The sequence below is a fragment of the Xenopus laevis genome, chromosome 6S (genome assembly GCF_017654675.1).
Source record: "Xenopus laevis strain J_2021 chromosome 6S, Xenopus_laevis_v10.1, whole genome shotgun sequence".
In the NCBI taxonomy this organism is placed as follows: Eukaryota; Metazoa; Chordata; class Amphibia; order Anura; family Pipidae; genus Xenopus; species Xenopus laevis.
In genome coordinates this window covers 107,164,506-107,308,684 of record NC_054382.1, presented here as the reverse complement: position 1 = coordinate 107,308,684, position 144,179 = coordinate 107,164,506, and the positions used below count along the sequence as shown (strand labels likewise).

General features: G+C 39.3%; 1 protein-coding gene and 1 pseudogene across 2 annotated transcripts; one reads left to right on the top strand and one right to left on the bottom strand.

The window, feature by feature from the left end:
- Window positions 1–47,511: 47,511 nt before the first annotated feature.
- Window positions 47,512–57,820, bottom strand: LOC108695352 (annotated as a pseudogene).
- A 26,042-nt stretch (window positions 57,821–83,862) lies between these two features.
- Window positions 83,863–143,530, top strand: LOC108695351 (junctophilin-1). Of its 2 annotated transcripts, XM_018223809.2 has the most exons (5): window positions 83,881–84,539; window positions 95,208–95,961; window positions 131,163–131,281; window positions 139,933–140,561; window positions 143,447–143,530. In XM_018223809.2, the coding sequence occupies exons 1-5, from the start codon at window positions 84,161–84,163 to the stop codon at window positions 143,525–143,527; spliced, it is 1,962 nt and encodes a 653-aa protein (XP_018079298.1). In that variant the 5' UTR covers window positions 83,881–84,160; the 3' UTR covers window positions 143,528–143,530. The 2 variants fall into 2 exon arrangements, with proteins under 2 accessions (XP_041423857.1, XP_018079298.1); XM_041567923.1 differs by lacking the exons at window positions 95,208–95,961; window positions 143,447–143,530 and having other exon boundaries at window positions 83,863–84,539; window positions 139,933–140,117.
- Window positions 143,531–144,179: the final 649 nt, after the last annotated feature.

The following is a 144,179-nucleotide window of genomic DNA, read 5'->3' as shown; positions in this document are numbered from 1 at the left end:
ACCGTATAGAAGAGATTAAACAGAAAATAAGAGCTTGTCAAATAACTACGGCGGAACACGCCATCCGTAAGACTAACCATAAATTTTACTTATACGCCAACAAGCCTGATAAAATGCTGGCCAACCTATTAAAGGCCCATAATAAACGTAACTCCATTCATAAGATCCGTCAGCCTGATGGCCGTATCACTTCCGACCCGAATGCTATAGTTTCGGCCTTCCAAACTTATTATCAAACCCTTTATGATTCCCCACCCCAGATGAATGACGCGACCTTGCACCGATTCATTCAGCAACATGCCCCAGCTCCAATGACAGAGGAGATGAAATTGATGTTAGAGGAAGAGATTACGTATCAGGAGATCGAAATTGCTATAAAAAATCTGAAGTCAAACAAGGCCCCTGGTCCTGATGGCTTTTCTTCCCTATATTATAAAAAATTTCAGACTCAGCTGATTCCCCACCTACAGGCACTATTTCGACATATTGTTGCAGGTCACCCTTTACCACCAGAGATGAATGAGGCTAGAGTAACCGTAATTCCTAAACCTAATAAAGACCCCCTATCTATTAAAAACTATAGACCGATTTCCTTATTGAATTTGGACATCAAATTGCTTGCTTCCATTCTGGCTCATCGACTGAATAAAGCCCTTACTACACTAGTCCATAAGGACCAAATCGGATTTATACCCTCTCGCCAAGCGCCTGATAATATCAGAAAGGTTGTTAACCTGATAGCTCACGCAAATAAGACTAACACTCCCCTCTGTCTTCTTGCGCTTGATATTGAGAAAGCGTTTGACACCCTAAACTGGAGGTATCTTTTCGGTTTACTCGAAGCGATAGGAGTAGGCTCCAATTTTTTGAATACGCTAACAACTTATTATCATGATCCAAGAGCCAAACTTAATCTTCCATCTACAGATCCGCAGGCATTTATCCATATTAAGAGGGGCACTAGACAAGGATGCCCAGTCTCTCCGGCTTTATTCGCCCTGGCTATGGAGCCTCTGGCGAGAGAACACCCAGATATTAAAGGCTTGCGAATCAAGGGTAGAGAATACAAGCTCTCGATGTTTGCGGATGATCTGTTGCTACATGTAACAAACCCACTTACTTCTCTCCCTAACTTACAAAACTCCTTACTCGACTTCGCCAAGGTATCTGGTCTCAAGATTAACCCCGATAAGTCTGAAATGCTGCCCTGTAATGTGCCAACACATGTCGTTAAACTGATAGAACTTAATTTTGGTTTCCATGTTAGAACTGACTCTCTACAGTATTTAGGTATTAAGATAACTAGCCGGATCCCCTCTCTATATAAAGCTAACTTTAGACCAATGCTACATACTTTGACTCAAGATCTGTTGAAATGGGACAAGCATAAAATCTCATGGATCGGTCGGATCCACTGTGTTAAAATGGTGTTGCTCCCTAAACTCCTCTATTTGTTTAGAACGCTCCCAATTAGAGTATCTCTACCGGATTTGCACGCACTACAATCCAGAATTCATGCCTTTATTTGGCAACACAAGCACCCTCGGATTTCAAGGCAAACGATGCACCTCCACAAAGCTAATGGTGGATTGGCGGTGCCGCATCTGGTGAAATACTATTGGGCGGCCCGGCTGGCACAGCTTCCTACATTACATGCTGGTCCTATGGCCCCACTTTGGGTACAGTTAGAAGATGACCTCTTGTACCCGTATTTATCTCACCACCTACTCTGGCTACCGCGGATACCTTTCTCTAGCCTCTCGGACCCCTCACCAATTACTCTAGACATGTTGCGATTGTGGAATATGCTGCGGAAGAGATTTCACCTTATGTCTACTCCATCACCTTTAACGCCTTTACTGAATAACCCGGACTACCCGCCAGGCCTGTCCAGACATCAATTTGCATGGTGGTCTTCAAATGGAGTCACCACCCTTCAGTCATTGACGAGACTAGGGAAGCCCCTCTCACAGCAACAACTCCTGGACGCTTATACTCCTCCTTTGAGTGAAGGTTTCCAAGCCACACAATTACTCCACTTTGCCAGACAACAACTGCGGAAGACTGCCTCAGGCTCCTTTACGTCTACGGCACTGGAAACCATTAGTGCTCAGAGCCCTCTACAACCGGGTGTCCTCAGTACCTTATATCAACTTTTGAACCACCCTCCTCAACAGCCCCAAAAATTGGGGTTTATGCTGAAATGGGAAGCAGATCTAGCTATAACACTTACGCCTGCACAATGGTCACATTGCAGCTTGACCGCCCATAAAGGGAGCACTTGTGTGACTGTTAGAGAGACCTCTATTAAGTTGCTCCATAGGACTTACCTGGTCCCTACACGGCTACACAAATTTTATCCTGCATATAACCCACAATGTTATCGTGGATGCCCCGATCCGGGGTCGTTACTTCATATATGGTGGACATGTCCCGTGGTGTCTCGCCTCTGGGACGCTGTGGCAAATCTTCTCTCTGGAGTTTTTCATGTTCCATTCCCTAAGGACCCGCTAGTGATGTTACTTGGTAAAAAACCACCTACGTTTGATAACTCGGCCCATAGACTGAGTCAGCATGTCTTAATGGCCGCTAGATTGATTGTTGCAGGACGCTGGAAGAAACCGGACTTACCCCTAGATTCTCTGAAAGCAAAGATCATCTCTATTGCTACTAATGAGAAACTCACATATACTTTGAAAAATGATTTGGACGCATTTAATAAAATATGGCTTCCCTGGGTGGCATACGAGCTTGATCCCGCTTTATTTGCGGCTCTACAGGCCTGATGAGGGGTCCGATCTGGTTAGTCATTGTCTATACATTTGGCTTGTACATGTTCTATTTGATTGCACGCTGCACAGTACCCCACCGCCATGTATGTTTATTTATTTAGTTTTCTCTTAGCTATTCCTACTGCTCTACCAGGTGACATGTTCTTTTAATTTACTTTTCCTTTCCCCCCGTCCCTCTCTTTTTGCTTTTGTCCCTTCTCTTCCTATTCTATTCTTCTATCACATCCACTGTTTTTGTATTATTCTGCCAATATTGGGAGTGGGATACCACATGTTGTGGATGCCCTCTCGCTTGTGATGGTGCTGCTTTGCTATTCAATAAAACTTGTCAGTTTAAAAAAAAATATATATATTAATAATCAATAGTGCACAATATCTCTCTCTCTCTCCACAATGGGGTCTTTCTTTACTTGGGCTCTCACCTTAAGTCTAAATATTAAATAAACTAAGTAAGATTGTTTTGCCTCCAATAAGAATGAATTATATCTTTGTTTGGATCAAGTACATGGTATCGTTATATTAGTGCAGAGAAAAAAAGGAAATCATTTTTAAAAATTTGAATTATTTGATTAAAATGGAGCCTGTGGGAGATGGTCTTTCCTTAATTCAGAGCTTTCTGGATAATGGGTTTCTGGATAACGGATCCTATATCTGTATTTTATTCGGTCTTCAATATCTCAAGTCCTACCTGTATTTAACAGCTCTTGGATGCCTAATTCTGTATTTGGATTAAATCTACATTAAACATCAAGATGAATCATTTATTAAAGGAAGTGATAAGCATTAAAATAAACATATTTATTACTGAAAAGTAGAACTGTAAGAATCTGAATTGCACTGCCAAGATGAACCATGATGGCCAGGACTATTTGTCTATATGCTTTGCAGTGGGCTGGAGGCTTATGTTATTGAACATACAAAGTCTAAGTTGCATGTCAAGTATTAGCCATTTTAGAATATCAAAACAACACCAAACATTGAGCCGTTACAGATAAATAAAACCTGTGTCAGCAACTTTGTTTCGCATTGTTTATCTCACAAAAGACATAAAACTGGCTTTTCCCAGTTACATGACATTTCTGTTAGTTTTCATCCAGAGATCCAGTCATCCACAGACTGCTGCAGAAAAAGAAGTGCCAGGAAGGCGGTTAAAAAGCACTATTCTTATTTCTCTTCAGTAACTGGAAAATGTCTTGTGCAGTCCCATGCTGACATTCAACAGAACATGCTAATGCCAGATGCACTCGCACAAGGTGGTGTTGCCACTGCAGACTGTGGCAGTAAATGCTGAAAAGAAGAACATTATCAGGCTGAAATTCCCTTTTAAAAAAACATTCCAACACCACAGGGGATGTGAATGAAATTCAAATAAAGGACATTTTTGCTTTCAAGTTTAGCACTGAAGACACATTTGTCTATACCTTTGGTTACAGACTGTGGAACGGAGATTGGAGATTCAGTTCTTTCCTGTGTATTAAAGGTGTTTCTGGACCCAGTGAATTAATACGGAAGAAACAGACTCAAAGGGCATGTAAAGGCAAACATTTTTTTTAATTTTTTTTTTACATTTTTACTTTCTTTAATGAAAAACAAAACCTATCTCCAATATACTTTAATTAAAAAATGTGTACCATTTTATAAGAAACCTGATTGTATGCAATGAAATTCTCCCTTCATTTACTGCTGTGGATAGGAATTGTCAGATGGTCCCTAACTGCTGAGCAGGGAAACAATCATACTTATGAACACCAGGGGGAGCCCCCACCTTACTTCCCAGCCTTGCAGAACTCAAGCAGCTTTGTTTATGACGATCCCTAAGCAGCCCAGACCACACTGAGCATGTGCACAGTCTTAGTCTTGCAAAGATGTTTAACAAAGTTACAAGATGGTGACCCCCTGTAGCCAACTTTGAAAGCATAAATTATTTGTTTGATTAGGCTTGTGGTGCAGTAAGTTCATGTTTATATTTAGTACCGTATATACTCGAGTATAAGCCGACCCGAGTATAAGCCGAGGTACCTAATTTTACCTACGAAAGCTGGGAAAACTTATTGACTCTAGTATAAGCCTAGACACAACTACAGCCCTGTCTCCCAGCAGCGCACATTCTGCCAAAGCGACCCCCCCAGCGATCAACCGGACTTCTTTGCAAAGCTGATGGTGACAGAGAATTGCCAAACGGATTACTGTGTGCATTGTCCCACTACCATGTGCAGAGGGTGCTGTGTGATATTGCCATCACTGTTAATCTGTCGTATAACCAACAGAGGGCGCTGTGTGATATTGCAGTCACTGTTAATCTTTCATATAACAACAGAGGGCGCTGTGTGATATTGCAGTCACTGTTATTCTTCAATATAACCAACAGAGGGCGCTGTGTGATATTGCAGTCACTGTTATTCTTCCATATAACCAACAGAGGGCGCACTGTTATTCTTTCATATAACCAACAGAGGGCATTGTGGGATATTGCAGTCTCTCCCCAAGTGAACTGTTGGTATAGGAATGATTAAAAGTGACTGCAATCTTAGCTACTCGGGTCGGGTACCGCTGACCCGAGTATAAGCCGAGGTAGACTTTTTCAGCACATTTTGGATGCTGAAAAACTCGGCTTATACTCGGGTATATACGGTATACAAAATACAGCATTTCTTGCCTTATTCTATTTTAGACTTTACATGCCCTTTAACTGGAGCATCATACACACACACACAGCTACACAGGGCCGCCATTAGAAATCACAGGGCCCCGTACAACAACATTTTCCCCTGGGCCCCGCCCACACTAGCGCCCCATCCCAGATCCTGCCCACTCCACCCAAGTCCCACTCCATCCCGCCCAAAGACCACACAGACAGTGCTAAAAGTAACCTGCCACACACACAAGTTATAAAAAGCTATTGATGGTCAGGGCCCCCCTTATAAGTTAAAAAAAACATTGGTGCCAGGGTCTCCCTTAAAGATAAAAAAAAAATTGGGGCCCTAAAAAATTGTTTTTGAAAAAAACATTGGTTCCACAGCCCCCCTTACAAGTTAAAAATAATTGGGGCCCCAAAAATGGTGGCAGGGTCCCCCTTACAAGTTAAAAAAAATGTGGCCCCATAAACATTTTTTTAAAAAAAACATTGGTGGCAGGGGCCTATAGAATATTAAAATAATACATTGGTGGCCAGGGGATTAAAAAAAAACCCACATTGGTGTTCAGTAGAATTGAACTCGTGGCTTCAGCACTTCAACTTCGCCTGTTTTCGTGACTTTGGGTCTTTTTGCAGCTTCAGGACTTCGGCTTCGGCTGTTTTCGTGGCTTCGGGTCCTTCGGCTGTTCTCGGCTGATGGCGGCCCTGCAGCTACAACCTATTGCCCAGCACACTTAATGAGGATCATAAAAATAAAAATTGACTACAAGATTCATCTCTCTAAATTAATACACTTTCTAAATATAATCCATTAGAAATTCTGTCCTGTTTCTGAAATAACCAAGTTACTCTTCACTTTCCCCCTCAGTATCTGTGACCCTCTTCATTTTCTCTTCGTGTAAGAGTCAGAGTCAGATTTTGATTGACAGTTAGGTCTAATACATCCTTTAGCAGGCTTCATTTTCCTAGATGACGTTTTAGAGTTCACTCTTTCAAAATAACCTAATTCTGTCTCTCTACCTGCAGGATTTGTGCCAAAGTCAGTTATTTTTTAGATTTTGTTTGTGGCTGAATCAATTATTGGAGTGAGTTCTAATACATCTGGTGCAAAAATTGCATTTTATTGTAATTTATTGGATGATATGTTTCCGGACCCTAAACCTGTACAAATCATTAACCCATTAATAACGAAATATTTTCACAAATAGCTATAATAGAGCAGATTGGTCAATTACAGACCAGACCAACAGGTGAAAATGGGGCTCAGAAGAGAAATAAAAAAAGAATGTAAACTGAGAGGAAAATGGGGTCTCACCTCCCTCATTGGTAGAGCCATGAACAAAGGCAGTAAATTGAACACTAATGATGAATGTTTTCATGTCAGGTGGGGCGATAAGGTGATTTGCAGTGATTCGTTTCACTAAAAATTCATGACGAAAACTAGAGCAGAAAAGTGCTTGTAAATGTTCTCAATTCATTTCAATAGCAGCAAATGAGCACAATTGCAAGCTGCTAAACAGCAGCAGGTATATTTTAAGGTGCTGTAACAGAAAGGTATTATATTCAAATGTATGAACTTGGTAATTAACATAAATTTAGAAATTCCCTTAAGTGAAACGTAGAACTGAAATGTCATCATTTTCCACCTCCTTTTAATATACAACTCTTTTTCCCCCTTGAATGTAGAGGAAATGCTGGACTGACTGTTTCTTATATTCTGTTTCCCATTTGTGTATTCTACCATGCATAAAAGTTAAACTTTAGTTGAAGTGAAGTCTATTTAAATGAGTGGGCAAAAATTCTCAAGGTGCATTGAAGTCACTGAGGGTTTTTTCGCGCAAGCATTGGACATTGGAGTCTACGGGCATTTGTTTTGTTCATCACTAGTGATTTCATCTTCATCAGGGAGTCCTAAGTCTAGTTCAGTTTCTATTACTATGTCTTGCACCCTGACTATGCTCCTCATCCACATTTGTTTAATGATTATAGGCATAAATCATGCATATGCCTATAAATGCCTTTAAATCTTGTAGGCATAAAGTCCTGGTATTTAGGTTCGATGCTGCCCTAGGCATCAGACCTAAACACGACCTTACATCATGCTCGTGACATCACACAGCGGAAGTGACGTCACATCCATGCAATTCCTCGGGCCCCCCCTACCCCCCAGCTCAGTCACCAGATTTCCTATGGAAATCCATGGAGACGGGTGATTTTAAAAAAAATAAAAAAACCTAAAAAATAGGCACCCCAAGGGACACCCCCAAAATCACAGGCCCTCGGGGCCTTAATAAAAATAAGCCCCTGTCCAGCAGTAGTTCCTGATAATACATGAACTTGAAAAAAAGATGTGGACACCTTACAGAATGAACATCTCCCATAGACTCCATTATAATCAAATAATCCACAGTTTTAAAAATGATTCCCTTTTTCTCTTTAATAATAAAAAAGTAGCTTGTACTTGATCAAAACTAAGATATAATGCGTCCTTATTGGAACCCGAACCAGTTTTGGGTTTATTTAATATTTACACGATTTTCTAGAAGACTTAAGGTATGAAGCTTCAAATTATGGAAAGATATGGTTTTCGGAAAACCCCAGGTCCTGAGCATTCTGGATAACAGGTCCCATACCCTTTATTATTATTAACAAACAGTATTACTCTCTCTACTGAATTAATACTTACTAAAGTTTATAGAGAGCTGTCAGGGATTCAACAGCATCATTAATTCCATTCAGCGTGTCCCTGAAACGTCTGGCCATTTGTTATTCCCCATAGTTTAATTCAATAGTATTTTAGCTCCCTTACTGTTTCAGAGGAAATTGTGGCAACATATTGCCCATAACTGACACTCAGCAATGTCACACACGGGGTATACATCTTATATCTTAAACAAAGCACAGTCAGAAACAGTAAAGTTTTACTTTTAGTATAAAATCCTCCAGTAACACCAGTGAAGAGAAAAACAAAGAAAATAGTCTAGACACCAGCCCATCCACTCTATTTACACTATTTCTTTAAGTAGGAATTGAAGTGATGTTTTGGCCCATGTAGTGCTTGTTAGCTGCTTGATGAAATGTTACTTCTATGGGCTGAAACATTTTACTTTTACGATTTGCGCAGTTAAATGGAACCCAGTGCACCTGCATTTCGGTTATTGCAGCCCTTTATCCACATGATCGCCTTTTGGAACAACAAACAGCTGGCCTGGAAAGTTCAGGCAAATTCCTTTAAGGAACGGTTTGATTTTATAGATTCTCGCTTCATTATAAATGGGAAACAATTAAAGCCTGATCAGGATCTAGTAAAATAAGTATATAGCAAATGGATTTTATTAGAAACTGTATATCATGACCTGGATGGATAAGACATAAAGGCTGATCATAATCAACAAGGTATTTAACTAGATTAAAACAATGGGAATAGTTTTGTATATACAGATTATTTTTGATTGTTGGATTGTCAGTAGGTAGACCATGCATCAAAGAACTAACAACAGAGAAAACAATCTGATCCTTGGAAAATGTGTGAGGTGGGTGAAGATGATGTCATGTGAAAAGTGCAGTGTATGACAGCGTAAATGTGAAAATGCCTGTTATGTGTGTATATGGTTTTGAATGTTGAAAATTGTAATGTTTTAAAGGGGTGTTTACAGGGTTTGGCCACAAGAGGCCCGTAGGATCCTATTAATTATGTAATGATGTCATTTTTATCCCAGCCACTAGAGGGGAATAGGAAGAAAAACTATAAATAGGGGCAAGAAACCAGGGGTGTGGCAGTTCGTAGGTGGGTGTGGTCCTGTGAAGAACATCTGCTGGAGGGAAGAAGAGCCCAACCCTGAAGTAGAAGGTTTAGCCAGAGTTAAAAGATTAATGGTATAGTGTGCACTAGGCAGAGCCGGGCAGGCGCCCTAGGCAGCCTGCCCGGCTGCTGCGCCGGCTAGTTGCGCGCTTCTAGCCGGCGCAGAGACGCTTCTGCCCATCAATGCGTTTGCGTATGCGCACAGATGGGCGGTCGGCAGAGAAGGGACCGGACTAGGGGTAGGAGTAAGTACGTGCCTGGCGCCCCTCCACCTTTGCGCCCTAGGCATGTGCCTACTCTGCCTACCCCTAGTTCTGGCCCTGGCACTAGGTGTATAAGGCAGTTAGGAATAAGTGGAACTAGCCTTCTGGTACATCCTCTACCAGTCAGGGATATAATGATAGGAAACAGTAAAGTAAAAGAGAGGGTTATGGGACTGTGGCCATCGTGAAAAGTCCTGTCTGGAATCGCAAGGGGCGCCAGTGAGGAGCGTTGGGTTGCTGAGGGCAGGTGGGGATAGTGAGATCCAATTGAAGGTGGTGGAACAGGAGCAGCCCATTGGTATTAAGAGGTAATACCTGAAGAATTCCTGTAAGTAAAAAGGAGGCTAGGTTCCTGAAAAGAGTGGCCCTCTATTGAATGTCTGAAGATTTGCCTGTCGATGTTGACGTTGAAGGAATAAATAGAACTTCATTTATAGGAACAACGATTTGAGTCAATTACAGGGTGGCCACACTTGCGGCTGAAACATGAATGAGCCGTAAAGATGTACACTGTATAAAAGCTTGAAAACTAACAGGTATAGATAGGATCTGGAAACCTATTATCCAGAAAACTTTGAATTGTGGGAAGCCAATCTCCCACTACATTTTCATAAAATAATTCAAATTTCCTTTTTCTATGTAATAATAATAGTACCTTGTACTTGATCCCAACTCAGATATAATTAACCCTTATTGGAGACAAAACAAGCTTGTTGGGTTTAATTAATGTTTAAATGATTTTTAGCAAATCCAAATTATTGAAAGAGCCCTTATCAGGAAAAGCGCAGGCATTGAGCATTCTGGATAACACGTCCCAACCAGTAAAACGAAGGCAGTAAAACTTTCATAAAAGCTTGATTAGAAGAAAGCTTAGCAATAAGACTAACGATGTACTGTTTATGAAAGAGGAAGTACAGGTATGGGACCTGTTATCCAGAATGCTCGGGACTTGGTGTTTTTCCGGATTATGATATTTCTATCATTTGGCTCTCCATAAATGTCTACTGAAAAATCATTTCAACATTACATTAACTCAATACAGTTGTTTTGCATCCAATATTTATTAATTATATATTGGTTGGTTATGGAGAAAAGGCAAATATACTTTAATATTTTTAATTATTTCATTATAACGGAGTCTTTGAGAGATGGCCTATCTGTAATTTGGAGCCTTCTGTGTTCCACAGATCCCATACCTGTACACGTCTGCATCCGACAGTCGTGTCGCGTTGGATCAACGTTTTGACACCATGCGACAATTTTATCTCTCACCTTATTCTTGTTGCATACGTTTTTTCGCAGCGCATTGGATCGCAACAAAATCGATCATGGAGTCCTACCCTAACATTAGGATTATTCCCAGCAGTGACAGAGGCCGGTACAAGCCTGATTGTGTCAATCTCTTCCAATCACAGAGCAGCTGTTTTTCCTCATGATGCTGATGATGATTATGATGATGCACTTGTTTCTGGCAAAATGCCTGCCTTTGACTAACTGGCTCTGGAAGTACTTCAGCTGGTATCTCAGTCACTTCATTCAGCCCCTAATTAAACAATCCACCTAATTGCTTAAGGGGATAGTGGGAATGAAGAAACATTTATACAATTAAGTCAGCAATTTATTAAGACTTGCAAATTCACCTTTCTTCATGAGCCAATTGTCAGTTCTGTTGTGAACTTGTTCATTAACAGCTGTGTCTAGCCAACAATTAATATAAGCATATTGGCAAGTTTGCTACATGCTAAAAAAAAATAGGAGACTCTGCAAAATAAAAAACAATTTTACAATAAAGATTTTTTTTGCTTGATAGAGAGGAATACCTCTACTGACACAGGATCTGCTATCTGGAAACCCATTATCCAGAAAGCTCTGAACTAAGGATAGACCATCCCCGATAGACTCCATTTTAATCAAATAGTTCAAATGTTTTTTTAATTATCTTTTTCCCTGTAATAATAAAACAATACCTTGAACTTGATCCCAGCTAAGATATAATTAATCTGTACTCCTTTTGAGTAAGGGCCCTTACTCACAGGCATTTGAAGCTGCGCTCCCCTGCGTTCCGGTTTTATGCGTTCAGCTGCAGGGGACAGTAGGAGTAGATGCGATGAATTCTTTTCAATGCAGCTGCAATCACACAGATGCATGTAAGCGCCGAACGTAGGTTGGGACGCAGCATGTTGCATCCGCTTACATGCATCTGTGTGAGTACAGCCGCATTGAAAAGAATTCATCGCATCTACTCCTGCGGCTGAACACATAATACTGGAACGCAGGTAAGCGCAGCTTCAAACGCCCATGAGTTAGGGCCCTTAATTTAATGTTTAATTGTTTTTTTTAGTAGACAAAGTATGGAGAAAGCTTTGTCACATATTCAATGCGTGTATGGCAGAAGACGAGCCAACCAATATCAGCAGAAGACTTGTAATGGGAGCTACAACATGGAGCTGGTCACTGCTCCTGTATAAACTATAACAAACAAGAAAAAGTTGTGCTCACCACTAATTTTTAAAACCATTCAGCGGGGGTGCAATGAGGCTGTGACCAGCTCCATGTTGTAGCTCCCACCCTTCCCAGCTATAGTCAGGTGATCCCACTGGTGTCTAATAAAAGGGCAGCCAAGTTTGGAAATTTTACTTTGAAAGCAGCAAGTAAGTTGCAGGTAAAACTTAGTCCCTTTGTAAAATGTATAATGAAGTAATAGAATTCTTAATGAATCAGATGAAAATTGAGCATAGGACTGGCCAGATATGGGATGACTTTGACGTAGTTGGCCAGCTTAAATATATTGCAATATATGGACAAACAATCCCTGTTTTGTTTAAAGGGTAAGGCATTCTTCAGTAGCAGTATGCACAAAATGTCGCTGTCTTAAATATATTGATAATGGGTTGAGTGCAGAGGACTCTTGTATTTGTCTATATGTATTTTGTGGTCACAACCTCATTGCACCCCCGCCTAATGGTTTTAAAAATTAGTGCTGAGCACAACATTCCCTTGTTTGTTATTATATATATATATATATATATATATATATATATATATATATATATATATATATATATATATATACACACATCACCGTGCGTCCAACGTTTCGGCCCGCATTGGGGCCTTTATCAAGGATCCTTGATAAAGGCCCCAATGCGGGCCGAAAAGTTGGACGCACGGTGATGTGTAAATAAAAGCACGATTATTTATCTGAACTGGAGTGCTGGTCCATCCTTTGATGATTATACAACATTATTTTGACCAAGCACCCTTGAAAGTATCTAAGTGGTTGGAGTGCAGGTACCTTGGACATAATAAATATATATATATATATATATATATATATATATATATATATATATATATATATATATATATTGAAGTGTTTTCAAATGTAATAAAAGTAGAAAAATTAACGTTTCCACAAGTTCAATTTATGAGAAGTATATCGCTTTTACAAGAGCTACTGCAATGTTCAGCACAATACTAAAACACAGACGTCTGGTGTTCGGATAACACTTGTAAAGTAAATGAGAATACACTTACTCCCCTGTGGCATGAAATAGTCGGGTATTGAGCAGCACACATGTGCTCTTTAACCTTTCCTTTCAATACTATTTATAAGGACAAATAGTTCCCAGAATGCAGATAAGAGGTGAAAACACAGGGATGAACCAGAGATGTAGAACGATGTTTCAGCTAAATCTAGTTTAGTTTCGAGTATCCACGGTGTAAATGTAGATTCTAAGAAGCTGTTGGGTAATGTAATAAAATGTGCAAAAAGTAAGCTAATGATCTAGTAACCAGTAGCAACCAGTCAGCATTGATCAGCAAACTTATATTGATTGGTTGGTATGGGTTACCTGTCCTGGGCAAACAATTTTTACATTATACTGCAGTTTTTAGATAAGAAAGATACACCACCCTAATACCCTTAAGTTTTAATTAACTTTTAATATGTTATAGAATGGCTAATTCTAAGCAACTTTTGTCTTCGTTATCTCTTTTTTTCAATAGTTTTTAATAATTTGCCTTTTTCTTCTGACTCTTCAGCTTTCAAATGGGGGTCACTGACCCCAATACCCTGTAAGGCTACAAAAGTATTGTTATTGATACTTTTTATTAATTATCTTTCTATTCAGACCCTCTCCTATTCATATTCCAGTCTCTTGTTCAATCATCCTATGGTTGCTAGGATAATTTGGACCCTAGCAACCATATTGCTGATATTACAAACTGGAGAGCTGCTGAATTAAAAGCTAAATAACTAAAAAAAACACAAATAATAAAACATGAAACCAGTTACAAATTGAGTCACAATATCGCTCTCTACACCATATTAAAAGTTAATTTAACTTAAAATTGAACCACCCATTTAAATATCCACATAATAAAATGGGTCATGTTCAGTGGTCAAATAGAGCCCTATATAGGCTACTGGTTTGGGTCCCCCAGTTCTTTCTGATTGCTACCTTAAAGGGGAACTATCAAGAAAAGTGTTGTTCACCTTTGAGAAAAGTTTTATTAGCATGTAGGGGGACAATTTGCAATTGGCTTTCATTTTTTATTATTTGTAGTTTTTGAGTTATTTAGCTTTTTATTCAGCAGCTCACCAGATTGCAGTGTCAGCAATCCAGTTGCTAGGGTCCAAATTACCCTAGCAACCATGCATTGATTTGAATTAGAATATGAAATATTAATAGGGGGGTCGGAACAGAAAGATGAGTAATAAAAAGTAGCAATAACAATAAATGTGTAGCTTTACAGAGCATTCTGTTGAAAGGTGTTGTTCACCTAAATTAACTTTTAGTATGATGTAGAGAGTGATATTCTGAGACAATTTGCAATTGGTTTTTTATTTTTTATTTACTTTTTTTTCAGCAGCTCTCCAGTTTGCAATTTCAGCAATCTGGTTGTTAGGGTCCAAATCACCCTAGCAACCATGCACTGATTTGAATTAGAGACTGGAATATGAATAGGAGAGGCCTAACTAAAAAGATGAGTAATAAAAAAGAAGCAATAACAATAAATCTTTAGCCTTACACAGCAATTGTTTTTTAGATGGGGTTGGTGACCCCCATTTCATAGCTGGAAAGTGTCAGAAGAAGAAGAAGGCAGATTATCAAAAAACTATAAAAAAAAAAAAATGAAGGGCAATTGAAACATTGCTTATAATTAGCGATTCTTTAACATAAAAAATAGCTTTACATGGGCTTGGAAAGAGGGTCAGTGTAAATATCAAGCACTCCTTACCAACTTTAAAATGAATCCATATAACCCATTGTTGAGTGATGTCAGTGGGTTGTTCTGAGAGGAGAGCAGGCAGGTATAGCAGGGTACTGGGTAGGAATATGTTTGTAAGTGCAGTACCATACCTCCCAACTGTCCTGTTTTTCGCTGGACAGTCCCGATTTTGACAGCTCAACCTGCAGTCCCAGATTGTTACTGACATTTCCCAACTTTCTCTTTGATCATCTGCACAGAACAGCCAGAAATAGATGCAAAGTTTCTAAAATGTAATTAAACAAGAAGCTTTTGGCAGAGAGCCCAGAATACGTGGCAGGTGCACTTGGATACATTTGTTACAATTTAAGATAAGCAAAGAAATAATTGTAAGATAAGCAGGTCTCTTGGGAAAACTGTGACTTGCAGCTTAAAGGGCAATTCATTTTCATTAGCAAAACTGTAAAAACACATAAAACCTCACCCTAAAACCCCCAGAAAAGTGTTCAGGCTTTCCATAACCTGCTAAATTTTGTAAAATGGATGTGGTATTGAGGGGGTGTGGCCATAAAATAGGCAAGGTCAAGACAAATTCGCCACGCGGCAAATCTTTTTGTCACTCTTTCTATTTTCCAAATTTTGGGAGGTATGCAATAGCTCATAGCAACCAATTGAGATACAGGTTGAAGAGGATTGTTGATTGGCTCTTACGCTTTCCCAGGCTGCACTGGGAACATTTCCCCAAGTTTACTAAATAAACCCCATTCCTTTATAAAGAACCAAACTAAAGTTAGCAATTACATGGAAAGTCCTAGCAGAATAATAAAACGGGATACTTATAAGCCGTAGAAGGCAGTAATACTAGAATTTGTGCCAATAAAAGACACTAAAGGCCATATTTATTATGTGGTGTAAAAAATGGTAGACTAGTTAGCCAAATATCGCTAGACATCACACTGTAAAAAACAGTGTAAAATGGCGTAAATCTTTTTATGTGGTTTTTCGTTGCGCAACTTCTACAAGAACTTACTTACAGAAGTCTAAACCAGTATAAAATAATGGTGGGAAATCTGGTGTTCGCACGGCGTAAAATAAAACACAACTTGATAAAATTGCCATTTATTTTACACAGCTTTTTTCTGCAAATTTCCTTTTACACAGCATAATAAATAGGCCCCTAGGTTTGCCCAAGAGCTGTAACCCATAGCAACCAAACAGCAGGTGGCATTTACTAATCACCGATTTAAAAGCAAACTTTCTTGGTCGCTATGGGTTACTGCACCTGAGCAAACTTAGGGCCTTTTATTACATTACATTATTATACAGTAGGGATGTACCGAATCCACTATTCAGTTTAGAATTCGGCCTTTTTCAGCAGGATTCGGCCAAATCCTTCTGCCTGAATCCGAATCCTATTTGCATATACAAATTAGGGGCAGAGAGGGAAATCGTGTGACTTTTTGTCACAACACAAGGAAGTAAAAAATGTTTTTCCTTTCCCAACCCTAATTTGCATATGCAAATTAGGATTTAGATTCGATTCGGTATTCGGCTGAATCTTTCGCAAAGGATTTGGGGGTTTGGCCGAATCCAAAATAGTGGATTCAGTGCATCCCTATTATACAGGGGCATATTTTCTATTGGAATCTCTAAATGTATAACATCTTAAAGAGGAAAACAAATAAGAAATATATAAGTTAAGGAATTGCTTACCCTACAGACTTGAATTTTATTATCAGCTGCCCATCTTGTGGCTGCTCCAATTAAATTGATAAACTACTTATATTCCAATCGCATTACAATATTTAAAAAAACGTTTTCCATATTACATATTATGCTTGATATAAGCACATGTTAAAAACAAGTACAGGTTAAAAACAAGACACTTAGGGGCCGATTCACTAACTTCGAGTGAAGGATTCGAAGTAAAAAAACTTCGAATTTCGAAGTGTTTTTTGGGCTACTTCGACCATCGAATGGGCTACTACGACCTTCGACTACGACTACGAATCGAACTAAAAATCGTTCGACCATTCGACCATTTGATAGTCGAAGTACTGTCTCTTTAAGAAAAAACTTCAACCCCCTAGTTCGCCATCTAAAAGCTACCGAACTCAATGTTAGCCTATGGGGAAGGTCCCCATAGGCTTGGCTAACTTTTTTTGATCGAAGGATATTCCTTCGATCGTTGGATTATAATCCTTCGATCGTTCGATCGCACTATTTGCGCTAAAATCCTTCGAATTCGATATCCGAAGTCGAAGGATTTTAATTCCCAGTCGAATATCGAGGGTTAATTAACCCTCGATATTCGACCCTTTGTAAATCGGCCCCTTAGTAGCAGTGTTATATTTATAACAAGATAGATAATAGAAACAAACTACTTTGCTGAAATAGCAAGTACACGTTGTATCCAATTACACTCAAAAAAGGAAACACTTGGTTCCTACTGTTACTATAATGAAAAACATTAGCATGGATTATTTTCAAAAGAGAGAATTACAGAGTGACGCTGGAAACATAAAATTCCTCAAATAAAGAAGCAGCAGTGAAGGCATGTGTCTGTTACCTTTGGAGGTTATTATCATTTATACCAGACTTGACCCTGAGGGTAGAAAGAGGGTTAGTGGCATAAGAGAAGTGATCTGCATTAGGGCTCTTACTGACAATCGTTTTTACCTGCGCTCACCTGCTTTCCGTTTTTCTGCGTTCAGCCGCAGGGGAGCGCAGGAATAGACGCATTACATTTTTTCCAATGGGGCTGTACTCACACAGGCGCGTGTAAGCGCCGAACGCAGGTTGAGACGCAACATGCTGCATTTTTCCTGCGTTCGGTGCGTACATGCTCCTCCTGTGTGAGTACAGCCCCATTGGAAAAAATGTAATGCGTCTATTCCTGCGCTCGCCTGCGGCTGAACGCAGAAAAACGGAACGCAGGGGAGCGCAGGTAAAAACGCTCGTCAGTAAGAGCCTTTAGAGAATAAAAGGATGGAGTGGCAGAGACAGAAGGTAGATCAGGTTAAACAAATATTTTGCCTTAGAACAAACTGTATGGCTTATGATGGCTGCACAAGCACAGGTATTTAAGGGGAAAAAAATAAAGCTGGTAACTCTAATAGTCAGCATAAAGCCACAATATTGAAGTAAACATGTACAAAGCCTGTGTGCGTTGTCAGACACATTTGGAGGCTAATTAAAACCAAAAAGGTCATAAAAATCAGACTCTGATCCGTCCTGGAATAATTCCTTTGTCAGTGCTGGAAAAATCACTCTCACAAAAACTACATTGTACATTTTACAAAAGACCCCGTCTGGAAATTTCCTGAAAGGCCTTAGCAAACAGCTACATCATGCTGCAATTTGGTTTAATCATAAAGCAGTGCCTCTTATAAAATACCCATGTGCTTTTCATTTCTCTATTCCTGTACAAACTAAATGATATCATTATAATCAGCAAGTAATGGCAGATAGATACAATTACGGCACAGAGATGGGAATACAGTTCAGTAATGATGTGCCCAACTAGCCGAGGGTGTTGCTAGAAGCCATATACTGCTGTGCTTTGCATATATCTTTATCTTATGTTTGTCTCTTTCACTGACATTTTAATTCATGAAGCTCTATTTATTTGTAGAAGGGTTATGGTTTGGCCAACTTTTAATTTCCACAGGAGGGTTTTGGCTGGCTAGATTTGGGTCTATATAACAGTTGGGCGTATGTCCCTTGGCATTTTAGTACTTAGCCATGGGGTGTCAGAATTCCCCCTAGTTTATTAAAAGGGAAGCCAATGTGTGCTCTGTGGCTTTCTACTTCCTTGAAGATGTGTATGCTGGGAGCCCCAGTAATGGGGATCAGTGGTGGAACCGTTAAAGACATCCGTATTAGCCCAGCAAGGTTATTTGAGTGTTTTGATACACTTTGAATCAGTAGTAACAGTACTATAACTTGAGCCTTCTTTCCAACGCATATACTCATAGTAATTTATACTATAATGCTTTGCTCCCTAATTTTAATATTTTTCTTTTTTCTGGGCAAACAATTTTAATGTAGATATTAAAAGTTATGTTTTAAACTACCTTGATAGGACTTTTTGGGCAATATGATGGGTTGGTGCAACTTTTATAGGCCATTCTTTTCTTTCTCGTTTTGATTCATGCACAATACTGTACATTTGGCCCTGCTCACCATTAGATTTTTCTCCCTTTGATGGACGATGCTCCCATCTTTCTGTTTGTGTGAATAGTAAGGGTTAGCACCCTGCAGTGGCAAAGCCAGTGTCGGACTGGCCCACTGGGATACCAGGAAAACTCCGGGTGGGCCAAGGTGTCAGTGGGCCCTCATGCTGCTAAACTTTTGGCCTATTTCATGGCCATTCCCTATTTCTATGAAAACAAAGATGCCAAATAGATGGAATACTTGATTATAGTATGTAGAGAAAACAGACTAGGAGAATAGAGGTTGATTGAGGAGATGAAGAATAATAGTAGGAGAGTGGCCCCTGGTCTAAGGTTTTATGGTGGGCCCCTGGTCTAAGGTTTTTGGGAGGGCCCCTGGTGTCCCAGTCCGACACTGGGCAAAGCTGCCAGTATAGGTTAGCGTCAGGGATAGAGAGATCCTTGGAGCATGAGACCACTGTATGCTTCACCTAGTGCCGGGATTGTTTCACCAAGGCAGTGACAACTACCTCTAAATCTAAAATTGTGTGTTAACAATTGATATGTGAGAGTACTTGAAGCATTTACTGATTTATTATATTGCACCATCAAAGTCAGCACCAGCAAGAGAGATTGTACAACATTCGCCCAATAAAGAGGTTCATTTGTTTTAACGAACCACTGGTTTCCAAGTTATGGAAGAGATCAAGTTCTGTGTGAGATACATTGTGGTTAACTCTTTCTTCAATATTAAGTGGAGGCCCACCTCAGAGGAAAGAGTCCATGGAACAAGCACTCTAACAGTTCTACAGGATCTACCCATCCTCTAAAAGCCAGTACATATATGTAAATGTAGGAAATGTAGACAGGACAAGTTACAGTCTAGCTTAGTGTCTGTGCCAACTTCATAATGATTATTCTCTAATCTCTCTCATGTCCTGATTAACCTTCTCTGTCATATCTCAAGTATTCAACTGCCTCTCTACTATATCCTTTTGGATATCCTCTTGTTGTCTAAGGGGCCTATTTATTATGTTGTTAAAATCGAAATTCACCAAAAATGGCATAGAAAGTGTATAAATTATGCTTCAGCATACTTGCCTAGAAGATGTATTAGAGCTCACTCTATTAATATCACCAGAAATCCTGTCTCTCTACATGCAGAATTTGTGCAAAAGCTATTTTGTTAGATTTTGTTTGTACTGTATTTGAGTGAGCTCTGATACATCTGCTGGGAAGGAAAGCCACCACCCCCCCTATAAGATATATTGGATCATTCATCTGACACCCAATTCCAGAATGAAGACAGAATGAAGAGAAACAGATAGAGAGAGAGGAATAGTGAATATAAACCTGATTATTTCAGAAACAATGCAGAATTATTAATTGATTGTATTTAGAAAGTTTCTTACTTCAGTATGAGAAAGCTTATAATAAATTTTCATTTGCACGATGGTTCCACTTTAAATTCTGGATCCCAACTTACAAAGCTCTCAGCAACAATGCCCACCTCACATTTCAAGTCTCATCTCCAGACACCTTTCAAATTGACCACTATACTTCTCTAATGACCTTAGTCCTCCTTCTTCTAGTACCCACGTCACATACACTACTGCAGGACTTCAGCAGAGAAGCTCCCTACCTGTGCAATATAATATTATCATTATTATTATAATTAACATGTACAGTATTTTTAGAGCACCAACCTATTGCATAGCGCTGTACATTACTACACAGAATCAAACACTCCCCTACCCTGCAGGGTCCCTGGTATGGTACTTTGTGCCTCACTTATCCCCACCCCTGTAGATTGAAAGCTCTTGTGGGCAGAGCCCTGTTTACCTAATGTAACCTTTAATTAATCTTTTTTATTATCTTACCCTGCTCTGTGCATTTTAGCACATCCACCTCCACAGACTATTCTCTGACTTTCCATTTTATTTGCCATTCTTTCGTTGTTTACTTGCTTATGATTAAGGGCGTCAAGCTACGCTCTGTAACATGCCTGTTTTACTTATGGACGAATAAAATCTTGGGGTTTTAAATATACCGGAGTGCGGAACCATTTTCTTCTTGCTTTCATAGTTTACTGGCTGATTATCTAATCTGCCTGAAATTTCAGTTATTCACTTTTGGTGCCAGTATATATTAAGAATGGTTGATCCGTTTTTTATGTATTTTTTGCTGCATATTAGCCTTTAGTTTTCTGAATGCTTTTCATTTTTCTAAGTACAGTACATGTTACAGTCATTTTTGGCAAACAGATGCTTAATGATTAGTCTAGATGCTCCTGGCTCAGCATGAAGCTGGGCTGCTGAAATAAAGCTGGGTCTAGCATATAAAGACCCTATTCTGATATTTAGCGATGTGTCTGTACACTTGATGGATGTATCTGCAAATATTTACACCCGTTTCTGAGTCCTTCCTTCTAAAAATTTGATACGCTCTCCACATCCAGACGCACACCAAGCCTTGCTGCCTTCATCTTATAGTTTAAATACTAATTCATGATTTTATTAACATCTATGTAAATTATTCTGTTGCCTTCCCTGTGCAAACTGACCTCACTCCAACCTCTATCATGAGCACTGCCTCCAGCCTTATACACCCACCTCTAACTTCAGAAACACTGTATCCTTATCCCAGTCCCTTTAATGATCAAAGCTTTACATTTTCACATACATCACAACCTACAGTATATCAAAGCTCTCTTCATTCACTATAAATATATATATATATATATAAAACAAGGATTAAACGCTTGCACTCCGAACCAGCCTTCCATTAATGAGAGTGCAGGGTCAAAGCATTATGTATAGTTCAAAAGGACCCACACTTCAAGGTTGGTGAACCATCAGTATTTTATATCTCAAACTAGTGCATCCAACGTTTCGGCCCATATTAGGACCTTAAATGATAAAGGCCCTAATGTGGGCCGAAACGTTTCAGTTCAGAATTCTGCTGTTACAGCATTATTAACTGATGTGCTTTTGGGGGGTAAACATTTTCCAGTGACAGAATCCCTTTGTACTCACATTGTAATCACCCTATTTCTCTTTAAGGTTCTGCATATGCCATGAATAGCTGTTCTTAAACAGGTAGACATTACTTTGGATAAATATGCCACATGTACACATTTATTTTTCCTCCCAATATACCATTTCTCATTACATTTCATGAAACATAAGTAGCCCCGCTCATGTATTGGATGACAATTTGTCCTTTATTTAACAGACTGGAAGCTCATTGGTCTGCGTTTAGAGTAAAAAAAAAAGTACTTTCCCAGCTGATATCTGATTGGATTCATTAGGATATCAACGGGGGTAGGTGGGCAAGGACTGCATTGGTCATATATCACTAGTTTGATGAGATCATTGGGTCACTGTTCAGAGCAGCCTAATTTGCAAAAATAAGCAGAGGGTTATTTGTTTAAACTTACAGTTGAACATGGATGTAATTGGACTACTGGGTAGATAAATAGCACTTTTATGAAATTGAAAATGTTTTTTGTCTTTTCTTTAATTTGATCATTTAAAAATTCACTTTTTTGTTATCACCCCATCCCTTGAAAGCAAGGCAGTTAGTTAAAACAGTGATAGTGGTCTTTCTATTTAATGACAAGAGAACCCCCCCATACTAACTTTGCCCAATTGTCTGTAACATTCCACCCTTGCAAACTGTTGTGTTGTTTCCATCAATGTCATCATCACCAAGTTATTTCTGCAACTGTCCATCATTATATTATTTAGTGCAAAAGGACTTACAAACATAAACAGAATTTAGAGCATCAGTTCTATGAGAGGATCTTATCATGTATGGCCACCTTTATCCATTTTTGGGGATCCTTGTCCTTTAACAATAGCCTGCCTTCCACTAGCTGCTGCATGTTTTTGTGTGTTAACAATCTTTTCCTCCCACAATGTGTGCTAGAGTGCTAAGAGGCACAATGAGAACCACTTTGTTCATTCTTGGGTGCACCCGCATGCTCGTAACTTCAGCCAAACATGTGCTTCATGCAGATTTAACAGTAGGCAGAAAGTCCATAAAACACTGGAAGTTACAGCACAAAGACGGTGTTACTAGCTGACGCGTTTTACATGAACATGATGAGTAAAGTCAGAGAACAACTGTAAATGCCAAGACCTCACTAGCACTGCCAATGGTGAACTCCTATTACGGCTCATTCTGTCCAGAGTGTCTGTCACAGAGCTGAAGTACTGTAGTTTCCAATATGTTGGAAATCAAGCTTGGAAACACTATTTATATCATGGCAGGCACAATGGGTTACATTTATGGTCAACATGAGATAGCTGACGTTTTCTTTCTACTTCCGCTAACTTAAAGGGCTGCTTTGGGGCTACACGTTCAGGACATTCTCTTTTTCCTCTTGAAATATCAACAATGGCACGCGTAATCATTCAGCAACACCTCATCAAATGCCCACTTTAAATGCTAGCGCACAATGATTGGGATTCCAGGCTGAAACATCACACAATGGACATATTCATATCCAACCAAAGGTTTCCTATGAATATATATAAGGGGCAGCTATTTCTATTTTTTTTATCCACATTATTTATTTAGAATATGTTGTTTACTACACAGTTTATGGCTCGGACTCATTTTGAGATCATTTCCCAACATGAATATATAAATGTATGACTTTTTGGGCGTTGAATCTACTCTCACAGAACCAAACAGATGATTTCACACTGCTCTGCAACAACTCCTCTCTGCTCAGATATGGAAGGGAACAGCTATCAGAACACACTGACCTAGCGACTCTGTGCCAGCGCTATTATTTAATCGTTTAGTTGACTCACATTCAGCTTTCTATATCTTCAAATGCCAGAAAAACGTTTAATATGCTATAAAACACTGGATGATTTTCAATTATTAACAAATTACAAATGCTGTTTACAGCACTCGGCTTAGATGTCTGATCCGCATGTCTAATGGTTAGTAATTAATGCATAAAAAGAGAATCTTTATATTCTGCAGGTACAAAAAAAAGGAAAGAGAAAATATGCCCTATAATATTTGTATGACTGAGGGAAGCAGGAAAACATGCAACGCAGTGGGCCAGGCACTCTAGGACATAGCCCATTGTTACACGATGATCTATATAAAAAATGTATATTTATAGTTTGCTTTGAGAAAATGCAATCAAAAGTTATATTTTTCTTTGGTTTTACCTAAATACAGTAACGGTTCAAGACCCCAAATTTTATTGTATAGCCTTGTAATTACAGAGTCTGTACTCAGAGCCTCATTGCACAGTGTCAGGAGCGATCCATCCCATTAAAGATGGCGGCGCCCATGGCAGCCTCAATACAGTGGCGTGGCACACCACATAGCAATGCTCCAGAGTGTGACATCATTGCTCTTGGGGCAAAATTCCAAGTTAAAACAACACCAGTAACTTGGGTTCAATTCCTGAATATAAACTATAGGTGTGCTCCTAAATTACTTGCCTGCTGGGTTCGTCAGTTCCTGACCTCCACCGTTGTTCCTCACTACCCTTTTTGCTGCCTGCCCTGACCTTTTTGCATTGATACAACTACAAACTCTTTTTACTCCTTCGGATACTGAAAATTGGACTCTTCTGTATACAGCTTCCACCTTGGTCTCAACTCCAATCTGTTAGTGCTGCTAGGCCCTGACACATAGAAGGCAATTGTATATGTTATTATTATGCTTAATTAAATGCTCAATATAAGTTCACCATTCTAAACGTGGCCATAGACGTCGAGATGTAGCCAAACGAGCGAATCTCTCCCTGATATTCCCAAATTGAAGTGGGTGATATCGGGCTGATCCGATCGTGGGCCCTAGGACCCAACAATCGAATCACAATGGATCCAATACTGACGGTCGGATCGCGGGACCACATAATTATGCAGATTTTAACCTGCACGATCAAAGTCTGCCTGAATTTCGGGGAAGCCCGTCGAATGGCCCCACACACAGGCCAATAAGCTGCAGTCTCGAGTAGAAACCCTCAATCTCCTATTTAATACCCGAATATGGTAAGTAAAATATAATCTACTAATGACATTAGTGGTTGGAAAGGCTACCAACAGGTGGCCTTCATGGGAGACACTATAACTGTATACATATATATGTATTTATATATGGTAGTTGGGTTCTATTGGAGGAGGCTATGCCTCCATGAAACTTTATTATTCTCTGCCTAAGCCTGTGTGTGTGTGTGGGGGGGGGTTTGATGCCCTGTGTGAAGGAGGTATATCCATTGGCCCGGGTGTATTAAAGGAGAACCAAACCATTTTTATTAAAATCCCCTACACCCCTACCCAAAATAGACCTCCCTCCCTGCTCCCCCTCAGCCTAGGTGTTACCTTGAGTAAATGCCCCTATCTCTTTACTTACTTAAACAAGGTACTGTAAGGAGAAACAGTAAGCTAGTGCAGGTTATTTTCATCATTTATTTCATTTCACCTCCTGAGCTTCCCTCAGTCCCTCATCATTTGTGAATTTCAAGGATTCCATACTTACCCTTTGTAACTGCTGCTACAAGTCAGGGCAGCTAAAAATAAAAAGCATAAATGTGCACATTTTAAGGTAACAGAAAATCACCTACTGTATCTACTGGCCTGAGGTCTTTGAGAATAGGCAGAAAACTGTGTGTTATATTCCACCTGGTGGACAAAGATTAGTTTTGCACAATATTTTTTCAAAAATAAAAAATAATTGTTATTAAAAAAAATGATATATATATATATATATATATATATATATATATATATATATATATATATATGAATATAAACTTCGAATAGAGTTCACACTCTCAGGGCTTAAAAGTAAAACTTTTTTATTACTACAAGCTACTGACTCAGTACTCTCAGTAAGCCCTGAGAATGTATACTCTATTCGAAGTTTGTGTTACATTTACCTTATTCTGCACCCAGTGTTATCCTTCATGGGAAGAAGAGTCTACAATGTTCAACCACATGATCACATGACAAGTTGGTCTATTATAAGATGACTGATTGGTGCTGACTTACTAATACATGTGAAAATCTACTTGAGTTCAGTTACCTACAATAACCAATAAGATCCCTACTTTCAATTTTGTTTTTAAGGAATGCATAAATAATGACACTTTTTTCTAAATTTACTTCAGCACCTTTATTAGTAAATCATTCATAGGATTTGAACTTAAGGAAACACTACCTATTGGGAATGTGTTCCATCCTTCCATCTCTCACTAGAGGCATTATATGTATATTTCATTAAGGGTATAATTTACATCTTATATATGGCTCTTGTGTATTATATAAGATATTCTCACAGTAGATATTATATCTACCTCATGTTTACAAGTTATTAGCCACAATCAAAAACACTAAAGGGTATACCTTATGATTCTCTGCCTCTTAATGGCTGGGTTTTTGTATATATATATATATATATATATAATACACAAAAGCCATGAATATCCTGTAAATTATATCCTTATAAACAGTGAGTTCTGATGTCATTTCTGTCACATGACTCACTGAAATTTGTGTATTATAATAAATAAAGTACCACCAGTTGTAAAATATGAGGATATTAGAAGTTACCTCGGAGTTCCATGACCTGTATAAAAACACTCATACGGTCTGAAACTCCTTGGTAACTCATAATATCCTTATATTTTGCAAGAGGGGGTACTTTATTCATTATATATATATATATATCTGTAACATACTCGTCAATCAGGAACCTTGAAGGCAGCGGGTACACTCAGATGCACAAGGGAAACCTCTGTGGATTCCGGTGTTCATCAACGACCTTTTGGGGCCCCAGGCTTTCTGCTGCGGAACAAACAAGGCATTGATGCGCCTGGTAGTAACAAGTTCGTAAAGAGGTACCACCAAGGATTAGGCAAAAACGTAGTTACAAACAGGCAAAAGGGTCAAGGCAGACGGCAGGAATAGAAGTCAAAAAACAGGCAGGAACTGAAATTTCCAATAGAATGTAACGCCAGTGTCACTTGCGCCCAGCTGGTTTGCGCCCAGCCGGTACGTGTGGTAGTCAAACAGTACCATTTGGTGCACACGGAAAAAACATCCATAATCCATCGTATATTTCTAACACACGCACACTGTGTTTGTGTGTATACACAGTATATATATAGACAGACAGATAGATAGATAGATGATAGACAGGAGGATGGATAGATAGATAGATAGATAGATAGATAGATAGATAGATAGATAGATAGATAGATAGATAGATAGATAGATGATAGACAGGAGGATGGATAGATAGATAGATAGATAGATAGATAGATAGATAGATAGATAGATAGAGGAATCTGTGGAAATACACAGAAGGAATTGCAGTTCTGGGAGTCTCACTTTACTACATCTATGTCATTCTATATACTCAGAGTTGAGCAAAATGTTCTGAATTATTATAGATGCAGCCTGACAAATTGCACGCTTCAGAAAATAACCCTACGTGCTTTTCACAAAGGTTCATATAGCTGTTCTCTTGTAAGTTCTCCTTCTCATTTCTACATTATCACAAAAAAAGTAAAATGTTTAAGATTTCATTTTAACTGGCACATTTTAAACAAGGAGTATTATTTTTTTCATTCTTTCAACCACAGCAGTTACCTCAAAATGCTTTTCTATTGAAAGGAGGCCATGAAGATGTGGTTTAAACTGAGAGGGCAGAACAGATCAGGCAGCATCAGGTCATTTGAGAACACAATGTAATGAAGAAGAACATTTTATTTTATCATCCTTCACATGACAAGTGCTAAGTGGCTCTAGCAGACCAGGAAGCTGCCATGATACTCCTGTCTACCCAGCATGGCCTTGACATATTACAATTGATTAGTTCAGTATATGGGATTATGTTCATGAACACATTGTGCTGTAGATTCTGACTCAGCATAGAGCATTTAAGGACGTTTGTTCTTACACACAGTGCTACAGTATCAAAATACTATTTTTAAATAAATAATCTCCACCACCTTCTTTGTCCTTAGTTCTACTTATTTCTATTGTTAGGGCAAAGAAACCACTCACTGGTAAAATCTTTGGGTTGTGGTATGGAAAAGCCAGATACAATCCTCAGGTTAAGTGCCATGTTACATTTTGTTACAGTTGAGTTATTTGATCTAGCTGCTCTATATTACTGAGTTGGAGCTGATTGAAAGATCAGTTATTATTAACATGTATTTATATAGCGCCAACATATTGCGTAGCACTGTTAGGGTGAGCTTTGGGGTAAATATGTATTTGTTGTTCTAGATATTGAAACTATGACTGAATGGCTGATGCACTGATATTGTGCTATAACTGTACTCGTTTGTAAAGCTATGGAGGGCCCTGGCCAAAGATTGGACCTTTAAGAGGGCCGTGACCAAAAATTGTATGTTTAAGAGGGCCCTGGCCAAAGATTGCACCTTTAAAAGGGCCCTGGCCAAAGATTGCACCTTTAAAAGGGCCCTGGCCAATGATTGGACCTTTAAGAGGGCCCTAGACAAAGACTGGGCCTTTAAAAGGCACTGACCAAAGATTGGACCTTTAAGAGGGCCCTGGTCAAAAATTGGACCTTTTATGGGCCCTGGCCAAAGATTGGACTTTTAAGAGGGCCCTGGCTAAACATTGGACCTTTAAGAGGGCCCTGGACAATGATTGGAACTTTAAGAGGACCCTGGTCAAAGATTGGACTTTTAAGAGGGCCCTGGTCAAAAAGTGGACCTTTAAGAAGGCACTGGCCGAAGATTGGACCTTTAAGAGAACCCTGACCAAAGACTGAACCTTTAAGAAAACCCCGGCCAAAGACTGGACCTTTAAGAGGACCCTGGCCAAAGGCTGAGATTTAAGGCTTACAATAAAAAAAGGTTTGACAACCACAGTTCTACAGTCTATAAAAAATATCAGTCTTTTCCATTGTGTAAAGAACTGTGTGGTGCTAAAGAATGTATGCCTTGATTGCAAAGTAAGTGTGCTCATTTCTTTAAACAGTTCAAGATGGCCATTGATTGACAGACTTTAGCTGCCAATTTGACCCCTTCAGTCTGGGTCTGCAGTTTATCTGTCCATGTATGAAACGTTATCTTGCTAAAAATCAGGCCGATATTGATTGGGCTGTTTCACAAACATCACTAGCTAACTTTCTTGGGTCAGAGTAGCAACTGGTTTGAGATATACCCCAGGTCATAGGAACCAAGAATTACTTTGTTCTGTAGGAACCCATAGGGTTAATGCTCCCCTATGGCTTTAAATGCCTACACTTCCTTGTACTCTGTTTGCTGCGCAAAAGCCCATGTATCTACATTTGCTTATTATCATAATGTGTACAGTGTATCATTGGCCCACAGGCTGATGACCACTTCCTGAAAAACTTCAGTATAGTGCTGGGCAGAGGGTGGGGCTTCCTCTTTCCTCTGCTGCCATTCCAGGAGGGAGTGGTTGGTAAGGGGAGCCTGGAGCTTAGGCCTTGGTGAAGTCAGGGATACAGGGACACCATGAATGAGGTGTAGTCAGGACAGGGTAGTTCTCTATTATAGCACTTTCTAGGAAAGTGAGGCAGATACAGCTAGAGAGCAAGTGCAGCCTGTGCTCCAACTAGGAGGGATAGCAAAGGGGTAGCTCTCCCCTCAGACAAGACTGTAGTGTAGTGGTCTGTAGTGTAGGGATCACTCAGCTGAATAGCTGAATAGGAATTTAGGTTGAGTTATTTCCCTGATCCAACATGTGGGAATCCAAGTCATGGTACAGAGATTTTGAGGGTGCATCTATCTATGTGGTAAGCTATTTCCACGGGGATATCACAAGGTGCTGGCTCTGAAATGCTGTGATGTTGCCTGACATGTATGTGATAAATCTCGGAGGATTGTTAGTATCCAAACCCTGATGTGTGCTTTAAGAGAATAAAGCATGTTGCTGTTTGTTTTGTTCAAGAACCTTCTGGCGTCCAATTCTTTTGTTTAGTCACACAGCAAAGTGAGGTGTAGTTTCACAACAGCATTCCTTCAACCTTTAAAGTAGCAAAGGCCCATCCTGTGGAGAAAGTAACCAATGCTCTGCCTGTTTCCTAGCCAGATAAGGTCTAGCCTGGCCTAGATGGGGTTACAGTTCCTATGACCCAAACTTACCCGGCAGGCTAGAGGTCTGAGCAGAGTAGCCAGTTCTCTCTTCTCTGTACAAGTCCACATTGCAAGTCATGATGAAACAATGCAAGGCACTGGAGAAGCTCAAAATAGGACTGATCAATGCACATTCCCTGGCCCTATGTTTTACTAGTAATTTATTCTTTGCAAGTGCATACATTAAGAAAGACATTGGTTTTAAATTTTAAATTTATAAAATTGCTAAGCCACCATACACACATAAAGGTAAATCCCACGTGTTCTTAATTGTTCACTCTTGGTCATATTTTTCTTACTGGGGGCAGCTGGGAAACTGACAATATGTCTAGCCCCATGTCAGATTTCAAAATTGAATATAAAAAAATATGTTTGCACTTTTGAAAAATGGATTTCAGTGCAGAATTCTGCTGGAGCAGCACTATTAACTGAAACGTGTTTTGTGAAAGTATCCCTTTAATTTCATTTCTGCCGCCCGTTCCCAATTACAATTGTACCATTGCTTGGGAAACCGATGTTCTAGTAAGGAATAGTTAGGACATGCTGGCGTGTTTACAATATCTTGTTTTATCATACTTGGCTCGTTCCTGCGAGTGCACTCTGGCATGCTTCTCTACAGCTTTGTCTGGTTCTGATCACAGAAAACTGGCAAGTAATAAAAAGGACTCAGCAATCTTAAGCCTTTCAGAATAGATACTGCTGCATTAGCAAACTGAGAATATTCTGAAACGCAAGGGATTGGATTGTGAAGGCTTTTACCTACTAGTTTTTATATGAATGCATTTGGATAGGCTTACAATATATAGTACTCCTGCAATATGCATTTATTTTGTTTTAATTTTTTCTCTTTTCAAAGATTAGTTCCAAGAAACAATGGCACATTTCCTACAATGAGGCTCATTCATTTATATCAATTTACCACCTGTGGCGCTCCTGGAACTGAGGTTACTGGGAATCACTGTTTGTTTCAATAATGTTAGTTTCCCCGCTCTGCAGCTTTTAGTGTTGGAGTACTCCAGCTCCAAGTATATAGAAATCTGTAGTAAAAGAAATAAAAGCGCAAAGAGACAAAGGATCTTTTCTAAGTGCAGTATTTAGTTGTAGTTCAATATATACCTGCATAAAAAGTTACACTCACAGGATAAAAAATGTCAATATCACATATAAAATTCGTATCTGTCCGTATGTGTCCTTCTCAGTCCCACTCTGTGTGTAGGAGCCCTAGGATCCCAATCCTGTAACACGTACCTAAAATCCATAAGAATATATGGAATCCCCCAGGGAGACCGATAATATCGGGAATTGACTCCTTAACTAGTCCCCTCTCTAAATGTGTGGATATTTTTCTTCAACCGCTTGTGAAAGAGCTTCCATCCCATTTGAAAGACACAATGCACATTTTACAGATTATAGAAGGGACACAATGGCAGGATGGTTGGTGGTGGGTAACATGTGATGTGACAGCATTATATAGTAATATAGGACAAATGAAGGGAGTAAAAGCAACTAAGTACTTTTTGGAAAAAGAAGGTTTATTACCAGAAGGGCAGATAGATTTCATCACGGAGGCTATAGAATTTATATTAAGTCACAATTATTTTAAAGTGGGGGCACAATTTTATACCCAAAGGGTCGGGACTGCGATGGGTTCACCATTTGCTCCATCCTTCGCAAATTTATTTATGGGCCAATGGGAGGAACAGGTATTATACAAATCTAATTGGTTTATACAGAACATCAAAATGTATAAAAGGTATATCGATGATTTGATATTCATCTGGCAGGGCCCCGTGGAAGGAATAAATTAATTTATAGGGGCAATTAATCAAAATGATTGGAATTTAAGTTTCACTGCGAACTATGATAAGAAAACTATTAATTATTTAGATGTGAAATTTTATATATCTAGGACCAATGAAATAATGGTGAGAAATAATAGGAAAGAGGTGGACATCAACATCACACCATAAGAGAAGGTGGTTGAGAAATATACCATACGGTGAGTTAAGAAGGGTTCAGAGAAATTGTAAAAATAACACTGATTTTGAGGAGGAAGCAGAGGTTGTAATACAGAAATTATTAGAGAAAGGACATCCTAGAGATGAATTAGATCTGGCATTACAAAAAATAAAACAAATTCCAAGGGTAAGTATGTTGAAATACAAGGAGCGAAAAGGAGATAGGGATGGGAAACTGAGATTTCTCCAAAAGTATAGTAAAGATCACAGAAAAATAGAGAAAATCTTTAAAAAAAACATTGGCACATACTCAAAACTGATCCCATAATAGGAGAAATAGTGGGAGAGAGACCGGAGATAGTATATAAGAACAATTAAAAATATGATTGCGCCCAGTGATATAACAAATAAAGAATTAAAATCACAGAAAGGATTGTGGAACAGAGAGAAACCTAGTGGGATGTATAAATGCGACAAAAAAACATGCACTACATGTGGATACTTAGGGGGTAGGAAAATTACAAATTTCAACCAAACAGGAATTTGTGATAGTATGTTTGTGATATATTTGATACAGTGTGTGTGTGGTCTGCAATATGTAGGGAGAACGATTAGGAAACTGAAAACGAGGTTCTCTGAACATTTAAGTAATATAAAAAAAGGGCTAAAAATCCACTCCTTGTCAAATCACTGCAGAGAATGCCATAATGGAAGTTCTGAGGGGTTAAGAATAATGGACATTGAAATTGTTGATGAAAATGAGAGGGGTGGAGAAAGGGTTAATAGGCTGAGGAGACGGGAAACCCACTGGATTTATAAATTAAACACAATGGTGCTGAATGGTTTAAATGTGGATATAGATCTCGCAGCATTCATGGTTTAAATTGATTGTTTAGTGTTATAAATTGAATATGAATAGGTTTTGGAAGGGTTTAAATATGGATATAAACGTAGCAGCATTTATGGTGTGAGTTAATTGTTTAGTGCTATGAATTGATTTTGAACATGTTTTAAAATGGTTTTAAGAAAATGTAATAGTGAATTTAATTGGTTTTAATTTATGATGGGTTTATGATATTCAATAAAATGTATAAAAATATTTTAGGGAAGGGTTAACAATGGTAAGGGTTAATGATGACCAGTATAAGGGGGAAGGAAGTGATGTAGAAGACATGCAGTCCTTGAGAAAGCGGATTGAATTCCGTGAAACGCGTTGGACAAGAGCGAGGAGTCCGTTTACCTGTCTGAAGTCCCTCCGCAAATGAGTGTTAAACAAGAGAGCTCGAGATCCTGACTATAGAAAGATTATTTGCCAGCACAGGACTGATTCAGAGCACTGGACACACACAGAGTGGGACTGAGAAGGACACATACGGACAGATAAGAAATTTATATGCGATATTGACATTTTTTATCCCGTGAGTGTAACTTTTTATGCATGGATATGTTGAACTACAACTAAATACTGCATTTAGAAAAGATCCTTTGTCTCTTTGCGCTTTTATTTCATTCATTTATATACTGCATACCTCCCAACATTTTGAAAATAGAAAGAATGACAAAAACTTTTGCTGCTGCAATTTTTTGACCCCACCCATTTATGGCCACACCCTCTATTTACCATGCCCATTTTACAAAATTTGGCAGGTTATGGAAAGTTTTAACACATTTCTGGGGGTTTTAGGTCCGGTTTTATGTGTTATTACAGTCTTGAAGGTGAATTGCCCTTTACGGCAGAAACACGCGCAGATTGGGGGAGATTAGTCGCCGGCAACTAATCTCCTATTCTGCTGGGCAACTAATCTCCCCGAACTGCCTTCCCCTGCCTTCCTGCCAGCTAGAAGGAAAATCACTGATGGGGTGGCACTTGGAGCACTTAATTTTGCGAAGTTTCCTTGTGAGGCAACCTTGAGCGACTTCGGAAAATGAAGCGATCCGAGTGCCATCCTGCAATTTTCATTCTAGACAGTGGGAAGACCGGGGAAGGCAGTTTGGGGAGATTAGTCGCCCCAAGAAGAGGAGATTTGTCGACAGGTGACTAATCCCCCCGAATCTGACCCTGTGTTCCTGCCCTTAAATTGCAAGTCACAGTTTATGACAGGTCCCCTTAGGCTCAGGGCACACAATCAGATTCGGGGAGATTAGTCGCCCAGCAACAAATCTCCTCTTTTTCTGGGTGATTAATCTCCCCAAACTGCCTACCGCCGCCGTTTCGTTTTCCGAAGACGCCTGAAGTTTCCTCGTGAAACAACTTCAGACAGCTTCGGAAAATGAAGCACTCCGAGTGCAGTTCGAGGAGATTAGTTGCCCCAAAGAAGTGGCGACTAATCTCCCCGAATCTGAGTGCGTGCCCTGACCCTTAAAGTCAGTGAGAATAGCCAAGGTTACAGTATTATAAAGAACAGATATGAATTAGCAAATTCTATAGAACAGGGATTGAAAAAGTACAGTGGTTTTTATCTGTCACACTGAGTTCTAGGGTCCCTTTATCTCCCTGTGTTTTTGTTACAGATTACCCATTCCACTCGACCCTCGGATTCTATCCCATTGTAAACATTTGCCTAAAACTTCTTGTTTGCTTTGTGAAACAATATATCTGGGAGATGCTGGCTGAAACGTGTTTAAAAGATTATTCCTGAGGAAATGGCAGCAGCTGGCGAGATGTTAACTTTGGCTTCAGACATCACAGCCTCACGTACTTCATGGGTTTCCTGACACAGCTGTGGCTTTCTCTTTTTGATGAATATCTCATTAAGAACACCCTTCATATTTGTTAAAATCAAGGTTAAATATGACTTTGGTCTATTTCAAAACTGCCTATTTGCTGGCTACCTCACTTTCTACCTACTAAAGCAATTTGTTTCTTCTCTGTCCAGGTTCTTAATGGAATTGCCTCAACTATCACCCTGCCATTCCTCTACTGCCCTTATAGAGTCTGACATTGCCCTGCCTTTAAACCATATGCAACAATACAATTTTTGGATATGTTTGTCAATTATTATACCGAAAAAATACATGTATTTCTCTATATCATGGGTCACCAGCCTTTTCTACCCATGAGTCACATTCAATTGTAAAAAAAAAAAAAGGGGAGCAACACAAGAAAATAAATGTTCTTGGCTGATGCCAAATAAGTGCAGTAATTGACTGTTGTAGCCCCTTTGTGTACTGGCAGTCTAAATGTGAAAAGTAATGAAAATATAATGTACTGTTGTGCTGTGGTGCTGTGGTGGTAAAAATGGTGTCTTTGCTTTAGAAACTCTGCAAAAGTTGATATAAACAAGCTGCTGTGTAGCCATGGGGGCAGCCATTCAAAGCTGAAAAAGGAGAAAAGGCACATGATAAACAGCAGATAATAGATAAGCTCTGTAGTATACAATGGGATTCTTCAGAATTTATCTGTTATCTACTGTGTATCCTGTGCTTGATTGGCTGCCCCAACGGCTACACAGCAGCTTGTTTATATATTTATAGTGTTTCTGAAGAAAACACCAGTTTTACCAGTGCAGGGCAACAGTACATTATATTTTCATTCCTATAAAACACTTATATTTTTGGTGTTACTGTTCCTTTAAGTCTACTAAGAAATAATTTAAACATCAATTAAACCCAATTGGATTGTTTTGCCTCCAATAAGGATTAATTATATCTTAGTTGGGATCAGGTACAAGGTACTGTTTTATTATTACAGAGAAAAAGGAAACAATTTGTAAAAATTTTAATTAATTGATTAAAATGTCATCTATGGGAAATGGCATTCCCGCAATTGGGAGCTTTCTGGATAATGGGTTTCCAGATATCGGATCCCACACATGTATACATCAATACACTGTCTGGCACAAATCAGCAATTTCCTCACTTTAAAATAAGTAACGATATAAGAAAGAACACAGTATGGAAGTAGCTGCAGAAAAGGGGAAAGGAGGGACTCCATTGTCAAATGAGTAGGAGAGGGCAAAGAATTCAGAATAACCTAAACAACAATTAAAGCAACATGAAATTAAGGGGCACATTTACTAAGGGTCGAATATCGAGGGTTAATTAACCCTAGATATTCGACCATCGAAGTAAAATCCTTCGACTTCGAATATCGAAGTCAAAGGATTTACCGCAAATACTTCGATCGAACGATCAAAGGAAGGATTTCCCTTCGATCAAAAAAAGCTTAGAAAGCTTATGCGGAAGGTCCCCATATGTTAACATTGTAGCTTGGTAGGTTTAAAGTGCCGAAGTAGGTAGTCGAAGTTTTTTTTAAAGAGACAGTACTTTGACTATCGAATGGTCGAATAGTCGAACGATTTTTAGTTTGAATCGTTCATTTCGAAGTCGAAGGTCAAAGTAGCCAATTCAATGGTCAAAGTAGCCAAAAAAAACTTCGAAATTCTACGTTTTTTTACTTCGAATCCAACACTCGAGCTTAGTAAATGTGCTCCCAAGTGTACGACATATCAAATATTTATAGCCAATGCACTCATGAAAAATAAAGGATTGCACAGCATTACAAAGAAAGGTTTAAGCCTCCTACTTCTGTGGGTGCAGCAATAAGCTTTCTAAACCATTGAAAATAGTATCCTGAGCCTTAATACTACATATCTCATGAGTTTCATGGAAAATAAGCCAAGGAATTTCCGCACTAGTATTTCCATTGTCTGTCCCCAGTTGCCAAGATTGTATCTGCTGACTGTATCAGATGTTCATTAATCATTCATTTGTCTAAAGTTTGTTCATGTCAATTTGTACTAAGCTCTTTCTTAGCTACTGCAATCAAAGGCCTCACCTCATTGTGTAGAAGGCTCACAACAGATAGGCTTATACAGAAAATCCTGTTTATTGTATAAAGATTTCCTAGCATACACATAGAAATTCTACAACCCTATATGGAAAGTAGCAGATTAGTAACACTACAACACTCTTAATCATATTTGCCAATTTCTATTTATACAAGATTAAAATATTTGCACTGATGTTGATGGAGTTGTCATTGTCATAACTTTTTGAAATACCATCATTTCTTAAAGGAGAACTAAACCCCCCTAATGTGAAAAGCCCCTTCCACTGCCCTCCATAGTTCCCCCTCCCTGATTCCTCCCTGCACTGTGTGTTAGTGAAAAATGTTCCCCTAATTCTAAAAACACGTAACTGTGCAGTAGTGCAGTGGAGCTTAAGGGCAGTGGCGTAACTTCTCATCGGCAGGCCCTGGTATATGAAGAGCACCTGGGCCCCCCTGTCGGGCCCTCCCCCCTATGAATCGCGTGCACTGTAAAATCTCCCCCTGCCCAACCACCCACGATATCCATTATCGTGGCCACGGTGGGCCCCAAGAGGGTGCGGGCCCAGGAGCCATCGCACCCTTTGCACCCCTGGTAGTTACGCCACTGCTTAAGGGCTCCTTAAGGGCTCTTCTGCATCTTCAGGAATCTCCATCTTCTGTAAATGGCCGAAAGGAAGAAATAGGATCAGAAATAAACCAAAGTGGATGGGTCTTTTCACATAAAGGGGGGGGGAGGTTTCGTCTACTATAAGGACTTCAATCATTTTGATACAGTATTGAATGATAGTGAATACTGATAGGTAGTAATATAGTGATGATTACATTTTTATTATTATTTTGACCAAAAGAAGTTTTCCAAATTCCCTTAGGAAATAACAGCTCTTTATAAATAGGCTGAGTTGAGAAAAAAACAGGCAGGGCCCTATCGGATTAAACATGTTTCCAGATTTGGATAATTTTTAACACACTATTTATTTAGGCTGCCTAATCACAACAATAATGTATGCCCCTTTGATGCTGCTTTCTAACTCTAGTTGACTCTCTGTTAGCTTTGGCATTTGAAGATATTATCCATGTGCTTTGAGGTCACAACTGTGTCTTGTTTTTTTTTCGTTGGAGGCTCTTTTAGCTCTCACTACCCCTTTCCTAAAAGACTTTAGACCATGTTAGCTAGGCATTGTGAATAAGTTTGTAGTTCGGCAAAATGGGGGTCAGTATTCGTCCCTACTGTGTATCAGTGGTGTAACTAGAGTGCTCCTGGCCCCTCTGCAAAAAAATCATCAGAGGGGCCCATCCCACTTCCCATCTCCCCACACAGACCCCGCCCAGTCCTCGCCCAGACTCAGCCCCATGCTGCCGCTCTGCTTTCCCACCAAAGGTACTGGAAGAAAGTTTGGTATAGAGGGAAGTCCACATAGAAATTTGCTTCATCTCTCCAAACACCGGGTGTTTCAGAAAAAAACAAAAATACTACACCATATTCTCTGTTTTTGTTTGTTTGTTTTTTACTCTCTTAGTTTGCTATAGGGGCTGGTTCCAAAAACATTGTTGTTTTTATATACTACATTTCTTTATGCAGTTGAGAGACTGAAAAGGAGCGGCAGGAGAGAGTCTATCTAAAGGACTACTATATTCCTAATTGTTTTTGTATTTTAAGGCTAATAGAGATTGGTTGCATATTCTGTTCCTGGTCAAATCAATGTGCAACAATAACTGCCAGCACTGCACTGTTTCCCTAGGTCTTCAGTTCTTTCAGAAGCAAAGTTAGATATGGGTTTCTCAGCAGGCACAGGCTGGCAGAGCTGTGATCTGGCTGCATCAATAGTATCTACTGCTAAAGATTTTTGTTTTTGTGACTGCTAAACCATAGGCACTCTGTCCTTAGCTTTTCTTATTTTTCTTGCTGCTTCCTTTTCCACATTCCAACCTGCTACCTGTAGTTAAAGAATAGACTCAGGGGCAATCCTGGCCCCTCCTCCACCTGAAGCAGCTTGGTGTTGCTGCCGCCCCCCCCTCCGGTGCCCTCACTTTTTGGTCTAGGGGGGTTCCACGAGGGTGACAGAGAGGGCCAGGATGCTAGCGCAGAAGGTCTAATTTTAGAGTAATTTTTAAACTCTAATAAATTAGATTTTATTCACAATTCGAATGGTGTGTTATTTATGAAAAAATTCTAATTTCTAATTCTAAATTTGATCGAATAGTCCAGACCCAAAAACTCAATTCGAAACGAGTTTTCCTTCGAAAAAAAACTCAACTTTTGCAAGTCAAATTTGACTCGTGTCAATTGTTTTTTGACACATGATATTTTTTTGATGTCCAACATTTTTTTGGGGAGTCATTTTCAAAGCAAAATGTGACTCATAACTACTATTAACATCTTCAAATAGTTCAAGGGACCTCTGCCATTGACTTTTACATGAACTTGGCAGGTTTTAGGTTGAGAATAGTCGAATTAAAACTTTTTCCAGGGTCGAGGTCTGCTAAATCTCACATTCAAATTCGAGTTGGTGGTTTTAAATTCGAATTTGTGAGTTTTGACCCAAAAAAAAAAAATGTTTTTAGAAAATCTGCCCCTCTATGCCTAGCACTGGTAAACTAGAACAAATAAATATCTTTTTCTTGGCCAGTTTTATTCATGCAAAAGGGACCCAATGTCAAACGCTATTACCAAAAATGGAAAACATGGTTCTCTTCTTGAATGCGAGATTACAACTGATACACAGTACAGAATGCTCTATAGTCATGTGGATCTCATTTTCACAGAAAGGATGAACAGGGAACCCCTTATTCTCAAACAGCTAACGGGGAGACCCTTTTTGTACAGCAGCCTAGAGCTGGCAGCATGCAGAAATCTGCCCAATCCCACTAGGCCCAATAATTGCACAAGCAATGGCAGTCAGACCAGCTATGAAATTGCCTCTCTATAGCGACACCTATTTTGTCATTTGTTAATGATATAATTAACATTATGAGGTTAATTAAAAAGACATGTCCTGTCCCTGTGCTACTTGACTGTTGAAGGAAACCTTGATTGGAATTGAGCCAGGACATCAACTATGCCACCGGCCAGCCCGCTGTTCAATTCCCATGAAGTTCACACACCGACGGTGGTCAACTCTATACTAAAACATGTAAGTGTGTGTTTGCAAAGGGATTCTATAATTTCCCAAAACTTGCAGAAGATATACATGTAGAGTTAAGCATGGTTGCCACCTAGAATTCCAAAGAAAGACTCCTGTGGCAGTCTGCTGGCATCTGCTGGTAGTTTAAGTGTGTTGCAAGGGATGTATTTTACTTCTCATGCAGACACTAAGCTGAAATGCAGTGGAAATACATGGCAGCATCTTCTATTCATTAAATGAATTCATTTTCATATTGTCAATACAATCCCCATTACTACTTTACATTTCCCAGAGTTGTCTAGTTCATTACTTCTCCTCAACCTCATTTATCTATAGTAATTCCCCATTCTTGCTTCCATGTCTATTACCCACAGTCCCTTCTTTGTATGTTGGATACTTTCCCCATCCCTTATTGTGCACATAAATGAAGTATAAAGGTATGATGTTCTCATTGTTATATCACAAAAAGAATCAGCAAAATAAATGATATAGTATTTAATATGTAATATAGAAAATCTGCCTATTTTCATTCTGTCGGCAATTGCCCTTAACTAGCTATACCCATTTTGACTGGTTGTGTATCTGTATTTTATCTCCTCACTCAGAATCAAACTGGGTTGGTTGGACACTGGGAGAAAACCTGGTGGGCCTGACTCTCATGGGCCCCACCGATCCAGGCCACATCCCCGCCCAACCAACCCCTCAACGTTAAGGAGGAGTAAGGAGTCAAACAGGTTGTTATAAGTGTGAGAGGGTTATGGACTTTGAGAGGAGGGTCCTGGAGGTTGCAGCCCCAGTGGGCCCCCAATGCCCCATGTCCTTGCTGATGTCACAGACCGTCTTCTTATATTATTAGCTACTCCTTCTTTCACTTGCCTACCCCATTTCTGTATCTTCCTGCTGTCCTTGTCTATTTTGCACTGTCCATTCTGTTCATAATAGCAAGTCTTTCCTTTGCAAATCTAAGTCCACAGAAAAATGTTAAAGGGGTGGTTCACCTTTAAGTTAACTTTTAGTATGTAATAGAATTGCAGCATGTAATGTGACTTAGCTGCAGTGACCCTAAGCTCTCTTTGTGTATGAAAGATACTGGGAACTGGAGTTTACAGCACACTGACTACACCTAGTGAGCAGTGAGGATCACACCTCAGGGGAATTCCACTAGGAAAATAAAACACACAGGGGCAGATTCACTAAAGGGCGAAGTGGCCGTCACTAGCGTCAGAAATCCCATACGCATGGACATCGCCAATTTACTAACAGGTGTAGAGGATAATTCCTTTGCTGTTGTTCATTTGCACTCTATCGCCAGGTGACTTTTTGCTCTGGTGAACAGTCTTAATCCACAAATTCACTATAATGCGAATTTTACTGAATGTTACCGCTTTCGCCCGAGTTTACTTCACCACCTCAGACCAGGCAAACTGATAAAATGAAGCTACATCTTCCTTAATCTTATGTCAGTGACATCATATCCTGTATGCGGGAAATGCATTAAAGTTGTAAAAAACGCTGGCGACTTTTTTTAAATCTCCGAACTATTAAAGATTTATGTGTGAACAATTTTTTAAAACTAATTTGAGGGGCATGCCACATTTGGGTGGGCTCGTGTCTAGGGCAATAGAGGATCTCTTCTGTCTTTATTATGGCTCATTGGACATGCGTTTGAAGTGGCCACTTCAAGCCTTTGCACCAAATTACTAATAAAGACGTCCATACGACTTTAAGATACCCAAAGTTTCACTAGGCAGAAATGAATGCTAGTGAAAATTCGCCATGAAATGTTCACCCAGCAGAAGCAGCGCTAGTGAAAATTCACCAGCATTCGGCTGCTGAGACGCAACTTTGCATTTTCGTGAATTAGCGTAGTGGTAAAGAATTTGCGCCTGGCGACGTTGTGCGAGGTATGTCGAAGCAGTCACTGGCGAAAATTTGCACGTTAGTTAATTTGCCCCATAGTTTGCAGTAAACCAATAAAAAACTTTATATAAAAATAAAAGAAAGAATTGGTTAAACAGTGCAATGCAGTAATATTACTGCATTGGGGAAACTTGGTCCTGTCTAGTAACTAGCACAGTCTCTCCCACTCTGGGTAGACAACACAGTTCAGTTCACTTGAAATGTCCCTTTTCCCCAGAGCTCTTTATTCCCTAGGTAGTGCTACCTGCCCCAATATACCTCTCATTTATTATATAGGCTGTAGCTCCCACGTGGCAGACTCACGAGAAACACCTGTCCTCACGCCAGGGACACACAAGGGTTGCAACCGGCATCCAACCCTGAACGGAGTGCAGGGCACCCTTGAAACTCAGATCTGTCCAGCTGAGCACAAACCACTTAGTACTGCATCTGTCACATTACATGCTGCACTCTCCCTGCTGTCTCTCTCCGCCTCTCTCTGGCTGGCTGGCTGCTGCAGCAGGGGCTCCCTTTATCTGCAACCCTGTGCATTTGGCTCCAAAGTAAAGCTGGCCATAGATGTTGAGATTTTTAAAAGATCAGATCCTGATCGTGAGACCACAATCTTCTCAGAACGATCGTATGAATTTACCATCAACTAAAAAGACCAATTTACCAGGAAAACAAAGGGGAGCTGCCTGCTTGGCCCTGCAAACATAGATAGATTTCACTGGGACCGACAAAGATTTTTTGACCTGGCCGATCAATTTCCCGACAGATGTTGGCCGAAAAATCGTAAGATGTACGATCGTTCGAATACCACTAACTGCATGATAATTTCGAAGGATTGGTCGGGCTTCCCAAAAATCGGTCATTCGGCAAGAAGAATCGTTGCGTCTATGGGGAGCTTAAGGCATTCCCCTGGGTCCTTCTCCTCTCCCAGAGATGCACTGGGGCTCCCAGCAAATTGGATGGCTCTCCAGACTGTAACTGGCTGGATGATGTCACAGACAGAAAAACAGGGGAAGTATGTGTGTATCTCCTTGTAAAAACTGACTCTAATATCTTTTGGATTTGAAATGTATATATCATGTCATAACTCTAATGAACCAGAAAAATTCAGATTTTGATAAATAACCCCCAAAGAGTCCGGAGACCTCTGCCTTAAAGTGGGTGTTTGTGTGCTTAAGTATATCCTTATAAAAACTGACTCTAATATCTTTTGGATTTAAAAATGTATATATATTTTCATACCTCTAATATGCCATAAGTAAGAAAATAATCTCCTACAATGGATCCAGCATTAGGCTAGTGTCACATGTGGAATTTTATTTTTCAGAAAAGTTAGAGCAACAGACCAACAAGCACTACTGACTGTGCCAAATGCATGGGAATTAACCTGAATATGGCCCAGATGTACAAGTGCTGCCTGGAAATGTTAGCATATGCTGGGGAGAATTTAACATGTGTGATAGTCATGTCAAAATTCCCTTTAACTATGATGGGATGTGACTCAAAACATTTTTTCCTTCTGGGTTACAAGAAATGTAGTTAATGTCAACAACTCCAAAAAACTACCATATGCTTTGTAAAGGACCTAATTTGTGTCCCTCTCATTATGATGATAATAATATAGACATGTTGCAAATCAGGCACACGTGCTTATTTGCTTACTTTAATATTAACATGGGCAGAAAAGATGCAGAGGATATTCAAGTTATGAAATGAACTAGTTCTGTTCTGAAATTCCTTTGCACGTGTTACATTTTACGGGTGTCCATTTTACTGTTTATGCATTTTAGACAGTTTTATACAGTGGGTTTGCTTAGTAACCGAGCTGTTAATTGGTAGAATGAGCTCATATAAGCTATTTCAGTTCTCCTTGAAAAAATAATAGTTGTTTTCCCAGAAGCAGTTCTGATTCCTATACCGTCCCCATTAAAATCAGCACGCTGATATAAACTTGTGAAAGTGATAAAATTGAAAACATTTAGCCATGTGACATTTTACAGTATTTGCACTCACTGCTATCTGGAAAGTGCTGTGTTATTTGCTTTTACATATATATAGCTTGCAAAATGCAATGCACATAGCCTGGCCATGTATGTTAGAAGCAAAAGATGGTTGTTATTTTCTTATAGCACTTTTAATAAGGTACCCATGCACACTGATACATACAGTGCTATTAAACCATTTTATGTCATTGAATAGCCCAGGTGTGTGTTTACCCTTTCAAATTACACTACACTTTTGCACCAATAGGACAGTCTGAACTAATCTTGCCACTTTATCTGGAACCACAAAAATACCTTTATGCAATTTGCAGCATTATAAATAATTTTTTTGCAGATATATCATTACTTAAATGCTAGACATTCATTTTCTAAGGAAAGTAAAACTCATCAAAGAATTAGGCTAGAAATGCTGTATCTGTACTAGCCCAGTGCTGCCACCATAGAAGTTAAAATCTATGCCTCTGAATAAGACCCCAGTAGATCCTTGTAATGTATAGCATGGGTACTAATAACTTTTATAGTAAATGGCTGAATCAAAAATTTAGAGAACACACCACCCTTATAGAGATTGGGAGACTTGTGGCTGAATAATAAGAGCAGAATAAACTGGAGGATATTTCAGATGAATACAGTAGCAGCTTTATTCGCAGTCACTAGCAAAGGTTCTCCAGTGTCAGATGTCACACAAGTCCCAATAATAATATCGTCAAATACAGTACAGGTATGAGATCTGTTATTCGAAAACCCGTTATCCAGAAAGATCCGAATTACAGAAAGGCAGTCTCCCATAGACTCCATTTTAATCAAATAATCCACATTTTTAAAAATGATTTCCCTTTTCTCTGTAATAGTAAAACAGTACCTTGTACTTGATCCCAACTAAGATATAATTAATCCTTATTGGAAGTAGGACCAGCTTATTGGGTTTATTTAGGGGCACATTTACTTAGCTCGAGTGAAGGATTAGAATGAAAAATACTTCGAATTTGAAGTATTTTATTGGCTACTTCGACCATCGAATTGGCTACTTCAACCTTCGACTACGACTTTGAATCGAACGATTCAAACTAAAAATTGTTCGACTATTCGACCATTCGATAATCAAAGTACTGTCTCTTTTAAAAAAAACTTTGACCACCTACTTCGCCACCTAAAACCTACCGAGCACCAATGTTAGCCTATGGGGAAGGTCCCCATAGGCTTTCCTAGCAACTTCTGATCGAAGAAAAATCGTTCGATCGATGGATTCAAATCCTACGAATCGTTCGATTCGAAGGATTTTATCGTTCGATCAAAAAATTTTTCCTTCGATCGTTCCATAGAACGAATTGCGGTAAATCCTTTGACTTCAATATTCGAAGTCGAAGGATTTAACTTCGATGGTCGAATATCGAGGGTTAATTAACCCTCGATATTCGACCCATAGTAAATGTGCCCCTTAATGTTTGCGTGATTTTCCTTAGACTTAAGGTATGACGATCCAAATTATGGAAAGATCCTTATCCAGAAATCTCCAGGTCCCCAGCATTCTGGATAACAGTTGACATACCTGTACAAGGATTCCCAGGCTACTTGGTCATCGTCTTTATTTTCTTTACGACAGCCAAAGAGATAGTAGCCCACTACACTCTCATGTATGTAACTTCCCAAGAGAAACTCCCCTCTTCAATGCCACAGAGTAGAACCTGCTCTAGAATTTCTCTAGCATAGCCACATGGTGACCAGAATAACAAAAGCAACTATTCACATAAAATGTAAAGCTCTGGGCTACCGTCAGTTACCTGAGCTTAGGAACCCACAGTATATGCAATAGTACATTTATAGCATAAGGCCGAGTCATTTATCCAAATTGACACTACATGGAAGCTCCGAAACCAGGGCTGCTGAACCTCTATGCTGGTATAGTATGTTCAGTATATAAGATACAGCATTTCTAGCCATATTCTTTTTTTAGATTTTTATTTCCATTTTAAAGGAAAAAGAAAGTCTGTTTGCACTTGGGGATGCCAAAGGTTAGGCACCCCAAGTGATTGTATTGACTTTACCTGAAACCCCAGGCCGGTGCTCCTATCGGTAGAAAACTGCACCAGCCTGGGGTTGTACCAATGAGCACCACGGAGAGATCTTCTTCCGTCTTCCTCTTCCTTCTCGCGGTTGCGCATGCGCAGTAGGACGAAAAGCCTAACTTTAACTAAAAAGTCAGCTATTTCGTTCTACTGCGAATGAGTTTGCCCGGGGAAATTCAAAGACAGAAGAAGCTGGAAGAGGATCTCTCTGTGGTGCTCGCTAGACCCGGGTTTCAGGTAAGTCAATACAATCACTTGGGGGTGCCTAACATTTGGCACCCCCAAGTGCAAACAGACTTTCCTTCTATTTTATTTTGAAAATATTTTATTTGATTTTCATGTTAAACAAATAACAGTATGACAGCAAATTTTATGCAGATGAAAGACAAGTTATAATCGATACAATGGCATAAAATTATTAAAAACGAAATACCATTTAATGAGACTGACAACAACTAACTAAAATGAACTAAGCCAGTGGATGTAAACATATTGAAAGAAATAAAGAAAAATGTCCATTCATTGACTGGAATGTCTGAAAGCACATCTTATAAATGCAGAAACCGTCCTATTTGATCACCTATATTAGAATGACAAGCTTCAAAAAAGGGAGACCAAATCAGTTTAAAAGAGTCAATGGAATTATTTCCTTTGGTTTTGGTTAATAAGGCTTCTTGCCAACTAAGCTGGTTCATCTGTTAACGAGGGGGGTTCTTTTAGTAACCAAGAATTAAATAAAGCTTTCTTGGAAGCTGCTAGAAAAAAAAATGTCAATAATTCAGGGGAAATAAAATTTGTGTTGGGAACTAAAGGAAACACTACATTATCTAGATGCAAAAAAGCAAAGCACGGAGACAATTTAATCCTTATCTTCAATTGATAATTCAAAAAACCAATAATTTCCCTCCAATATATATCAATCTTTGGGCAAGACCATAAATAATGAAAAAGTGACACATTAGTCTCATCACATTTAGGACAGTATGAAATAGGGCCATAAGAGGAATTTTTTGAAAATAATTTTACATAGCCTAGATGGATAAGCTTAAAATGTTGTATCCTCCAATTTTCTGCTAAAATTAATTTATTGTAATCCCTAATAGATTTTACCAAGTCTGAGGGAGTTATTTGACAATGTAAAAACTCAGACCATTTAGTGGATGGTTTCAATAACGGGTGAGAATCTGTACTATAAACATTCCAAAATTGTTTAGAAAGAGAGCTAATAGAGATCAGACCAGGGAATTCCAAAAACTCTGCCAAATCGTCTGCAAGCTTGTGCTCAGCTAAAACCAGGTTTTTATTATTATTATGTAGCAGAGAAAGACCACATTGACATGCCAAATAATAGTATCTGTCAGAATCCTGAAGCTTGTATTGTTCTTTGAGTTTTGACCAAGTCATTAAGGCTTTCTTAAGTGGATCAAATATATATTTTACCAAAACCAGTGACTTTCTCTTAATTGAAAATATAAAAGTATCAGATTTCTGATAATCTGAAGGTTTAAGTAAGAGTTTGGCTGAGACTTTCCTCCTAATTTAATGCCTGTAGAGAAGAATGTATCACACTCAGCACATACATCATTGTGCTTTTGTAGTATCTTTCATTTTGGAATAGATATTTTTCTTTTGTGCAGGGCTGCTGATGCAGAAATTTTATTTGGCCCGTTTATATTAATGCGCACCAAAACTAATAAAAGTTACCTAGAAAAAATATTTTGCTTTTATAGATAGGAACACGCTGAATAATCTTTTTCTAGCGCAGAGAAAGAAAAAGTATCCTGCACCTGCTAGCAATCCCACCATTACAGTTGAACCTAGAATAGTAGGGGCGCGTTTTTTGGCGACGCGGAAGGCAGTTGGCAGTACTGCTGAAATCAGTATGTTGTTGACGTTTCCTAATACTCAGTTAAATGTCTTTTCTTTGCAGGATACGTTCATAATATGCCTCTAAGCTAGGGCGCTTGCCATTGCCCCAGTTCCTTCTTGCAAATCCCAGGTACCTCAGCCGATTTAAAGTCACAGCTAAGGAGACATCTGTCCACAGAGCCAAGACTCATTTCCTTCTTCTGCAATGAAAACAATGAAAATTAATTAACACTGAACACAATAAATGGCTTAAAAAATATGATGAATAACATGATGAATACATATATAATTATCAATTTAAGCGTTACAGTGTTCCATAAATAGAAGACACTTTTATATGCTTTTAGTTTCACAAATCCAAAAAGGTTTAATGTGCTGGGCAATATGTACCCATAATTAGATTTTATAATTAAAGGGAAAATGTAAATTATTAATCATTCTATAAATACCTAATGCCAATAACTACTTTTTTTACATCAATGAATGTTCAATGGGTCATCCTACATGTGAGAAACTCATTTGATCTCTTCTAAGCTGCGTATTCCATCATTGCCTGGTGGGGAAAGGGATTGTGGGAGCTGTAGAACATTCTATATGTGAGGGATCTGCATGATTCCAGCTTAAAGGAGAAACAAACCCTTAATATAAAAAAAAACTATCCCTCTACCCTACATAGACCCCACTCACCTGGTGTTTCTTCATTTCTTCTTTGCAATTCAGTTTCAACCTGATCCAGGACTTTTTCTAGTTCCTCAAGGATTTTCTTCAAGAATTTTATATTATCATGGTCCTGCAATTTTGTCTGCAAATTAAAATACACATTATCAGAAATATTAGCTCTCTCATGATTTGGGCAGCATAAAGGAGGCACCTCACACAAGTTACTCAATAATAACCACCCCCTTACTGCATATGTTATAGGAAATACCTTCTCACGAGTAGCCCTCATTATCACTTTTAGGAATTAGGAATTGAAAGGGCCATGGATTTGATAACAGATTCAAACATTATATAACTGCAAAAAAATAGGACAGAATTAATTAACTACCCCCATCATGAAATACACTAACCCCAAGCTGAAGGGGTCAGAAGCACAAGTGAGAATAGGAAACCAATTGTCATCTACTTGCATTGTGTTCACATGAAACCAGAAACCTAAACATAACTTAGAGAGCACTACCTACTTAAATAAATACCTTTTGATTTTTTGGTGCTTATGTATTATATAACCTTGAAGCACTAGGTACCGATACGTGTAAAGTACCTATTAGCCCCATGTTGGGGGTATATTAGTAAAATTTTTAAAAGAGAAGGAAAAGATCTTTTCACTTGGGGGTGCCAAAAGTTAGGCACCCCCAAGTGTTCACATATACTTATTTGAAACCCTGGTCTGGTGCTCCTATAAGAAGTAAACTGCATCAGCCCAGGATTCTTCCAGCGAGCACCACGGAGCAATCCTCTTCTGGTTTCTTCTTTTTTTCTCGTGGCTGCAAATGCCTGCGGACATTTTCAAAGTCCCGAACAGCTGCGATGCGGAAGTGCTGAACAGCCGAAGGACCCGAAGCTTTGAAAATAGCCGAAGCCGAAGTCCTGAAGCGGCGAAAAGGCCCGAAGTCCCGAAAAACTGTCGAAACTGAAGTCCTGAAGCGGCAAAAAGACCCAAAGTCACGAAAGGAGGCAAAGTTGAAGTCCTGAAGCCATGAGTTCAATTCTACTGAACACCAATTTGTGTGGTTTTTTTTTTGGTTTTTTTTAATCCCCTGGCCACCAATGTATTATTTTAATATTCTATAGGCCCCTGCCACCAATGTTTTTTTAAAAAATAGTTTTTTGGGGCCCCAATTTTTTTAACTTGTAAGGAGGGCCCTGGCACCAAGTTTTTTTTAAAAAATATTCTTTGGGGTCCCAATTTTTTTTAACTTGTAAGGGGGGCTCTGGCGCCAATGTTTTTTTAAAAAAATATTCTTTGGGGCTCCTATTTTTTTTTACTTGTAAGGGGGGCCCTGGCCCCAATGTCTTTTTTTTTTTTAATTTATAAGGAGGCCCTGACCATCAATAGCTTTTTATAACTTGTGTGTGGGGGGGGGTTACTTTTTTAGCGCTGATGTCTATGTGGTCTTTTAACTGTGATGTGGAGTGGGCAGGATCTGGGGTGGGGCTTGTGCGACAGTGTGGGCAGGGCCCAGGGGGCCCCCAAAAATGTTGTTCTGCGGGGCCCTGTGATTTCTAATGGTGGCCCTGCACACATGCAGGAGCTTTTGCAGAGAGGGTATCATGTTAATGATAAATTGTAGCATGTCCAGTTTATGCCCCTCTCGCAACACTACTTAAAATTAAAATTTGCCTAGCAATAAAAACACATAATATTTTGTGTGTTTATAATAGAAATTTTAGGGGAGATGGCACAAAGAACAAGTTATCTGTGAAAAGGGAGGGGACCCACAGTGACGACAGCCTGCAAATTGGATCTTTGCCCATAGCTCACTAATGCTTTCAAAAGTCCCTGCAGAAAGAGTATTGAATGGAATAAAAGATACATCTGTCTCTGTCTACAAACATCACAATAGAACAGGCCAAAATGGACCTGACTGTTTGGGTACAGTTTACTCTCCTAAAAGATACACACGGTAGTGACCCCAGCAATGTAAAGAGATTTATCGCTCGACAGTAGTATCCAAATCAGGATAAGTGGACTATGTGATCAGTGACAATGGCAAACCCAATGTAAAAAAAAATCCTACAGCATGATCATTACATACCACACAAGAATCATATGTAGCCCTTACTTTGAGTCGTTTCTGCTTGGCTATATACAGTATGCATCTTCAAGATCAGGATTTTCCTGGGCGAGCTTCTTAAGTTCTGATTCAGTGCTACCAATCTGTGCTACAATGGCAAAGAGAAAATAAAGCTCTCCATAAAGCTCTCAATAAAGCTCACAAAACCAAAATTTTAAATGAAAATCTGTTATGGATCACTCCATTATGCCATATAACAATTAACCTATAGTTAAGGTTGAGCTTGTAATTGTTTGTAAAACAGATGGATAATAACAGTTCAGAAGGAGCAGTTTAGAAAAACAAAAAGCTGTACAGTTCATGTTGGTTCCTGTTAACGGGGTTGTTCACCTTTAAATAAAATTTTAGTATGACGTATAGAGAGTGATATTCTGAGACAATTTGCAATTGGTTTTCATTTTTTATTATCTGTGTTTTTGTTTTTTTTTTTGTTATTTAGCTGTTTATTCAGCTGCTCTCCAGTTTCCAATTTCAGTAGTCTTGTTGCTAGGATCCAAATTACCCTAGTAACATGCACTAATTTGAATAAGAGACTGGAATATGAATAGGGGAGGTCTGAATAGAAAGATGAGTGATAAAAAGTAGCAATAACAATGCATTTGTAGCCTTACAGAGAATTTGTATTTTAGACGGGGCCAGAAAGAGTCAGAAGAAGAAGGCAAATCATTCAAAAACTATAAAAAATAAATAATGAAGACCAATTGAAATGTTGCTTAGAATTAACCATTCTATAACATACTAAAAGTTAACTTAAAGGTGAACCACCCTTTGAAAAGTTGAAAAGTGAGGGCAGATGCTACTTCATTGCCACCAGGAGGCACTGTGTAAGCAGGCAGAAAACATCCAGTACTTGTAAATGTGCCCTGCAAGGGGTTATAGGCATAATTCACCATTAAACTAACTTTTACTATGTGGAATGCCCTGTCTTGGTTCATGGTGCATGGTTCACACATGAAGAAATTCAAAAGAGACTTGAACATGTTAAGATTAACAAAGGTCCATGGCCAGATGGTATTCATCCCAGGGTAATTAGCGAGCTTAGCTCTGTGATTGCCAAACCTCTTTACTTAATTTTTCAGGATTCATTGAGATCTGGCATAGTGCCGAGAGACTGGCGAATTGCTAATGTGGTGCCTCTATTCAAAAAAGGATCCCGTTCTCAGCCTCAAAACTATAGGCCAGTTAGTCTGACGTCAGTATTAGGAAAGCTTTTCGAAGGGTTAATAAAGGATAAGATACTGGACTTCATAGCAAATCATAATACTATGAGTTTGTGCCAGCATGGTTTTATGCGTAATAGATCTTGCCAGACTAACTTAATTTCTTTTTACGAGAATGTAAGTAGAGACCTCGATTCTGGGATGGCAGTGGATGTGATTTACTTAGACTTTGCTAAAGCATTTGATACAGTGCCACACAAAAGGTTACTGGTTAAATTAAGGAATGTTGGCCTGGAACATAGTATTTGTACCTGGATAGAGAACTGGCTAAAAGATAGACTACAAAGAGTGGTGGTAAATGGAACATTTTCTAATTGGACCAGTGTTGTTAGTGGAGTACCGCAGGGCTCTGTACTAGGTCCCTTGCTTTTCAACTTGTTTATTAATGACCTGGAGGTGGGCATTGAAAGTACTGTTTCTATTTTTGCAGATGATACTAAATTGTGCAGAACTATAGGTTCCATGCAGGATGCTGCCACTTTGCAAAGTGATCTGTCTAAACTGGAAAACTGGGCAGCAAACTGGAAAATGAGGTTCAACGTTGATAAATGCAAGGTTATGCACTTTGGCAAAAATAATATAAATGCAAGTTATACACTAAATGGCAATGTGTTGGGAGTTTCCTTAAATGAAAAGGATCTAGGGGTCTTTGTAGATAACAAGTTGTCTAATTCTGGGCAGTGTCATTCTGTGACTACTAGAGCAAATAAAGTTCTGTCTTGCATAAAAAAGGGCATTAACTCAAGGGATGAAAACATAATTTTGCCTCTTTATAGGTCCCTGGTAAGGCCTCATCTGGAGTATGCAGTTCAGTTTTGGACTCCAGTCCTTAAGAGGGATATAAATGAGCTGGAGAGAGTGCAGAGACGTGCAACTAAATTGTTTAGAGGGACGGAAGACTTAAATTATGAGGGTAGACTGTCAAGGTTGGGGTTGTTTTCTCTGGAAAAAAGGCGCTTGCGAGGGGACATGATTACACTTTACAAGTACATTAGAGGACATTATAGACAAATGGCAGGGGACCTTTTTACCCATAAAGTGGATCACCGTACCAGAGGCCACCCCTTTAGACTAGAAGAAAAGAACTTTCATTTGAAGCAACGTAGAGGGTTCTTCACAGTCAGGACAGTGAGGTTGTGGAATGCACTGCCGGGTGATGTTGTGATGGCTGATTCAGTTAATGCCTTTAAGAATGGCTTGGATGATTTTTTGGACAGACATAATATCAAAGGCTATTGTGATACTAAACTCTATAGTTAGTATAGGTATGGGTATATAGAATTTTAATTAAAAGTAGGGAGGGGTGTGTGTATGGATGCTGGGTTTTCATTTGGAGAGGTTGAACTTGATGGACTTTGTCTTTTTTCAACCCAATTTAACTATGTAACTATGTAACCCCTTTAATGTAGGGACTCACAATTGGCTTATTAAGAAAACCACTTTTGATCGAGAACACGATCCCTGTAGTTGCTCTCCGAAAAATGTATTGCTATTAAAAGCTGAAAATTACATGCACGGTAGTCATATATAGCAAGACAGATAAATTAAAAACCTGTCCCTTCAAAGAAAAAGGCAATTTAATACCATATACTGTACATAAATATTAAAGGAACGGTAACGGGAAAAGTGGAAAGTAATAAAAATATAATGTGCTGTTATGCTGCACTGGTAAAACGGGTGTATTTGCTTCAGAAATCCTATAATAGTGTATATAAACATGGGGCAGTCTGGGCCCACAAGGGCTGCATTATTGGGCGCCAGGCCCCCCCCTCCACCCCTCTCCATTGCCCCCTGCCCCAGTTGCAACCCCCCTTTGCCCCACTTACACCCATAGTCACATACCTCTTCTCTTCATAAGCAAAATTAGTCAACACTGCATAAAAAAAGGAAAATAAGTGTCAGTAGGTGAGTAGTCAGAAGTTATAAACTCACTGCAGATTCTAGATGTTGCATAGGCTGGTATCATTGAATCCACTGTCAGGTCTGGATGAAGAATGCAGCCGTGGGTATATGTATCCATTGGCAAGGAATCTAGTAGCTCCCGGTAATGCTGAACCCTGGGGTAATACATGCTGCCCTCTTCTGGCATGAGTCAGGGTGTTTTTTCTATAAGGAAAATATTTCATAATATTCAATTTCACAAATTCTATTTAAAAAAGCAATAGAAATTGAAAATGAATGTCAAATACTCATTACTAAGAACCACTGTGTAATTAATTTTAATATGGAAATCATAGTTTTTTTAATGTTATGAACTATAGTCAGATAAGTGAAAATGTAATCAAAACTATTTGTTAATCCCCATCTAACAAATAGCCACTGAAAGTGAGAACTAAATATGGATTTTGTTAATTGAGTATATATACATATACATACACACACACACACATACACACATATACATATATATATATATATACAAACATATATATATATATATATATATATATATATATATATATATATATATATATATATATATATATATATATATATATATATAGTGAATAAAGTACCCCCCTCTTGTAAAATATAAGGATATTATAAGTTACCGAGGATGATATGGAAATCATTGTTTTTTTAATGTTATGAACTATAGTCAGATAAGTGAAAATGTAATCAAAACTATTTGTTAATCCCCATCTAACAAATAGCCACTGAAAGTGAGAACTAAATATGGATTTTGTTAATTGAGTATATATACATATACATACACACAACACACACACATACCCACATATACATATATATATATACAAACATATATATATATATATATATATATATATATATATATATATATATATATATATATATATATATATATATATAGTGAATAAAGTACCCCCCCTCTTGTAAAATATAAGGATATTATAAGTTACCGAGGAGTTTCATGACCGTATTAAAGGTCATGGAACTCCGAGGTGACTTCTAATATCCTCATTTTGCAATTGGGGGTACTTTATTTATTATAATACACATGTACACCAGAACTCACCGTTTCTTACTGATGATATCAGAACTCACCGTTTATAAGGATATAATTTACAGGATATTCATAGGTTTTGTGTATTATATATCTATATATATATATATATATATATATATATATATATATATATATATATATATATATATATATGATACATCCTTAAAGGAGAAGGAAAGGTCTTTTAACTTGGGGATGCCAAAAGTCGCCAGTACTCACCTGAAACCCCGGGCCAGTGCTCCTATTAGAAAAAAATGACACCAGCCCAGAATTCCTCAAGCGAGCACTAGGGAGCGATCGTCTTCTGGTTTCTTCTTTTTTCTCACGGATGCGCATGTGCAGTAGCACAAAAGGCCGAACTTTAACGAAAATGTCAGCTATTTACTTCTACTGCATATACGTCTGCCCAGGGAAATTTGAAGATAGAAGAAGCCGGAAGACGATCGCTCCTTGGTGCTCGCTAGAAGAATCCTAGACCAATGCAGTTTTCTCCTGATAGGAGCACTGGCCCATGGTTTCAGGTGAGTACTGGCGATCACTTGGGTGTGCCTAACTTTTGGCATCCCCAAGCTAGAAGACCGTTCCTTCTCCTTTAAATAAGAGGTTTGAATGAGATTACCATCAAGAAATGTTTGTTCCAAATAATCAATGATCTGGGTGGCCTCACAGATAATATTTTCTCCATGAACAAGCACCGGCACTTCTCCCGACGGGTTAAGGCGCATAAACCATGGTTCATTGTTCTCACTCAAGGGAAGACTCACGGCATGCTCTTCGCACTTCAGGGATTTTTCTGCTATGACCAAACGTACCTACAAGTAACACAAGTGCATTCATTACAAAATGTGGTATTATTATCAAAATAAGAAGTGTTTAATTTAGCCTGAAATATAAGTACACAGAATTTTCAAATAAAATAGAGAGACATTTCTATTACTTTATTTATTGGAAGATATTGGCCTGTCTACTGCAGTCATGTGATTCTAGCTTAGCCTAACCTGGAGTGAGTGTCCAGAAGTCACTTGTTGTTTTATAGAGCAACCATGCAGCCTGATGGTGTAACATAAGTTAAGTAATAAAGATAATAAAATGGCCTGGTTGCAGATCTGTGAAGGGGTGCTACCTACGACTGGTCATACACATGCTGATAAAACCATAGGGTAACTGTATGCTGGGGTGAAAATTCTACTGTACATCATTATTTCATCAAATGAACATATTAACCATTGCCCAAGCTCCTCTTTTTGTCCAAGCTACTAATTAAGGCTGTTGGCCCCAAGGAAAGGAACAATAGATATGTGGCCATACCATGTATAGCCATTTGTAGGTTATGTATTTGTTAGCCCCACTGTCCCATAAGTAGGCCACACACAATGCTGAGGTGCAAGTTATGGATCTAATGAGGAGCAGGCCACAACAGGGCCCTGACCTTACTAAATGACAGCTTTCAAAGTACAATGTAAGTGCTTGTTAAGTGAGGGAGCACTCTTGTGCCTCTTGCGCTCTAGGCCTGGGCATTAAGACAGACCTGTCCTTGCGTCTGCTGAGAAACTTTTTCTTGTATCTGTAGGGAGGCATGGGATAAAGCCAATCCCGAGTCAAGTGCAAATACCAAGCATCAGGCCTAGAAACTAATCTGAAGCTAAAGATTAATAATGATTTCTCAATGCGACTTTTCCTTTATATACCTCAAGCCATTGCCTTTTTATTCATTTATTCGATTTATTAGCATGAGGTACTGTCTTAACAATTTAACAATAGCTGGCTGCTGCAATGTTAATAATACATAAGCATGCAGATCCATTAGATTGTAAGCTCTTGTGAACAGGGTTCTTTTTATTTTGTAAACCTTGTTTTTTAAATATTGAGCATTGTAAGACCCCTGTTTGATATACCCCTGTTTGATATACGTTTTTCAGGGAACCAGGGAAAAATTATGTAAAATCTGGCAAAATGTAAAATCAGGGAAATGTGTTAAAGAAACATTTTCAAGTACTGAAAGGGTATAAGCAAAGGAGTCTGTTTTACTTTGAGATACATTTACTGTGTTTACTGTTTACTGTTAACAAGGGTTAAACATTGCAGTGTTCATTTTACACTATTAGGGGCATGTGCAAGACTCTCTGTCACATACACAACCTAAAGCAATAAGTGTTTGGTGCAGGACTGTATAAGGGACAGACTAATTTGAATTGACCATTTACAGGCAGAACCATATAAAATATACATCTGGTTAGTATTTTCAACCTCTTTATTTCACAAATAATAACATTTATAAAGGAAAAAGGCAGTTTTGGGTACATCAGGACAAAATTTTGAAAATCTGGGAAAACATTACTTAAAATCAGGGAAATACACCCATTGAAATGCATTATAAATTGGTGGGACCACAAATAAAAAATGTAAAATGCTGGAAAACGTAAAACAGGTTACTTTAAAATAGAGGTTTTACTGTAAATTAATGTATAGAACTGTGTAACTTGCAGGCACTATATAAATAAATGATGATGTAGAAATTGTTATTTGTAAAAAAAACCTGTGTTTGCTATTTACATTATCTGTGATGTGTCTGGGCCTTTCTCATACGTACAAGTACTCGTAATGCCTGGACAGTTCATTCCTGTGTTTAGCCTTTGGGATATGGTGCAACATATGTAAATAATACCATAAAGGGGGTAAAAAGAAAGGGGAAGGGCTATACACTTAGGCCCAAAAACCACAACCCACAGACTAAGGCCTTAGAACTGATAGAGTGAGCTGTCCAGGTGCTGAAGTTGTCAGAAGCAGTGCAGAGCTGCACTCACCTTCTGAGAGGAGAATGAATGAGTCCAATGGTAGAGGATGAGCTTGCCCTCTGTGCCGGCTGGAGCTGCAGGAACAGGATCGGCTTGATCAGACATCTTTAGCCTTGAAAAAGACACTCAGTCAAGCACTCCTGTATCCAGGAAGGCTGTCAAGGCTTGTGGGCAGGGGCTTAGTATTGTGCACAAGCAAACTCAGCTGCAGGGTCCTAATTGATCTGGCAGCCTCGTCCAAATCCAAGATTTGGTTCAGTATTCACCCAAGATTCTGCCTTTTTCAGCAGCATTCTGATTCGGCTAAATGTAAGTGCCTGGCTGAATCCAAATACAAAAAATCATGTGACTTGTTTTTCTAATTTGCATTTGCAAATTAGGGTTCAGATTTGGTTCTGAATTCAGTCGAATCTTTAACAAGGGATTTGGAGTTTGGCCAGATCCTAAAATAGTGGATTTGGTGCATCCTTAATAAGAATATATGTAGGCATTACACATGTGGAGGGGTACTGAACCCCCAAACTGTCCTTCTCAGTTGTGTTTCCTACAAGGCAATACTGGTTAATTTTAAATCACACCTCTGTACAGGCTATGAGTCTTTTTTCATTTATAAGGAAAATTCCATGTAATGCCCTGTTTCACTGACCGTACCCCTAATTGTAGCACAATAACATTGTTCTGAACTCCACTAAAAATACAGGCAACCATTTCAAATACATACTAATGTCAATCCTAAAATCACTATAGCGTTTCAAATTCTCATCCCAGTATTATTAACCTGGCACAAATAGTTAATACTATTTAAAAACACAATATATATCATAATAAATAATAAGATCCCTTACACAAATAAAGAAGATCCAAAATATTAAAAACTAAACCTGGCCATATACAATGAGAATATCAATCAATTAAAAGTAACCAGCCCTTGCTTGTGCAATTGTAAAATACGATCCCTTCTCGAATAATCTACCATGTAACCCAGTACTTTCCAACCAGTACTGTCCAACTTCTGTACTACCATTTTTCTGACCTGATAATGGAAGCCAGTGTTGACCACTCCCTTTTTTTCAAACCACTTCCACTTTAAATCACACCCGTGTTATCACAAGAAATGTTAAGGCAATACCCACATTAAGGGTAGTAGCACACGAAAAACCACATGATGGGTGTTTACTTCAGGGATATCACTCATATGTGAAAAAATGTTATGCCATATTAAGACATACCATTAAATCCATTTACCCCTTCCTCCCCTGTGGGTAGCACAGAAACCCCACCACATGATTAAAAACCTTGGGGACCCTCTAAGTATGTCCAAATACTAACAATTTAACAAACCCACACCAGGTTCACCTCCCACATGCAGAATATGGCACACACAGAAAATGTAGGGCAGGCAGAATATGGCACACACAGACAGAGAAGGGCAGTCAGAGTATGGCACACACAGGTAATGTAGAGCAATTAGAGTATGGCACACACAGGTAATGTAGAGCAGGCACAGGCACAACAGGGTGGGAAACCTATGAGAGCCACTCTAAGATGAAGAGTATGTTAGTGGAGGGAAAGGTCGCAGGCTGCCAGTTGGTCAGTACTGATGTTACCTGTTGGCCTCAATCTCATAGCCCTCATCACAGGTAAAATTGTTTTTGGCATGTCGAAATTGGCCTGACCTGAGGTGGCCACAGTGATGCTGCTCCTCCCCTCACCCCTCTGCTATTAACTTTACAGTGTTGAAGCAGGGGCAAGGGGAGCACAGAGTGCAATTGCGCTCTCTGCACAAGAAGAGTAGAACTTCTGATTTAAAAATCTGAATTTCAGCTCTTGCAGTTACCGGGAACGTCTTTTTGCCGTCCCTGGTAACTTGTGGGCTGCTGCCACCTGAGGCAAATTTCTCAACTCGCCTCATGACAGCAGCGCCCCTGGAAATTGGTGGAAATGCCTTGTATGACCACTGCAGACATTTAAGAGGTCATTCTGTTCAGTCCTTTTTCCTAAAAACTTTTGTGCAGATTGTATTGCCTTCATTAAGTAACATGAGAAGCAGATAGTTAATGAATACTGTACTCACGAGTGAAGCTTAAGTTAAAGGAAAATTAGAATTCATAAAATAAACTCATGTAATTAGCCTATAATATCTTTCCAAATAAAAAAAAATCATCTATGTATCTAACAATGCATCTAACCTACATCACAGTGTTCTCTCTGAATCGTGATCCCCAAAATAATTCATTCCCCTATCTGGTCATAGATACATTTGTGGACGATGGGGCAAACTTGCTCCCCATCCCTGACCCAGTGATTTTAAGAAACATCTGTTCATCAAACAACAAATAGTTCTTCTTTAGTACACATAATATAGCATTCAGATCACTCTTAGGGGCATATTTATTATGCTGTATAAAAAAACAGCAGGATAATATACCACACATCGCTAGACTTAAAAGTGTAAAAAACTGTTCAAATTACTTCCTCCAGAAGCAATTTAAATTAACAGTGACAAATCTGGCATTCACATAGTGTAAAATTACACACACCTTGATAAATTTGCCATTTATTTTACATAGCTTTTTACACCCTATTTTCAAGAGACCATTCAATGCTATTCATCGGATTGAGTAGACTAGTGCTGTCCCTTGAAGGGTTGGTTTACCTTTAAGGTAACTTTTATTATGTTATAGAACAGCCATCTTTCTAAGCATCTTTTCAATTGGTTTTCATTATTTATTTTGAATAGTTTTATGGATATTTGCCTTTTTCTTCTGACTCATTGCAGCTTTCAAATGGGCGTCGCTGACTCCCTTCTAAAAAACAAATGCTCTGTAAGGCTACAAATGTGTTGTTATTGCTACTTTTTATTACTGATCTTTCTATTCAGGCCTCTCCTATTCATATTCAAGTCTCTTGATCAAATCAATGCATGGTTGCTATGGTAATTTGGACCATAGTTACCAAATTGCTTAAGATGCAAATTGAAGAGCTGCTGAATAAAAAGCTAAATAACTTAAAAACTTTTAATAATAAAAAATGAAAACAAATTACAAATTGTCTCAGAAGATCACTCTCTACATCATACTAAAAGTTATCTCAAAGGTGAACAACCCTTTTAAAGGAAAGAGCCAACTAGAAATATTATTTCATTATATGTGAAATATTGCTTTATTGATTACATGCATATGTTCTAGGATCTACCTGGATCTAAACTGACGATAAAATGTGACTTTCTCCTGGAACTCAATAATGCTGGCCATAGACGCACAGATCCTATCGTATGAATCGAGGATTCGTACGATTTCCGGATCGTGTGTGGAGAGTGCCGACATCTTTTGTCCGGCAGAGATCGGTCGTTTGGACAGGTTTGATTTTGACCCGACCGATCTCGCCGGAGGCCATTGCGCATCGTAATCTGATCGTTACCCCCGATATAGCCATGCTCGTTAATGGCATATCGAGGAAAGATCCGCTCGTTTGGCGATGTCGCCAAACGAGCGTATCTTTGCGTCTATGGCCACCTTAAGGTTTTAAAAGGCAAGCCTGTGTGTCAATAAAAGAAACACCTCCATTGAGTTTAATCTTTTTCTCCAAGTAAAACTTGTCTAAGTTGATGAAGAAGACTCTAAGAAGGCAATATGCCTTGAAGCTAGCTAATGTATCTGCCAGTAAAACATTCAGGGAGATTATTCTCAATACAGCTCTCACTTTTTGAAAAATCAGTTTTGTATGCACATATAATTCATTGCTTACACTGACCCTTCCATGTGCACTTTGCATACATAGTTTAAGCAGTGGCCAGAAAAGACACACTTCTTACAAGAAATGGAACTTGAGAACTTCTATCTTATTTTACAATAGAGAATTCACTTGTATGCACATAAAAATGCATCTCTTTGTGATGTGGAGATAAATAACCTGGGCGTCCCTAATAATGGCAGATATTCATAAAAGAGAGATAATAAGATTGGGATAATTAAGAATGCAAGCGCTTTGAAAAAAAAAAACTTACTGAGGCTGTTTGACCACTAGAAGTCACTCTTTCTACATATATTGTTTAACATTTGACTTGGACAGCTCACTGCTATTGCAATATAGGAATTGTCACAAATTGCATATATGAGGAAATCAGCCTCTTTTTATCTTTGCGCTAAATCAACCAGGTGTAATAATGGGCCACAAAATATATATATATTAAAAGAGCATCATTTGCTGATTTAGTTTAAACTTTGTGTACTGATTCCATATCACCTTGTTCTGGGATTTCACTCTGCATACATTTTTTTTTCAGGAGCCCAAGATACTTTATATTCCTGTTATTTATATTCAAGGAGGTAGAGAACTCAAAGTGTTAGTGAGAGTGAGAAACACAAAGATAATCCAGATATAGCTCTTTCTAACTGACTGAATGATTTAATAGCAGTGATTTAACTAGGAGTAGGCAGAAGAGACACATGCCTAGTTTGCAACTGTTAGGGGGCTCAATGCATGTACCTTTTCTTTTGCTTACCGCTAGTCCAGGTCCTAGTCCCCCCCCACTGGGTTCTGGTTCCTTTAGTGCTCCCCAAAGTAAGCATGCAAGGGTGTGGGCTCATGCATGCATACATGCACATACAAGCAGTGAGTATGCTTGCCTGGCCCAAACATTACTTTTCTGGGGCTATAGAGTTGCAACTGTGTGTATTACATAGTAAGAATGATTGATATCAAAATGAACATACTGAACAACTTAAAACCACTTAAAGGGGCAGTATATCTCCTTGTTCAACATAATATATTTTGTGCCTGTTCTTTTTAATAGTAAACAATCTACAGTTTATTAAATGAAACAGGGCCAAGAGGGAAACTGAAGCTACTCCATGTCTGGACTTTGCTAGCTAGATAACTACATAGTTTACCAGTGCACAGATAATCCCACTGCATAATGAACTCCTGGCAAGAAAACAACTTTTAGTTGCCATACTTTTCATTATCTAAGAAATCCCATTCCGAGATAAATACCTCAACTAATGTGGGGTTTCCTTAATGATTGCTCGAGTTAAATGAGCTATCATAAATCGCGCCCCTCATGTTCGATCACAGGATTTAAGATTTGAGAGAAAAACAGCAAAAAAGAAAATGTAGTATTGTGAGGATACCTTCTGGAGTGTGGTGGAAAGAGGAAATGTCTGCCTCGTCTTGTTTCTTTGTGCTCCATCCTGTCCTAGTCGCACGAAGTTTGAAAATTTAAAGAGGCCTCCGTCAAATACTCACTGCCCAACGTAAGGTCTATTTCATAGTTTCTGGGTGCGTTCTATTGTGTTCCTGATCTGTTTTTGACCCTGTCTGTCCTTGACATCTAGTTTTCTGCCTGTCCTGACCTCTGCCTTGTTTTGACTACTCTCTTGTATTCTGTTCTGTAGTGTGTGCTTGGAGTCTATTCTGAGTTTGGGATACCCTGCATTACAAGTATATCTTGTAAATCTCCTATTACAAGTAATAGGACAAGTGCACAATAAATATTCTTAAAACTAATTATCCTGTTCAGCTGTGCTACTTGGAATCATTATGTTTTGACAATACAGAAGAGGCAAAATGTGACTACTCATTTAAAATCTTATTCCTATTTTTTTTTTTTAGCAATAACAGAAACAGAAGTTATGAGTGGTTTACCTGCAGGACAGCAGCAGACTGGGCTCTAGAAAAGGTTTAGGTTGACAATTTTTGCGAAACAAAAATGACGCTGAGTACCTTCTACTAAATACAATATTTTATCTACATATTAAGCAATTAAGTTGGTCAACTTTTACACAGTTATTGAGATTAAAACTTGAAAATGTATAGCTACTCTTTAGTATCTTCTTATATGCTCAATCCTCACCTCTTCCCTTAGCAAACTAATATCTTCCTATGGGTTTCAATTCCAATCTACACTAACAATTCCCAGATCTACATACTGTATGTTCTTCTAACTTCTCACCATCTCTGCTATTTCATTTCACCAGCTGTCTGTCTGCTTATAATCCTGAGTGCCTTGCTATTACTTAATACTAAAGAGTGCAACAATCAAGAAATTCATTCCATCCAATGACATATGGATTGCCTACCTAGCATGTTTCTAAGTGTTAATGATTAATTAAATGTAGTCTAGGCATCTCCTGGGGAACTGTGGCCTTCTTGTCAATAGTCTGTGCAGGACAGTTGGTAAGATTCCTTGATGGTAGAGAAGGGAAGTTCATCCCATGCATATCCAGCTTGACTGACCTACAACACAGACCACAACAAATTCAGTTGACAACCTAGTTTGTGCAGTGGTGGCTTAGACAAATCCCTGGGCAAGGGACCATACACACAGTACACAGACACAGTATTAATTTGAAAGTCAACCCCACCAGTCAAAAGCTTCAGAACTTTGCACACAGCCATCAACACAAAGTTTGAGTTGGTTGGTAGGGCACTTGTTGTTTCTTCATACAGTGTTCTCACCAATAACTGAGTCTCAGTGTCCTTTTTATATGTCTTATTAGTTGTTGTCACATAAAGTTTATATGCATTTTATTCTATTTAGCTTATCTTTATATTCACATTATAATTTTTCAGTAAGTAGGTGTGTCTCCATGACACCTGGCACCTCAACAGTTTAAGACCTAAGGTGGGAGTGACAGCAGTTTAATTTCAGCAGAACAGCTGACATAACTCTGCAAGTTTTGAGTTCCAGTAGCAGTCCCCTGTTTCTTTCTCCTATGCAGGCTCATTGGCACTTACAGGGCTAGGTCAAATGTTCAGCTGAAAGCAGGCTGCTATGAGTAGTACATGACTCATACATACAGCCTGCCTTGCTTTGGAACCACGTCTCTAGGCATTTACATCATGTTGTGCATCCCTGTTCAGGAAGCACACCCACATTGTCATATATGTTTCATTAAATGTGGCTAGGAATTCATTTTCTAACTATTAGTAGACTGCTCAAGGCTAATTAATGTCTGGTTTATCTTGCCAATTACAGTGCTTGCAATGGAGTCCTAAAAATCCCCTATAGTTTATATCAAGGTCATCAGCAACCACTCGCACCCGACCTCCTGCTCACTTCACCCCCCAATTGCCTGCACCCCCCCCCTGCCTTGCACCATTCTGCTTCCACTGCCGACTCTGCTTCTTTGGGCCCATTTCAATATCTTCCACTGGATATTGGGTGGTGAGAGATTCAAATCACTGTCAAAATCTCCCATCCAATCCCCAGTGGTGATGCTGCCAGCTGCCAGCATGCCACCCAACACAATTTTTGCCACTCTAGGTCCAGGCCTTTAAGGTCTGCCTGCAAATTTGGGCCTGGTCGTCAGCTTTGTGACGTCATGAACTACAGTTTATAGGAGAAATCCATTATGGATTGCTGGCATGTGTAATTCAAACCGTTAAAGAGCCAAGCGTTTGATATGATAATCGTTATTTCTGCAATATAAATGGAATGGAATTGGTTTGTTACTAGTTATTATACCTGTGTAGATCTAGGTTCTGTCACTGTAAATCAACCTTCTCCTCTCCTGTGATTGCTAAACATAAAATAGAAGGCCTAGGCCTGCTGCTAGAAGACAGCAAATAAGACAAAGGTATGGTGCCTGCTTCGTTTTGTCATAAAAGTATTTGCCTGATGCTTTTACATGACCTTTCAATCCCCATATTCCTCTATGAGGGGGCTGCCATATTTGTGCTGCAGTAGTTCATTAGCATTAGTAACTCCAACTGACAGGCTGAGAAGGGTCAGTCAGGTTGGCAAAACAGTCAGGTTTAGAAACTTCAGATAACAATTACAAAAGCAGAGCTATCAGTGTAAAATGATCAACATAACCTATAGGTAACTTTTAGGGGGTTATTTAATGAAGCTTGAATGCTTTTTTTTAAAATTTATTATACCCTGTGGCTGCAAAAAGTCAGAATCTGAAAATCCGCCATCTGACCTGACGAGATTGCATATAAATCAGTGGGAGAGGTCCCTATCCTATTTGTAATTTTCTGTGGTCTGCGCTGGCATTACCTCCGAAAATCTATTCGATTAAATTTTAATCTTTAAATTTTAATTTTTTAATAATAAATAAGGTCAAAACATGGATTCTAGTTTGAGCTGACTTTTTTTAATTAAATAATCAGAAAAATTAGAGTTTTGATAAATAACCCCCTTAATCTAGATTAATATTTTGAAAATAAATTTTTTAATGTCAGCACCACTTTAAGCACAAGATAAACGTATTCCACACTGCACTGTCATGTCGAGCGTGGGCGATCTCAGCACAAGATTCTCTTTCTATATTAAGGTTATTTCAGGTACTTCTGCACCATTTCTGGCTCTAGGAAATGGTTACTTATTATATTAGTGTTGATTTGTTATACCTGATTCTCACACATTCTGTGCTGGTGAGATCTATGCACCTTGAGCAAGCTGTTGTTCTAAGTAAATAAAAGGAATGTGATCTAAATTCTATAGGGAAACACCCCATTGCAACTGTCACTACTGCCGGATGACTGCAGAATTGTGCAGCATTCTGATGTCTCACAGAAAGCCTAAAATCATGAGTGTAACTAAGACCTTATTGGCCGGGCTGCAAAATTTTCTCAGGGCCCCTTCCCCAAGGTCATTAGTTAGTATGTATTGCCACAACTACATTCACAGTCCACAGTTCAGTTTATTAACAATTATATATCCTTCCAATCATATTCAACATCCATTTGTTAAAGGAAAACTATACCCACAAACAATGTAGGTCTCTATAAAAATATATCATATAAAACAGCTCAAATGTAAAACTCTGTTTCATATAAAAAAAAACATTTTCATAATAATATACTTTTTAGTAGTATGTGCCATTGGGTAATCATAAATAGAAAATTGCCATTAAAAAAAAAAAGGGGCGCGCCCTGGGATCCTAGGATTCACGGTGCACACAAACAAACCATACATGTTAGGTCACATGAGCCAATTAACAGACAGAGTTCTGTCTTTTGCTTCCTCGCTTCTTCCTATTACAGTTAGAGCTGCAGTATTTCTGGTCAGGTGATCTCTGAGGCAGCACCCAGACCATTAGGAAATGTTGGTTCAGGGCAAAAAATCAGCCTGCTTAGGGTGCATGATTAGCGTGCTAATAATAGGTGCTAATAATAGGTCGTACTTATATACATAGCAGAGTGCATGATCCTTTATTGGGGCTCTAATAAAGAAAAAATTACAGTTTGTTGCATAATGTGAAACAGACGAAGCACACTTGGGACAAAAAGAGCAGTTGTGTACATGCACAGAATTACAAATCTGGTGCCCCAAGGCCGGCATTGCTTTTGCCTCCCCCCTTCCCAGTCCCCTTCCCTGTGCAGTCCCATGCACAAATACACAAGTCCTATCTCATTGGGTCTGGAGCACTGGGAATTAAGGTGGCCATAAACGTAGAGATTCGCTCGTTTGTCGACTGGATTTTCTAACCTGCCCGATCAGTATCTGCCCCACTTTCGGCTAGATATCGATCGGGAAGCCCGTCGGGAGGCTCTACATATGGGCCGATAAGCTGTCGACTTGGGGGCAAATTTAGTAAAGGGTGAAGTGACGTCATTCCTGGACTTTGCCGATTTACTAATGGGCACTAGCGAAGGAGATAGACTCTAGCGTTACTTCGCACTCAAACGCCAGGCGAATTTTCGCTCTGGCGAATGGACGTAACTCTGCAAATTCAATAAGATGCACATTTTACTGAACATTACCTCTTGCGCCAGACTTGCCTTCGCCACCTAAGACCAGGCGAAGTGCAATAGAGTAGATAGGACTACCTCAAAATGTAGTTGAAAATTTTTCTAAGTCCCAAAAAACGCTGGTGTATTTTCCTTTTTTCAGGGTGATAGGCTGCAAAAGTCAGTAAAAAATGTTTTGGGTACCCGGGCTCCCCCATACATTTCCTACCATATGGCACATAAACTATACACTGGGCATATGTGTCGGGCAATATAACGAATCTATTTTATTTATTAAGGTTCCCTGGGCTTGTGTAATGTAATGTATTTGACGCAACATATACGTCCATTAAACTTTAACTTGCAAATTAGCCAAAACTTCGTTTTGCTTGCCAAATTAATGCTAGTGCAACTTCGCCAGAGTTCTGCACCCTGGACGCAACTTTGCATGCTAGTGAATTAGCATTGTCTGAGTGAATTTTCGCCTGGCGAATTTTCGGCGCTTAGTATATTTCCCCCTTGGTCTGTCAGCAGCTTTTATCGGCCCGTGTATGGGGGACTTAAGTGTCCAGGAGATTCAAAGAGCCAGAAAATCTATATAGTCACTTAATCCTTGGTTAGCCAAAAGCTTGGCATTAGTAGTCATAAAGGTTCACCCCTGATGAATACAGCCCCTGTTCAATGCAGGCAGCACTGTAACCATGGGCATATGCAGAGTCCTGCATGCAGAAAGTCTTCATCCGACAGTCTTATCATGTACAACTTTTCTTCAGTCCCATTATATTTTAACTCCTGCGAGTACATCCAATTTGTCTCCTTCGTTTTGTCGCCCCGAGATCATTCAAAGACGCCGTGGAGTTCAGCCTTTACAATTAGGGGAGATTGATTGCCTTTTTTCATACCGTTTTAAAAGTACCTAAGACTGGTTCTGACTTTGAATAAAACAATGAGGTTTAAAACAAATAACTTTTGAATTGGCCATCTTCCAGAAATGACAGTGATAATGTTTAATGTTTCATGAAATGTTGGTAATTTACCGACCAGAACCATATGTTATAACAAGACTTGTAAGACTCTTGATTTTTATTTGTGTAACAAAAATACAGTGTCAGGAAGCTTTCAGTAACAATTGAATACATCATCTTGTAGGAATATTAAACTGTTAAGAACAAGTTAATTACTTAAAGCAAGTTAAAAAATGGGGGTATATCAAGATTACAGTATGCCATCAGATCTTGTGACTTATATCTTAAAAGCGTATAACCCTCATCACAGAATTATATGATACGTGCAAAAACATGCACAAGGGGTGCCGACAGTGATTAATTTCAGCCGTATAGCAGTAAGTGATATATAGCTGCACCTACACTATTTCCCAATCCACTTTACCATCATTGCCACTTACTGCCAGGATTTCACAATTTCTGAAACTTCCTTTTCTACGTATGCATCAAATGAGCATTGTTCTATTTTGCCAATGGGAAAAGAATCCATTAAAAACTTCCTTGTGACTGTCACACAGAAGAGAAGGAATAACAGATAAGTATGTGCTTCCTGATACTTTTTCAAAAAAATTATGTAAATTGAAACCATGAAAAGGCTGGGTGTTTCGGTTGGGACTACACCTGGGGGCCTGCATGTTTCTGTTCCATGAGCGAGAACAAACAATCCTCTTCTTAGAAAAAAAAAATATATGTCTAATGTTTGCTTTTAAATCTCCAGCCCTAAAGTAAACTTCTTTGTAGAGTAAACAGCCCATGTTTACAATTGTAACAGACGTGAGAAGCCAAAAGTGCAAAAGAAGCAAAGAATACGGGTGAGTATGCTGTAGGGATAGAGATATGATCATCAGAATATATTGCTTTAACTATGGGTTGGCCCCTATCTTTAGAAGTAGGTCAAGCTACATATCCAACAACTTAGACCCTGTCTTACAAGAATACCGCAGGAAAACCACCACCTGGGCCAACCTTCCTCTTTCCCTAGTGGGAAGGGCGAACCTCGTCAAGATGGTATTCCTGCCTAAGTTCTTATATAAGCTACATAATGCCCCAGCATATATACCCCAAAGCTGGTTTAAACAACTGGACAAAATAACCAGCTCCTTTCTCTGGGGGAATCGAGCCCCCCGCATCAGTTTGGCAGCCCTCCAGGCCCCTGCATCAGGGGGAGGCCTGGCATTGCCAAACTTTTTACTCTATTACCACGCCTCACAACTGGTTTATTCTCACTGGTGGCTGACGTTAGATATGAATAATCATGCCCTTTTGGGGGAAGCGGCGTGTGCCACCTCACTTGAGGCTCTGGCAAATCATTTGAACAGAGGAGAGAACTCTGCTTTTCCCCATACTTCATCTATGACCCCAGTGATAAAATTTTTTAATCTATATATTAAGCGCATGTACCCCCGCCAAGACACCTGGTCGCCTGGCACCCCCTTATGGGAAAATCCCAAACTCCAACACTTTAGGGGGCTTCCCGATTCTGGGCTTTGGGCGTCTATGGGAATCAAATACTTAACCCATATTGTAGAGAGAGGGCAGCTTAAACCCTTCCAGACCTTGAGAACAGAGCACCAGCTCCCTACTAAAATGATATTTCGCTATCTGCAATTGAGTCATGCCTTTCAGGCCCAGTTTCGGGTCCGTCCTTTAAACTTAAACCGATGCTCGCTTGAACGATACCTCAGGCAGCCAGGGCTGCAAAAAGCCATATCATGGATTTATGCTATTTTACAGAAATCCTCGGGCTCACATATGGAACCTTTACACCTAAAATGGGAAGTAGATATCCCAGTTCTGGATGAGGAGGCTTGGAGGGGTGTCATAGAGCAGATTCCAGAACTTTTCATGTCAAATAGGGATAGACTGATACAGATAAAAATTTTCAACAGGTTGTATCTTACTCCCCAACGGCTTGCCAAGATCTACCCGGGAACCCCAGACACCTGCTACAAATGTGGGGTAGAGGTTGATACTCTCTTCCATGTGTTCTGGGAATGCCCTAGTATTCAAGGTTACTGGGGGATAGTACTAGATTTTATTCAATCTAGTTTTGACTTACCGAATATTCGCTCCCGGAGCTATGTCTAATGGGTCACACTGAACCACTTACTTTCCCCCAGTGCCAGAGATTGTTTTATTTGCAATTACTTTATTATGCTAAGAAAGCCATTTTGTTGACTTGGAAGCATACTTCCCCCCCCCCTCTTTAAGTCGATGGAAACGACTGATAAACTAAATTCTCCCCCTGCAGAAGGCAGTGTATTTAGCTAGAGGGTGTCCGGAAAAATTCCTAAAGATATGGGGTCCTTGGCTTGAGTTGCCTGACAATGCTACAAAGTTTTCTGGACCCCCCTTGCTACACCTCCCTCCACTTGCCACGCCTACCTCGCCACGCCCCCCCCACCAGTACAAATGTCACATGGATACAAGCACTAAAACAGTGAATAAAATCATTTGGCCAAGGGTTATTAAGCCTGTCACCACATTAAGGTAGGCTCTTTAAGCAGGTACCTGCTCTAACCTAAAATGCACTATGATTTCAAATATTCTGCATTTAAATTGTACAAATAAGAGCCATTTGGTTTACCAAGTTAAAGAAAATCAAAAAGCCTGAATGGCCAGGGCCCCCTACAAGTTAAAGAAAAAAAAAGTGGTCAGGGCCCCATTAAAATTTTTCCAAAAAATTATCTGTTACCAAAGTTATAAAAAATAATTGGTGGCCAGATAACTCCTACTTAAATTATAAAAACACATTGCTGGCCAGGGGTTCAAGAAAACAAAAAAAAACAAGTCACCAGGGCCCCCTTCAAGTTCTTCAAACCAGGGCCCCACTTGAAAAGTTATAAAACAAAATTCTTTACTCTTGCCCAAGTTCTAAAAAATAATTGGTGGCCAGTGGACTCCTTCTCAAATTATGAAAACACATTGGTGGCCAGGGGCTACAATGGTGGCCATGGGTTCAAGAAAAAAAAAACAAGTCACCAGGGCCCCCTACAAGTTCTTCAAAACAGGGCCCCCCCTAAAAGTTACAAAAAAAAATTCTTTACTCTTGCCCAAGTTATAAAAAATAATTGCCTTGGTGTTCAGCGGAACTTACCTGTAAATGGGGGTCTCTCTTGTGCCTCCTTAACGATGTTGTCGTCTTCCAAGACAGTTTCCTTCTCAGATGTCGACTTCAGCTTCTTCTCCTGAGGTGCCTTCTCCTTCTACGGCGTCTTCATCTCCAGGAAGTAGCACCGCTGTCCCCAAGGAAGAAGCACCGCCTTCCAACGAGTCTTCAATCTTCTGCCTGCAGCCGGCAGGCTACACACATCCTTATTAGAGCTGCCAACTCAAACTGCCGCTGACCACCAATGAAATTTACAGAGGGCGGGCCCTATTCGACTGGGTAAAAGGGGGCCCGGCGAATCACAAAAGTGTTGCACGAGCGGGCCCCCCTTAGAGGTGAGAACCCACCGGGCCCGGGAGGACTGTCCCCCCTGTGACCCCCTGATGGCAGCCCTGTATGTAACCTTTGAATACCCTAGGTAGACAATTGTAAGACTTTCTCTTTTCTTCTGTACTTTTGTATGTCTTTTTGAAAAAATTTAATAAAAAACAAATTTTTTTAAATAAAAAAGAAGTAGGTCAAGCAATGCTTCTAGCAAATGATTTAAGTAATATGAGAATTCTACACTTCTGTATTACTGACACTGGTTGTTTTGGTGCTGGAAAGCTTGGAAGTGGCATCAATAAACTAATGTATGATATTAGTTTGTTTCATTCAGTTTGAATGTACTGCATAAACACTAGGGATGCACTGAATCAAGGATTCGGTTCGGGTTTCGGCCAGGATTCTGCCTTTTTCAGCGTGATTCGGATTCGGCCGAATCCTTCTGCCAGGCTGAACCAAATCCGAATCCTAATTTGAATATGAAAATTAGGGGCGGGAAATTGCGTGAATTAATGTCATAAAACAAGGAAGTAAAAAAGTTTTCCCATTCCCACCCATAATTTGCATATGCAAATTAAGATTCGGATTTGGTTCAGTATTCAACCGAATCTTTCGCGAAGGATTTGGGGGTTTCTTAAATGATCTCCCAGTCGAATTGTGAGTGTATTTGAATTTAAAAAAATTCGCATGAATTTCGAAATTCGTCCTTTAATAGATGAGCCTCTATGTGTTCATTACAAGCTTGGAGGCAGCAAGTGGTAGTTAAGTGCAGCATTGACAGTGGTGTAACTAGAGTGCAATCCCCAACCACCCACCTGCCCTCTCCCTGCCCTGCGCCCACCTACACCTCCCCCCCTCCCCACAATGGGGTCTCCTGGCCACCTGCATCACCCTTCCTGAAGGTAAGAGAGCAGCTGGGAGTGGGGGGTCCACATAAATTTAGAGGAAGCAGACCCTGTGGTCCAGGCTCCCCAAATTAAAGGGGTGATTCACATTTCAGTTAACTTTTAGTATGTTATAGAATGACCAATTCTAAGCAACTTTTCAATTGGTCTTAAATTTTTATTTTTTATAGTTTTTGCATTATTTGCTTTCTTCTTCTGATTGTTTCCAGCTTTCAAATCAGGGCCCATCTAAAAAAAAAAATGTTCTGTAAGGGTACGTTGTATTGTTATTGCTACTTTTAATTACTCATCTTTCTATTCAGGCCTCTCTTATTCATATTAAAGTCTCTTATTGAGAGAAATGCATAGTTGCTAGGGTAATTTGAACCCTAGCAACAAGATTACTAAAATTGCAATCTGGAGAGCTGCTGAATAAAAAGCTAAATAACTCAAAAACAACAAATAATAAAAAATTAAACCCAATGGCATTTTGTCTCAGAATATCACCCTCTACACCATACTAAAAGTTAATTTAAAGGTGAACAACTCCTTTAATAAATGAATATAATTAGATCTCAATGCTAGTGTGGCAATCTGCTCCCCTCCCTCCATGGAGCAACCATAATATTATAAGCAGTCTGAAAGTTGGAAGTTTGTGGCAGATGAAGACCAGTTGATACAGGAGGGGTAAAGAAAGAAAAGGAAATAGTGCAATGATGCGATATGATGATTCAATACTAAAAGAGGCTCCAATGTATTTTCCCATACAGAGTTACTAGAAGTCAATGTGGCTTTAAAGGAGCACTAAACCCTAAAAATTGCTGCAAATCATCAAGCAGAAAATAAGGCTGGCCTGTTATAAAAGCTACAGGGACGATTATTAAATTCTGATGCTAATAGTCCTGTTTCTGAGCTGTTATGTACCAATAATCTGAATTATTTATTAATTAGCCTTTTATTGTGACTTTTATATTTTATATATTCAGTATCTTGTGCATCGGTCCCTTAGCTCAGTAAGTGACAGCAGCACAGAGCATGTGCAGTGCAGAAAAGAAGATAGGAGATACTGGGGCATCTTCAGAGGTACAGATCTACACTGCTAAAGAGTTGGGGTGGCCTTGGACTGTTTGGAAAGCATTTGTGCCCTACTTCTTCACTTAAGCTTTAGTTCTCCTTTAAAAATCACAGCCATTATTTATATCATTCATGGTCCTGCAACTATTTTAATTGTTTGAATGAGGCCATGTGTGACACCCCACTCCTCAGTCCTAGAGATTGTTTTCTCCTAGCTGTTCTATAAGCCCCTAACACACAAACAAACTGTATGCATCTTTGAAAACCCCTTAATATTTGGTTTTATTGCTTTACGGCAAAGAAAAGTGTATCACATTGGGATGGAAATACTTTATTTCTGCTGGGAATAATAAACTTCTCTTTCTATGAATTAGCTCATTGGTAAAGCCAATTTGCACCTATAAAATGCTTCGTTCATTTGTCCGTTATATTCTTTTTTATTATATTCTTCTAATTAAACTGAGCCCAATATTAGTTTAGACATAGGGGCACATTTACTAAGCTCGAGTGAAGGATTAGAATGAAAAATACTTTGAATTTCGAAGTTTTTTTTTGGCTACTTCAAACATCGAATTGGCTACTTCGACCTTCGACTTCGAATCGAATGATTCGAACTAAAAATCGTTCGACTATTCGACCATTTGATAGTCGAAGTACTGTCTCTTTAAAAAAAACTTCGACTACCTACTTCGCCACCTAAAACCTACCGAGCACCAATGTTAGCCTATGGGGAAGGTCCCCATAAGCTTTCCTAGCTTTTTTTGATCAAAGGAAAATCGTGCGATCGATGGATTAAAATCCTTGGAATCGTTTGATTCGAGGATTTAATCATTCGATCAAAGATTTTTCCTTCGATCGTTCGATCGAACAAAATGCAGTAAATCCTTTTACTTCGAAGAATTTTACTTCGAGGGTCGAATATCGAGGCTTAATTAACTCTCGATATCCGACCAATAGTAAATGTGCCCCTAAGTAATGCATATAGTTTGTTTGGAATTGCAATTATTCACAGTTCACAGTGCTATGTTTCATTGGCTGTTTACCTACATGATGCTCATTGGGTTAGGTTTTGTGTTATGTATCCTTTTTCTATTGGTTAAGGCTCTGTATTATGTAACATTTTCTGATTGGTATCACCCATATAAAAAGTAGGACCATTAGCCTATGGGTAAGCGCTCATTTGACGCATTAGGCTATACATGTCCTAATAAATACTTTTTCAATTTTACTATTACTTGGCTATTTCATTTATTAACTGTGGATCTTTTCAATCACTTTGAGCTTTTCTCCAATTTTTGGTCACCCTTGGACTGTGGGTTTTTGTGATAAGACCGCTTGGTGACATATCCTTAATAAACTATTTATATATCTATTTTATAGAAGCAGACATACATGCCAATTTTTGTTTATTTAATGCATGTTGGGATATATAGGCATATATTTTTTATATTTGTACAATCACAATGAAATCAATTACAAACAGTTAAAAAAAGGAATCTTTATCAGTGTGGCCATAGAGAGGGCAGAACAACAGGGCTGCCCAGTCTGAATTGTAAAGCATTGCCCCATTTTCAATACATAATTCAGAAACAAGAAGCAACACAGGTCACAACTGGAGTAACAATTTAGGGATAATTTCCTGTAAACCTGAGAGCTTTAACCTGTTATACCCACGCTCAATATTACCCTCAAAATCTCATGTTTCCTAGGTGCAGAAATCCAGCATGATAATTAATATAGGAAATGCACATCAGCCCCACGTTTTGGTCACTATCAGTGATCTTTCTCAAGGGAAGAAAACAGAAACTTTTCTGATTGTTTCCTTTGAGATTTAGACTGTAAGCCCTACGGGGTAGGGTCCTCTAGCCTTTTGTTTCCTTGACACTGAGCACTTAATCTGCATTGTAATTATATTTTATATTTTTGTGAATTGTATTTCTAATAATGCACTTTGTTACTTTTTATTCCAATGACCCCTTGTTTGTTACTACTAATTTATTGTTTTGTTGTACAGTGCTTTGCCCTCAAGGAGCGCTTTACAAATAAAAATATACATACATACATACAACAGTCACAGATAGTGTCTAGTGATGAGCGACTCTGTCCCGTTTCGCTGAAAATTTTAAGTCAATGGGTGTTTTTACACGCAACAAATTTTTACGCGTGCAACAATTTTTCATGGGAAAACATGTTTTTTTTTCAAAACGCATCATTTAATAGTGCTGCTCCAGCAGAATTCTGCACTGAAATCCATTTTTTTTAAAAGAGCAAACTGATTTTTTTATATTCAATTATGATATCTGACATGGGGCTAGATACAGTGCCAGTTTCCTAGCTGCCCCCAGACATGTGATTTGTGCTCTGATAAACTTTAGTCACTCTTTACTGCTGTACTGCAAGTTGGAGTGATATCACTCTCTTTCCCTCCCCAGCAGCCTAACAAAAGAACAGTGGGAAGGTTAACCCGATAGCAGCTCCCTAACACAAGATAACAGCTCCCTGGAAGATCTAAGAGCAGCACTCAATAGTAAAAGTCAAGTCCCACTGAGACTGATTCAGTTACATTAAGTAGGAGAAATAACAGCCTGCCAGAAAGTAGTTCCATCCTAAAGTGCAGGCACAAGTCACATGACTGGGGCAGCTTGGAAACTGACAATATGTCTAGCCCCATGTCAGATTTCAAAATTGAATATAAAAAAATCAGTTTGCACTTTTAAGAAATGGATTTCAGTGCAGAAGTCTGCTGGAGTAGCACTATTAACTGATGCATTTTGAAAAAAACATGTTTTCCCATGACAGTATCCCTTTAAATTCAATGGGTGTTTTTTCTTATGGTGATTTTTTTCTCCAAATGCAAAGTCAATGGGCAATGGGAATAAAGTCAATGGGCATTTTTTCTCATGCCCGTTTTACGCTGCAAATTTTCTCTGCAGTCCAGTGAAAAAATTCGCACATGCCGCAAATCCATGGCTGGGAATAACTTTGCTCAACACAAATAGTGAAATTCATTTCAAGACTTGTCGAATGCTATACTCATTTACCTGCTGTGTGGGAGCAAGTCACTAAAAAGAACAGGATTATTTTTAAAGTTTTAAAATGCATTAGAAATATGCATGGCACCCAGACAGTTAAGCAAGGCTTCCGTCCCCACCAGTATTTATATAAAACGTATTCATAGCATGCCCGTGTGTGGCATCTCTCTGCGTAATAATGGCGTAATGCTCAGACCCAGATATTCTCCAGAATAACGTTGGATTAGCGACTGTGTAAATATTTATTGAAAGTGGCTGGGTTTCTCTGTGTAAGCTCTGAAGTGGGAGCAGCATTAGCTAGTGCGCTGAATGTGATGTGTGAGGAATAAGCAGTGTTGTTGCAGCATGACCATATTTACTGATGCTATTCTGGGCTGTACCTCCTCCTCTTTATAACATTCCTCACTTCTTAACTGTCTCTCTTCACCCCAGACCTGCCTTCGTTTATCCTCCTTTTAGTGGATCCTCTTTCATTTTCCTCCTCTGTGCAAACACCAGCGAGTTGTATCCCGTTTTAGCACAGCTGAATTAAGAAATATGCATTTAGAAACTAAGAAAAAAAAAAAGTTTTCTTAGGAATGCAAAAAAAAAACATTTTTTCAGCTGCTTTAGTTTTTTCTCTAAATGCTAAACTAGCATAAATATTAATACATTCAAAATGGTCATATTATAAAAATTAAAGATCACAGAAAAATATTCAAAGTTTAATAAAACAGCTCATACAACATTCATGAATACATTTGATTCTTTACTTAAACTACCACAAGTAGACTATATTGTACTTTTTTGCCCCCTTATAAGTTAAAAAAAACTGTGGTGCCAGGGCCCCCCTTAAAAGTTGTTTTTTTTTTTTTTTAAATAATTGGTGACCAGGGCCTCCCTATAAGTTAAAAAAAAAAAACATTGGCACCAGGACCCCCTTACAAGTTAAAAAAAATTCGGGCCCCAAAGATTATTTTTTATAAAAAACATTGGTCACAGGGGCCTATAGAATATTAAAATAATACATTGGTGGCCAGGGGATTAAAAAAAATAAAAAAACACAAATTGGTGTTCAGTAGAATTGAACTCATGGCTTTGGGACTTCAACTTGGCCTCCTTTCGTGACTTCTGGTCTTTTCGCTGCTTGAGGAGTTCGGCTTCGGCTATTTTGTGGCTTCGGGTCTTTTCGCCCCTTCGGGACTTCAGCTGTTCGGCCTTTCAGAACTTCCGCATTTTGGCTGTTCGGGGACTCCGTAAATGGCCACATGGCTTCGGCGCACAACCTTCAGGTCCAGGCCCGGGACACTTGTACCCCCTGTTCCCCCCTCACTCAAAGTTATATTAACATCCAAAAAATGTATATTGGTGGGATGACTTTCAAGTGTAAATTTTAATGTGGGATGGACCAAATTAAGATATACCAGGAAAGAATTAAGGAGTTCTTGTGAACTTTTCCAAATAAAAAAGGTGTCATCCATGTACCCCATATATGAGTCAATGTAGTCTGCAAAATCAGTGTTGGAAAAAATGAAAGTCTGTTAAAAAAAATCCATGTAAATGTTTGCACCCATTGCAAAACCCTGTACTTGTAAGTAAAAATAATTTTTAAAGGTGAAATACTTATTGGTAAGGATCGATTCCAATAATGTGCATAAAAATGTAACCTTGTATGTGGGCAACTCCATGGGGTAAATTTATCAAAGAGTGAAGTTCCGCCACTAGAGTGAAAGTCCACAGCTCTCAATTCATTTCTATGGGATTTTGAAAGGCGTATTTATCAATGGGTGAAAGTGAAAGTTCACCCTTTGATAAATACGCCTATAAAAATCCCATAGAAATGAATTGAGAGCAGCGGAATTTCACTCTAGTGGCGGAATCACTATTTTGATAAATATACCCCATAGTGTCCTAAATATGTACGAATGCATTCCACCCCTTCCTCATGCGGAATTGAGGTATATAAGTCACGGATGTCCTCCTTTAATAATGATTTTTTACTGTACAGGGTTGTGCAATGGGTGTAAACGTGAAAGCTATTGGATATGGACCTTTAAAGAATTCAGTTTAACATGTTATTTGTACGTTTTTTTATTCCTTTGAATTAAACAAATCTCCTTTACTTTTCAGATATTAATGAAAAATAGGAGACTTGCATCCAGGGTGAGGTAAAAACCTTCTTTTTCCCATTATTAGGGATAGTTATTAGTTATATTGATCCTGAATACTGTTTGCATATTTGCATAATTGGTCTCTCAACTATTGTCGTTTCAGTATGGACATTACGTCTCTGTATGGACATTACACTTTGGACTTTTTTTGGACACTATCTGGTTAATGGGTCATTGGGACAATGGACACTTTTTTATTCATGTGGGGGTGGGTTCTTGGCTACTTAAATTGTGGTCACATACCTGACGAAGGGGGAACGCCCCCAAAACATTGTGACGTAATAAACACACAAGGGGCTAGTCCCCTGTTTGAATTGCCTTGTGTGCGGGTCCTATTTTATTGCTACTTGTAATTGAGAGTGCCATCTCCTTTAAGGTCTGAGCACCAGGCGGAATCTAATCTGAAGGGCCCGAGTGTGCACGAGATTTCCTTCTACAAGTCCCTACAAATGCTATCTGGGTCGATGAAAAGTTAAGGCGGCCATATACTGGCCAATCCTTTACAGTATCTGGCGAATAATGCACTGGCCATAAACGGTATTGCTACATTTCTGTTGTTCTGTACATTAGGCCTAAGTGCACTGACAATCAGAACTGCAGGAACTATTGCTCTTCTTCAAATGATGCAGCATGCGCCATGGTCCACCAGGCAAGCATATAGTTAGCATAGCTAATGGCAGTTATGATATTTTGGCTATGAGCATACCACAAACACTGCACCAAGCTCTCTGACATAACGGACACTTAGGGGAAAAGCAGAAAACTGTCTGGGATGGGTAAATAATGTTAATGCTGTATCATATAAATACTGTATAGCTTTAACACATTCATTCTTCTTACTGCACCTTAACTCTTCCCCTACATATATCCCTTTTTCTTTCTTTCTTAAAAAAATCCCCAAAAATTAAATATTAAAATGAAAAATAAAGAAGTAGTAGTTACTTTTATGCAATTACCATACATTCAATCCTGCCTGACAAGAAGGAATGACTCATAAAAGGATTTCTATGATTGAATTAAGTAGGTTTCCTGGTAGAAGAGAGGGGGATTCAGGCACTGCAAGAGCTGCCTGCTACAACATGAGTTAAAGGAAAACTATACCCCTCAAACAATGTAGGTCTCTTTAAAAAGATATTGCATAAAACAGCTCATTTGTAAAACCCTGCTTCATCTAAATAAACCATTTTCATAATATATTTAATAATATACTATTTTAGTAGTATGTGCCATTGGGTAATCCTAAATAGAAAATTGCCATTTTAAAAAATAAGTAAATAAGTAAAAAATGTTTTCCCTTTGTTCGGTAATCGGCTGAATCTTTCACGAAGGATTCGGGGACTCGGCCAAATCCAAAATATTGGATTTGACGCATCCCTAGTATTTATGACCCAATATATGAAAAGTTTCATTTAAGGGAAGTGCTACTTTCAAATTGCAAAAAAACAAATGCATATTACCTTTTACCTTCCTCAAGGCAGGTGTTATTTACAAGGCTCCTTTACATGCATGCACTTGCACCTTACATGATGTTCATCAAAGCAGGCATAGGACGTAAGCTGCAAGGAGCATGTACAGATGCACTTATTTTTGTTAATAGCATTTAAATGCAGACAACCTTTCAGCACTTTTGAGCATTGCACTAGATTTTAAATTAAAGCTAGTGACTTAAAACGACTAAAGGGCTGAACTCCACAGCACATTGATGTCAGTTTCGTCGACATGCGAAGTCCTAAAGTCTCCAGCTATTGTTAAACTATAGATCCCAGAATTCTAGGACTGAGTGGGAAGGACACAGGGATTACAATTTCAACATGGATGATGTTTTATTGGAGGTACAGTATACCCTCCTTTCTAATCAGTGTCAGACTGGGACACCAGGGGCCCACTCTTAATACTATTATTCTTCCTCTCCTCACTCAACCGCTATTCTACTAGTCTCTTTTCTTTACAATATTATAATCTATTTTTCATCTGTTTAGCCTTTTTGTTCTCATAAAAATAAAGAAAGTCCATGAAATATGCCAAATGTTTAGCAGCATGAGGGCCCACTGAAACCTGGGCCCACCGGGAGCTTTCCTGGTTTACCGGTGGGCCAGTCTGACACTGTTTCTAACTGTTTCTAAAAACCCCAGCAATTTATTTTGATTTCCAACTAAGTCAAAAGAAGGTAAGGAAGTTCCTAAGGACTTTTGATTATCAATGATTCAATTTTCATCACACAAACTTGTGCAGGGCCAAAGCTTGGGTTGGAGGACCAGAGGTTAGACAGCCTTTATAAGGCCCAGACTGGCAATCTGTGGGTTCTGGCAAATTCCAGAGGGGCTGTTGTAAGGTCCCATAGACAGTCACTATTTAGTGGGCTGGTGGAGGACTATTTGGGCCTCTGTGGCCACACATGGCCTTTATACAAACAGACAAACAGTGTCGGACTGGGACACCAAGGGCCCACTGAAAAACTTTAATCCAGGGGCCCACTCTCAGTACTATTTTCTTCTTCTCTTCACTCAACCTCTATTCTCCTAGTCTCTTTTCTTTACATGCTATAATCTATTATTCCATCTATTTAGCCTCTTTGTTAAGGAAATAAGGAATGGCCATGAAATAGGCCAAATGTTTAGAAGCAGGAGGGCCACTGACACCTGGGCCCACTGGGAGTTTTCCTTGTATCCCAGTGGGCAAGTTCGACACTGCAGACAAAAATGGGTCTCCTGGCACTCAGAGGCCTCTGGAGATGCTTATATTGTAATATTTTTCTAATAAAAGATTATTTTAAGTTCCACTTTACTACTTTACTAGAGTGCCAGGGAGGGGCAATCCTCAGACTTCTGCCATCTGAGGAAGCAGAGACTAATTTTCTGGTTTTGCCATCCCTTGTAACTGGCTGCTGTCATAGGTCACTTCGGCCTGTTTGCAGTTTTCCACCTGAGCAGAGGATTTAGGTCCGGTGCAATTGGACCTCTGATTCTACTTGGTGAGTTATTCACATTGGGTATCTGTGGCACCCTTTTCTCGCTTTGTCTTTCTTTTGCTTCTGGAAAAAAGACAGTCCTTTACTTCAACGAAAACTTATACAGATTAATATAACCTTTGTGTCAATAGCAACAATTGTGTCCCTGTTATGTTGATGAATCAAGGGAAATTGCCTCAGGGCTCCACACCCCAATCACAATCTCCAAGGGTAGGACTACATGGATGTTTTCGGCGCGACGCAACACGACTGTCGGATGCAGGCGCAGCGTGCAGTGTCTGCATCTGACAGTCATGCCGCATCGGATCAACGCTGCAACACCATGCAACAATTCTATCTCTTACCTTAGTTTTGTCACATGCAACTTGCCGCAGGTGTTTTGTCGCATCGCGTTGAATCACGCCGAAAACGTCCATGTAGTTCTACCCTAAATGTGGGTTGGGTTGTCATCTAGGCGCTAAAAAATATGATTAATGCCAGTGACATTATAAAAATATTTTTTTTTCTAGAAAAGGTGGAGATCTTAAAGGGATACTGTCATGGGAAAACATGTTTTTTCCAAAACGCATCAGTTAATAGTGCTGCTCCAGCAGACTTCTGCACTGAAATCCATTTCTCAAAAGAGCAAACAGATTTTTTTTATATTCAATTTTGAAATCTGACATGGGGCTAGACATTTTGTCAATTTCCCAGCTGCCCCAGTCATGTGACTTGTGCCTGCACTTTAGGATGGAACTACTTTCTGGCAGGCTATTTCTCCTACTTAATGTAACTGAATCAGTCTCAGTGGGACTTGGCTTTTATTATTGAGTGTTGTTCTAAGATCTTCCAGGGAGCTGTTATTTTGTGTTAGGAAGCTGCTATCTTGTTACCTTCCCATTGTTCTGTTGTTAGGCTACTGGGGGGGAAGGGAGGGGGTGATATCACTCCAACTTGCAGTACAGTAGTAAAGAGTGATTTAAGAGCACAAGTCACATGACTGGGGGCAGCTGGGAAATTGACAATATGTCTAGCCCAATGTCAGATTTCAAAATTGAATATAACAAAATCTGTTTGCTCTTTTGAAAAATGGATTTCAGTGAAGAATTCTGGAGCAGCACTATTAACTGATGCGTTTTGAAAAAAAACATGTTTTCCCATGACAGTATCCCTTTAAATGTGGGCCCTAATTCACTAAAGATGTAAAAGGGTACAGGCCCAGATTTGTGGAAAGGCCACATAGGCCCGGGCCTAGGGCGGCAGGATTTTAGGGGGCGGCATGCTGCCCAACCACACCCACATTGCTTCAAAAACACTGGGGATGCCCTGGAGATACAATCAGTAGCGTCACTAGAGGGGGACGGGCCCTGGTGCGTGGCGCGCAGCCGGGCCCCGCCCCCTCCGTACGGCTGCATTTTCAGTGGCGCACAGGCTGCCGGGGGGCCCTGAGAGGGTGCGGGCCCTGGCCCGCTCGCACCCCCTGCTCCCCCGGTAGTTCCGCCACTGGATACAATCAATTCCCATTGCTCCTGGAGTGGACAATGGCAATGAACGGTAGTAGGCAATTTGTAGTAACAGTTTGGAAACACTCACAAACGCAGCATAACTGCAATTAGGCTTTTATTCCATTACCACACAACACTTGAGAAAGGGCCAGGTGCCCGAAACATGTTGTGTGGTAATGGAATAAAAGCCTAATTGCAGTTATGCTGCGTTTGTGAGTGTTTCCAAACTGTTACTACAAATTGAATTTACAAGGGATGCCAGAGGTGGAGCACCCAAGGAACCACCACAAGAACCTTTTTGAATTAACGCTAATCAGTGTAAAAAGCCTTTTTGGAGAACGGTAGTAGGCCTAGGGGCGCCCACTATGGAAATCCGGCTCTGAAAGGGTAAAAGTGTAATTGACCCCTTTATTGACAATAGAGACAGGTTATATCATAAACCCATAGTTCCTGTGCATCTCTTTCTCTGACTGAATGAAGCAACGGAAATTTGGCGGGAATATACAGCTCTCAGGCCGTACCCCCTTCTCGGGCAACCTCAGCGATATTGAGCTTATTAGGAAGGAGCCCCATCGCCCTCACACACTCCCCACTGTTGGAAAGCGACAGGTTGCACATCCCCGGCAGAAAGTTAGCGAAGGGGAGGGCGTTGTGAATGAGAGAAGGGGCGTGGCTAGCGGGGGTTGATGCGGGGATGAGGCAGTCCCGCCATTGGTTGGATGTTGGGAGCAGTGAGTGGGTTTGTAGGGGGGGGGGGTGTGGATGTAGTTCCCCGACTCGGGAGAAGGGGAAGAAGCTGAGGGAAGAGAGGGGGAGAGAGAAAGCGAGCGTATGCCGCCGGCCGCTACAGTGTGTGATCCTCCGCCCACCACAGCAGGAGAACTTCCCCCTCACAGACTCGCATCCCCCCGGGAGAGGGTCCAGCTGCCGGCACTGATAGCTCCCGGGATCCGCTTGCCTGTTCTCCCCTGAATGACGGGCGGACGTTTCGATTTCGACGATGGCGGCACTTACTGTGGCGGCTGGGAGGACGGCAAGGCTCACGGGCACGGCATCTGCACCGGCCCCAAGGGACAAGGGGAGTACTCGGGCTCCTGGTCTCACGGCTTCGAGGTGGTGGGCGCCTACACCTGGCCCAGCGGCAACACCTACCTGGGCTACTGGGCTCAGGGCAAGAGGCACGGGCTGGGTGTGGAGACCAAGGGCAGGTGGATTTACCGAGGAGAATGGTCTCACGGCTTTAAGGGGCGCTATGGGGTCCGGCTGAGTATGAGCACCCCGGCTCGCTACGATGGGACGTGGAGTAACGGACTGCAGGACGGATATGGGGTCGAGACATACGGGGATGGAGGTGAGTCCTGGAGAGATGCTCGGGGCTGGGACATCGTGGAGTTTTCATCAGACTGTCCATTGCCCACTGGCCTCTCACTTCTTCCTTGGCCTGCCCTGAGTAGTGCCCTCTCATTATCTACCTAACTATTAAGTAACCTGCCCACTGCCCTGTCACCTCCTTATCTCCATGTCCACAACCTGTGCCCTCTGCACATCCACTTCTTTATCAACCTGCCCACTGCCTTCCAATTTCTAATGTATACCCTCTGCCCATACCCTCTGCCCTTCCATTTCACCAGGCTGCCCACTGGCATGTCATTCATTGGTGCATGAGCCTGACTGCTGCTGCCAGGGATCACTTCTGGCCACTTGTCTCTTCCATGCCAGGGGTCACAATCCTTCACCAGTGGGCTCATTGCCACGGATCACATGATGCACCCACTGCCAGGCACCCTGCTGCTTCACTGCTGAACCCACTACGGAGCACCTGCTTCTCCATGTCATTCCCTTTAACTGTTCCCTTCTAGTGCACCCACAGCCAAATCACCTCACTCATACCAGTATATCCACTCACATTCGTCACCACTCTAATACACCCGTGCACTCTTCCCAGTATATTCCCACTACGCTTACTGGCAGGTAATGGCATATTTCACCAGTGTACCCACAGAAATAGATCTCGCTGTTTTATCATTGGCCAGTCCTTTATTGTCATTTCAGGGCTTTCTACTGGCATCTCCACAGGTGGCTAATAGTACAGTATATCCACAGCCTGGCATCTGCTTGCCATTACCTTAGGATGCCTTTACACTGACATTACCTTAGGCTGCTGACCTACATCTTACTGATGTTACCTCTACATGCCCACCCACTGTTGCTGCCTTAGTATGTTTATTTACTGACATTTCACGGCTCGCTCTGGTTTAATTTTCTTTGCTTGGTTTGTTATATCTGACTGTCTACTGCAGTGATCCCCAACCAGTAGCTCGTGAGTAACATGTTGCTCTCCAACCCCTTGGACGTTGATCTCAGTGGCCTCAAAGCAGATGCTTATTTTTAAATTCCTGGCTTGGAGGTAAATTTTGGTTGCAGAAAAACCAGGTGTACTGCCAAACAAACCCTCCTATATGGTGGTAATTCACATAGAGGCTGCCAAATAGCCAATTACAGCCCTTATTTGGCACCCCAGGAACATTTTTCATGCTTGCGTTGCTCCCCAACTCCTTTTACATCTGAATGTTGCTCACAGGTAAAAAAGGTTGGGGATCCCTGTAATATAACACAAAGGTCTATACTTCACTGTGTTGCAACAAAAGGAAAGAAAAACTGTAATGTGAAGTTGCTCAGAAACCCACATGCTAGTAATCTCTATGCACATTCATCTGGATGTAGAGCTACAGATCCACTGACTCACATACTGTATATATTCTTCTCAACTGTGTGCCATATCTTAGAGGTTTCTTTGCCCTCACTATACTGAATTTCAGGATGTATAGTTTAGTCATATTACTCCTATGCCCCTTAGCACAGCTATTAACTTATTATTATAACAGGTGGAAGAAGTACATCTTTTATCTGCAGCCCCCTCACTGTAGCTAAAGGCTTAGTGCTTGTTGGATCTTGTGAAGTGGACAGAACATTAGCAAACTTATAAGTACCGTAACTTTGAAAATACAGGAAGAATGTGTGATCTGTGTGTCAGATATTCCTGCACAAATGCTGCCAAATAAGCAATACTTCTCTAACTAAGGAAGCTAAACCATATGTCTGGGATTTTACCTTTATAATGTGGTCTTGTTCATTAATGCTTCTAAGCACAGCAAAGAGTGACCTGGAGACACTTATTATTAATATTTTTTATTTGTTTAGGGGCAGCATATTCTGTAGTGCTTTACAGAGAAGTCAATCATTCTCATAAGCTCCTGCCTCATCGGAGCTTACAAATCCTTTTCCTCACACTCAATGGTGAATTTTATAAAAACTCTATCCCCAAATTCCGATTCTGTAGAGGAGATTCTTAAAGGAGAAGGAAAGCAACAGAGGCAGTTTATTGCCAATACATTAGCCACAATAGTACAAGCTATAGCACTTTATTTATTCTGCAGAATGCCTTACCATACCTGAGTAAACAGCTCTAGAAATTCTGTTTGTTTAGGATAACAGCTGCCATATAGGCTTGGTGTGACATCACTTCCTGCCTGAGTCTCTTCCTGCGCACTCATAGCTATGGGCTCAGATTACAGCAGGGCTTGGAGGAGGGAGGGGAAGAGGAGCAAACTGAGCATGCTCAAGCCTTAGCCCTGGAGGTTTAAGCTGAAACAGGAAGTCTGATACAGAAGCCCATGTGTACACAATAGAAGGAAAGAAATGCTGTGTTTCTTTTGACAGAGGACTCAGAGCAGCATTACTTTGAAGGTTTACTGGTATATTTACATAGTAACATAGTAAGTAAGGTTGAAAAAGACACATGTCCATCGAGTTCAACCTTTTTTTTTTTTTTTTGTGTTTATTAACTACCTATCTGCCAGTTGATCCAGAGGAAGGCAAAAAACCCATCTGAAGCCTCTCCAATTTGCCTTAGAGGGGTCTATTCATATAGACCTTTCTGATAAAGCTTACTTAATTTTAGCCTTTCCTTCTCCTTTAATAGGTGATTGGGGAGGTTTGATTTGTCTTTATTTAAGCCCAACACATTTACTTTTTTTTCTTTTTTGTTTACGTTTATAGATGTATTAGGAAGGGTTGAAAATATGTATAATTCTCAGCTGGTGAAGCATAGGGTTGTCACTAGGTATTTTGGTTTAGCGTTTACAAAAATGAAACCGGTATATCTATATCTATATCTATATCTATATATATATATATATATATATCTATCTATATATATATATATATATATATCTATATATATATATATATCTATATATATCTATATATATATATATATCTATATATATATATATATATCTATATATATCTATATATATATCTATATATATCTATATATATATCTATATATATATATATATATATATATATATATATCTATATATATATATATATATATATATATATATATATATATATATATATATATATATATATATAATTAGCGCTTGAACGTAATTGATGCATAGCTTTCTTGAACTGAAGGGCATTTTTATGGTTGCAGTTGTCCCTGAGATACCAGGTGTGCCTGTGTACTGTAATATTTAAGTAGTCCAGTTGGTTAGAATAATTCTTGACGACGATGTTATTTAGGGTAATGGCACATGGGAAGTTTTGTAGCCTGTTGTCACCACTGAAATTTATCATCACAATGGCCTTGTATTACTCTGTTCAGGGCTGTGCATTTATGAACCAAACACGCCAAAGTAGGACAAGGCACAATTGTGGTGTTTCCCATAAAATTTAAAGGAGACGTTTTATGCAAAAAATAAGAACGTATCAGTGCGTTATACTCATTTAGATATAGAAGAATTGTGCTTAGAAAAGTAGTGTTTCAGGCTGATTTATTGAATATGTTTGCAAAAACAGTAATAATTCCTCCCCTCTCTTCCACTTCCTGCTCTCTGAATTCCCAGGCTGTGCAGGGTAACCAGCGGCACTCTGCTCACTGCACTGTAAGAAAGGAACCAATCAGCAGCTAGCAGGACCTGATAGGGAACTGAAGCCTGTCTTTGCTGGTGTGACTGCAGGGCTGTGATTGGCTGTCCCCCTCCTACTGTGCTTCTGGCAGGGACCGTTGGGACATGCCCACCCCTCATTTAAAACGGGGACCAGTGAACATTTATAGGGAGCTCTAATAAAGGGGCTATTTTTAAAGGCAATATAAATTTTAAGCTCCATATAACAGCAACACCATATATTACTCAATTGCCTACAAAATTAGGTTTTTTTTCATTTATCCTATATGTCTCCTTTAAATGGGGGTCACATTTTTAAAGCTTTGTCTACTACCACCGGATCATCATCCTATGTTTGTTGTCTATAAAAAGGCGTAGCTGGTCTCTTTTGTACGGTGGAGCATGAAGATGCCCATAGATGTAACAAACGGTCAACGAGCCAACCGATATCCAAGTGTTCTGCTAATATCAGTCGGTTCGTCTCCCACCATACACACACCGATAATTTTGTTTCATACGTTATTCAGTGTGTATGGTGGGAGTCTATGGCCACCTTTAGGCTCACGGAACACAGCATGGAAGTCGCCAAAAGTCATCACATCTTTGCATATGGAGGGTCCCTTCAGCTTGAGTGGGAAACTGAAGTTCAGTCACGTGTGTGTTTTCAGCCAGATGGAATGCCCTGCATGTGATATTATTCTTGTAGTTAAAGGGCTAGTTCACCTTTAAGTTAACTTTTTGTATGATACAGAATGGCTAATTCTAAGTAACTTGTTTATTTTTGAATGATTTGCCTTCTTCTTCTGATTTTTTCCAGCTTTCAAATGGGGGAGGGGTCACTGACCCCATCTAAAAAAACAAATGCTCTGTAAGGCTACTGTAGCGACTCACCCTGGTTGTCTAGTGGGGACTAGGGGCCAGCGGGGACGCCGGCAGCTGTAGTCTCTTTTCTCCTCAGGGATGCATGCTATGGCGCGCGGGACGCACTTCCGGGTTTTACGCCCCGCATGTGATGATGTCATTGCACTTTGGCGCAAACTTTTGAATATTTAAAGGGGCTTTGAACCAAAACTTGTTAGGTCTAATCTGATTAGTTTCCTGGGTTTGTCTCTGTATATTCCGGTTTTGATCCTTGCCTGCCTGACTATTCTGAACTCTGCCAATTCTAACCCTTGCCTGCCTGATTATTCTTAAATCTGCTGATTTTGACCCTTGCCTGCCTGACCATTCTTGAACGCTGCCTGTACCGACCCTGGCCTGTCTGACCTTGCTTGAACTCCGCCTGTACCGTCCTCCGCCCGTCTGACCCTAATTGAACTCTGCCGCTACCGACCCCGGCCTGGCTACGCTTGCCTTCCGTCCAACCTTGTTAAACATACGTGCCACTTTGCTCGTTCAGAACATCTGTTTTGCTCCTCTGAAGTTAAGACCTGGCGGAATCTGAATAGTTGAGGGCTCCTCCCTAGGCCAAAGGCAGCTGCTACAGGCAGAAGATTGAGCCGTGACCAGGGAGCCTAGCACTTGTTCTGAATTTAGGGTGCCGTACGTGCTGGCTACAAATGTATTGTTATTGCTAAATTGTTTTACGCATCTTTCTGTTCAGGCCTCTCCTATTCATATACCAGTCACTTATTCAGATCACTGCATGGTTGCTAGGGTGATTAGGACCCTACCAACCAGACTGCTGAAATTGCAAACTGAGGAGCTAAATAATAAAAAGCTAAATAACTCAAAAATACACAAATATTAAAAAATCAAAACCAATTTGCAAATTGTCTCTGAATATCACTCTCTACATCATACTAAAAAGTTAACTCAAAGGTGAACAACCCCTTTAAGGTTTAAGAATAAGGTAAGCACACATGGGACATTTGTCACCAATGCTATATTTCTTCTAGTGCCCAAGCAACAAAACATTCAAAAATACATTTGCATGGAAACGAATCTGAGTTGCTGCTTGTACACAATTGGCTCCTCATGCGATTATGCAAGTAAACTGTTTTACAAATGTCCGTTTACATTTGCATCAGTACGAATGCATTTTCGGAAGTTTGTTGCCTGCGCCAGAGCTGATTTATCATCTCAACAATACATTGCGTGTGTGCTTACCCCATAGGTGCTCCCACCGAACGCTCAAATAGCCCTTATAGTCCCAAAATGCCCCCCCACAACTGCCCTTTAAGCTGGTTATACACAGGCTGATAAAAGCTGACAAATTGTTCCCTCCAGACCTAGGGGGGAACCAATCTACAATTTGTTTTGAACAGTTTTTTACAAATTTTAAAATAACATTTTAAAAGACCTGTTTGGTTGCTACTGGCAACTGCATTTGTGCATGTTTATATAATTAGCACCTAAAAAGCCTGTTCAGAAGTAAAACTAATTCCATTTTTGTTTCCCATATTGATTAAAATATTTCTCTGTGTACTGAGAAATGGGTTGCAACCGTGCTTGTCATATTTTCTGGAACCGGCTTTCCTAAGTTTGATTTTTTTTCTTCCCTATTAATAACATGGGGATCAAATCTTAATTCTATAAAGCCTTTATGTGGCAGCCTAAAGTTGATTAGTTATTAATTGAATTTATATATATATAGGTTATTTGGCGTGTTGCATTTGAAGTTTTTGTTAAAGTCTAGTGATTAACAGACAAATATCTAACTGACCTACCCAAAGGCACATATTGATTTGTCTCTTCCGTACTCTATTAGAGTCACTGTGCAGCATAAGCCTCCATGAATAAATATTGAATTTCAATGAACTTTGACTTCCTAATCAGAATTCTTTTAGCAGACGCCATTTTTCCCTTTGGGTTTTTTTTTATCTTTAACAAACCTCACATTGATTCATCGTGTTTGTATATCAATATTAAAGGAGAAGCATCACTGTGAAAAAGTAAAAATCACATAACTAGTAGTGGCATCATGTCTCTCTACATGCAGGATTTGTGAAAAAGGCAGTTATTTTGTTAGTTTTTTTTTGTATTGAGCTCTAATACATCTGCTAGGAAAAGGAGCCCCCCTATAAGATATATTCGATGTAACTGTCCATGACTATCTGACACCCAACTGCTGCATGAAGAGAGAATGAAGAGAAACCGCTTCTGACAGAGGGATAGTGAACATAAACTTGATTATTTCAGAAACGGATCAGAATGTTTAATTGATTGTATTTACAAAGTTTCTTATTTCAGTATGATGACGCTTTTTATATTATATTTTATTTTTCGCGATAGTTCCCCTTTAATATCTAATAAGCATAGCAGTCGCCTTATTGTAATGAACCATCGGGAATCTATAATAAATGTGTTTTGAGCATAAATTGAAAACAGATTTTAGGAATTATAATTTGTGGGTTTTGTTACTTTACATTCTGATGAAATTTTTTTGGAGAGATGCCCATTCAAGAGTAGGCCGGATGCACTGTTCCACCTGCTGAACTAGAACTGGGTCCAGCGTACTTCCAATGTTCTTTCTCTCCTGCTTTTTCAGAGCTTATTTATAAATATACATTGTTTCCAACCAGTGTTAATTTCTGCTTTAAAGGAGAAGGAAATGCTAAAATTTAGGGATGCACCGAATCCAGGATTCGGCCAGGATTCAGCATTTTTCAGCAGGATTCGGATACTGCCCGGCCGATGGGAGGCTAACATGCAGGCATAAATTGATAGGGATGCACCGAATCCACTATTTTGGATTCGGCCGAATCCCTGAATCCTTCGCGAAAGATTTATATTATTGCTCTTTTCCAGTCCATAGCATTTTAACATTTTCTTTTTGCTGAATAATTTGGCTTTACAGCAGGATGTATTTTAAGCGTTGTATTCCCTGTGTGCTGTAAAAGTATGTTCCTGTCAGCTTGGGAAAACTGGGAAATGTTTTAACACATACAATTCCAGTACATTCCACAGCACTGTACAATTGAAGGGTGTATATAGCATATATATGTATATACTGATTGAGTACTGAGGTAGGAGAGGGCGCACTGCTAGTATTAATCTTGATCTCTTTTTTTTTTTTTTTTTTTTTTAATGTAGTGACCCACTGACTAAATAAATATTCAATTGAGAAATCTCTTCAGATGGCAGCTTCATATTTTTTAACAGGTTTTTGTGCCAGAGAATGTATAAAAATTTAAGATATTAGAACATGCTAAAAAATGTACTGAAATCTTAGCTAGTGACATGCTGTGTAGGAGGAATATCTGAATCTCGTTATGCTTGTTCCGATGCCAAAGGTTGTAAAAGTAGATGCTGTGAGCTCTAACAAATGTAAAAAAAAACCACCATTCTCTACATCCACTTTTAGATTTGGCCGAACCCCGAAATCCTTAGAGAAAGATTCGTCCGAATACCGAACCAAATCCTAATTTGCATATGCAAATTAGTGGTGGGAACATTTTTTACTTCCTTGTTTTGTGACAAAGATTTTCCTCCCCGTCCTGCTGAAAAAGGCCAAATCCTGGATTTGGTGCATCCCTAATAAAAATGTTAGCCATCATCATTGATTTGCTTTGAATTCATGCAAAAAATAAAGTAAGTGGCAGCCACAAGAATACTATGCACACTAAGGCAATCAAAACTCCATATTGTTAATTGGTCTAAGAGTAGTGGTTCTTTGAGCACATTTACAATCATATTTACTGTTTTATACTGCAGGGTAGGTTTAGCTCAACAGCTCTACTTAAAGATCCAGAGTGTCTGCAACGCTTTGGAAAATGCCTCCTATGCCATTGCATATCTCTAATAAACCGTTGCATGACTATAAAGCCCACGTTGTCCCCCCCTATCGGAGAAACTAGATAAAAATTACACCAGACCTCTTCTTTATAAATCTGCTCTACGATGGACAGTCTTCAGGAAATGCTTGTCTTGGAAGGCAACATCCAGCAATTGTAAAAATTATGTTTTTCCACTGGAAATTTACATTGGTGGTAACGGGAAAGCATTTTTGAGATATTTATCACCCGCAGTAGTCTCCTGATATGCCATGGCCCCTATATTGTAGGAATTACAGCTGCCTTTAGTTTTAGCCTTTCTCTCTTAACACACACTATTCTTTCACCTCCCGAAAACACCTTACACACAAAAATCAAAGGATAACACAGCCAACTTTTGTCTTCCTGCCACTGCTAGATGCTCTCCTCAAACAGACTGTCTATCCATGCAGCTAAAGCTAATCTTTCACCATATATATAATGTTGCATGTTGAGCCCGAATGCCACCCATTCTTCCCATACCTTTCAATAACTGCTCCACATTCTCTATGTCAAGGAGTTTCTTGCCAAACGTGAAGCATCTTCTGGAGGCCCATATTTAATGTGGGCAGTTTTCTTCTTTCTCCTGAATCTGGAGCCAAATTTTAGTTGACATTTGATCCGAACACTTTAAAAAAACATTTTTCATGTTGTTACTAGTCCTTCCACTCCATGATGACCCTGTCAAATAGGGTTCTGCTGACCATGCCACAATACACTTATTAATGCAAGTAACTTCCCTTCATAATAAACATATTTTCGGGAAATATGCCCTTTTGCCCATTTGCAAAAACGGTTGAGAGGATCTCTGGCTATTTTGGCTTGTGGCACAGTTTAGACTAATCTGTTCATTATTCCCCTGGCCAGCAAGCACTTAATGTTAGTTGCCTATTTGTGGTCAATTCGACGCAAACCCCCCCCCCCCCGGTAGGCCCTCCTCCCCCCGGGGCAAATGCCCCTAACCCCCTCCGTTCAGGTCCTCTCTTGCCGAGTTCACGGGCACCATCTTCATCCGATCGCTCTTCTTCCTGTATTTGGCGGCACATGCACAGTAGGAGGCATTTGCCGGTTAGATCTTCTGCGCATGGGCCGAAAGTCACTATGTTTACGAAAAAAGAAATTGGAAACTTTGTGAAATTCGGGCACATGCACAGTAGATCCAACCGGCAAATGCCTCCTACTGCGCATGCGCCGCCAAACGCCAATCGGAACAGGAAGAAGAGCGCTCGGACAACGATGGCGCCCGTGAACTTGGCAAGACAGGACCTGAACGGAGGGGTGACTAACAAGTTAGGGGCATTTGCCCGGGGGGAGATAGGCCAGGGGGAAAGGAGGGAGGGGGCCTACGGGGGGAGGGGTTTTGCGCCAAAAGGGTTTACTTCTCCTTTAAGGCATTTAATGTCCAAACATAATTAGGCATACAATATAGGGCTAACTCATGGTGCATTTCTGGTAATAGTGATTAATGTTACTTGCAATGATAATCAAGTTACTTTGATTCATCTACAGGCCTATAGATGGGCATTGTTCTTTCCAATGTTCTTTCTTAATTTTTTTATACTAGCTCATTGATGCCTAGTGTGCTGCAACCATTACGTATATACCATTATGCCCTGCTTGATATTGCCATCATGACAAGTGTCAACTGGAAATTTTGTCAAGAAATCTAGAATAATTCGCTACATTTATTAAATATATTAATATTGCTCCCCTGTTTTGTGCACTCCGGGGTAGAGATGGTAATGTGGGCACAGCTTGAAGATTCTGCTACACATGTTAATGTATTATGTAGGGATGCACCAAATCTACTATTTTGGGATTCATCTGAATCCTGAATCTTTCATGAAGGATATGCTAATTAGGGTAAGGAAGGGCTAAATATTGCAACTTCCTAGGATTCCTTTTTGGGCAAGCTACTTGGATTTGGACGATTCCTTCTTCTGCTGAAAAAGGCCAAATCCCAAACTGAATGCCTGATTCGGTGAATCCCTAGTACTTTGGCAAAAATACTTCTGTCACTCATTTTTATTATCCAACACCTGTGTTTTATCTTATCTCACTTATGATAAAGGTATGGCTAGGAAAGTAGTCTGGTAATGGCACACAAATTCTCCAAAATTTGTTTGGGTGGGATCACATCAAAATTTTTGGAGTTGTCTCTACTCTTCTATTAAAGGATAGTGTGGTGCCTATTACTTCAGGTTTTTATTGCATGTTCATTTGTGTCAAAAAATTAATTTTTTAACCAATAAGTTGCAAACAAATATGAAAAAATATTAAATGTATTTGTGATTTTGCATTCTGCAGGTACATACCAAGGACAATGGATGGGAGGAATGAGACACGGATATGGTGTGCGCCAAAGTGTTCCCTATGGCATGGCTACAGTGATTCATTCACCTCTTAGAACCTCTTTGTCTTCATTGCGAAGTGAACAAAGCAATGGCAATGTGCTACATGATATAGGAGTAGACAGCCCAGTAGGATCACGGGGAGGTTTTGTCTTGAATTTTCACAGTGACTCTGAGTCGATGACTGGTAAGAAAAAGGGCTTGTTTAGAAGAGGGTCACTTCTTGGTAGCATTAAACTAAGAAAATCTGACTCCAAGATCTCCATATCCAGCAAGCGCAGTTCGGTGAGGAGCGATGCCGCAATAAGTAGAATTAGTTCAAGTGATGCCAACTCAACTATTAGCTTTGGGGATGGAGATTGTGATTATTGTCCTGTGGAAGATCATGTTGATGCCACCACAACAGAAACCTACATGGGAGAGTGGAAGAATGACAAACGCACAGGGTTTGGCGTTAGCGAGCGTTCGAATGGCATGAAGTATGAAGGTGAATGGCTAAATAATAGAAGACATGGATATGGATGTACCATATTTCCAGATGGCACAAAAGAGGAAGGAAAATATAAAAACAATGTCTTAGTTCGTGGAATAAGAAAGCAACTTATACCGATAAAGAACACAAAAACAAAGGAGAAAGTTGACAGAGCAATAGAAGGAGCTCAGCGGGCAGCAGCAGTGGCAAGGACAAAAGTAGAAATAGCCATTTCAAGGTAGGTATCCGTCTAACGTATATTTTCAAAGTGTGGCTCAAAAAAAAAAACGCGTTCCTTATGTATAAGGCTGTTCTGTTCTACCAACCTGGGGAGCTCTTTAGACATTGAGCTTTTTTTTTTTGTGTTCACTCTCATGCCCTGCCAATGTGCAGATCAGTACATAAACATGACAATTTAGCACTTTTTTTTGCAGCCTAACGCACTTAAGCTTGTATGGTGCTGCTGGAGAGGGTCTGACAAGGTCAGATATATTGGAGTATCAGGGATAATTTAAAGGGATTGAATTCATTTTTGGTACGATGTAGACTGGGATAATCTGAGACAATTTGCAACTTTTTTTTATCTTATTTTTAGTTATGTAGCTTTTTGTTGAGCAGCTCCCAGTTTGCAATTTTGGTAATATGGTTGCTAGAGCCCATATTACCCTAACAACCATGCACTGATTTGAAATAGAGACTGGAATATGAATAGGAGAGGGCCTGAATAGAAAGATGAGTAATAAAAAGTAACAATATATCTCTAGTCTTATGAAGCATTTGTTTTTTAGATGGGGGTCACTGACAAATTGAAAAGTTGCTTAGAAATACCCATCCTATAGCATGCTAAAAGTTAACTTAAAGGTGAAACACCCCTTTAACAAAAGAAAGCAATCTTCTCTAACATAGGGCATTATTTATTCATTTTGAGCTGTTTTATTTTTTTCATCTTGTCAGCCAATTAGCAATGATGAATAAAAAATTTATTTCAGGTATTCCTATTTTTTCCATGGTTTTATTTGATTGTGTTTTTATATTTGTTTTTTTTAATAAATAAGGCGACTTTCACTTTTGTTTGTTTTGAAGAAGAAAAAACTCCTTACTCAGTCTTGTTTTCCGTTGCACTTCCTTGCTAGTGGTTTGCAGGTTAAGAAACTCGCCACCCACACCTAACCCTAACCTGCCCCCTCCTGGCCTGGCCCGCCATTCCCCCTCTATTTATAGGCCTGCCCCGCAGTGACATCATAAAAGGGGCGGGCGGTTGCGAGTCTATAAATTAAGGTGCCGGCAGTGCTAGGTTGTGGGCAAAGAGAGCAGAAGAAGAGCTGTATCCAAAAGATTTTGTGTAGGAGCAGCCGACACGTTGGTCCCGCGGGTTTCGAGCCGGCCTGTACATTACTATTCCTTACAGCTTCCTCTGCAGTTCACTCATTCAAACCACAAGGGTGTTGTTGCAATTTAATGAAAAATTGTATAGATCCAAAAACATCGATATCTGTCAGATATATTTAATACCAAGGGGCTTATTAGTTTGACAAGTGCTACACTCGCTAGAGAAAATAAGACCGTTCTTGATGTGCCTGGTGACAGAGCATTTGCATTCTGTATAGGGATGCGCTTACTATAAAATAGGAGCTTCGAGAATGCTCTAAATATAGTTCTGCTGCAATGACTGAATTTAGGGTATGTTGTTGCCCAAACGTGTGACTTGTATCTGTCTGACCAGTCATATGAGCATTTAAGATGTTTCAGTGATAGACCATGCTATTCAGTTTTGCTCCTCATGCTTGAAAAATGTTTGGATACATGATAGTTAAAGGGATACTGTCATGGGAAAAATTTTTTTTTTCAAAATGAATCGGTTAATAGTGCTGCCCCAGCAGAATTCTGCACTGAAATCCATTTCTCAAAAGAGCCAACAGATTTTTTTATATTCAATTTTGAAATCTGACATGGGGCTAGACATATTGTCAATTTCCCAGCTGCCCCAAGTCATGTGACTTTCATTATGCAGCATTTTATGTGTAGATGACAGGTCCACTTTAAAAGGACAAGGAAAGGCTAATTGCTCATTTTTGTTTCAGGAGAAAACTGCTTTGGACAGCTACAGTAGTACTTACGGATTATTACTCTCTTCCGACACTGCACATGAACAATACCAGTTAACATTTATATATTTTTGTTGTTCCTTATTACAGCGATCTTTATCTGTGTTGTGTTATCACAAGATTTCATTCAATATAATTAGTTCTAGTTAAATAGGTATTTGTTTTACAGTAATTTTATTTACATATTTTAAAAGACATGCAGGTCTCCTCCATCAGCTTTTTAACTTTAGTTCAGAAATTGCTTGTTAGGCAGTGTTGCCTCTTGCTCCAAACCCAATAATGCTGAGAATGTAACTCCATCAGTACTTGACTTGTGACTGAAAGGTAAAGACAGGGCCTTAATTCAGAAAGATGCAGTTACTGCAAGTTCTGCTATTGATGTTCCTAAACTATAGCAAGTTGCATAGTGGCAAATAATTAATGCTGTTCACAGCACAATGTTGATTTGTCCTTGTTAAATTATACAAAGTACTGATTTAACCTGTACTACATTATTAATGTAACTTAGGAAGTGCAGGTAAGTTAAAATGTTCAGTGTTTTTGTGGAAAACTGATTAAATAATCTCTGTAAAATGTGTTTTTATTTTTTAAAGTTGTCGGATATCCAAACACGTGCTGCTAATCCAAACCAGTGTAGGAGTGCAACATTCCCCAATCTTTTCACCACTATCCCGATCTGTAAATCTTAGAATCTTGGAAATTGAGGAGAGCACTCAAAGAGCATATTAAAGAAGGAAAGCTACGGAGGCATTTTATTGCCAATAGATTCATACCTCCCAACATTTTGGAAGTAAAAAGAGGGGCAAAAATTTTTTTTGCACGTAGAACAGCGAAATTGTTTGACCACGCCCCTTTCTGTGACCACACCCCCTAATTACCATGTTCATTTTACAAAATTTGGCAGGTTAATAGTTTGAAAATACCTTATCTAAACTGTTTTTTTGTGCCTCAAAATTGTTACAAAGTATCTTATTTGCACCTGTTAGCTGTTCTGTGCTCTCTGCTAAAAGCCAAATAAGTGTAAAGCTTTGTTTCTTTTTCTGGCTGTTCAGTGCAGAGAAAATAGGGACTTTCCAGTACAAATGAAGGACTGCAGGTTGAGCTGTCAAAAGAGGGACTGTCCCTCCGAAAAAGGGACAGTTGGGAGGTATGATAGATTAGCTGCAATAGTGCAAGCTAGAATGCTATATTTATTCTGTAGAATGTTTTACCATACCTGAGTAAAAATCTCTAGAAGCTCTCTGTTTCTTTAGGATAGCAGCTGCAGTATTAGCTTGGTGTGACATCACTTCCTGCCTCAGTCTCTCTCTGCTCACTCATAGCTCTGGGCTCAGATTACAGCAGAAAAAGGGGGGGGGAAGAGGAGCACACTGAGCATGCTCATGCCCAGGGCAAGGAGGTTTAAGCTGAAGGCAGGAAGTCTGATACAGAAGCCCATGAGTACACAATAGAAGCAAAGAACTGCAGTGTTTCTTTTGACAGAGGACTCAGAGCAGCATTACTTTGAGAGTTTACTGGTATATTTAGGTGGACCTTTATGATAAGGCTTACTTGGTTCTAACCGTTCCTTCTCCTTAAATTGCTGTGATTATTCTTTTATTAACGACTACCGATACAAAACATGTTTTGCGCCCTTATGTACCCTTTGTGCCCATAAGGCCAGAAACATGTTGTGAATCGGTAGTTGGCAATAAAAGAATGATCACAGCATTAAATATGCTCTTTGAGTGCTCTCCTCAATTTCCAAGATTCTATGTTATTTTTCAGTCAATCATAGCATCTTTTGAAAGGTGCACTGTGTTCTGCACAAGTTGGTTTACTCTGAATTACTTCCTCATGTCAACCCATCTATGACATATGCAGAGCTGGCATTGCTCAACCTGAAAGTGACCATAATGTGCTTGGCTAGAGTTGGAAGCAGTTAGGAGTTCTGAATAATGTTCATCTCCTGTCCTGTACATAATCCATAATATTTGTCTTATTAAGCTTGTTGACTCTGTAGGATAGTAAAGATCCCTTAACGAAACAATTGGTTTCTAAGTGATTTAGCTACGCATGAATGGCCACATTTCACTGATCTGTTCATTCATGCGTTCATTCATGCCTGAGCATACAATTGGACTTGAAGAAAACTGCTGCAGTCTAGTGGGCCAATGACTTCTGCCCACATCACTGAGGGTCACAAGCTGGCCTTTTGTTTATCTTCAGCCACATTCCAGCTTGAGCTATTGCAACTAATTTTAATCAGTCAAAGTGACAGGCCACAGTACCCACAAATAGAAAGTTGGCTGATTCAACAGGGTGGCCAGCAAGGCGGGTCCAAGTGAGGCCAGCTTTATTCTTAGACTTACACAGGTTTATTTATATCACAACATTAAGGTTAAAATAAAATCAACATGATTCCCGCCCCCAATCTATTTAACAACTTGGTTGAAAGGGCACCATATTTCGGGAGAATAAATACAAAGGTGCATAAAAGGGAAGAGGCTCCAACAGGGCCAACTCTGTTAGCCTTTGATAGGTTTCTGATTGAAAGTTAGTAAATGCTTAACAAAAATTGTACACCTTGCTTTGCAGCTTGCAATTGCCTAAAAATTTTTTTTTTTTTTAAATTAGGGATGCTCCGAATCCACTATTTTGAATTTGGCTGAAACCTGAATCCTTCGCGAACGATTCGCCAAATACCGAACCGTATACGAACCCTAATTTTCATTTGCATATGCAAATTAGGGGTGGGAATGGGAAATCCAAATCCTGCTGAAAAAGGCAGAATCCCGAACCGAATCCTGGATTCTGTGCATCCCTACTTTAAATAAATGCCATATGATTTATTGTTAGTAGTTTGAGTAAAAAGAAAATGTCGGACTTGGGTTACAATAAATCGAAAAAGAAAAAACTAAGCTCACAATCCTAAATAATTAGAATCTTGACTTTACATTTTAGCAATACCAAGGATGTTATTTACAAAAATTTCTCACTTTTTTCTTACAACCACTTCGATCAAACTCCCATCCACATTTCTACCGGATTTATCAATAAATTATCTCGAAAAAATCTGGTGCAGAAAAAGACTCGATAAAATCATGATAAAAAACTGAATCATAAGATTAAAGAATTTGCAAAATCAAATACAATGCAAATATTGTGCAAAAAGCGCAGATCATGATATCTTCAAATTGGAAGTGAGACATCTGCCGTTGACTTCTACATGACCTCGGCAGGTTTGAGATGGAGTACTTTTTTATTCTATTACATCAAATAATAATGTCAGCGCTATAAATATTTCTAAATGGGGAATGTTTTTCTATATAGAATGTTCAGTAACACCATACGGTAAGTGCAGGGAAGGTTTAACGGCTCACCAATTATTTTTTTTGGTTCGGGTGCATCAAGCCCCGAACCTTGCGCTTGAGGAGTAAAACAGCCTCTGCTTGGATAGTATAGTTCAACAATACACAGAAGATACATTTCTTACCAAACAGGTGTTTTGACCCAGGTGCAACCGGCTGAGTCCGTCGCCAAGAAAATCACGGCATTCACAGTAGTCCATTTTTCAGCACACTCCGGACCCCATAAACAGAAGTCAAGATCCAAGCTAAAAAGGTATCAAAAAAGTACCTTTTTAACTGGAATCTTGACTTCGGCGGTGTGTTTATGGGGTCCAGAGTGCGCTGTCGCAAAAAAAAGACTACTTTTTTTATTCTGACTTTTAGCAGCCTTGGGGGTTTAATAAATCACAAAAATTCGAGGTTTCTTTCCTCCGAAAAAATTGTGTTTTCCCTTTTACAACACAGACCAGAAAAAAAATCGAACTTCAATAAATAACCCCCTAAGATTCCAAGAATTAATAGAAAAACAGAGCAAGTGGTATAAACTGAAATTCTCCGTTGGCTATGGCTGCCCAATTTTAACTGTGGAAAAGGTACAACTAATAAATAGTGATGGGCAAATCTGACTCCGCTTTGGCAAAAATTTGCTGAGCTGCGAAAATTTGGCAAAACACATTAAAGTTTATGGGCGTCCAATTTTATTTTTTGTCGCACGATGCAGCAACGTCAACATTTTTTTGCCGCACAAGAAATTCCTTTCACCCATTAGAGTCTATGGTTGTCATTTTTGCGGCAAAACTCTGCCAAAAAATTTCGCTCATCACTACTAATAAACAATAAATTCAGGCACTCCAAAGATATCTATCTAATTAGGCATTAGATTTTTTTTATTTTCAACCAATAATCACACTTTTAATGAACTTTTGATGATACATACTTGGCGTTCCTGTACTTTATCAGTCCTATTCATAGTGGTAAATTTATCAAAGTGAAGTTCGAGATCACCACAGTCCGCAGCGTGAAATACCACCACTCTCCATTAATTTCTATGGGATTTTTAAAGGCGCATATATCAAATGGTGAATTTTCACTATCACCCTATAAATACGCCTTTAAAAATCCCATAGAAATGAATGGAGAGTGGTGGTATTTCACGCTGCGGACTGTGGTGATCTAACTTCACTCTTTGATAAATCTACCCCATAGACATTTCCCCTGACTTAACATTTATATCATGTTCACCCTGGTTCCCTGAGAAGTATAAAATCAAGGTTCCTTTGCCTGTTTTGGGCAGCTAATTTTCCTGTACAATACTATACAATATGACAGCTGGTATTTTTCTGCACTTTTTAAAGAAGTTGTTCACCTTTGAGATATTTAGTATGACGCTGAGAGTGATATTCTGAGACAATTTGCAGTTGGTTTTCATTTTTTATTAATGAAGGATTTTGAGTTATTTCGCTTTTTATTCAGCAGCTCTTCAATTTGCATCTTAAGCAATCTGGTAACTAGGGTCCAAATTACCCTAGCAACCAAGCATTGATTTGAATAAGAGACAGGAATATGAATAGGAGAGGCCAGAATAGAAGGATCAGTAATAAAAAGTAACAATCACAATACATTTGTAGCCTTTACAAGAGCATTTGTTTTTTAGAAGGGAGTCAGCGACACCCCTTTTAAAGCTGCAAAGAGTCAGAGGAAAATGACTATAAAACTATAAACAATAAATAATGAAAACCAACTGAAAAGTTGCTTAGAATTGGCCCTTCTATAACATAATAAAAGTTACCTTAAAGGTGAACCACCCCTTTAAATTAAATTTAATGGTGCAATCATATATCCCTATAGAACTTACTGTATATTTTATTATGCGATCTCTTTTGATTCTCTGCGTTACTAATTTAACCCTTTCCCTGCCAGCCGTTTTGTCCTAGATGCGAACATCTACTGCCAAGCAGTTTTTAGATATTTTGCACTCTTTCACTTTAAGGGCCTTTCCTGGGGTGGTCTTTTAGTTAACCCAGGAAAACAATATATTGTTTTTTTCAGGACAACCTGAACTTTCACAATATGCAAGAATTTTGGTGTAATTCTACTTCTCTAAAAAAATATTGGATTCTAAGTGTCAAATAAAATGAAAAAAATCATGTTGCACGAAGAACAATCACATATATCAGAAACATCATTCATTTTACGTACGAGAACACAGCTGATTTAGAAAGGTCTATGTCTCCTGAACGCGACAATACCAAATATATATAGTTTTATGGAGATTTCTCACTTGTATAGCTCAAAATCTACAAGCAGTACACAACCAAATTTCCAAAGCAACACTCCCCAAACGGCATACTTTTGATTTCAAGGCCAAACATTCCACTAACAGTAGGTTTACCCAAGAAAACTACCCATTACTAGAAAGAACAGATTCTGGTGAATCAAAAATGGGTAGAAATATCTTTGTACTCCAAACCACCAAGTTGCAATTGTTTCCTAAAGTTATAGTGTTTTATAGAAATTGGTGAATTTTTTGAAAAATGACCTCAAAGCTTCCACTCTACAGCAACATATCTCCCACACATCATTAGGTATCAATGTAAAACACCCCAAATATAAAATCCTGGGTCCACTGAACAGTTTGATGCCCAATATGAATAGATGTACCCAAGCACGTGGCATAGGAGGCCCCAAAAGGAAGACCCCCCGTTTGTTCTGTAATTTCAGATACTGCAAAATCAACACATTTACATCGTTTTGGGGGGCGGCAAAGGTAGAAAACAGTACGTTCACCCCAGAAAACCATATATTTTCGGAAAGTACACATTCCCCTGAATCTAAATTGGGTATGCATGTCTTTCTACGCCAAAGTACCAAGCCGCAAATCATTCCTAAATTTGGTGATTTTGGGGACATTTCCAAAAATGACTTCAAAATTTCGACCCTGCAGCATCGTATTACCCACATACTTTTAGGTATCAAGACAAATCACCCCAAATATGAAAGCCTGGGGTCCTCTGAACAGTTTGATGCCCAATATGTATAGGTGTACCCAAGCACGTGGCGTATAGGGGCCCCAAAACGAAGACCCCCATATGGTCTGTCATTTCAGGTACTGCAAAATCAACACATTTACATTGTTTTGAGGGGGGCAAATGTAGAAAAAAGTAAGTTCACCCCAGAAAACCATATATTTTCGGAAAGTACACATTCCCACGGATCTAAATTGGGTATGCATGTCTTTGTACTCCAAAGTACCAAGCCGCAAACCATTCCTAAATTTGGTGATTTTGGGGACATTTCCAAAAATGACTTCAAAATTTCGACCCTGCAGCATCGTATTACCCACATACTTTTAGGTATCAAGACAAATCACCCCAAATATGAAAGCCTGGGGTCCTCTGAACAGTTTGATGCCCAATATGTATAGGTGTACCCAAGCATGTGGCATATAGGGGCCCTAAAAGGAAGACCCCCATATAGTCTGACATTTCAGGTACTGCAAAATCAACACATTTACATTGTTTTGGGGGGGCAAAAGTAGAAAACAGTAAGTTCACCCCAGAAAACCATATATTTTCGGAAAGTACACATTCCCACGAATTCAAATTGGGTATGCATGTCTTTCTACGCCAAAGTACCAAGCCGCAAATCATTCCTAAATTTGGTGATTTTGGTGACATTTCCAAAAATCACCTCAAAATATCTACCCTGCAGCATCGTATTACCCACATACTTTTAGGTATCAAGAGAAATCACCCCAAATATGAAAGCCTAGGGTCCTCTGAACAGTTTGATGCCCAATATGTATAGGTGTACCCAAGCACGTGGCATACAGGGGCCCCAAAAGGAAGACCCCCATATAGTCTGTCATTTCAGGTACTGCAAAATCAACACATTTACATCGTTAGGGGGGGGGCAAAAGTAGAAAACAGTAAGTTCACCCCAGAAAACCATATATTTTCGGAAAGTACACATTCCAACGAATCCAAATTGGGTATGCATGTCTTTCTACGCCAAAGTACCAAGCCGCAAACCATTCCTAAATTTGGTGCTTTAGGTGACATTTCCAAAAATCACCTCAAAATATCTACCCTGCAGCATCGTATTACCCACATACTTTTAGGTATCAAGACAAATCACCCCAAATATGAAAGCCTAGGGTCCTCTGAACAGTTTGATGCCCGATATGTATAGGTGTACCCAAGCACGTGGCATACAGGGGCCCCAAAAGGAAGACCCCCATATAGTCTGTCATTTCAGGTACTGCAAAATCAACACATTTACATCGATTTGGGGGGGGCAAAAGTAGAAAACAGTAAGTTCACCCCAGAAAACCATATATTTTCGGAAAGTACACATTCCAACGAATCCAAATTGGGTATGCATGTCTTTCTACGCCAAAGTACCAAGCCGCAAATCATTCCTAAATTTGGTGATTTAGGTGACATTTCCAAAAATCACCTCAAAATATCTACCCTGCAGCATCTTATTACACACATACTTTTAGGTATCAAGACAAATCACCCCAAATATGAAAGCCTAGGGTCCTCTGAACAGTTTGATGCCCAATATGTATAGGTGCACCCAAGCATGTGGCATATAGGGGCCCTAAAATGAAGACCCCCATATAGTCTGTCATTTCAGGTACTGCAAAATCAACACATTTACATCGATTTGGGGGGGGCAAAAGTAGAAAACAGTAAGTTCACCCCAGAAAACCATATATTTTCGGAAAGTACACATTCCAACGAATCCAAATTGGGTATGCATGTCTTTCTACGCCAAAGTACCAAGCCGCAAATCATTCCTAAATTTGGTGATTTAGGTGACATTTCCAAAAATCACCTCAAAATATCTACCCTGCAGCATCGTATTACACACATACTTTTAGGTATCAAGACAAATCACCCCAAATATGAAAGCCTAGGGTCCTCTGAACAGTTTGATGCCCAATATGTATAGGTGTACCCAAGCATGTGGCATATAGGGGCCCTAAAATGAAGACCCCCATATAGTCTGTCATTTCAGGTACTGCAAAATCAACACATTTACATCGATTTGGGGGGGGCAAAAGTAGAAAACAGTAAGTTCACCCCAGAAAACCATATATTTTCGGAAAGTACACATTCCAACGAATCCAAATTGGGTATGCATGTCTTTCTACGCCAAAGTACCAAGCCGCAAATCATTCCTAAATTTGGTGATTTAGGTGACATTTCCAAAAATCACCTCAAAATATCTACTCTGCAGCATCGTATTACCCACATACTTTTAGGTATCAAGAGAAATCATCCCAAATATGAAAGCCTAGGGTCCTCTGAACAGTTTGATGCCCAATATGTATAGGTGTACCCAAGCACGTGGCATATAGGGGCCCTAAAAGGAAGACCCCCCCTTGTATGTTCTGTCATTTCAGGTACTGCAAAATCAACACATTTACATCGTTTTGGGGGGGGCAAAGGTAGCAAAAAGTAAGTTCACCCCAGAAAACCATATATTTTCGGAAAGTACACATTCCCACGAATCTAAATTGGGTATGCATGTCTTTCTACTACAAAGTACCAAGCCGCAAACCATTCCTAAATTTGGTGATTTTGGGGACATTTCCAAAAATGACTTCAAAATTTCGACCCTGCAGCATCGTATTACCCACATACTTTTAGGTATCAAGACAAATCACCCCAAATATGAAAGCCTGGGGTCCTCTGAACAGTTTGATGCCCAATATGTATAGGTGTACCCAAGCACGTGGCGTATAGGGGCCCCAAAACGAAGACCCCCATATGGTCTGTCATTTCAGGTACTGCAAAATCAACACATTTACATTGTTTTGAGGGGGCAAATGTAGAAAAAAGTAAGTTCACCCCAGAAAACCATATATTTTCGGAAAGTACACATTCCCACGGATCTAAATTGGGTATGCATGTCTTTGTACTCCAAAGTACCAAGCCGCAAACCATTCCTAAATTTGGTGATTTTGGGGACATTTCCAAAAATGACTTCAAAATTTCGACCCTGCAGCATCGTATTACCCACATACTTTTAGGTATCAAGACAAATCACCCCAAATATGAAAGCCTGGGGTCCTCTGAACAGTTTGATGCCCAATATGTATAGGTGTACCCAAGCACGTGGCGTATAGGGCCCCAAAACGAAGACCCCCATATGGTCTGTCATTTCAGGTACTGCAAAATCAACACATTTACATTGTTTTGAGGGGGGAAAATGTAGAAAAAAGTAAGTTCACCCCAGAAAACCATATATTTTCGGAAAGTACACATTCCCACGGATCTAAATTGGGTATGCATGTCTTTGTACTCCAAAGTACCAAGCCGCAAACCATTCCTAAATTTGGTGATTTGGGGGACATTTCCAAAAATGACTTCAAAATTTCGACCCTGCAGCATTGTATTACCCACATACTTTTAGGTATCAAGACAAATCACCCCAAATATGAAAGCCTGGGGTCCTCTGAACAGTTTGATGCCCAATATGTATAGGTGTACCCAAGCACGTGGCGTATAGGGGCCCCAAAACAAAGACCCCCATATGGTCTGTCATTTCAGGTACTGCAAAATCAACACATTTACATTGTTTTGGGGGGGGCAAAGGTAGAAAAAAGTGCGTTCACCCCATAAAACCATATATTTTTGGAAAGTACACATTCCTGCGAATCCAAATTGGGTATGCATGTCTTTGTACTCCAAAGTACCAAGTCGCAAGCCTTTCCTAAATTTGGCGATAAAAGCAACTGTTTTTACATTTCTGAAAATCGCCTAAAAATATTGCAATTGGCCGCATTTATCTCACCCAATTTCTTACATACAATTGTAAAACACCATAAATATTGATGCCAAGGGTCTACTGAACAGTTTGATGCCCAATATGCATAGATATACCAAGGCAGCTGGCATGTGCGGACCCCAAATAAAAATAGTGAATATGAGTTTTCTCCGCTGCCCATTCGCCTTCTGTGAACATAGACCCTTGACTTCATATTATTTGCCTCAAGACCCTCCTAACAGCAATGACCCCCCAAAACCATACATTTTGGAAAGTACACATTCTGCCGATTCCAACAAAGATAACGACGTCTTTCTACACGAAACTACCAAACTGCAAAGCTTTTCTAAACATATAGGTTTTTACAACATTTCTGAAAATCGCCTAAAAATGTTGCAGTTTGCCGCATTTATCGGACACAATGTTTTACGTACAAAGAAAAATCTCTCTAAATATGGACGTCAGAGGTCTAATAAATAGTTTGATGCCCAATATGTATAGATTTACCAAAGTATGTGTTGTGTATGGACCCCAAATGAAAAACGTAACTATGAATTTTCACGCTAGCCAACTAAGCTGCAGAAAAGAGAACCCTAACTGTACGTTATGTGCCGTAAGACCCCCAAACTGTAAAAAGACCCCCAGAAACCCATATATTTTTGGAAAGCACATATTTTGGCGGATCAAACTAAGTAAAATCTATCTTTCTATACCAAAGCACCAAACAGCAAAACGATACTAAAGATACATAGGGAACAATAATGCAGGGATAAAATTGCAATAAAACCACAAAAATAGCGTAAATCAATGAAATAACAAAATAATTGTTCTGACAGCGTAATTAGTGGCCGAAATCGATTATCCAATAGTCACGCTGCCAAAATAACACGTTTTTAGGCAAAAAAAACAAAAGATAACAGTATAATGAATTCGTAAAAAAAAAAAAAAACACCTGTTTGTGTATACATATTTGTGCACTAATAAAAGTTATCTGAGTGTGCAAATACATGTAAATAAGTGTAAATAAGTGTAAATAACTGTACAAAAGGGACCAAGTGTGCTAAAATTAAAAAAAAAAAATTTAAAAAAATTCCAATCTTTACTAAAATGCATAAATGTACTGTAAGTATGTGTAGGTGCAGGTAAGTGTGTAAAAAAACGTGCACTTACCGTTTTTGGAGCAGGAGAATCGCTGTCTTCTTTGGAGGAGTCCTGGCAGCGTGTCTGCAGAGTTGCTGCGCAGCAGGAAGTGCGTGGGCGGCTCTGCAGGCAGGAAGAAGGTGAGTGTAGTAGCAGACGCTCCATGCGATGCGTCTGCTACTTTGAAGTCGGATCTGCGACAATCGAGTCGCAGATCCGACTTGACAGCCCCCCAGCCTCGTTGCCTAGGGGGCTGTCTTCTCTCCCCACTCTCTGCGGAGGCGGCAAAAGCCGCCGAAGCAGAGAGAGCGCTCAGCTGCTAAAGAACGTACAATGTACGTTCTTGGCAGCCTGAGCATTTGCCTGCCAGCACGTACGCCGTACGTGCTTGGCAGGCAAAGGGTTAATTACTAAACTAATTTTCTGGTAATTATAAGCGGTACCGTTGATCTTTACAAACCTACTTTAAATTGTGTACAGGGGGATGTAGCAAATAATGGGCTTCCCTTCCCCCTCTATTTTTAAGAGATGCATTGTTGCTATGGAAATTGTGCTTTCCATCTCATCAGCTATAACCTGGTTTTCCACATCAACTGAATTGCTATGAGCAAGGAATGATATTTACGCTATCAAAAAGAATATAGATATATTATACACACGTGTATATGGCTGTTCATATTTGAGGGGGAAATTAGCACTATTTTAAGCTAAAGGTATGGGATCCTTTATCCGGAAACCCATTATCCAGAAAGATCCCAATTACGGAAAGGCTGTCTCCCATAGACTCCATTATAATCAAATAATCCAAATTTTTAAAAATTATTTATTTTTTCGCTGTAATAATAAAACAGTAACTTGATCCAAATTACGATATAATTAATCCTTATTGGAAGCAGAACCAGCCCATTGGTTTTATTTAATGTTTACCTGATTTTCTTTAGGCTTAAGGTATGAAGATCCAAATTATGGAAAGATCTGTTATCCGGAAAGCCCCAGGTCCCGAGCATTCTGGATAACAGGTTTCATACCTGTGCTATCAAAATAATCCATTTCTATTTTACAGAAGATAACTTTTTAACATAGTAACTTTAAATAAATTAAATTAGAATTAAATTAAAAAAAAAATTCACTTACGAAATAATTGTAATTTAGATCTGGTTTGTAGTAGTCGCTTTAATAGTCATTTGTTCCTGGGTCACATTGGTTGTAGCTGACTGATTGCCTATGGAGCTGCCAACTATCCCACCAGTAATGTAGTTGCAGAATGGATCAGTTTATGGAAGATCTGGCCAGACATATAGAAAATTACATTCGCATATTTAAAAAAACAAACAAAAAAAAAACAGCCATGTTTAACAATCCCTTTGCATAGCATGAATATTTGGACTATCGTATGTTGTGGACCTGTTCATATAAAAATGATTCTGACATCCGTAAGGCGGCAGTGACCATAAACATTCCTTGTATGTAGCCTATAGACCTTCAGGTGGACAGATGTTAAAAGAACAGTAACACCAAAAAAGGAAGTGTTTTAAAGTAATTAAATTATAATGTAGTGTTGCCTTGCCCTGGTGAAACTGGGGTGTTTGCTTCAGAAAGATTACTATAGTTGATATAAAAAGCTGCTTTGTAACCATGGGTGGCAGCCATTCAAAGCTGAAAATGGAGAAAAGGCACAGGTTTATATAGCAAATAACACTGTACAATACTATGGGGTCCTACAAAACTTTTCTGTTATCCACTATGTAATCTGTACCTTTTTTTCAGATTGAATGGCTGCCTCCATGGCTACTCATATGTAAACTATAGTAGTGTTTATGAAGCATACCCACCAGTTGTACTCGTACAGGGCAACACTACATTATTATTATTAATATTTAATTACTTTAAAACACGTCCATTTGTTGGTGTTACTTTTAAACCAGGGGAGAAATTAACAGTAGTGGTCTTGGTGGATACTGTATTATCACAGAATGCCTTTAGTGCCCTTATATTTGTCCTTATTTCACCAGGCTACGTTATAGTTTCAGTATAAATATCTGTTAATAGATTATAGTTGAATTTATGGGGGTAATTTACTAAACTCCCAATGCAAAAATCACAAATTTTTCAAAATTTATTAAACCCCGAGGATGGAAAAGTCAGAATCTGAAAATCTGGCATCTCAGACCTGTCGAGGTTGCATATAAGTTAATGGGAGAAGTCCCAATGATTTTTTGATGTGCGCTGGGTTTCGTGCAAAAATTTGTGAAAATTCAAAAAAAAAATGTGAAAGCTGATTAAAAAATCAGAAAAATTTGTGAAATTCTGATTTTTTTTCCCGCAAAACACATTTTTGGGAATATGTAATAGTAAATAAGCGTAAAAAAACAGAGCGGCTTTGATCGGAGTTTGTAGCAGAAAATATCGAGATAAATTTGGACTTTGATAAATAACCCCCTATGTGTCTATGTTAAAAAATTCTGACTGAGCAAGGCCTAGTTTTTTTTTCTTCCTTGTAGCCTTTGGCAATTCATTTAATCCCCTGTGCAGTTCACCAGGTTTAAAGTGCAAGCTTTGTATTTTAATAGACCATTCAATGCAGACATTCCACATCCGTTTAAACAATCTTGTAGAGTAAACTATCAAAAATTTAAATACAGGTATGGAATCCATTATCCGGAAACCCATTATCCAGAAAGCTCCAAATTACGGAAAAGCCAGACTCCATTTTATCCAAATAATCTATTTTTTTTTTTTTTTTTTAAATGATTACTTTTTTCTCTATAATAACAACAGTACAACAGTAGCTAGTACTTGATCCAAACTAAGATATAATTATCCTTATTGGAAGCAAAATCAGCCTATTGGGTTTATTTAATGTTTAAATTATTTTCTCGTAGACTCAAAGTATGAAGATCTGTTATCCAGAAACCACCAGTTCCCGAGCATTCTGGATAACGGGTCTCGTACCTGTAACATTACCAGTATCTTACTGTAAAAAGCTGTTTCAGCATGAAAATATAAGGGTTTAGGCTATTTGCTTGTGTGAAATGTTGACTTCCTCAGTGCTGAAAATGAGTTTCTTTGCTGGCAGCTGCCTTCCATGCTTTTGAATAAAAAGTGCAACTCCTGCTGCAGGCTCTGTGCAACGGGGATCACTTGGGAACATGCATTTGGCAGAACGTGCCTGCCTCTGGCATTGAAGAGCAAGGCACTGAAGAACCCATTTCTTCTCTCCACAGTTGAAGCAGTTTATTGAGATTTCAAGCACTCGGCTTGTGAAATGGTCCTTCTTTACTATATCTTCAACCTATGCAAGTTTGCAGCTGCTGCAAGGAAAAAATGTGCGTTTACTGCAACCATTCTTCCTAGGAGCATCACCACTGTCAAAACATCTTTCATGTGCCATTAGCCTTAGAGGCACATTTATTTGGGGGCAGATTTATCAAGGGTCATATTGAAAATTCTATTTTATTTTATTTTTTTTGATCAAAACCGTCAATTTCGACTAGGGAGTTATTCAAATTTGATTTGATTCTTTAAAAAAATTCTAATTAGATTTTCGAGATGCATCATACTCTGGCCCTTTAAGAACTCTAATTCGACTATTCACCACTTAAAACCTGCCATGTAAATGTTTAAGTCAATGGGAGAGGTCCAGGGATCAATTTCTGACATTTGAGTTTTTTTTCGGAGAAAAAACTCAAATTAGATTCGGGTTGTTTCAATTCGTCGATTGCCATATTACTATATAAGTCAATGGGAGACGTCCAGAGATCAATTCTTAGTTGTTTGCAGCCTTCCTGACATTCAAGTTTTTTTCAACGTTTTTTCCGAGTTTAAGAAAATGTAATATTGGGAAAAAAAAATTCTATTGGTCGTATTTCGAGTTCATGAGAGTTTTAAAAAAACAAAACAAAAAAAAAACATATGAATTCGAAATTCGACCCTTGATAAATCTGCCCCTAAGGGTCGAGTTCCGAATTCATGTGTGTTTTTTTTAAACTCACATGAATTAGATTTTACTCTAAATTCGAATACAGGTATGGGACCTATTATCCAGAATGCTCGGGACCTGGGGCTTTCCGGATAACGGGTCTTTCCGTAATTTGGATCTTCCCACCTTAAGTCTACTAGAAAATCATGTAAACATTAAATACACCCAATAGGCTGGTTTTGCTTCCAATAAGGAATAATTATATCTTAGTTGGGATCAAGTACAAGGTACTGTTTTATTATTACAGAGAAAAAGGAAATCATTTTTTAAAATTTCGATTATTTGATTATAATGGAGTCTATGGGAGACGGCCTTTCCATAATTCGGAACTTTCTGGATAACGGGTTTCCGGATAACAGATCCCATACCTGTACTCGATTATTTAAAAAAATCTAATATGTAAAATTTTACAGACTCGAAAACTCAAATCAAATTCAACCAAATTCGATTCAGAGAAAAAAACTCGTCAGGCTACAAACAACTCCAAATTGGTCACTGCACCTCTCCCATTGACTTGTACAGTAATTCGGCAGGTTTTAAGTGGCAAATAGTCTAATTCAAATAAGTTCAACTTTGTATTGGAAAGAATGTCTTGTGGATGAGTGAGTATAATGGATTTGGTGCATTGTTTATTATAAATGTGTTTGAATGCACATCATCTCTATGCACAAGCTGATATTGGTCACCTCTATGCTGAGTTCACATATATTGAACAGGGGCACTTTAATGGGCACTTTAATGCTGAAACAATTCTTGCAGGGCTCTCTAGAGGATCTTTTTTTTATTGTTTGGTATGTTCATAATGGTGACCCATGCTGACCCAATCAATTTGTTCCTCCAGAGATAACGACTTTCTTCGGTATGCTCATTTATTTGCTGGTTGCACAGCTTTGTTTATTGTGTGTGGCCAGTATTATGTGGCAGTGTGAAATGTACAGCTGCTTTGTATTTGCTTCTCCCAACTCACCAAAGCAAAAGGTTCATCATAAGTGCAAACCCTAACTTCAGCTCAAGCCTTTTCAGGACGAAGCTCAGTGAGATCAGAATTTCTTAAAAGAACAGTAACACGAAAAAATTTAATTGTTTAAAAGGAATGACAATATAATGTACTGTTGCCCTGCACTGGTAAAACTGTTGTTTGCTCTAGAAACACAACTATAATTTGTCAAAAAAATATAAATGCAAGTTATATACTAAATGCCAGCGTGTTGGGAGTTTCCTTAAATGAGAAGGATCTAGGGGTTTTTTGTAGATAACAAGTTGTCTAATTCAGGGCAGTGTCATTCTGTGGCTACTAAAGCAAATAAAGTTCTGTCTTGCATAAAAAAGGGCATTAACTCAAGGGATGAAAACATAATTATGCCTCTTTATAGGTCCCTGGTGAGGCCTCATCTGGAGTATGGGGGGCAGTTTTGGACTCCAGTCCTTAAAGGGGAAGGAAACCTCGTCGGTGCTAACCCCCCTCCCCCCCTCCCGTGTATTGCCCCCCTCCCTCCTCCCCCCTGGCCTACCCCTCCCGCTGGGCAAATGCCCCTAACTTGTTACTTACCCTTCTGCGCAGGTCCAGTCCAGGGAGTTCACAGGCGACATCTTCTTCCACGCGATCTTCTTCCTCCTTTGACCGGCGTTTTGGCGCATGTGCAGTAGGAGCATTTCGCCGGTACGGATCTACTGCGCATGCGCCAAAAGTCACGCGCATGCGCAGTAGATCGTACCGGCGAAACGATCCTACTGCGCATGCGCCGGTCAAAGGAGGAAGAAGATCGCGTGGAAGAAGATGTCGCCTGTGAACTCCCTGGACTGGACCTGCGCAGAAGGGTAAGTAACAAGTTAGGGGCATTTGCCCAGCGGGAGGGGTAGGCCAGGGGGGAGGAGGGAGGGGGGGCAAAAAAAAGTTAATCCAGGGGCCCACTAAAAAACCTTAGACCAGGAGCCTACTCTCAGTACTAATATTCTTCCTCTCTTCACTCAGCCTCTATTCTCCTAGTTTCTTTTCTTTATATACTATAATCCTTTATTCCATCTATTTAGCTTCATAGAAATAGGGAATGGCCATGAAATAGGCCAAATGTTTAACAGCATGAGGGCCCACTGATACCTGGGCCCACCGGGAGTTTTCCTGGTATCCCGGTGGGCCAGTCCGACACTGAAAGCAATCATAGCTGTTGTAAGCTCATTTAAAAATCCGAGCTGTCAATCAAATATTGTCTGCCCCTCCTCTATGCCTTAGGCATAGAGGCGGGGCAGACAATTACTTTCACTTTCCATTCAGCACTTCCTAGATGTCACTGCTCTCCCCACATTCCCTCATTCTCTACATTTATTTGTGAAGCCAGGGCATGGGGATGGACATCAACTCCCCCATTCTGGTGCACAAACAAGATTCTGAGATGATGCAAGGCTTGCCTTAATAACAGTGTCCGCAAAATGGCTCCTGCCTGCTTGCTATAATTATGAATTCCCAGGTGGAAGGAAGCGAGGTTACAATAATTTTATTTTGTGTAATTAAAGTTCATTTTGCTTGACTAATGTGATAAAATAGGATTTTGAAAAAAAATTTTGGATGACAAGTCCCCTTTAAAGTCTGATATTTATATAATCTAAGCAACTTTTAATTATATATTGAAATTGCTATTGGTTGTTTGGATAGTGCTGGGGTCATAATTTACTGTAAAGGTACAGTATATTGTACGTCTACTTAGTGTTTGCATTAATTAACTAAAATGCATATACATTTGTATTGTATGGCTGTGATCTCTGTATGTATTAGGCGTAATGGGCTGGACAGGCCACCTACAATCCTTAATTATAATAGTGAACTGCAGCAAACTCTAGCTTGTTAAAAATGTCTCATGTTGTAGAGCCCATTTAGAGACATAAACATTCAGAACACACCAATGTGTGAATTGCAAGTGACGGAACACTCTCTCATAGGTGCAAATGAAAACCAAGTAAAGGAAATTACTAATCATTCTCGGATTCATTTTTCCAGTACAAATAGAGAACTAATGGCGAATGGGGTCATTAAAACCTATTAAGCTATTTTCATTACCACAGTAACAAGGCTTTTGAAAATGTGTCCTCTTAAAAATGTTCAGTATACTAATCTAAAGCTTTAGTTCTCATGCCTGGAGCACTAGAAGAAATGATTTGGCTGTGTACCAGATTGTGGTCAAGAGCAGAGAAGATTCCATGGAAGTGTAGGTTGGTTGTGCTAAAATATAAAAACTGGTACACTGCAGCTATTGATTTGTAAACATTCTTGGGTTTCCAAATAAAGGAATTCTGTCATGATTTTTATGGTGTAGTTTTTATTTCTAGATTACACTCTTTACACTGCAGATAATTCACTCTACCATGTAAAATTTCATTCCTAACCCAACAAGTGTATTTTTTACATAAGAATCATAGGAAGCATGGATTATTTGGATAAAAGGACAAGCTTACCGCTTTCCACAGTGGTCCGGGTGCTCATGCCCCAGACCTTCAGCAAAGGGGGGCTTTTAGTTTTATACATAATGTAAAATAAAGACTTTTTTTTGTACTATTCAAAATATTTTGGCTCCTGGATTCCATTGACTGTTTGACTTGGTGTTCCGGAGTGATGCCTGCCCGATATCCAAGTGTATTTTTTAGTTGTAATATTTGTGTGTAGGCAGCCATCTCAGGTAATTTTGCCTGTTCATGTGCTTTCAGAAAGAGCCAGTGGGGGGGGGGGGTGATATCACTCACTACTTGTAGTGCAGCAGTAAAGAGTGACTGAAGTTTATCAGAGCACAAGTCACATGACTGGAGGCACCTGGGAAACTAACAATATGTCTAGCCAGATGTCAGATTTCAAAATTAAAAAAAATCAGTTTGCTCTTTTTTTAGTGCAGAAGTCTGCTGGAGCAGCACTATTAACTGATGCTTTTTTGGGGGGGGGGAGAACATGTTTTCTCATCACAGTATCCTTGTAATAGCTAGGCCATGCAATGAGTTATGTAGCAGTGATCAAAGCATTGTGATCATGGTTTATTTCAGCTGACAGACAATGAGAACATCTCTAAGTATACTGCACCAATTATAGTTACCTTTGAGCTGGCTAATCACACACATACACGGATATTGTCGGCAGATGCTATGTTTTCTACAGTAATCTGTGTGTGAAGCAAACCATATTGGCAGATATTGGTACCATGAATGCCATGGTTGGATAATTTGTCATGTCCCTTCTTTCATGCAACAACTCTGTACTTATACTGTACAGCATAGCAGTCCTTGTGTTAAGGATTATTCTCTCTATATACCCAGCAATTGTTATCCCCACCCACTAATGTAACTACAAGTCCACAGGCCCAGGTACCACAACGATCAAAAGCCCTGTCTGTGGACCCTATAACCAACAAACCCCAAGTAGTCCCACCAATGTTGTTCATGTGGTATACAATAATATCTTTGAATGTACAGACCGCTTTACAATTTGTATATGTAGTTCTGCTATCAGGAATCATACAGCCCCATGCTACTAATTTTACAGGGCTCTCCTCCCAGGTGCCCCAATTATCCACTTTATTGCCATTAGATTAGCCACAATAGTGCAAGCTATACCACATAGCTCTGGGCTCAGATTACAGAGAGAAGCAAACTGAGCATGCTCAAGCCCTAGCCCTGCAGCTTCATGTTGAAAACAGGAAGTCTGATACAGAAGCCCATGTGTACACAATAGAAGGAAAGAAATGCTGTGTTTCTTTTGACAGAGGACTCAGAGTAACATTACTTTGAGGGTTTACTGGTGTCTTTATATAGACCTTTCTGATAAGGCTTACTTAATTTTAGCCTATCCTTCTTTAAAACACTTATTTTTTAATGTTACTGTTCCTTTAATGATTCTTCTTTGTGTTTGTGAGATGTGGAATAGTCCATAGGTGGTGGTGACCACATACTGGAAGGCACCCTGTGGGCAGAAAGCCTTCACTATTGCAATGTCAAGCCAATCTGAAGCCACAAAACTTCCAGCCATATGTTTATAATGGAGACATAATGCACTAGGTTATAATTTGCCTTTAAGCACACAAATGTCAGTTCAGAGATGGTTTCCTGTTGAAAGCAGGAGTATTTTAGAATGATGTTTTTGCTGCAAATTAGGGAAATATGAGCACAATTAAAGCACTTACTAATTCCTTATGCTGTCAGCTATGACATTGTTGTATTGTTAGGGAATGATGCAGGCTCTCATGAAACACAAAATAATAAGCATATAATTACCCTTGTTTTTAAAGTGATACTGTTCTATAAAGCACACTTACATACCGTATTATTGGCAATTAATGCCTGCTTCTCCCTCTTGATATTATAACTTCTGAATTTAATTCATTTAATTTACTTCCAAGTTATTTCTTCCTTGCAACAATTATCTGCATTTTCCTTTTCACAAGTAATAAACCATTTAGCAAACAGACCTGGTAAGCCCGCTTATTATCAGTTATAACAATGTTTTTATTAGAGCAATTCTGAAAGCTTTCATTGAAGGTCGGAAAAACTGTTAAATTCCTTTGGATTCCTATTTTCTAATACTGTGAGAAAGCAGAGTCCCTTCCCCTCTCCAGTTCCCTGATGAGATTCTGGCTGTTTCTCTGCTGCTTCTCGGTCCTTCTCTGCCGTTGCATACTTGCATAGTTGGCCATCTGTTCTCTGTCCATTCTGCTGCGTGTCCTACCCATCACCATTTGTTATACGGATTTCATTCCATGCTATTTTTGTTCTGAACAAGCTGTAGCCCTAGGATAGCTACAGAAATATCACAGTGATGTCGATAGAGATGTCTCACATTGTGCCTCTTAACAGCCCACTTTAGGGAACATGATTTAGTTCTGTAGCTTCAAAACTGAGGTCTAATTGTTTAATATCCGCACAGTATTTATTAAACCAATTATTTGCAATCCATATATTAAAGGGAGTCTGACATTTTAGGGATTGTAATGCTTATATCAACTAGGGATGCACCGAATCCAGGATTCGATTCAGGATTCAGCTTTTTTCAGCAGCATTCAGATTCGGCCGAATCCTTCTGCCCGGCCAAACCGAATCCAAATCCTAATTTGCATATGCAAATTAGTGGAGGGGAAGGAAAACGCTGGACTTTTTGTCACAAAACAAGGAAGTAAAAAATGTTTTCCTCTTCCCGCCCTTAATTTGCATATGCAAATTAGGATTCCGTTCGGTATTCAACCGAATCTTTCAAGAAGGATTCAGGGCTTCAGCCGAATCCAAAATAGTGTATTCAGTGCATCCCTAATACCAACCCCAAAACCCCATGCAAATGGGAGTGCAGTTTTTAAAATGCGTAATTCATACTGACAGAAGTGATACAGAATATGATTGTCGTTAGGCAAAAACATTGGTAAATTGCTTTGGCTTATTTTCAGCTGCCACTCATATTATGAAGTGTTTAAAAGATTTAAGTGCTGCCAACAATATGGTTTTATACTCCCAAACACCTCCAGAACTGAGCACTATTCACAATCACATTTTTATTCATTCCGCTCATGTTCTCTTTGCATCTGCCATTTTTCCTGGATAATGAGGATTGCTGCATACAATCACCTTTGTCAAGTCCTGGAGGCATCAATGAAGCTATATATGATATTAATTGGTAACTAAGTGTATATATAGGACAATGGGTGGTGGTGAGCAGAGTGCCGATTGCTGTGGCAACAAGGCAAATATGTGGTGCATTTGCTTCCAGAGGTCTGGTTATCATAAGAGGGACAGTTTCACAATTAACTGCAGCTATAAATGGCACACTTCACTTGTATCTATATATGGCAAGAATCTGAAATCATTATTCTTTGCTTTTGACTGGGACATTTTAACTGACTTTTCTGCAGTGATTCATAGCTATATAAGGGTGAGCTGTGACTACAAAATCATTAGTGGAAACAGGCGCGAGTCCAGAATGCATGTTTTTTTTTATATCTAATTTTGAAATCTGACATGGGGCTAGACATATTGTCAGTTTCCCAGCTGCCCCCAGTCATGTGACTTGTGCTCTGATAAACTTCAGTTACTCTTTACTGCTACACTGCAAGTTCCTGAAAGTTCCTTTCCACCCCCCCCCCCAGCAGCCTTAAAGGTGGCCATTGACGTAGAGATCTGCTCACTTGGTGATGCCGCCAAACAAACGTATCTCTCCCTGATATGCCCACATTGAAGTGGGCGATATCGGGCTTATCCGATTGTGGGCCCTAGGGCCCAACGATCGGATCATAATGGATCCGATACGGGTGGTTGGATCGTGGGACTGCATAGACGTACAGATGCGGCTGCGATCCGACGGGATTTTTTAACCTGCCCAATTGAGATCTGCCCGACTATCGGCCAGATATTGATCAGGGAAGCCCGTCAGATGGCCCCACACACGGGCCAATAAGATGCTGACTCGGTCTTTACAGCAGAACAATGGGAAGGTAACCTGATAGCAGCTCCCTTACACAAGATAACAGCTGCCTGGAAGATCTAAGGACAGCACTCAATAGTAAAATCCAGGTCCCACTGTGACACATTCAGTTACACTGAGTAGGAGAAACAACAGCCTGCCAGAAAGCAGTTCCATCCTAAAGTGCTGGCTCTTTCTGAAAGCACATGACCAGGCAAAAGGACCTGAGATAGCTGCCTACCCACCAATATTACAACTAAAACATACACTTGAAATTTTATATTGTAGAGTGACATAATCTCTTTAAAGTGTACTTTACAATATGGTTTTGGCCAGTTTCAATTCCATACTTTTTTTTTTTTAATCTGGGTAATTTCCAGGCTTTTTAGATATCGTATTCTACTTCTGCACTAAAAGCGTACTGAAGATCTGAGGTTTCTCTACATTTATTTCTGCTTAAAACTGCATTTAAGGGACACGTCTGATTTGTCGAGGATTGATAGTCTGCATTCTATCTGGATATTTGGGAGCACACGGCTCATTCAGACCTTATTCAGACTAGTATCTCTGACCGTACTGCTGTTACACTGTCAATACTGTCCTGTCTAAATAATTCCAAATAGAACAGCAGCTGAATGGATATTATTGACTTGCACCCAACTTCAATACATGTCTGTAGCATTGTTTTCTGCTACCCTGACCCCACCAATTTATAGTGACCCCAGCAATTGGAGTAATCTGTCCCCTGACATTTGTCTCCAGTGCTGAGAGCTGAAAGGAGAAGGAAAACTATGGAGGCATTTTATTGCCAATAGATTATGTGCAATGGTGCAAGCTAGAATGCTATATTTATTGTGCAGATGTTTTACCATACCTGAGGAAAAAGCTCTAGAAGCTCTCGCTGTTTGTTTATTATAGCAGCTGCAATATTAGCTTGGTGTGACAACACTTCCTGCCTGAGTCTCTCCCTGCTCACTTATAGCTCTGGGCTCAGAGCAAACTGAGCATGCTCACGCCCAGGGCAATGAGGTTTAAGCTGAAGGCAGGAAGTCTGATACAGAAGCCCATGTGTACACCATAGAAGGAAAGAAATGCTGTGTTGCTTTTGACAGAGGACTCAGATCAGCATAACTTTGAGGGTTTACTGGTACCGTAAATACTCGAGTATAAGCCGAGTTTTTCAGCATCCAAAATGTGCTGAAAAAGTCTACCTCGGCTTATACTCGGGTCAGCGGGCAGTAGCCAAGATTGCAGTCACTTTTAATCATTCCTATACCAACAGTTCACTTGGGGAGAGACTGCAATATCCCACAATGCCCTCTGTTGGTTTTATGAAAGAATAACAGTGCGCCCTCTGTTGGTTATATCAAAGAATAACAGTGACTGCAATATCACACAGCGCCATCTGTTGGTTGTATCAAAGAATAACAGTGACTGCAATATCACACAGCGCCATCTGTTGGTTATATCAAAGAATGACAGTAACTGCAATATCACACAGCGCCATCTGTTGGTTGTATCAAAGAATAACAGTAACTGCAATATCACACAGCGCCATCTGTTGGTTATATCAAAGAATAACAGTGACTGCAATATCACACAGCGCCATCTGTTGGTTGTATCAAAGAATAACAGTGACTGCAATATCACACAGCGCCATCTGTTGGTTGTATCAAAGAATAACAGTGACTGCAATATCACACAGCGCCATCTGTTGGTTATATCAAAGAATAACAGTGACTGCAATATCACACAGCGCCATCTGTTGGTTATATCAAAGAATAACAGTAACTGCAATATCACACAGCACCATCTGTTGGTTGTATCAAAGAATAACAGTGACTGCAATATCACACAGCGCCATCTGTTGGTTATATCAAAGAATAACAGTAACTGCAATATCACACAGCGCCATCTGTTGGTTGAATAAAGGATGAACAGTGATGGCAATATCACACAGCGCCATCTGTTGGTTATACGAAAGATCAGTGATGGTTTTATGACACACAGCACTCTCTGCACAATTCTCTGTCACCATCAACTTTGCAAAGAAGTCCGGTCGATCGCTGGGGGAGTCTCTTTGGCGGAAGGTGCGCTGCTGGGAGACAGGGCTGTAGTTGTGTCTAGGCTTATACTAGAGTCAATAAGTTTTCCCAGTTTTCGTAGGTAAAATTAGGTACCTCGGCTTATACTCGGATTGGCTTATACTCGAGTATATACGGTACATTTAAATGGACATTTCTGATAAAGCTTACTTAGTTTTAAACATTCCTTCTCCTTGAAGGAACTGGGCCAATGCCTTCCAGGCTAGAAATCCAAGCACCTCGTGCTGCCTTATATCGTCTCTGCGTCAAATTTTACAACATGTATGTCTGCAGGGGGCAATTAGAGCTGTGCTGAATGGAAATAACTGTCCCCCAGCAATGCACAAATATATTCTCAATTAATTATATCTGCTGATAAGCTAAATGATTAGCAGAGCATGTGAGGCGGGGTACCTTTCCTCTCCATTTGTGTGCTGTCAGCTTGCAGGCCATGCATCAGAAAAGTGGGCTGTCAGCTGTTCACTGTCAGAGAAGATTCCAAGAATCCAGATTGTTTTCAGTTTAACCGGGATAGCTACAACCTAGTATGCAGGCATCCAATATGTCCGTGTGCGTCACTCAAATATTTAGATTGAATAAGTAATGCAATTAAAATATTTAAAGCACTAAGCAACCATTTATGTATGGGACTGCAGTGTTTTATGTCCAGATAAGGGTGTCTGTAATATGGGACACTACACCTAAAATCTAATACACGTATGGGACCTATTATCCAGAATGCTCGGTACCTAGGGGCGAATAATGAATCTTTCCATAATTTGGAGTCTACTACAAAATCATGTAAATATTAAATAAACCCAATAGGCTGGGTTTGCAGTCAATAAGGATTACCGTAATTATATCTTAGTTGGGATCAATTTCAAGGTACTTTTTTATTATTACAGAGAAAAGGAAATCGGTTTTAAAAGTCTGGATTATTTGATAATGGAGTCTATCTATGGGAGACCGCTTTTCCGTAATTTGGAGCTTTCTGGATAACAGGTTTTTGGATAACTGATTTGTAAAACATGTTTTAAACACCTATTACAGTTGTTTTGCATTAATTGGATTGCTGTGTGACAGAGAAATCGTAAATGTCATATGTAATTAAGTGGTTTCTACAAGTTGCATCCTTTAACATATAACAAAGCTACTTGATATCATTGTAGTACGGGTATGGGATCCGTTATCCGGAAACCCGTTATCCAGAAAGCTCAGAATTACCGAAAAGCTGTTTCCCATAGACTCAATTTTATCCAAATAATCAAAATTTTTAAAAATGATTTTCTTTTTCTCTAATAATAAAACAGCTTGTACTTGATCCAAACTAAGATATAATTAATCCTTATTGGAAGCAAAACCAGCCTATTGGGTTTATTTAATGTTGACATGATTTTCTAGTAGACTTAAGGAAAGATCGAAATTACAGAAAGATCCATTATCCGGACAACTCCAGGTCCTGAGCATTCTGGATAATAGATCCAATACCTGTATATCAGAACCTTCCATATTCCCTGTAAAAGATGTAGCTGGCTGACCCCCTAAAATATGAGTTTTTGTTTTTGCTTTTCAGTATTATTCAGTAGTATTGACTGATAATAGACTTGTTAAATTGTTTATTTTATGGCCATAAACTATAAGTTTTACTTTTACCCTAGGGCCAGCTATGAGCATTATCTGGCTCTGTCATGCTGATTCATGATCTGAAAAGCAATCTTGAGCTAATTTAGTAAAAGGTCATTTCAGTCTTTGTGTTTTATTAAGAATGAAAAAAAAATCTAATGTAACATGATGAGTTTTCTTTGACAGATCTGGCGTGTGAGTAGAAAATTGTCGTTGTGCCCTTTTTTTGCCGAGTTCTACCCCGTTTCACGGCAACTAGAGGATCAAGACAAATGATTGGTAATAGCATTGGGAATGCAGGCCATTGGAAGAGCCAGTACGGTCTTTGCCACAACAGGATTTTAAAACCCTCCTTATCAATATCTGTTTGATTTTTATCCAGATATCGAGCAGACAAGCTCATTGGAATGCTGCATATGCAGGCAAATAAGCTGCCTAAAATTAGAAGAATTGGTGCACAGTGCCAATAACGGTACCATTATTAGTCAAAAACAAATATCCAATGCAAATGATGTAGGGGGAAAAAAATACTCACAGCTCACCCCAGTCCATGGGCGCATAAAGTCCAAAACAGCAAAAATTGTGAGTTTTCTCCAAAAGTAAAGACTAGAAATATAATTGAAAAATCAAATCATTTATTAGGACATACTAGTGACAGCCTGACTCGTGGGGCACTTACTCATAAGCTCTGAATGAGTGCCCCAGTAGGCACAAAACGCGTCGGGCTGTCGCTAGTATGTCCTAATAAATTATTTGATTTTTTTTTTAATTATATTTTTGGTCTTTACTTTTGGAGAAAACTCACAATTTCTGCTGTTTTGAAATAAGATGCTAACTCAGCCCAAAGAGGTACAATTGTCAGCTTTAGGGTAGTGGCAGACTGGGAGATTAATCGCCCAGAGAACAATCTTCTCTTTTGCGGATACTAATTCTACCCAAATGGCATACGTATCGCTTCGGAATTCCGATGTTGTCATCCAAAGTTTCCTCGTGAGGCAACTTTGGGCGACTTCGGAAAACGAAGCGCTACATATGCCATCCCACCGGCGATTTGCATTCGTGCCGGCGAGAAGGCATTTGGGTAGATTAGTCACCCGCAGTAGAGATTTGTCTCTGGGTGACTAATCTCCCTGTCTGCCATCACCCTAAATCTGCCCATGTATTTCAACCTTTACCTACTTTACATAAGGGGCAATACCAGCTGTTTTTACACACACCTCCCCCCATGCCCATCAATTAAAAAAAAAATAAAAAAAATATATATATATATATATATATATATATATATATATATATATATATATATATATATATATATATAAACTTGTATTGGATCTGTTATCCAGAATTATCAGGACCTGGGCTTTTCCAAATGTTTCCATAATTTGGATCTTGATACCTTAAAGGAACAGTTCAGTGTGAAAATAAAAACTGGGTAAATAGATAGGCTGTGCAAAATAAAAAATATTTCTAATATAGTTAGTTAGCCAAAAATGTAATGTATAAAGGCTGGAGTGACTGGATGTCTAATAGAACAGCCAGAATCCAACTTCCTGCTTTTCAGCTCTCTAATTCTGAGTTAGTCAGCGACTTGAAGGGGGGCCACATGGTACATTTCTGTTAAGTGAGTTTGTAATTGATCCTCAGCATTCAGCTCAGATTCAAAAGCAACAGATATGACCCCCTTAAGTCTCTGATTGGTTACTGCCTGGTAACCAGGGTAACCAGTCAGTGTAAACCAAGAGAGCTGAAAAGCAGGAAGTAGAGCCCTGACTGACATGTTATACATCAAATCACTTCAGCCTTTATACATTACATATTTGGCTAACTAACTATATTAGAAACGTTTTTTATTTTGCACAGTCTATCTATTTACCCAGTTTTTATTTTTACACTGAACAATTCCTTTAAGTCTAATCCTGTTTCTTATAACTTTCATGGATACTGGGCAAGGAGCATATTAACTTTATGACTGTTAAAGCTGTGCTTTTTTTTTTTTCTTAGAACATAACAAGCTCTAATGTAATTTACCCATATTGGCTTATACAGGTATTGTCACATTTTCTGTTGCATTCGCATAGGATTGTTATGCCAGAGGGATTCTGTTTGCCTGAATGTTGATAATGGTTCACAATGAAATACACTATATACACTTCCAGACAGAATACAGAACACCGGGACAACTTGTATGTCTTGCACAAGCTTCTGTAAGGAGACGGCCAAAGATGGAGTTCTTCTTGACACACCAAATCTAAAAATAAATCTAAAGATAAAATAGATACGCCAGATCAGTGCTCTTAAAGAATGCTACACACAGACTTCTTAGAAAGAATGCAGCTTGGATGCAATATATACAGACCTTGCATAAAGGGACATACATTCTTACACTTTCTGCACCCACAAACACACATGTCCTATGTTACTGAACACATGTAATTCAGTGGAACACCATACATTACGGGGAGGCCTAATTTATCCCATTATTTTCTGAAAACTAGTCTGACCAGATCCACACAGGTTTATTCCCCTTATTCATCAATACATTTTCCCGAAAATTTCCTGTGCGGGGAAAAAAATCTGGAAAAAAAAAAAAAGAATCTTCCACCCGAAAACTTCTTCTTCTTCTATTTTTGCCCAAAAACCACAAAATATTTGGATTATTGCACCAAACCCAGCACAGATCAAGATCTCTTCGGGACTTCTCCCATTGTCTTATATGCAACCTCGGCAGTTCTGAGATGCCAGATTTTACGGATTCTGTTTTTTTTCCATCAACGGGGTATAATAAATCAGATTTCATAGTTAAAAAACAAATCTTTTGGGTTTTTTGCTTTCGGAGTTTAATAAATAACCCCCTTGGCTTTGGAGTGGGCTATGCATTTGATAGACCCGATTTATTTAAGGCTTATTATCTCTCCCCATTCTGAAATTCAGGCCTCTGGCCGTCCTGTATTGCCAAAGACCCCTTCTACTCCAAAGCTGAGCACAGGCAAGTCCATGTTCTTATTTCTACCTCTGCTCTCCCAACTGTGTTTCATCAGAAATGTACTAATATGTTACCATTATGTTGGTTATTAGATCAAGAAAATTCAATTCTTTGCTGGAATTCAAACAAAAAAACTGTGCACAAAGCAAAACTTTTACACTCCCTTCAATATGCCAAAGACAACTTCATTTACACTGGTACACCAGATCAGGTGTCTGATAGCCACATTGGGGATTAGTTGTAGCTGTAGACGTTTTGGATCCTAGCCTATGGTTAAGGATCTCTGGTCTACATATTTCTCCTCTAAGTTGCTGTAGACCTTTGCAATGGTATAATTACTTGGCCTTGGTGACATTATTGAAGCTCTAGAACAGTGATCCCCAACCAGTGACCCGTGAGCAACATGTTGCTCGCCAACCCCTTAGATGTTACTCCTAGTGGACTCAAAGCAGGTGCTTATTTTTAAATTCTAGGCTTGGAGGCAAGATTTTGTTGCATAAAAACCAGATGCATTCTCAAACAGAGGCTCCTGTCGGCTGCCAGTCCACATAGGGGCCATCAATAGCCAATCAGAGCCCTTATTGTACACCCCAGGAATTTTTTTCATAATTGTGTTGCTACCTAGGTCTTTTACATTTGAATGTGGTTCATAAGTAAAAAAAAGGTTGGGGATACCTGCTCTAGAATATAGCAAGTTGGGCTGGAGCTCGGAATTAACCTGCAATCTCCTCCTTCCATAGCACAGGTTATTTACTGTATCACAGCTTGAAATCTGATTTATGCAATGTGCAGAGATTAAAAAGAACACGTTAAGTAGGTTTGGACATGTTGTGATGAACACTATGATAAATAGAACCTTTTAGGCCAGGTTAATCTGCATAAAGTTGCCATGGATGCACCAATAATATCATACGAAACAAATTTTCGTACGATATTCGTGTGTGTGGTGGGAGATGAGGCGATTTATAATCCGTAGAATATCCGATATTAGCTATCGGTCGGCTCATCAATCGGGCTGGCCGGAAAAATTTGGAATCGTCAAATACAAGTAGAATTCTACTGTTTCTTCCTTTAAATCTGATGATTCAGCTCTACACGTGTGTATTGAAATGTATGATCTTTCCTGAAAAGATCTTTTCCAGGAAAGATCATAATTGTAACATCTATGGCCACCTTCAGTAGTGCAGTTTTAGACTGACTGGTAAATGATCCGCATGTTGCTGCATGGATAATTTGTGTGTTCTTTTAGCACACTGGGGACATCTGTCCTTTTGTTTTTCTTACCAAGGAAACTGCTTGTCATTCCCCAGGGCATTTGACACATTGTGTGTGATAGTGCTTTAATCTTTTCTTCAGCACGTGATCTATATCATGGCCCTGCAGGCAAAATGTTCTTCTTTCTACACTCACTTGTACTTCTGCTCTCACTAATGTATTTCATCAGAAATCCCTACTACTGTGCTGCCATTTCAATGATTCGTTTATCAAGTAAATGTAGTTCTGTAAAGGGCATGTAAAGGCAAAAAAATAAAATCCCAATTTTATCTTCTTTAATGAAAAAGAAACCTATCTCCAATATACTTTAATTAAAAACTGCTGTGGATAGGAATTGTCAGATGGTCCCTAACTGCTCTGCAGGGAAACAATCATACTTATGAACAACAGGGGGAGCCCCCACCTTACTTCTCAGCCATGCAGAACTCAAACAGCTTTGTATGTTTCCCTGTAGAGCAGCCGGCGACTGTGTAGAGATTTGTATTGGATTTTTGCCTTTACATCCTCTGTTTCCAACTCCAGCTGCAGGGACAAAGATCATGGAGCCAGATTTAAACAGATAAACTGATATTCTATTTGGAGGATTATTTTGCTGCAGCCACTGATTCTGCAGAGTTGGAGAAAGTTTGTATTAAACAATACAAAAACGATGAAATCCACATTAGATTACATGACAACACAGAACCTAGTGCAGTTTGCTTATTCTGATTATTAATCAGTCTTGCTGTATCGGCTTCTGGCACATATTATTTGACTTGTGCTGTTTTGATAATTTATGATGATCCCCAAGCAGCCCAGACCACACTGAGCATGTGCACAGTCTTAGTCTTGCAAAGATGTTTAACAAAGTTACAAGATGGTGACCCCCTGTGGCCAACTTTGAAAGCATAAATCATTTGTTTGATTAGGCTTGTGGTGCAGTAAGTTCATGTTTATATTTAGTATACAAAATACAGCATTTCTAGCCTTATTCTATTTTAGACATTACTTACCTTTAATTGAATTGACAGTGCAACATCATAATTCCAGTAGGTATAATAGGAATTATGGTTTGGAGTACAGGCAGCATAGAGGGGTAGGGAGGACCATGTTCCCCTTCTGTTCATGAACTGCAAGTCTGTGTACGTCATTATGCCCAATTCAGACAGGAAGAAATATTAGGACTCTTTGTAGCCATAGAAGACCCTGCAGAGAGATTGACTTGGTGTTGAATATCAATTAGAATATCTTTTGTCTGCTCTAAGCCTTAAATTGAATTTACCAATGTCATTGTGGGTATATGTGTAAAACATCTGCACATTTAGAAAATAAAATTTACCTTTAAGCAGGTGCATATTGCCTCTTAAACCTTACCTATGGAGCTTATATTGAAAATATTTGCATAATACTACTTTAAAGTTTTATGTTTTATTGCATTCTGTCTAAAAGTAGATAATATGGCTTTTATAGCCAGTCAGATTTTAAAAGGGTGGAAGACATACTAGTGTTGGCTATACTTGGCATTCTTATTGTTTATACAATTTGTAGGGTAAATTCCCTTTAAAAATGTGTCTTAGGATAGTTTAAGAACTAGTAAGGTTGTTTGTTTTTTTAAAATTTTTGCATGCCATTGTGGAATTTTCTGTAATAAAGGAGAAGGAAAGGTTAAAATTAGGTAAGCTTTATCAGAATGGTCTATATGAATACACTAGTAAACCCTCAAAGTAATGCTGCTCTGAGTCCTCTTTTAAAAGAAATACCCCATTTCTTTCCTTCTATTGCGTACACATGGGCTTCTGTGTCCGGCTTCCTGTTTTCAGCTTAAACCTCCAGGGCTTGGGCTTGAGCATGCTCAGTTTGCTCCTCCCCTCCCTGCTGTAATCTGAGCTCAGAGCTGTGAGCAGCAGGGAGAGACTCAGACAGGAAGTGATATAACAGTAAGCTAATATGGCAGCTGCTGTCCTAAACAAATAGACAAAGTAGTGGTCATTTATTAACACTGGGCAAATTTGCCCATGGTAAGTAACCCATGGCATCCAATCAAATTGCTGCATTCATTGTTGTACTTGCAGCAGGCTTTAAAAAGTTCATCAGTGATTGGTTGATATGGGTAACTGCCCATGGGCAAATTTGCCGAGTGTTGATAAATGAGCCCTAGTGTCTAGAGTTGTTTTACTCCGGTATGGAAAAACATTCTAAATAATAAAAATGTTGTTCTAGCTTGCACTGTTGTGGCTAATCTATTGACAATAAACTGCCTTGGTAGCTTTCCTTCTCCTTTAAGAATGCTAATTCTAAAACCAATTACAGCTTATATCATTTTTATTTATGGGTAAAACAAGGATACTCGCATGTCTGAGCATTGATATATGTAAATGCCACTTACAGAGTCATCTGACCTATGGAAGCATCCATTTCACTGGAGCCTATTCAAGATTTAATAAGGAACATTGAAGTCCCTAAATAATAGGACATGAATATGCAGCAAAATACTGTATGTCTTGGGAGAATAAAAAAACTGTTGACAAAGTTAATGTAAATCCTACTTCTAGGCTGTAGTTTTCTCTTTACTGCTCATTGATGATAGATACAAAGGTGGTTTGATCTTGGATTTGGTCAGCTGTTATTAAAAGGTGCTAAAACTTGGCCTCATCCCTGCATTATGTCATTAGACATTTATGTGCGTCTACAAATAATATTGGTAATTTCTGTTTATAATGTATATATTTAATATGTTTTTAGGACAGAACATGCTCGAGCTAAAGCTAATGCAGCTGATCAGGCAAGCCAAGCTGCACGACAAGAATCCGACATTGCAAGAGCAGTGGCAAGAGAGCTTTCTCCAAGCTTCCGCCAGCCAGGTAATGACCGTACAAAATAATATCTCTGCCAAGACTTTTATATTGCCCCACTGGATCGGTAATTTGTAAACCCACACCTATTTTTTATTACAACGCTTCAACATTGTGCAGTGCACCCTCTTTATACCATCTGCCTGGAACACAGATAAGAGCTGCTGTTTTAAATCTGATGACACACCTGAATTGCTATAAGATAGACATTTGTGAGAATAGTTTCCTAGTTGTAAGCAAAGGGTGACCATATAAGGAGGGGGGGCCCCAAAATTGTGCAGTTTCATGTGTTTTCTAGCTCTGTACTTGGGTCAGATCCAGGTGGTGTACACTACACGTATGGAAATTGTTATCCAGAGTACTCAGGACCTGTGGTTTACCAGATAACGGATCCTGCCGTAATTTGGATCTTCATACTTACAAAATAATTCCAAATTCTTTTCTATTGTGTTTTTTAAGCGAAATAAACTTTTATTTACACTATATAAATCATTTAAATGATTGTTGCCTTCAGCCTTGGAATTCACAAGCACAGCAAGCAGTCAGCAGCCATTTTGTGGACACTGTTAGGGATTCTGTCGTGATTTTTATGATGTCGTTTTTATTTCTAAATTACACTGTTTACACTGCAAATAATTCACTCTACAATATAAAATTGTATTCCTGAACCAGCAAGTGTATTTTTTAGTTGTAATATTGGTGTGTAGGCGCCATCTCAGGTCATTTTGCCTGGTCATGTGCTTTCAGAAAGAGCCAGCACTTTAGGATGGAACTGCTTCCTGGCAGGCTGTTGTTTCTCCTGCTCAGTGTAAGTGAATGTGTCGCAGGGGACCTGGATTTTCCTATTAAGTGCTGTTCTTAGATCTACCAGGCAGTTGTTATCTTGTCTTAGGGAGCTGCTGATTACCTTCCCATTGTTCTGTTGTTAGGCTGCTGGGGGGGGGAGTGGTGATATCACTCCAACTTGCAGTACAGTTGGAAAGAGTGACTGAAATTTATCAGCACAAGTCACATGACTGGGGGCAGCTGGGAAACTGACAATATGTATAGCCCCATGTTAGATTTCAAAATGAAATATAAAAAAATGTTTGCTCTTTTGAGAAAAGGATTTCAGTGCAGAATTCTGCTGGAGCAGCATTAATAACTGATGGGTTTTGAGAAAAAAAAGAAAAAAAAACATTTTTTCCCATGACAGTATCCCTTAAAGGCATGCTTTGTCTCACCCCAAAATCTTGTTTATGCACCAGAATGCACCTGCTGCTCATGCCTTGGCACTGACTACACAATTCTAGACGGTTAGGAGGGAGGGGAAATGTGAGCAGGACAGTGACATCAAGGAAATGAAAGTGAAAATAATTGCCTGAACCACCTCTATGCCTCATGCATAGAGGCGGGACAAGCAATATATGATTGACAGTATTTTTAAAGATGTTTATAACTGGTATGGACAATGTAATTATACAGCTGTTTATGTCTGGATGACAGGTCCACTTTCAAGACTACTAGAAAATCATGTAAACATTAAAAAAAAACAATAGGCTGGTTTTGCTTCCAATAAGGATTAATTATATCTCAGTTTGATGACTTGAGTGCTTCAGTCAAGATGTGCTTTTACTATAAATGGCACAGACCTGGCCAATGTTTGAGACAGGCCAAATGTGTAGTTTGTTATTATTATAAACTGAACATTTCAGCTACCCTTGACCAAAGAAGCTGTTTCAGAGCTGCATTCATATTCTTTCCTCAGACTCCTGCAGATTTCAGAGTCCTGCAGAGGGTCGGATACCCGTGGTATACCCGCAAAAAAAAAGCGGCACCCTGCGGAATGAGGGAAGGATTTTTAGGTGCGGGTATAGCCGTGGGGCTCGTCTAAATTTCTTATTTAATATTGTCTATATTTTACTCCTTTTAAAGTTTTACAAAACTTGTTTATGCCCCGCCCACTTGTGTCACTTCCGGTTTGCAGCAACATCACTTCCTGCTTGATTGTGGTCGGCGAGTTGCGGGTCGGAATGCGGATAAGGCAGTTTCGGGTCCGGGTAGGGCAGGGGTTCAAAGTGGGTAAATATGCGGGGTCGGGTCCGGGTCTTAGAAATTGGTTCCGTGCAGGACTCTACCTCAGGCTATGGTCAGACTGGGCCGAAATCAGCCTGCTGAAATCCATAGGTCGATTCAGCTCCTTACCCCCCAAATCCTCTTCTTTGTTTGTGTCTGGAAGCCATGTGTCAGCCCTAGCCTTATTTATCCATTTGGGGAGAGGAAGCTGATCATCCTGATGGTAACATGTTCATGCAAGGCTTGTAACATTTGTTATAGTCATGGTTTTCCAACACTCTTGTATTTTCAGTCACTCATTTGTTTAAAGGAGAAGGAAAGCTCCAAGACAGTTACTTGCCAACAGATTAGCCACAATAGTGCAAGCTAGAATGCTATATTTATTCTGCAGAATGCTTTACCATACCTGAGTAAACAGCTCTAGACACTGTCTCTGTTTGTTTAGGATAGAAGCTGCCATATAAGCTTGGTGTGACATCACTTCCTGCCTGAGTCTCTCCCTGCTCACTTACAGCTCTGAGCTCAGATTACAGCAGGGATGGGAGGAGGGAGGGAGAGATGAGGAAACTGAGCATGCTCAAGCCCTGCCCTGGAGGTTTAAGCTGAAAACAGGAAGTCTGGTACAGAAGCCCATGAGTACACAATAAAAGGAAAAAAATGCTGTGTTTCTTTTGACAGAGGACTCAGAGCAGCATTACTTTGAGGGTTTACTGGTGTATTTATATAGACCTTTCTGATAAAACTTACTTAATTTTAGTCTTTCCATCTCCTTTAAAACTTTTGTTAAATTGTTCCACATAATAGAGATGAATGCATTGAATTTCCTGACATTGTGGTCCAAAGTACATTGCATCTTAAACAGCTGTTGCTTATACCTGTGTTGGTTTATTGGTTTATGATTGTCATCACCTTGTTTTTTCTACCTACAGTTCTATTTACCTGCACTTCTATTACCATCATAAAATGCATGTGTTTCTGAGCTGCTGTTGAGGTTGCCACCTTTTCTGGCTAAAATACTAACCTGACTTTACTTCATATTCACTTGATAAAACCCTCGTACAGAATATGAGCTTTGATTGGTGTAGTCCTTAGTTATATGTAAGCAATTCTGTACGTGTACTAACCTAATGTGCATGAAAATAGATTTTTTTTTAAACTATACTTTTTTGCATAACTAAAATTTCTACCATTTCCAGATATTAACAAACAGGGGTTTTGGTTCCCAAACTCTTTCAGTGGCATTACTCTGGTATGTTGTGTCGCACCATATTCCCTATTAAAACGGGAAAATGAAAAATGCTTTTGTCCTCTTTAGACATTGAACCATACATAAAGACATAAACCATATATTGTACAGTGGTGACACATTTAAAGTGATACTGTCATGGGAAAACAGTCACGTGACTGGAGGCAGCTGGGAAATTGACAATATGTCTAGCCCAATGTCAGATTTCAAAATTGAATATAACAAAATCTGTTTGTTTTTTTGAAAAATGAATTTCAGTGCAGATTTCTGCTGGAGCAGCAATATTAACTGATGTGTTTTGAAAAAAACATGTTTTCCCATGACAGTGTCCCTTTAATATTAACTTGAGTTAAGCATAAGCACGTATAACTGTTCCCTCAGACTTTATCTCACTCCACATATTCACTCTGGGAACTGCAAAGCTAAGTTTGATGGGTCGCTAATGTAGCTTTCTGGCCAGGGACAGAGGACAGAACAAACAAACCCTTGTCCCAAAATGAGATCATCCACAAAACCAAAGGACTTTCAGCTTCTGAAACTTTAACAGAGATGGGTGCAATATATCAATCCTACTGTATAATGACTGTAACTAAATACTTCTGTCTTGATAACTCTACATCTACCATTTTCTATGCCTTCTTACATAAGTGGACAGTGCTAGAGGCGTTCCTTTATGAACAAGAGCGATGTAGCCGAATACAATGATTCATTGTGCCATCTATAATGGTCACATAATGCTTCCTTTATGGAGAAAAGTGACTTTAGTTTGCCCGCTATAAGCCCCTCTTTCACGGAGCACAAGAATCCAGTGTGCTAGGTGTTGCTAAAAGATGTGCCCGCATAGAAGAAAGGCCTGTGATGTTGTTAAGCAGGCTCGGAAAGTACAGAAGACTACTGAATGTGATATTGTGTGAAGAGGTTATTAATAACTGTTAATAAAATTTGACAGGACACAAGTTCATGACATGGAATACATGCAGAGCTAAGCAACTTCTAGTACGGCAGTCTGAAGGCCTCACAAAACTGGATTCATCTTCTATGTTACAGATTTAAAATGAAAACACATCTAATTTGCTATAAGTTGAAGCGTGGCAACTCTAATGATGCACTGTCATTTAAAATTAGAGTTGCCACATGGCGGGTACAGATATGGAATCTGTTATCCGGAAACCCGTTATCCAGAAAGCTTCGAATTATCGAATGGCTATCTTCCATAGTCTCCATTTTATCCAAATAATCCACATTTTTAAAAATTATTTCTCTGTTTTAATTAAATAGTACATTGTACTTGATCCCACCTAAGATATAATTAATCCTTTTTGGAGGCAAAACCAGCCTATTGGGTTTACTTGATTTTCTAGTAGACTTAAGGTATAAAGATCCGGATTGCAGAGAGCGCTGTTATCTGCAAAACCCCAGGTCCCAACCATTCTGGATAACAGGTTCCATACTTGTAGTTAAATTATATTCATAAACTGTTAAATTCAATTTATTAAGGGGCAGATTTATTGAAAATTCAAATTTTGGATTTTTTTTATGGTCAAAACTGTCAAATTCAACTAGGGAGTTATCTAAATTCGATTTGAGTTTTTAAAAAAATTCGAATTAGATTTTCGAGATTTATCATACTCTGTTCCTTTAAGTAATTTGACTATTCACCACCTAAAACCTGCCAAATTACTGTTTGTCAATGGGAGAGGTCCAGGGTTCAATTTCTGACATTTTAAGTTTTTATCTGAGAAAAAACTCAAATTCAGTTTGAGTTTTCAGGTCATTTCAATCAGAGTTGAAAAAAATTTGATTTTTATTAATAAATTTCGAATGGTCGAATTTATGGGAGTTTTAAAAAAACTAACATGAATTCGAAATTCGACCATTGATAAATGTGCCTACCCGTGTGTATATAAACCAAATGTTCTCCAGCTTTTAAAATGCAGGAACAATTGCGCCTCGTTCTATGTAACGCATAAATGAATGATTTTGTTAAATGGAGACAGGGATGCATTACTAATGCTGTTTATTTGCATGAGCATTTTATGTTAAACAGCTGTTTTAATGAATGCCGTAATAGACTGAATAAGTGAATTGGTGCTGCTGATAATTTCAGTATATTACACCTATCACCCCAAAGCATATTTTAGCTAATTATTCAATTAAGCTTTAAATTACTAAAACTCTATAAATGTCTCGTTTTCGATTAAATATGCGCCTTGGTACATTGAACAAATGTAGAGGAGAATCGGGTTTTGCAGAAGAGTGTATGACACAGCTGCAGAGAGAAAATAACTATTCTGCTGAATTTGGCAGCAATTTGTTCAGATGGATGCCATTAAAGGTTCACCTTTGAGATAACTTTTAGTATGATGTAGAGAGTGATATACTGAGACAGTTTGCAATTGCTGTTCATTTTTTATTATTTAAGGTTTTTGAATAATTTAGCTTTTTATTCAGCGGCTTTTCGATTTCCATTTTAAGCCATCTGGTAGCTAGGGTCCAAATTACCCTAGCAACCATGCATTGATTTGCATAAGAGACTGGAATATGAATAGGAGAGGGCATGACTAGAAAGATGAGTAATAAAAAGTAGCAATAAAAATACATTTGTAGCCTTACAGAGCATTTGTTTTTAGAAAATTTGAAAAACATTTGAAAGCTGCAAAAAGTCTAAGAAAAATGCAAATAACTATAAAACTATAACAAATAAATAATGAAAAATTGGTCATTCTATAACATACTAAAAGTTTCCTTGAAGGTGAACCACCCCTTTAATGTTTATTTGATCAATTCCTTCCCCATGGATGCCCTGTGTGTACTCCTTTTCTCGGGGTGCGTCCCTCCTCTTTCTCCATGATGACTGATGGGATTTTGAAATTTAACGGACGTAACATTTATTCATATACTTTATCTGGAGACGCCAGGTTTCTATTGTAGAAAACAGATTCCATGTCTGTGTATATAAAGGTATACCGTCATGGGAAAACATGCACCCTTTCAGTGGCATTGCCCTGCTATGTTGTGGTGCTCCATATTCCCTATTAAAAAAGGAAAATGTAAAAATGTTTTTGGCCTCTTTAGACCATACATTAGGGATGCACCTAATCCAGGATTCGGCCTTTTTCAGCAGGGTTCGGATTCGCCCGAATCCTTCTGTCCAGCCGAACCGAATCCGAATCCTAATTTGCATTTGGGCGGAGAGGAAAATCACGTGACTTTTTGTCACAAAACTAGGAAGTAAAAAATGTTTTCCCCTTCCCACCCCTAATTTGCATATGCAAATTCGGATTCATTACGGTATTCGGCCGAATCCTTCGTGAAGGATTTGGGGGTTCGGCCAAATCCAAAATAGTCGATTTTGTGCATCCCTACCATACATAAAGACATAACCATATATTGTACAGTGGGGGACACATTTAAAGGGATATGTCATGGGAAAACATGTTTTTTTCAAAATTCATCAGTTAATAGTGCTGCTCTTCCAGCAAAATCCTGCAATGAAATCCATTTCTCAAAACCGCAAACAGATTTTTTTTTTTTTTATATTTAATTTTGAAATCTGACATGGGTCTAGACATATTCTCAGTTTGTAAAATTCAGTGGTAAGCTGGCACAAAGACTGGACTTCACTCCAAAATAGATGCAAATTAAAAGTTTTATTACGGTTTGAAAACTGAAAATAAAGAAATTTAAAAAATAAAATAAATTTATTATGCAAAAAGGGTGGCCTTACGCGTTCCATGCCTCAAGGGCACTTATTCATAGAGATGTTCCTTTTTGCATAATAAAACTTTTCATTTGCATCTATTTTGTGCCAGTTTACCACTGAATTGTACATGTCTGATACTACCTCCCCAAGCTGAAGGTCTGGGGCTTGAGCACCTGGACCCCCTGTCAGTATGGGAAAGTTTACCTTGCTATTCACCAGCTTTGCAACATTGGATCTTTTTTCCCCATCCAATGTTATCCCTGCATAAATTTACTATATTCTCAGTTTCCCAGCTGCCCCTAATCATGTGACTTGTGCACTGATAAACTTCAGTCACTCTTTACGGCTGTACTGCAAATTGGAGTGATATCATCCCTTCATCCTCCCAGTAGCCTAAAAAACACAGCAATGGGAAGGTAACCAGATATGCGTCAGATGATGTTCTGTACCGCACTGACATAAAGAAAATTCTCTCTTAGCTTAAACCACTGTGTGTGGCAGATTGCCCTGTTCGCTGCAATCTGCCGCTGAATGCTTCTTGGACACCTATATGAGAGTGCAGAGTGTGTTTTAAGTGGTAGACACAGGTACCAGGAGGCCAGTGGCACTTACCATTTACAGGAGAACTCAAAATGAATTGATGTAACCGTAGGGTGTTTGCGCCATTTTGTAATTTACATTCATTATCTAATTTTAGCTAGATATTAGCAGTTTTATCTGCGGGCTTCATTTTGCTCAGAACAGCACCCTGAATTCATTTTTGTGGGCATAGATCTCCTTTACACGAACGGTAAGCAACCTACAACTCATTGAAATGTGTGAATGGCTGTGAACTGTACCTGCAATCGAAATCTGTGCCATAGACACCAGTTTTTTTATGCATTTTACTTTTCATTTTTTGATGATATTTGGGGTAGAGGAAGTTTGCAGAATAAAAAGGAGGAGGATTGGAAAAAGTTTTTACGTAATGAGAGTGAATGTAGTTGTAACCAACTTTCAAACCTTTCATTTGTTTTAAAGTTAATTGTACATGTGATTGCTACTGAAAGTAGAATCTGTCTGCACTGCTGGTCCCGACTCCTCAATCTGTTTAGCAGAAGCCAGTTGATCAGCAGACCTGGAAGAGAACTGACTTCGGCTGTATTGTAATAGTCCAAACCAGATAACACATACTGTCCCCAATTTCAGTTAAAGGTATAGTTCCTGTTATCCAGAAGGCTCAGGACCTGGGGCTTTCCTGATAACGGATCTTCATACCTTAAGTCTACTAGAAAATCATGTAAACATTAAATAAACCCAATAGGCTGGTTTTGCTTCCAATAAGGATTAATTATATCTTAGTTTGGATCAAATACAAGGTACTGTTTTATTATTACAGAGAAAATCTGGATTATTTGATTATAATGGAGTCTATGGGAGACAGCCTTTCTGTAATTCAGAGCTTTCTGGATAACTGGTTTCTGGATAACGGATCCCATACCTGTGTAATAATAACTTTTAACTCATTGTTATTTTTTTAATTCATGTTTATTGGGTATTTTCTTTAATTCTAAAGCAGGTTGGTTGGCTGGAGAGACCCATCTATAAGTCCGATATGGATAGTTCTCCAACTGTTTCAATATTTTCATTTTTGTATATCTTTATATTGTTGCCCAGGGCCGGATTACATCAAGCAGATGTTTCAGGAAGGGATAGAAGTCCAAGAAAACATTGAAGAAAAAATTCCCCAGAAGCCACCCTCTCCAAAAAATTCGCCACACTTTTACAGGAAAGGTACAACCCCTCCACGGACACCGGAAGAAAGAAGGAAACCAACTTCCCCACCTGCTCCAAAAAATTCAGAAGGGAAGAATTATAATTCAACATCTGCTTACCTAAACAAAAAAAGTTCCTCAGTTGAGAACTTACCTGTCTCGTCCAACAAACCCTTGCCTGTCAAAGCACCTGTCAAAGAACAGATTGTTTTTCCTTCTCCACCAAAGGCATCGTATGCTCCAAATCCGAGCAGCACCGGAAATGGGGAACTGCATGCCGACTACCACGGATACTTAGTAAAAGTAAATCCGTCGTCGACTTCAGAGGTAAAAGGAGATTTAAACCCTGTCAAGTCATCGGCATTAGCACGTATTCCACCACCACAGAAGCCAAGCCCCAAGAAGCCAGTGACTAAGCCAGAAGCCAAAGAAAGCAAACCTGAGCCAAAAGTTAGGAAAGCAGAACCTGCAGCACCAAAGAATCCAGCCAATAATGAAGCGCTATCTCCTGTAGAAAATGAAGTCAACTCGGTAAGCAGTGAACTCACTCAAAGCAAGAAAATGATCTCTGAAATGAAAACCGTGTGTGTACACAAAGCTCTCTATTTTCATGTATAATACTGTAAATATTTGCTTGGTATTTCAAAGATTATAATGCCCTGGCATAGCAGATCTGTCATTGACACTTCCTGTGTATATTCTGAGAAACAAAACACAAGGCTGAGTGTGATTTTATTTGCTCACATGGTTGTTAAAAGATTGCAAAGTTTACCCTTTCTAAATCATGTGTGTGTTGAGGTGGGGGTGGGATGCCACCAAATGAGTAGTGCTGATGTGGCAGTTAGAAAAATATGGGCTACAGCTGGGCTTTGGGTATGGATTTCTTCAGTGATGTAGGCCTGCAGTACCACCAGGCATGTCTTCCAATCCTGTGGCTTTGGATACAGTATCTGTGTAACTATAATTACTTATTTATAATTATAAAAAGAATAAATACATTATAATTGTATTTATATTTCTTTTCGACATAAGCTCATTTAGTTGGCCGTAAGTAAAAAAGGTGTGCAAAGACTACCTGAACTACTGTAAATATAAATATATATATATATATATATATATATATATATATATATATATATATATATATATATATATATATACTCATTCTAACAGCTGGAGCACTCTCAATCCATTAGGCAATTGCCCGGGTGCAGGTTATAGTCAATCATACATAGAGCAAGCAAAAAAAACGCGCACACGGGACTTTATGAAGTGCAAAGAAATAAAAAATTTATTGCAACGTTTCGGCTCCTGTACTCGAGCCTTCTTCAGCTGAAGAAGGCTCGAGTACAGGAGCCGAAACGTGTATATATATATATATATATATATATATATATATATATATATATATATACACACATAAAAATAGTGGGTTTCTCAGATAGTGGGTTTCTCAGATAGTGGGTTTCTCAGATAGTGGGTTTCTCAGATAGTGGGTTTCTCAGACATAGTGGGTTTCTCAGATTCAGAGAAAACCCCTGATGGTCTGCATCTGACTCTCTGACATTTTCCACAACAAATCTCTCTCACCTTATTCCATGTTCCCGGAATCCATCCCTTCAACATGGAACAACAGGTTGGCGACCCTATCAGCCGAAGATTGGGCATATAGTCCCTGCAAATCACAGATAGGATGTCATGGTTTCCTCACACTATGTAAAAATAAATATATATTTAGAAGTTTATACACCTGCTTTTTTTTTTTTTTTTTATAGAAGCCCAGCTGAATGAGTTCATGTCAAAAGGGGGCAGAGGGATATATTTTTTTCCATTTATGAGCTAAAAATTTTACAGCGTACTAAGAGCAATGACAGATGTGTCTTGTCACATTGATAAATCATCCAAAAAGTCCTTTTCATTGTTGGTAGGAAGAATCACTGCATTTAAAATACTAGGGATGCACCGAATCCAGGATTCCTCCTTTTTCAGCAGGATTCATTCGGCCGAATCCTTCTGCCTGGCCAAACCTAATCCGAATCCTAATTTTCATATGCTAATTAGGGGCGTGGAGGGAAATCGCATGACTTTTTGTCACAAAACAAATTAAAAAATGTTTTCCCCTTCCGGCCCCTAATTTGCATATGCAAATTAGGATTTTGATTCAGTTCAGTATTCAGCCGAAGGATTCGGGGGTCCGCCAGATCCAAAATAGTGGATTCGGTGCATTCCCTATTAAATACATAAATTGCGTGGCTGTGCAGTATGTGTAAGAAGGTGTTTTAGCTCAAATGTTTTACCCTCAACGATTCTTAGTTCCCACAATGAAAGGACTGAACCTCTTTAAGACTGCAGGCTGAACACCCTCGTAGTGTGGTCACAGGTTTTTTTGGCAAACTTTTGTCAAATATTTCCAAAATCCTGAAAATAAAGGAATTGATCGCTATAGGGTCTGCTTCATACTGGTAAATGATAATTATTTATCTTACACGACCGTATCAACTGTATACCCTTTGTAATGAAACATTTGGGCAGCAACCTTTATCTATAGCTCATAGCGTAGCTTAATCATTCTGTTAGGAGGGTCCCGTGCATGATTAATAAATTTGAAGTTTAGGGTCTCCAGGTAGAAAGTGATTACTCACCACATCAAGGAAGAGGCCCAGGTGCACCGCCCTGAGCCCTCAGCACAGGGAGCGAACAATCTGAAAAATCTTTGGAGCAAGCACTCAAAGAAGGCAAACTTCCACCAGGCACTATGTTCAGAGTGAAAAGAGTTTATTGTGTCCACAGCCTTACTTATGATTAAGTGTTTATGACACGAAACGTGTAAGGCTGTGGATACAATAAACTCTTTTCACTCTGAACATACTGCATGGTGGAAGTTTGCCTTCTTTGAGTGCCTGCTCCAAAGATTTTTCGGTCCCGTACATGAGCCCAATAAGCTTCCGACTTGGACTGGAAGGGCCAAGTTAGCAGCTTTTATCAGCTGCGTAAGGTCACTGTTAGAGCAGCTGTGTTTAGTTTATTAATCTATTGTGCAAGAATTAAGGCTAAGGGCAGATTCGGCGAGATCTTACTGCCTTCCGCCTGCTTGAATGAGAAAACGCCAGTGCAATGCACTCACGGCGCTTAGATTTCCGAAATTGCCCCAAGTTGCCTCACGAGGAAACTTTGGCGATATTGGAAATCGAAGCGCCGCAAGTGCATTGCGCTGGCATTTTCTCATTGAAGCAGGTGGAAGGCAGGAAGAAGACCGTTCGGGGAAGAGGCAATTAGTTGCCATGCGACTAAATCTGCCGTCTGCACAATTTGTGATAATAAAACAATATCTTGTTCTACTCTTCGCTGTACCTTTTATTTCATACTGTAACAAGTTTGCTGTTTGTTTTTTGTTTGTTTTTTTAATTTCTTTTCAGACACCCAATTCTATCATGATTGCCCTAGTCATGCTGTTGAATGTTGGACTAGCCATTCTGTTTGTCCATTTCCTCACTTGAATGGAAAAGCTGCACAAGAGGTAAATATTTGTTTTAATTAAGCCAATGTCTCATTCATCCACTGAAAAAAAGTCTAAAGATTTTCAAAAGTCTTTTCAGCACCTGCAAGACAAGTGTAAATAGATAGCACTCTTAAATTGGCTATCCTTAAAGGATTCTGTCATGATTTTTATAATGGCGTTTCTATTTCTGAATTACACTGCAAATAATTCATTCTACCATATAAAATTGCATTCCTGAACCAGCAAGTGTATTTTTTTTATTTATATTATTGGTGTGTAGGCAGCCATCTCAGGTCATTTTATTTAGTCATGTGCTTTTAGAAAGAGCCTGCACTTTAGAATGGAACTGCTTTCTGGCAGGCTGTTGTTTCTCCTACTTAATGTAACTGAATGTGTCTCAGTGGGATCTGGGTTTTACAATTGAGTGCTGTTCTTATGGTAAAGACACACAGGCAGATTCGGGGAGGTTAGATGGCACTCACAGTGCATCGTTTTCCAAAATCGCCCTAAGTTGCCTCATGAGGAAACTTCGGTTGACTTCAGAAAACTAAGTGCCCCAAGTGCCATCCCATTGCCGATCTATCATTATAGCCAGCGGGAAGGCAGTTCGGGGAGATTGTCGCCCGAAGAAAAGGCGATTTTTTGCCAGG

Coding starts and splice junctions, on each gene's coding strand:
- LOC108695351 (XM_018223809.2), top strand. CDS start 84,161: ATGACGGGCGGACGTTTCGATTTCGACGATGGCGGCACTTACTGTGGC. Junction 95,962..131,162: donor GTAGAAATAGCCATTTCAAG/GTAGGTATCCGT, acceptor ATATGTTTTTAG/GACAGAACATGCTCGAGCTA. Junction 140,562..143,446: donor TAGAAAATGAAGTCAACTCG/GTAAGCAGTGAA, acceptor ATTTCTTTTCAG/ACACCCAATTCTATCATGAT.